At 41.0% G+C, this 144,179-nt stretch overlaps 2 protein-coding genes and 3 long non-coding RNA genes across 24 annotated transcripts; 3 read left to right on the plus strand and 2 right to left on the minus strand.

Annotated features, from left to right (window-relative positions):
- The first annotated feature begins 7,046 nt into the window (after nt 1–7,046).
- LOC133214948 (uncharacterized) lies at nt 7,047–8,497 on the plus strand. The gene is made up of 3 exons (XR_009726276.1): nt 7,047–7,145; nt 7,356–7,455; nt 8,296–8,497. It is a non-coding gene; the product is annotated as an uncharacterized LOC133214948 (long non-coding RNA).
- Nucleotides 8,498–18,021: 9,524 nt separating this feature from the next.
- Nucleotides 18,022–32,518, minus strand: LOC133214906 (uncharacterized). Its single transcript, XR_009726262.1, has 2 exons — nt 32,387–32,518; nt 18,022–18,642 (listed from the first exon to the last, which is right to left on the minus strand). It is a non-coding gene; the product is annotated as an uncharacterized LOC133214906 (long non-coding RNA).
- SNAP91 (synaptosome associated protein 91) lies at nt 32,189–105,384 on the plus strand. 20 transcript variants are annotated; one of them, XM_061358325.1, is made up of 30 exons: nt 32,189–32,339; nt 33,490–33,652; nt 56,227–56,369; nt 57,440–57,515; nt 59,454–59,556; nt 61,264–61,357; nt 62,515–62,626; nt 64,264–64,370; nt 65,735–65,776; nt 69,435–69,505; nt 71,003–71,030; nt 73,017–73,126; nt 73,887–73,987; nt 79,513–79,527; nt 79,673–79,843; nt 85,769–85,876; nt 86,400–86,657; nt 86,865–86,942; nt 87,050–87,121; nt 87,615–87,698; nt 88,581–88,664; nt 92,585–92,722; nt 93,996–94,145; nt 95,485–95,515; nt 98,942–99,053; nt 99,959–99,982; nt 100,818–100,901; nt 100,972–101,076; nt 102,565–102,665; nt 103,926–105,384. In XM_061358325.1, the coding sequence occupies exons 2-29, from the start codon at nt 33,523–33,525 to the stop codon at nt 102,655–102,657; spliced, it is 2,724 nt and encodes a 907-aa protein (XP_061214309.1). In that variant the 5' UTR covers nt 32,189–32,339; nt 33,490–33,522; the 3' UTR covers nt 102,658–102,665; nt 103,926–105,384. The 20 variants fall into 20 exon arrangements, with proteins under 20 accessions (XP_061214309.1, XP_061214310.1, XP_061214316.1 ...); XM_061358326.1 differs by lacking the exon at nt 32,189–32,339 and adding an exon at nt 32,451–32,583; XM_061358327.1 differs by lacking the exon at nt 32,189–32,339 and adding an exon at nt 32,506–32,880 and having other exon boundaries at nt 94,011–94,145.
- LOC133214907 (uncharacterized) lies at nt 90,499–92,473 on the plus strand. The gene is made up of 3 exons (XR_009726263.1): nt 90,499–90,976; nt 91,304–91,651; nt 91,709–92,473. It is a non-coding gene; the product is annotated as an uncharacterized LOC133214907 (long non-coding RNA).
- A 16,985-nt stretch (nt 105,385–122,369) lies between the features above and the next one.
- Nucleotides 122,370–125,466, minus strand: PRSS35 (serine protease 35). Its single transcript, XM_061358345.1, has one exon. It carries the CDS (start codon nt 123,890–123,892, stop codon nt 122,651–122,653), a length of 1,242 nt encoding a protein of 413 aa, XP_061214329.1. The 5' UTR covers nt 123,893–125,466; the 3' UTR covers nt 122,370–122,650.
- Between the last annotated feature and the right edge of the window lie 18,713 nt (nt 125,467–144,179).

The raw sequence follows: 144,179 nt of genomic DNA on the forward strand, positions 1-144,179 counted from the left end.
TCTAAAAGCTTTTATCTGGTGAAATTAAGAAGGCAAGTGATAAATCTAGATGTTCACAGACAGATCTCATGCTAGATGAGAATGTACACCTCCAGTGAATTGGGCTGGTTTTGCTGGGTCTCCCATCATTCACTTTCTAGTTCAAGGCTATTCATCATTTGCGTTCATGACTCACAGGGTGAGTCACAAAGTCTTTGCTGGCAAGATTTTGGATCTCAGAAGACTGCATCTGTAACACATACTAAGAATCAGCTACTTAGTGCTCTGTATCTGCTGTGTGCACGGTCCTGATTCAGTAGGTTTTCTAACATCTACAAAGGAAAGATCCAGTTACTGGGGGGAGGGGAAGCATGTATCTACACATTTTCAGTGTGAGAGAATATGCTGGAAATGAGCAACTCTGAAGAGAACAAAAAGGGAAAGGGAAACATGGGGAAGAAGACAAACCGTGGTGCACCACTGCTTCTGCAGCTATAAGGAAAGGTCACCTTGGGAGAGAGGTGGCCTGTGAGCCTGGAGGCAAACGTGCCCCATGCAGCCCAGCTGGGAGAGAGCCCTCACTAAACCACCCTTGAGAAGAAACCCAGAAAAGGTTCAGAGAATGGGAAAAACCTTTTACAAAAGGACTCTGGGGGATGACTCTATAACCATATCTCATATGAAGAAGCTGGGGTGGTTTCATCCTTGGAAGTAGGAGAAAAATGTGGTCCAGGAATTATCAGCTGAGTTTAGGTGAAATGAAGATTCCTTTGAACAGAAAGAGGAGTGTATGACTGAACACTTTACCCAGGAAAGCAATAGATGGTGCTCACCTTTCATGTGAATTAGCTGTCTCCCTTAGTGTGGGAGAGAAAGCTGTATGTGCTTCTGCATCTATGAAATCTGGGGCTCACCCACTGGTGCTCTTCTGCAGAGAGAAGGAAACACTGCTGTGCTTTTAATGCTCATAAAATTTGCAGCTCTGCAATGGGACAATGATTATAATCAAATCTCATGCTTCAAGGCTTCAGGGTCAGGAAAAAATAACACCCTCCATGCCACCACCAGTACATGCTCCAAATCCCTCTGGGACCTGTCAGGAGAGTCTTTTCATTTTCCATGAGCTCAGGCATGCTGAGCACTTTCTACCTGCATGTACATGTGGATATGGAGAAGAGGAAACCGAGGGGTGACCTTATTAGTGTATATAAATATATAAAGGGGGAGTGTCACGAGGATGGAGACAGGCACTTCTCAGTAGCAAACAATGATAGGACAAGGGGCAGTGGGTGCAAACTGGAACACAAGAGGTTCCACTTAAACTTGAGAAGAAACTTCTTCTCAGTGAGGGTGACAGAACACTGGAACAGGCTGCCCAGGGAGGTTGTGGAGTCTCCTTCTCTGGAGACATCAAAACCCGCCTGGACACGTTCCTGTGTAACCTTATCTAGGTGTTCCTGCTCCAGCAGGGGGATTGGACTAGATGATCTTTTGAGGCCCCTTCCAATCTCTAGCATACTGTGATACTGTGATACTGTGATACAGTTTTACTGCCTGACATTATACAAACCCACCCTCAGTGCTGCTAGGTTTTGAAAAATGGGTAATGCTCAGCCACTGAGTGTTTGTCTAAAAAACATCAGGTTTGTCTAAAAAGCATCAGTTTGATATTAGGTGTCATGGGATGTGCAGAATGGCAGGTTGAATTTATCTGGTACTGTGCTTTGAATTTAATTTGTGTGAAGTACACAATAGAAAATGGATTCCAAGCTGAAGCTGAAAATAATCTCCTTTTATAATATAAATATTAATTCAGAGGTGGGCATTGGTAATACAGAAAAAAAAACCCAACCAGAAATAAAAAAAGTCTGAATGGCTAAAAGGAATGGAAAGGGAGATGAATAGTTCAGGGAAAGCTGTAACATAAAATTGCTATTACATTATTAAGCAAACAGAAAGAAGGATAGAAAATGGTTGTTAAATTCCAGGAGGCTCAGATAAGGGTAGTGGCCACTCCAGTCATCCCCCCTCTCCTTTCTGTTTTCCTGTAGTGAGCTGACGTGAATCAGCATTTTGTTCTGACAGACAGCAATGGTGAAATGTACTTTAAAGAAGAAAATATAGTAATACAACTTACAGAATACTACTGAACATGGGATATAGCTGTTATTTAGATGTATCACAGTAATCATGTATGATCACTAGCAAATATATTAGAAGAGAGATCCTAAGGATAATTTACATTGTGATAAGTGATATCTGGGCTTGGATACCAGTTTATATAGTTGACATATAATATATGCATCTGATCAAATAAATGTTAGTTAGTCACAAGCCATGGGACTACATTAGCTTTGCCACCACAACATGGTCAGAAGTAAAGAAACAAGGACATGAAAGGTCTAAGCAACAAACGTTGCTAACACTCACTTATTTAACAAGATGCAACTTCTCAAAGTGCATTTTACTACAATGTTGAGATGAGTTGAGCATGAGCAGAACATGAACCAGAACAAGAGCCAGACTCCTGAAAGCTGCAGATGTAAAGCAGTATCCCTTTATGTTTCCCATGTCCTTTTGCCTCCTAGGATGAAGATCCTATATGAACTTTTGGGCTGAGCCAATTGAGCCTTCTTTATATTCTAGTTCTGCATTTTGTGTTCAATCTTTACTGAGGAAAAACTCGCAACAGAATTATTATTGATTTCATAGCTAAAGTGTGCTACAGAATATACAAGGCAATCTTTGATTTCTGGAGCTTCTATTATATATGTAATGAGAAACCTGTGCTGAATAAAGTCTTGAAAATCCAAATTTGTATTTGCAAAATAAATTTGTCCATCCTGTTTTCATATCCATGTCATACTTTCCCCTTATTAGTCCCAGAAGCAATCTCTCAGTATCAGTCAATATTCATTGACTAAAATGAAATAGAAATGTAATGAAAAGAGTCCTCTCAGATGTAATATTGCACATCCAAATTGATGATTATGAAAGCAGACATTCAGACTCAGCAACATGTAAACTTTCTAGCTCCTATTCTGAAGTGGAGGCACACAAACCTTCCATGTGTGCATTGAAGTTTGCATAAAGAGTAGTAGAGCTGGACCAAAGTACAGTAGCTATGGTTGGGGACAAATTGCCCACCTCCGGGTAAGTACAGCAAATGAACCTTCAGTGCAGTCAGTACACAAGGTTGCTGTTTAATCTTACTCAGTCTCAGTTTCCCCTTTCAAGATAAATGATCTGTTTCAGCGAGAAGCCTGAGAAGACCTCTGCAATGCATTTAATAAGCTCTCTCCAAAGTGTAAAAATATTGGCTCTACCACACAGAGAAGCTGCAGCAGGGGGAAATTCAAGGTGGTCATAACAAAGGAGTAGGGAAAGAGAAGGTATGGAGAGTAAGCACATTGTGCTTGAAGGCAAGCAAATTATATGAATGAGGGTACTCTGAGAAATGCTGGAGGATTACCACTGGGATCCAGTTCAATGGCTAAGTTTGGGGAATGGGTGTGCATTCATGTGCACACAGCTGTGGGACACCAGCAGATCCTGGGTGCATGTGGCAAAGAAGCTGGAGGAGACTAATGACTCTAATGGCAAGACTCCAGGACAAGAGGTAACAGTGTGAAGTGAGAGGGACCTTGACCTCACATGTGGTCCGCAATGCCTGTTTTCTAGCCCCCCTGGTATGCTCATAACAGGCAATGACAGAAGCCTCCAAAGCTAGTCAAGAGACACAGTCAGCCCCCAAACATCTGCATCACTGCTCAACCTTCTCCAGAGATCCCATCCATTCACTTCAGTCATAGAATTCCTGGTTGGAAGGAACCTCAGGGATCATCTGGACCAACCTTTCCAGGCAAGCATGACCTGCGCTAAGTGTCCCAGCACCCTGTCCAGCTGAATCTTACAAGTATCAAACACTGGGAAATCCACCACTTCCTTGAGGACGTTACACCAGTAGCTCACTGTTCTCGTTATGGAAAATCTTCCTCTTGTGTCTAGCCAGAATCTCCCCAGGAGTAGCTTGTGCCCATTACCCCTTATTTTTAAGTTGTGACTTCTTCCCTTGCCTGTTTACTCCTTACTCATCTTTCCCTTAATTTTACCTGGTTCATCCCCTCCAGATGGCCCAAAGCATGCGGATGTCTTTATAAACCTGGTCTGTGAAGCTCTAGCCTCAATGGCAGCTGGGCATTTTCTTGGGAGCCAAGGAGGCAAAACCTCTGGGCATATCCTCAGGATAGGGAGGTGAAGGCTAAAAGAATTCATCTTCCTCCCAAGCCTGTGATCATGTGGCTAGGAGTCACACAGTCTAATGGGCCTGACGGGAAGCTCTGTTGAGCAGGAAATACCATCTAGGGAGAAGAGCTATTTAAGCTAAAACATGGTGTTGGTGCAGTAATGAAAAAGGATAATATGTCCACAAGTTAATCTAGTTTGGAAATGAAAACCTTCCTAGGCTTCAGAGGGACACAGGAGGAAAACACTAGCCTGCTAACTGTTGTGGGAATAAAACCCAATAATTAGATTTTGAGAGAGCTTCAGCAGTTTACGAAGAAGATCACTTAATTTCCTGAAAAAGCAAAATTTAGGCTTCATGACAGACAGCCCTAAGCAACAGCCTATCTAGACTACTAGGTCTTCAAAGCATCAATGTTCCCTTCCCATGCTCTTTCTAAACACCAATGTATTACATCTATGACTATGGTAGGGCTTTTTTTTTGTGCTGCTATATTAAAAAAGAAATAAATAAAAAACCACCAGGGAAGAATTAAACAGGACAAAATAGTTGCAAAGGTCAGAAAGGCTGTTTGGCTTTGGGGAGATATACAGTATCGTGTCTTGGAAGAAGCTGTGAAACTACTAGCATCTCATGGCAGAGAGTCTGTTTGCTGGAGCTTCCTCAGGGTGCAGCCACAAGCCAGCAACCTCAGCTGGGCTGCTCCAGCAGCAAGAAGTGATTGCTCCGCTCGTGGTTGTTTGGTGCCATCTACGGCCAGATACTCGTTCACACATCTCAGAATCATTTTAGGAAGGCGAGCATGCAGATGTGTTTTAATGAGATCAGCAACTACACTCATACACAATGCTTCTATATACACCTACGGATATTCATGTTCCACTTCTCTGTCAGCTGTTGGACACTACCAGTGAGCTCCTAAGTGCTTCTGGCAGCTTCTGGTGTTTCTAGACACTTTTCAGATTAGGCTTTGTAGCCAAAGCACAATATATTAATTTGGGGTGTGGAGTTAGGAAACCTTTCTGGAGAAAAGAAAGCAGTGGCAGAGAAGGTACAGCATCTGTTATTCTACAAGAATGATGTATTCATTACAGATGTCAGTTACTGTGTCATCCCCTTCTTCCTCCTGTGAATCCTCAAGGACAGGAAGCAGTCAATGCCATGGCCAGAGTTCATTGTATTGTTTTGCAGGATGCTGTCTGGCCATGCCCATGGCTTTGCAAAGACAGCTGTCATATAAAAACCACTGAATGGGAAAGCAGAGGCCTTGGAAGCACTGCCCATCCCAGTCTGTGCTGCAGCTTGTCTCTGTGCCTGCCTCTTGGAAAAGAGTGTTGGCAGCATTGCCCACCAACTCCATCCCCAGCAGCAGCTCCTCTGTGGGGGGCAGCCAGGGGCACCAGCAAGGGCATGTGCACAAACCCAGCACTGCCTGGAGAGCTTCCCTGTCCTGAGGCAGAGGTCTGTGTCTCCTCTCTCTTCTCTCTTGGTTCGGTCCCACTGTCTGACTCTTCATTTGTGGAGAGCTGTGAGGCCTCCTAACATATCCCTGGAGAAGTGTAGGGCATGCCAAGGCTAGGACAAACCCTAAACAGTCTCTTGAAATTAGTCTCTCTTCTACACAGGGAAGGATGCAAACACCTGCATGTAGATGTCTGCATACCTAGGTCTACATGTGGGCCAAACATACAAATTCCTGCCATCACTGAGAGAGAGCATGAGTGGGATGCAGCGCCAATGCACAGGCATGTTGTACCATTCAAGATATCCTTGTCTATCTCACTCACCCACACAGAGCTGCCACATGTGACAGTGGGACCTGGAGAAGACCCAAACCCTTTTGCAGCAGGAGGTGGTGGCCCAGCAATACACCCAAAGGATGTTCAAAAGTTTCTGGATTTTGTTTTCTTGGGTGACATGGTTTAATGTGAGGTGTCCCTACCCATGGCAGAGGAGTTGGAACTTGGTGATCTTAAGGTCCTTTCCAACCCTAACTATCCTATGATACTTGGGTGGTGTGTGGGCAGCGGCAGGCACTTGAATTCATGTGTGTTGATCTGGAGCTGAATCCCACCGACTGTACTGCTGTCTTTTCAAGAGCTGCTTGACAACATGCGACCAGCTGGTGCAGTCTCTGTATAAGACAGACCTCAGAATTTCCTGCAGTTACTCATATTATTGCACCAATAATTCTGCTGACATAATTAACGGCTGCAATGCCAGTTAGTCAGTTTAGATTATGGGAATTTCCACTGAATTTAAAAGAAGGATATTTTAACTGATTATTTAAATGGCCAAATGACTAAAAAATTGGCTACAGATCCATATTATAGTCTCAATCATCTGATGTTTACTCATGCAGCACATCTCCCGACAACATCAGTGAGGTTTCTGATGTAATACCTGAGTGAAGAAGGTGTTGCATACCCTCAAGTTGTCTGTGTGAGCCAGAGAAAGGAGGTGGGAGATGCATTCCCATATTTTGACTAAGATCAGCTGTTTCACACTGGTAATAAAATTGCTGTAGACTACCCGTGATCCAGAATTTTAGTCAGGTGTTTGAAGTTTGAGAATTTGAAAGCCCCTCACTATTTGCACATTTACTTTGCTAATAGGCTGTAAATTACCATGTTGGATTTTAGAAAACGACAATACCTAGAAAGAGGTATTACTTTCAAGTATTCCAACACCTGTAGGAACCACGGGAACTAATGCTACTTATCTAAACTCTTTAGGAGATATATATAATGGAAATCAATAAATGTAGCTGGGGAGTACGGAAAAAAGAAGGGACAAACAAATGTGTGTCCCTGAGGTACACGAATATACCAATAATGGGTGCAGGATCACTGAAAGAGAGTTTAACACGATGAAGCTGTGAAATGACAAAAACGTAGTATCGGGACCTTTTTTTCTCGAGGTGAGTAGGTGTAACATTGCAGCAGCACTAATAAAGAATTTTGGTGGCTTTTGCAATATCAGAAGTACAAGAAATAGAGTTGGATATGTGGCACTGTTGAAAATGTCTGAATTTGGTCAGTGAGAGTAAAAATATCACCTAATAGTATAGTGATCATAGCAATTTACTAAGAGATCTTTTACTCAGTTATCCTCTTATTTTCCAATTTAGGCTAGAAGCAGAAGTAAGGCTGGACCTGGCAGACTTCTGTGACATGCTGTCATTCTCTTCCCTCCTGACAGAAAAGTTAAAAACAAGAGAGGAAAACAAGGTACAATGAACTTTAGAAATACAGATATTTTCTGTATTTCAGTCACTGAGGTTGATATGATGGACCTGGCATTGTTCGCACTTTGAATATGGTGTATAGAAGCCTTGTAGAGGCATCTGGCTTTGGAAAATCAAACTGATCAGTATAGTTAGAGAAATGATGCTTTAAGCTTTACAAGTGCAATTACTTTAAAGGTAGTAAATATTGTGGCCAGCTTCAGCAAACTACACCTGAAATAATGGGTAAGATCTTCAGACAATAGCATTATAATGCCTGGCCCTTAGAAGTGCATTTATTTCAGCAGGAAGAAAAGCCTTTTTTTGGCTTGAATAAAGACTTGAAGAAGCACTGAGACTAACAGAATCCTTTAGATCATAGGTCATGTCAGAAAAATCAATGCCGAATTCATACATCCTGGGTCTAATCGTAATTTGCAATCTTATGCAAACGAAATGTGAAACTGAATGCAATTATATGAATGCTGTGTTGTCTTCCTTGCCATTTGGATCTCAGCATATTCATACCATTTTGTTTTAGACTGGTCACTATATTATAAACAGGTCCAAAATCTTTGCAGTGTATGTTTTAAAACTTATTTTCTGTATTTATGGCCTGACATCTACATTCCTGCAATCAGATGGTTAGATGAGGAACATTTTAGCCTAGCCATTGATAAGGAGTTTAGAATTTGTCTCTTTTACACAAGAGTGTTCCAATCTGTGATTGGTAGCCCCAGCAGAGACTCACAGCAGATCATACAATGGCATAACATCTGTCAGCTCTTTCACAATATTGCTTTTAATGCAATCCGCCTTTCTTTTGACCTTTTTCACACAATAGGCCCACATGAGGATGGAGGAGGATTTTTCACTTTGCCATAGTGCAGTGATTTAAGTTGGATGTCATGTCTTCCCAAGCTCTGTCTCTGTTCAGCTGCACCAGACAGGCCGCAGCATCCATCACCCCTGAGCAGAAGCCAAACAGTGGACCAGATCCTAAAGACTTCTGTCTCCTGAGAGGCAGCAAGAGGACCAAGCTCTGTACTTGGATGGCTGGGGCAGAGGAGTATTCATTTAATCTTTGTTCTAGGATGAGGTTATTGCAAACACAGTTTGTAATTTAAGGGTTGTCTGAATGAAATAAGGGCACATAGCAGGGAGCGTTGATAACCTAGAACCCACTCATTCAAGAGTTTTCTTTCCATGCTCACAGGAGGAACTGGCTAAAGCATAAAATTCATCATTATTGCTTAACTATTCTGATAGCTTCACTGTGTCATCAAAAAAAAAATAATATACTAATAATAGAATAAGATAGAAAAGAATAGAAACATTTTATGTCGAAATCTTTTTAGAGGACTTTCTGATCAATTGTACATTTGCAGTTTTGCCTGTACATTTGCATTCATCTTGGATATATGCTTATAGTTTCCTGGATCATGATCATACCTTAGAGGGACCTCTTGCATTTCATGATCTGGTGACTTAAAATGCAAATCTAAATGAAAACAGGAAAATCTAAAGCACGCTTTCAGTATCTGCAGTATTATCGGAGTGTTTGCTGTACTTGACCCTTAAACCCCAAATATTATTTAGCATGGAAAATGTTCTAGTTTTTTTTAACATGGAAAGGATTAAATAACTGATCAGCCCTTTATGTGCAGGGTATGCTGCAGACAGAGAAAGGAAAGAAACATTTGTAGATTTGTAACATTCGAACATGCGTTTATTAAAATAAACTAGTACATAGCCAGCAGCCTCACTTCTGGCAAGACATCTAAATGCAGCTATACAAATAAGCCACTCTGAAGTTGAAGTGATAGTCAACCTCGCTGAAGCAGAAGAATCTATCTTTTCTCTTGGCTCATTGACAGAGATGTAGTCATCTCCAAAGCCCACAATTATCCACTGCTGTTACTCCTGCTTTCCTTCACTGAGAATGCAGATGACCTTCAATTTGCCCTATCTTTGACAGCTTCTCTTGCCTTCAATTACCAAAATTGCATCCATTCTTCCAGCAAAATCTGGACCACTAGGATCTCCCCTCTCATCTGCTGCTTTCCAAAGCCTGTGATGCAGCCCTGGTTCCCGCTGTACACAGGGTTACGTCCCAGAAGTGTTCTATAATTAGAACTGACCACACAGATGTGCTTCAAGAGACTATGCAGCTGAAATACAGAAAATACTCATTAAAAAAAAAAGAAAGTTGGTTTCAACTTGCACCATTGCTGCTTTCTGTTGGCAGCTTTCCTCCACGGTATGGCACATCACTCTGCCTCCATTCATTTGAGCAGACGTAATTAATACCTTTTCCATTATTAAAGCCTTGGGAACAGAAGATGAAACCCTGCCTTCGTTAAAGTCAATGGCAGAAGTCCCGTGAACTTCAGTTCCTTGAGTATCAGGCCAAAAGGGATCATTAAGTCGTCCTATATGTCATTGATATTGATATTGCGTTGGACTACTGCCTATCCTCCAGATGGCGTCCAAGCTGTGAATCCGAAAGGACACAAAAAACCACCTATCCTTGATGCTGACATGATCCCATGATTAGTTACCTCCCCGCTAAAAAAAAAATATCTGACCTTTATCCTACTAAACCTGCCCAGTTTAACATTCCAGGCATTGATATTTTATAAGATTCCTTCTCAATCTGAAGAGACTTATCCTACCTAACGTATTTTCTCCAGAAGGATGCTGATAGACTGCAATTTAATTATTTAGTATTTTTAAAATTCTAAAGTCTTTAACTATCCCAAGTAACAACCACAATTTCTGGCACTTTGTCAAACAAGAAACAAGAAATTATCTTGTTTCTGTGCCTTTTGCCTGCACTGTGTCTTTCTTCTGCACTGCCCTGTTTGCTAAAGATGTGTACAAAGGACTCTGTGATGAGGCGTTTCAATATCCACCTCACCAGCTCCACCTACAGCATTATCTTCCTACACTCATGCTGTTGCAACGCCATCTATGCATATTGTGTGTGGTGCTGGGTTCTCACTGTGAGCTACTTGTTGGAGGCCTTAAACCCTCTTCTGAACATACCTCCTTTAATACAGACACAGTTTGAGTACATTGTTCCCAGATATATAAGACTGCTTTGGGCTACATTAATATAAGTTTTGGTGTGGTTAATAAAATTGTTCAGATCAGTGTGTATGATAGTCCAGTCCTCATCATTGCTCATCCTTGTCCTCTGCAGATCAGGAGTGTTACAGATCTCTTACAGGTCACAGAAAGCATTCCATGGAGAGCCTCATTAGAAATATTCACATTTGGTAGTAATCCCCAAGGATAATTCTGAAATGTTTCATTTAGCTTGATTTCAATGCTGTTTAAATATTCTTTATTTTCTGCTGCATTTTCTGCTGCTTAACCATATTCAGAAAGCCATGTGAGTGTCCTTACAAAAGTGTCTCAGGTGGCAATCACATAGCTACATTTATCAGCTTAATTTACAGTCTCATGGAAAAATGAAGTATGCCGGGCCAGGCTCCTTGTAGCCAAGACTCCTATGAAGCTGATAAAGCTAAAGCTGTAGCAGTAAATGGAAAAGACAAAGAATTTGCCAGAAGCAGGATATTAAATACATAAAAACTGCAGTGAAATTCTGTTTGGAGTCCGAGTCATCAGAGTTAAAGGCAAGCACTATACATTTACTTGGTGGTCTGCGTAAATACAGCTCCGAAGCCAGGCAGTGATGTCAGACATTTTATACTAACCATCAGAGCCTTGGTACCTAATCATCATAGCGAGGGTAAGGAGAAATAGTGATATTAATAAGGATATCTTGTACAGCAAGTTAACAATTTATAAAGGCTTATCTCCTGATACAATTATGCCATTATTATTAGTAGTATTATTTCATAACACCACTTTGTGTTTGACAGTTCTACTGCAACATGCTATTGCACAATACTTCACAATTCCATAGCACATTCCACCTGAGAATCTGACCCTTTTCCAGGAATAATGAGTTGAGCTCCATGAAACTGTGGTGAAGCAGACCTTGTGTTAGTCCCAACCTCAAGATGATGAAAGGGAATGACAGCAAGGATAAGAAATGCCCAAGGTCACTAGGAAAGTCTATGGCAGAACCAATTTTGCAACTAAATTTCCTATTTCCTTGCCTTAGGCTTTCACTACAAGACCATTCCTCTCCAGAGCATAACACTGAAAAGGAAAGAAAAATAAAAACGCCTTTTCTTAAGAAATAATTTCAGTAATTTGCATTGAGATGCTCCTAGGATGTTAGCACTTTGATGTACTAGAGAATGCTTAGGTAGCATGCAGTAAAAGAAAGCAGAGCTTGCAAAGGCAGTCTCTCAATAGTTGGGAAGTGCTAGAATGGAGGTTGATGATGCAACTTGGTCTATTCGCATTATGGTATTTTTCTGAAGATCATTCTCTCTCTGCACCAAATAAGCAGAAATAACTGCAGAAAAATTATATGCAATCATATCATTAAAGAGAGTTTCAGGGTCATGTAGCCGGTACAGCTGTTGTCAGTGAGTCTGCTGCTTCTAGCTCCGGAAGTTATAAAATGTGCAGCAAATGAGACAGGGGACTGCAGGCAGTTGAATGCTGCCCTGGAGAAACTGATGCTATCCCTGCCTCTGTCATTTTTAATTTTCTTGTGGCCCAACGGGAGACATCTGGGTCTAAATTAGAAAAGGGCTGAACATTCCCAGCTGCACATAAAATTGCTAGCTGTGATTTGAACACATGGAAAAAATCAGGCTCTGAGCTAAAATTGGGCACCCAAATTTAGGCAATACTTGGTAAGTCTGGGTTTAACATCCATTCTTGATGTCTCTCTGGCTCAGGACCCTAGCCATAAAATTGAGGGAAGAGTAACCTCAAAACAGAGCTGTAGGGATACATTAATTGATGTTGGTAAACAGTGATAATATTGCCAATAGATCATCGTAGTAAATCTCAAGAGGAAATTAATAATTCAATAGAACAGAGAATAATTGTGATAATAATGTGTAAATAAGGCTTGAACTTACAGAAAGTGGAATATTTGATTAGTTTGCCCCTCAGAGAGGTCTGTCCATCCTACAGACAAAATGAGGCAGGAATGGTGTGGGAAACGGATGTGACTGTGTCATTAGGTATGGTGTTATTAATTGTACTCACAAATGAGCTAAATTCAAGTTACTCTCCTAATTTTGGCACCCCCTAACTTTTGGGAGTTAGGGAGTTTAAAGGCTGACTAGCTCTTTAAAAACATTAACGTTCTTTTATTACATGACTCTGCATACTAAATTCTATGTATATGAATCTTTTAGTATAATTTAGGTGTAATGACTATACGGCCAATGGCAAAGAGCAGCTCCTATTAACTTGCAATTTATGTGACGAGTACAGGGAATTATGCATACAGAAAGTAAGCCAGATTGCTCTTGCGAGCAGACTGTAATATCATGTACAGATAATAATCAATAGCTCCCCTTTTTTTAAAATATGTACTTTTTGTGCTGCCTGCCTCTGCTCAGGCTTATTTGCTATGAAAATCACATGTTTCTGGGGCCCCTGAGAAACTGGTATACTTTACATATGGAAAAATGTTTGGTCTCATGGTGGGAGCCCAGGCTGTTATACATGACATACAGACTGACCGCTGCCTTCAATTACATAAGCACTGTCTTCATGATGTTACAGAGCAAATTCCATGAGGTCCTTGACATCCCACCGGTGGGATTTGGCAGGCTGCACCCCAGAAGTGCCATACCAGGCAAAACCAGGATGTGCTAGTTTTTGCTAACTGATGCATGCATAGTGTTCCAAAATGCACGTCGGAGGGATGCTAACAACTAACCACCTCTCTGCTGCTGTTCCTCCACCCCAGGAAAAATCCCTGTAAGGCTTTGCCACCACAAGCTTCATTTTGCCTTTCCCTTGACCCTCCCCATCACAAGATGGAGTTCTCTGTTAGTTTAGGGAGGCAGAAGCCCTATCTCACTGTCAGAAAGCACCAATATCATGAGGCTGGAACTTTTTTCACTGATAGCCGTCAACCTACCTACCTACTACATCACCCTTCAGCTACTGCTGGAAAACCAGGCTATGCGGACCTGTAGCCAGGACAGACTGGCCGGGTAATATATCAGTGGGATGATGGTGCTCAATGAAACACTGCATTTTGGGTTTATCTTATCTCTAGATGGTAAAGTAATCCAAGCACCAGTCGATTCTTTTGACGCCACTAGTCTGCTCTCTTCAATGGCTTCCAGCCACTACTTCAGTCTGAGGACAGACCTGGCAGACTGACTTCCACATCACTAAGAAATTATGCTGGTATTTTTACTGATTTATCTCTACCCAAATGAGAACAGGAGTTTTTGCTTTTAAAAATCAGGTTTTCATCCATATGCAAAATTACACTATGACAAAAACTAGAGCCCTGTTATCTATTCCAACACCAAAACACATACATAACTTAATTCTGACATGAACTTGTAATGAAATAATTTGGTTTATATTATTTCTGTTCTAACTTCATGCGGCAGATTTTAATAGTTTGGGTTAATTTTTTTTTTTTTTTTTTTACATTATGAATTTTAATTTTTTGAGGAAGGACTTCTAGCTTTAGAGAACTTTTAAGGCAGACAGCCAGTGTAGAAGGTGTATTTGGAAGCTTTCCCTTTGTTCAATTAAGACAGCTGGGAGCAATCCAGATTCAATGCAATACTTTCTTTAACCAGCTCTCATCAAATCTATTATTCAATTTTTTTTAGCCTAGCTAAAACTGATGAGGATATTAAACTATGAAAAAAACATTCAGATGAAGGACTGATTTGATCTCTGAAAAAGCAAGAGAGCCTAGGTGAAAACTGTCACTACTAGAAGACCACTATAATATTAAAGAGACACAATGAGAGCAAGCTAAAAATGGTATTTCTGGATTAACTCTGCTTTTCTGTGTGTTTGCAGATTTGTTACAGAAGCAACTCCTACTTATGTTAGGTGACTAATCTCATTGCAATGTAGTAACTTGCATAAGGCTTTAAGTTAGCCTTTACTAACTGTTAGCCCTCTGAATTAAATTAGTTTATTTTAATAACTCTTTAAATATATGTTGTTGTTTAACCCCAGCCAGCAACTAAGCACCACGCAGCTGCTTACTCACTTCCCCCCTTCCCCCAGGAGATTCAGAAAAAGGTAAGACCCGTGGGTTGAGGTAAGAATAATTTAATAATTTAAATAATGTAAAAGATAATAATAACAACAATAATAATAAACGGGAAAAAAGAGAGAGGAATAAAACCCTAGAAGGACAAGCAATACACTGTACAATTGCTCACCACTAGCTGACTGACGCCCAGCCCGTCCCCAAGCAGTGATCAGTCCCTCCCAGCCAACTCCCCCCAGTTGATATCCCTTTGGCTATCCAGGTCAGCTGTCCTCCCTCATGGCTTCTTCTGCCCCTCCTCACTGGCATGGAACACTATAAAAACTCCTTGAATTAAGGCTCTACTTAGCGACAGCTAAGGCATGGGTGTGTTATCAGCATTGTTCTCAGACTAAAGTCAAGTCACAACACTATCCCAGCTGATAGGAAGAAAATTAACTCTATCCCAGTGAAAACCAGGACTATATATATATATATATATATATACACACACACTTATCTTAACAAGTGCACCAATTTATATTTTTGATATTTGCTCATACCAGTAACAGAATGACTTGGATTTTAGAGACAGAATTCAGGAAAGACAACTATGTAAATCATGACAAACAAACATTCTTTGCATGCTCTGAGCATTGCCATCGCAAGTGAGCCAGAAAGCAAGCATGTAAAATCAATGTAATATTTAACTCTGTTGCTTGGCCTTATAGATTTTTAATTAAAAAAAAAAAAAAACTCCAATAAAATCATTAGCATCTCCCATGTGTACACAGATTGGGTTGCATTAAAGGTTTCTAGTGCTGAACTGTTTTATAGTTGTTTTTTGGTAGAAGAATTAGTGTTATGTCTAGCTGTGACTTCAAAACCTCTAGCAAGAATGCTGGCTAGCTGGTGATCAAATGCCACTTTGTTTTGTTACGGAAACATGACAGGGTAATCTGGAATGAAATATGTACCTTATTTGTCATCTGTTAGTATACAAAATAAATGATTTGTCAGAAGGTAGAATAATATTTATTAAAGTTCACATCCTACCAGTAAAAGCATTGCTTTTTTAAACTGAAGAACCAAATACAAGTATATTTGGCAGCAATCAAATGCTTCTTGAAGTCACAGAATGTACCAAGTTGTAGAGAGAAATATTATGAATGAATGAAAATGAAATGAAAACTATTTTCAGTTAGGAAAGATTCTGCATTAGCTATTTGTTGCAAGAGGGTTGGAGCAGTGTATAATATGAGGACCTATGTCTGCCACTTCAATGCAAGTACTTAAGTCAAGGGAGGGAAATCTAAACATATTCTGGATGCTCTCCGAGGTTCAAATTCTAAAACTTTTATTCACATCAAAGAATAGCTTAGCTCCTTTTACAGTCCTATAGTCAGTGATCACCTTCCATAATGAGGGACTTTTCACTAGATATACACAATCACCTGCATCTTTCCTACCCATTGCTTCCCTGGTGCTTACATATAACCAAACCAAACCCTATTCTTCAAGGTAAGATTTTTCCCATGTTTATATGAGCTTAGAAAAGGCACCAAGGCCTACTGTGTGGGTACATCTTAATATACTTCCTATGTGTTACGCCTTCCTATTTTGTGTAACTGCGATTTCTAAAATCTCCACCATATTATGTGTGCTTGTTTGCACATTTGTGCACATGCACACACACACACAGAGTCTCTCATTAAATTTTCTCCTGACAACCTCACCAGCTGAAAGGCGCAAGAACTGCAACTGGGTGGAAATGTTATTGAACTGGGTACAACAGTGTCTTTTCTAAATGTTGCAGTTTCTTTTCCTAAAATAAAATAACTCTAATTTACACTGGATGAAGATCTTAGCATTGTATTTCTAGTAAAATCTGACATATTGAAGTCAGTTTGTATAGGCAATGGAATGACAATATTAAGGTAAAACCCTTTTACCTGTGCTATACAGGTGCATGGACAAGGTGAGGATTAACCTATGAGGTGCCCAAATGCAAGAGGGAAGTTCCTGAAACCAGTATGGAGGTGGCTGAATAAATCACAGTAACTTTCTCTGCTCTGGTATTACTGGGTCATGTAAGTAACAGGATATAAAAGGACATGGCACAAATAGGTCAGAAACCCTCCTGATAGTTTTTTCCAGGGAAGCAGCCACTACTGAAGGAGCAGATGTCCGGTTCCTCCTCCATCTGCGTCTGCAAAACAGAGGGAATTTCCTTTCCCTTCTCTTTCCCCATCTCTCCCACTCAGTTTCAAGGAAGACTATTAAAGCCCATTTACTCAGGATTTGTGGAGAGCTCTAATTTTGTCCTCTCTAAAATCTCTTTTCCTTTTAAAAAGGATGACCTGACATATTCCCTGCAGCTCAGCAGGTCTCAGGTTTTCTGACCTTTGATACAGCCTGGAGCCTATATTATTGCTGAAGACTAGGTGCTCATCCTGCACTTCAGCAGCCTCTGAAACTGCCTAAAAGCTGCAAGGAATTGTTGACACTCTTGAAATCCCCAGCACAAACATATAAAGACACTGGAGAGGTTCCAGTATGTTATGTGCTTTCCAGAGGTAATACTTGTCCAGTGTCCTATCCCGTCATCAAGGATAACAACAGTGTTAACAGGGAAGCAAAGGCCACAGTGTTTAAATTAAATTGGTGAAGCTGGGACTAAGATTCATCTTATGTTACTTTCGATACCTACACCATGGATAGTTGTGTGTGAGTTCATTATCTGGCTTTCCTTTATTGTCAAGGAACAGAAATATGCAGGATTTATTTGATCTTTATGAAGACATCTATTTTATGATAAGATAGAGTGTACCTCAGAATCACTATTTCGTGTCTAGAAAGCAGATAAATAGCTCAGATAGATGTTCACATTTCAACAAATGAATCGCATTCCTAGAGCTAGACCTCCATCTCTTTAAACCTGTGGCATTGCCAGGGCAATGCCACAGTTTTAATGATGTTGGGAGTGCAAATGAGGAATAAAACTGCATGTAAGTTTGTAGAAGGTTATGGAATATAGAAACAGCCAAAGACAAAGACATCACCCTTCTGAGTGGGAATTAGAAAGCCCTGTTTCTGCAATGATCTCATGTTGCCCAGTCACAGGTGTCTAGATTCTTTTCATTTTTACCCATGTTCTGTTTTGGTTTGTTTTCCCCAGTGATTAATTTCCTAAGAAAATTTCACACCGTTTACTCTTTTCAAGACAATACTTAGATGTTAGGTAGAGCAAAAAGCAGCAGGAAATTACTCCTTGTTTAGGCAACTTCCTCTCAAGAAACTATCCCCAAAGTATCCTCAACTGATTTCCAGCCGAGTATGACACAACTCATCATTTTTTCGTAATTAAATGATAAGTAGCTGGTTTTTCATGTGTCCCTCAAGTGGGTGCTGCAGCTTTTATTACTGTTTCAGGAACATCTAAAGCCACTCTGAAATATTACATAATTCTTTATTTGCTATATATGTTACATGGAGAAGAAATGCCTAGTTATCCTGGCTTAAAAAAAAACAACACAACAACCCAAACCAGAAGCTTCTTGTTGCTGTGGATTGAACATCATCCCGAACCAAGTTTATGGACTCACTGCTTAGCAATCATGAAGAATCCATCTCATCCAATTATTCAAAATCAGCGAACTTCAGTGCAAAACTTAAAAAAGAAGGCTCAGTGAGTTTTAGAAAGAATTTTTTCTTGTTTATAGCTTTGTGTGTCAGGGTTGACAGCAAATGTTATAATTAAACCTGGCTTCCAGACCTGTGAACAGAGAAATGTATGGAAATTTCAATGCACCTTTACAACAATGTGAATGACAAAACTGCAATAGAAAAAGATACTGCATCTGGGTTCTTCAGATGCCTGCATTTGTGGGGGATTTTACATTGTAGAGAGAATGTGCTTGATTTTCATGAAGACTCCCATCTTCCTTAACCCCACTCTGTCCCAGAAGAATCGTGTGATTCTTACAGAGCCTTTGTATAAGGTCTCAACCTTTGTTGTAATTCAGACCACTGCTTGTGAACAAAGCCTGTAAGATCCAGGTACTTTTACATCTACATAAAAGACATATAGAAAATTAGTCAAATTTTAACATTTTATATCCTGTACTTTTATATACCATTCTCTTCAGTTTCATGCTTTTGTAAAGAATCTATATGAAAACTTCCTACAGGAATACTCGGCCACAGCATGGCTGAACTGTAAATCAAGGCAACCAGATATTAATACTCGAAGATAACTAGTGCAGAGAATTGTAAGTGTGCTAGGGATGCACAGACAAAGCTTCCTGCATCTGATTTATTTGGGTAAAGAGGTATTTTCTTCCTTCAGGATTTTTTAAGGCAGCTCAATAACATTTCAAGGATGTCTAAGTGCAGTGAAGAAAAACCACACTAAAAATCAGAGCATGCAGGGGCATTCCTGCATTGTCTTGTAACATCCAGTCTAAGTGCTGTGGTAATCTCTACCAGTTTGAATTAACTCTACAAACTATGGCATTTTACATAAAGGCATATCACACTATTTAGGCCTAGCTTCATCAATACAGCTGAGCTATGGTCTACTTGATGCATTGCAGTGACCACTAAAACTCTCTTTGGTGCCTGATATAGGCTTGAAAAACCATGATAAAAGGCTGCAGTGCCCCCGTTACAGTCATTCATGGTTGACATCAGCCATCTTTCTTACTGAAGGGCTGGAAAGGAACAGCATGACATCCATATATTGTTTTTATGCTACTAGAAATAGTTGTGGGGTGATACAAATAGATTTCCAGGTCCTTTATGGGGCAAGAAAGGCATGAAAGTGCAGCAGCAGACTGGAAATCCAGCCCCACTATTCCACTCAGTTCTTTGTTTGACAGTGCAGATTGTCAACAGCTACTTTTAATCTTCAAAAATGGGTGCTTTAAATTAATAATGATGTTGACAAGATCCAATCTAAATGAGTTATTCCACTTCATTACATCTATTCTGAAGTCATTATTGGAGATGAGGATGAGCATCAAGCATTCTGGATATCAAAACTTCATAATGGATTCAATGAACTCTTCAGTGTCAGTCTTGAGAGAGAAAAAGCAGTCCATCCCTAATGAAAAATTTATTTATTTAATGATGAGACTACTATTAATATACATAAAATGCACACATTCCAAGTGTAAAGGAATGGCATACACATTCTGTCTTTTTCATGAGTAGTTATCAGATAGCTTTATAATTCTAGGGAAATTCAGTGTAAGTAAAAAGCAATGTCTAATCCTGCATGCTGTACAGAAAAGGCTGTTTATTCTTATGAATACTGACTAAAGAGACATAAATCATTAATTATTGAAAAGAGATATAAACATGTCAGCGATAAGCAGTGGACTAGCCTCCCTTTAAATAGTCCCACTCAAACTCATCAAGATGAAATACCCACAAATACTGAGTGTTCTGCCATGACCTCCCAAGTCTGACACTGTAAATGCAAAAAAGATCCAAAAGTATAAACTTCCATATTCTCCATTGCTAAGTACAGTAAGTCTTACTAACTGTAATTTACACAGTTGAAAGCCACATACATGTGTGTCCATGTGCTTATTAATACTATTTGTACACCAAAATATAAATGGAGTATAATTTATATATATATATAAATATATATGTATAAAATATATGTGTGTATATACACATATTTGGGTTTTTACTCAGCTACATTTTCCTGCCATTTTTAAAGTTACTGCCTAGATATTTACTAGCAGGATTGTTTCACACTGAACAAAGATAGCTCTTTATTGGTTTTGCTTCTTAGGTCTCTAGCACTGCAAACAGCTTATTAGAGAAGGTGTCTAGCAGTGCCAGCAATGTGGTAAGCGCTTCCTCTACATAAAGAGAAGGCAGTCCCTGGGTGTAATACACAGTGAAGCTGGGAGGTTAAATTGATGTTTCTGAAATACCTGGCGTTCTTTGAATGGGAGATGCTGTAGAAATGAAGGCTAAGGCAAAGTACATTGTGAAGCAAAAATGTCAACAATCAATGCTAGTCAATAACGGACATAATTTTTCTATTAGCAACACATAGAAATTAAATTCTGATCTGGACCAGTTACTGTTTTAGCCTGAAGTCTTCCATCTAAGCACTTCATATATATACACCCTCGGATATAAGTAAGTAGCCCAGTAGACATGGTCAGATAGTCAGTCGCTGTCTGTATCTTGGTGTTGATCCATGCTTGCTTCTAGAGATTGTTCCTCTCTTTCAAGCATAAGAATGTGCAACTATCTTTAGCCCTCTCCTCTTACTACACTTCATTTTAGGCAGCCTCACTCTGGGAGTACCTGATTATCAAGCCTCTTCCCTTACCACAGTTCCTCCTAGAGATCATTTTTGCCAATCTATCTACAGCATTTCTTCATGAAACTATGCATGCTACATGTGTAAGTGTGCATGCTTAAAAGCATCACATTTTCTGATTTTAGCCTTGGATTTCCCACTTTACCCCAAATATAGCACAATATTAGCTCCCACATATGTAATTTCTAATTGAGGCAGGGTCAGTAACTTGCTCCTGTAAGTCTTTTGATCTTAAAAAAACACTTTCCAGATTTGCAAGATACAGATAGTACCATCACTTTCAAAGAGAGGGCTGGCACTCAGCACTTCTAGAAAACAGGCTGCCTCATCAGATAGCTAAACAAAGACTAAAAAATCCCAATAATGTTGGGCTTGTTCTTCTCATAGGCCGAATTCAACATGGCATCAGGAAATGTTTTGCGATTTTTCTGAACACAAAATAATTAACCAGTAATTGTTTTCCTCTTAGACCAAGTATTCTACAGCAGCAGGATAAACACAGTTCCGCTTAGTTAAGGATGAGCTTAAACACCCCTTATCATATTTTTTATATGTCTGTATATTTTGAGAAGTCAACATTGTGCTTACCCAACTGCACTAAACTCATAGAATCATAGAATGGTTTGGGTTGGAAAGGACTTTAAGAACATCTAATTCCAACCCCACTGCCATGGACAAGTACACCTCACCCTAAACCATGTCACCCAAGCCTCAGTCCAACCTGGCCTTGAAAGGGTGGAGCATTCACAGATTCTTTGGGCAACGTGTTCCAGTGCCCCATCACCATCACAGTTAAGAACTTCTTCCTCATATCCAGTCTAAATTTCCCCTCTTTAAGTTTTAACCCATTATCCCTTTCCCATCACTACAGCCCCTAATGAAAAGTCCTTCCCCAGCATCCCTATAGGCCCCCATCAGATACTGGAAGGCTGCTATGAGGTCTCCACGCAGCCTTCTCTTCTCCAGGCTGAACAGCCCCAACTTTCTCAGCCTGTCTTCATAGAGGAGGTGCTCCAGTCCCCTGATCATCCTCGTGGCCCTCCTCTGGACTTGTTTCAATAGCTCCATGTCCTTTTTATGTTGAGAACACCAGAACTGTAGGATCACCTCCTTCGACCTGCTGGTCATGCTCCTTTTGATGTGTCCTCTCTGGAGCTACTTACCTTGGCAAATACTCAAGGAAAAATTAACTTTGATGCATGTCCTTTAAGTAATATTTTACTAAGGTCAGGTCCTGCACCTCCTGTGGAAATTAGACTTTCTTGTGGTAACATAACAGCGTAGCCTATGAAGAAACATTACTACCACAGTTTTAAGAATAAAATAAACTCATCTGTCTACCCAGTGCCAAATCCATAGCTCTCTTTTATGTAGTACTGATTTTCAAGAACTTAAGGACTGCTTTTATGGATTTCTTTTCAAGTATAAGCAGCTTTGATGAAGTGAGAAAATCATCCCACAGCCAAAGATACAAGAAAATAAATGGGTAATGTCTCATAGGCAAGCAATCATGTCCCTGTTACGAGCAGTGGATAGAACTGCTAAATGAAGAGCTGCAGCAAGCATCAGGGTTGCACTGGGCAATGCTTATATGCCAAATTACTTTCCTGCATGATAAGTGCACAAACATAGGAGTGGCCCATTTTCCTGCTTTACTGGAATATATGTTTTTTATAAGTAATTGGTCATTATCAGACTGCAGAGTGAGCTAAGGAATAGGCAGGGGAACTTACTTACATTTGTCCCTGTTCATTACAGTTCCATGTCAGGACTGGATATTGGGAACAGACCAACTACAGACCTTGCCCCTGTGAGAGCCGGTGGAAAATCTCTCTTTTGGCTTGAAGGCAGCTTGAACCAACCTTCCTGTGCAAAAGGATGTATCTTTCGCTACAGAAACAGTACCAACATCTACAGCTGGGCAGAAAAAAAATGCTAGAAATAAAATCCTACATCTGACAGATGCTCCTGACAAAGAAAAATATTTGTCCTTTTCTGTTTCCTCTTTGATCAAATGATTTAGCTGATTTGGAGAAGTAGACAAATTATTCCCTTTTACTGAGAGAAATCCACAGCTGTTATCCATGTCTATCATGAGGGATACACGGACCTCTCTATCAAGACAGAAAGAGCCTCTTTACACTATACTCCATTTTCTCAAAATTCTTTAAAGAGGACATGAAAATCAGAATTTAAGCAGCCTTGTATGATCGGTGTCAATCTACACCATATATAGAAATGAAAATCACACCCCAGTCCTGTTGGTGGTATCCAATTTAAAGTTGTGGGTCTGATCAGGTCTTTCCACATAGCCTTACACTGGAAGTTCAAATATGTTATTTGCCAGCTACGACCCCTAATCCTTTTTCAGAGTAAAAGCTTTCCAACAAGTAATCCTAGAGGATTTGCTTCTAGATATATGCTCTTGACTGTATTAATGTGTTGGTAGTGATCGCAGTTTACCAACCAATCCAAAATCAGGACTCAGTCCTTTACATGGTTGTGACACAGTCAACATTGTGCAAGACCGATTAAAGGTATAACGCATGAAGTCAAGGAGTTGATTATGTCCCACAACTAAAATGGCCCTTAGGTTGCCACTGGAGGCCAATACAAACATGTCCTCCTATGGGTTGACAGACTCAGTTAAAGAGCAAGCTTCAAGCTTGGAAGAGAAGGAAGTGTGTCCACACCAAGACATACCAGTTATGCTACCTCTTCAAAAGCATAGCCAAAGAATTTGGTTTCAAATGAGCTTTATGCTCAGAGGCCTTACCAAAATTATAATGTGCACTGAAAATACCAGAAATATTAAAAGATTAGGGAGTAAGTGTTGCTAATACAAGAAAAAAAAATCACTGTGACATTCATATCTGCATATATAAGTTTTAGCATGCCTTCACATATCTAATTGCCTAATCCTGCTTCTTCTCAAGTGAGCAGAGGTCATATTTGGCCGTAAGCTATTATAATTTGTAATCTCTCTCCTACTGAATACATATCTTTTTTTTCGCTTAAAACCTATTCTACTCTCTGGGTTGAAAATTCTACTTTTATTTGACATATACCTGACATCTACTGAACCTCTGCTGAACAAACCTGTCACTGAAATTATAACTTCAGGAATTTCTTATCAGACTTTGACAATACTTTGCTGTCACTTTACTGTGCAGCTGTGTATTTCTGAGCCTGGAGCAGCAGCAGACGTGGCACACAGTATGTGGTTGGAAGGTCAGTCCTGAACTTTGGATGGTACCACACCTGAACTGACCGTGAGGAAAATGCATTATGCTAAAGCCCAGCAATATCTTCCTTGTATTTCAGGTTCTTTGTGCAATACACCAAGTTCTTATTTGGTTAAAACCTGCTTCAAATATGTCAAAAAGCTCAAATAAACTGTTCACATCACCTGGCAGAGATCTTGAACAGCAGGAGGTGAGCTCCTGGCCTTGACTGGAGGCCTTAACAGCTTTTGCCTAACACCTAACACTCTCTGAAAATCATCTCCTGCAGATACTAGACAACATGGAAAATAAAAACATGCTGTAAAAGCACGTTTTACTGAAAAGTGTTCAGCATGTTAAAGTTACTAACAGCAGCCCCCCTTTTGCAGAAATGGACAATTTGACACCTAGATTTGCTGCTGAAAGCCAGACATGTAGATGAGAGATCAGGCTTGGACTTCAGAATGATAGCTATGTTTTACTGATTTAGCACAGAACAGGAATGAAAATGCCTTCTCTTGACAGCCTTTTCTTTCTGGAAAAGAGAAAGAAAACAGGAAAGAAGCTTTCCCCTTTGCAAATCATTGCTACCTGCTTCTCAGCCATAGTTTGTGCTATTTGTGCTTCTTCTCCACAGTGTAAGATACAGCAGCATAATGCTTGCACTGTCAGAGCAGACAGAACCCAGACAAGTGACAGACAATGAAACATCCCTGGTTCTGTATATGATAGCTATAGCTAGGACACAACCACTATTGTATTAAAATATGATTATTACAATTGCACACTTATTGCAATTATTAATACAACAGCAATTCACCATTGACAGAAAAATGCTTTGTCAGTACAAACAACAAAATAATGCACCTTAACAAAAAAAATATTGGTTTTGATTGAACAGAAAGACTTAATGACCACAAAAGCCAAGGCAGGCTACTCTGTTGTCTGCTCCATGGACCAGTTTTCTACCGCGCATGTAGAAGTTAAATATGGACTTTATTTCAGGCAGCACCCTTCCCTCCTTGATGAAATGATGCAGCTGTGATCAATGCCTTGGGAGTTACTTTGTGTTCAAAGACAGGACCATAAACTAGTCAACGAGTAATAAATTTTAGAAGTCAGGTAGTAAATTATCTGTTTCTGTATACTCCAATATATATGTTTCATGGCAATGTTTGTGAAGACTATCATGACTTCACCTAAGTTGTTTGACAGATATTCCCCTTCCTGCTATCAGCAGCTTCAATGGAATATTAAATATTTGTATTAAAGCTGACCTGCAGACTTTATTAAATTAACTCTTACATCTGTCTATTACCAACATAAACCTGCTATTTCTACATGTAATATATTAGAATACCCACTTCCTATAGAAGCAGCAAGTTAGGTAGCTTTTGGTACACAGACATGTTTAACTAAATCTGTAGAAAAAAATCAGTGCTCAGTACAAAAGAAAAAGTTAAAAACAAGTGACAAGTTTAAGTCTAGCCTCGTGGAATTGCGATATACCCCATAACCCCAGACTTTTGCATTGGAGGTTCTATCAAGATTATAAAATTAATGACCAAGCCCAATATGAAGTAGTGAGGAGTTTCACAGGTACTGACTTTCATAATTACAGGACTTCTGCCCCATTCCTGATGCATGTCATCATCTCTCCCATTTCCCATCTTACTAACTTTGGTGTTATTGCAGACCCAGGGCAAGAGCTACTCCAGCAGCAAATGTTACCTTTGTGATGTGGATAACAGGGTCCACTAATTCATCAGTCATCTGAGGTCCCTAAGATTATATGGGGTTTAAGGTTGTCCTTAGAAGAACCACCATGCTGGATAAAGGGAAGGAACATGGGCGGCTGCTCTGTACAGAACAGCATGACATGTGCCTATTACCACCTTTCTGCTATCATCAACTGCATTATGCCGGTTGCTCCATATTCTGCATAACATGACCTCAGTTTGACATGGTTTAGCTATCAGTAAAAAAGCCTGTTAGCTATTCTCCCTTATCTAATTATCTTTTTATTTTTGAAGTTCTTCAGACACACAGAAAAGGCATTTCCTATGGGATGTAAAGTATATACTCACACCTTCTAGTCTGTCCTCTTACCACTGCATATTGCTATTCTCTTAGATTCAGTAATTAAGGCAGTTTCCCCATATGCAATAAACTCTCTACCTGGGATGTATAAGCACATTCAGGCTACATCCTTCTTGGGCCATAATTCTGACTGGAAAATTGACAACCTGCTTTAACTTCTCATGGGTGCTTTTTATCTCAGTAACCAAAGGGACTACTGGAAGAGCTGCCACTAAGAAGGGTAAGTACAGAGGCTGAATGAATTTCTGCTGACAGAAGCTGCAGAAGACCAAGTGATGAAGTTATGGTTAACAGCAGAATAGAAACTCCTGGGTATTGCATGATTTGGGTATCTACTGATGTTTTGCAACTTCTGCTGCAGGTGATGTAGAGGGGGAATACACCCACTTGGCTCCATCAACCTGATACAAAGTCAGGAGGACGCTCCTCCTTTGAAAAGTCCTTTTCTCCCCCTTCCCAGAGATAAACAGATCTATGCAGGACTGCTACTATCACTATGGTTACATCCAGACTCTCCAGGAGCTTTGTTTGTACCACTGGTCTTGAGAGCAAGAAGGAGAAGCAAATCAACATTGCTGCGCCTGACCTTGGGCTTGGTCTTGAACAGGATGGGGTCTGAACCTCTGCCAGGGCAGTGAAGGCAGGAGGAAAGGACATTGAAGCTGGCTCTGGCTGAAGAACTGCAAGAACTGAGAATTAAAACTGGGAAAGAACAACAACAAAAGTGCATAAATATGGTGAGAAAACCATAACTTGGAGTCCTATGTGCTTTACATCAGCCGAGACACAAACATCTCTAGTGCAGAATCCAGGTGTGGGGTGATGAATCAGCCTTTTGACATGCCTCCTCCCCTCCATGTAGGTGCCTGAACGTGAGGTTAAAACAGACAGACTCTTTTTTCTCATTTCAAATTCAGTTAAAAATTATCTTTGAGCATTTGTCTCAAGATGGCTGTTCAGCTTGTCGTTAGTGTACCTTCTCTCTTTAGGGCCTTCATTATGAATTGAAAGCACAAACACTCAAGAAAACCTCACAATTCCAGGTTATTCTTAACAGCAAGAGCCCTTTTCAGCTGCTTACACAGACTCGTCTGGACCTCCCGGTACATCCCATCAGCCAAGCTGTGAACCTGGGTTTCACACAGCCAGCACACCACACGATCTTGTCAAATGGAAACCCAAAGGTCTTACCTATTTAGGCCTGGGAAGCTCCCTCCGTGGTCTCTCCTTATTCAAGATGGTTCCTATTTCTCGTGTGGCTTAAATTGTAAACCTGAATTCCTGTTCTGTGCGGTCAGCTTATTTTTTTGGGTGGTGGTGGTTGTTTTTAAACCCTAAAGCAACACAGCTTTTGTGTATAGCATCCTTTCACTCTGACTTTTAAGAGTACTGATGTCTTCTGATCTCAGCCTCTTAAAACACCTTGCAGCAGAGAGATCATCATGCACCAGATATTCAGACGACATGTTTGTTGAGAATGAGATTTTCTTGAAATATCTCTTAAACCCCTCAGGCTTAAGTGATCCTGGCTTTCCTCAACAAAATCTTTGCATGTGCAGTCAATGGAAGTACATTCACCGACCTTAAGAAGAAATAACAAAGTACCATGTGCAAAATGGTGGATGAGCCAACCAGGAGAGGTGCGCTGCTGGATCTCATCCTCACTAACAAGGAAGGTCTGGTTGAAGGAGTGAAGGTTGAGGGCTGCCTTGGTTGCAGCGACCACGAGATGGTAGAATTCAGGATCTTGTCTGGTAGGGTCAGTAGAATAGCAAGTAGAATCGCAACCCTGGACTTTAGCAGGGCAAACTTTGGCCTCTTCAAGCGATTGCTAGGGGAAATCCAGTGGGCTAGGCTGCTTGAAGGGAAAGGGGCCCAAGATAGTTGGTTGACGTTCAAGGACTGCTTTTTCCGAGCTCAAGATCGGAGCATCCCGACACGTAGGAAGTCGAGGAAGAGGGTCAGGAGACCTGCGTGGTTAAATAGGGAATTGCTCGGTATGCTCAAGTGGAAGAGGAGAGTTTACAGGTCATGGAAAGAAGGGCTGGCCACTTGGGAAGAATATAAGGATGCTGCTAGAGGATGTAGGAAAGCTGCTAGGATGGCTAAGGCCTCCTTGGAATTAAAGCTGGCGAGAGGGGTCAAGGACAGCAGAAAGAGCTTTTTCAAATACATGGCAGGTAAAACTAACACCAGAGGCAATGTAGGCCCGCTGATGAACGGGACGGGTGCCCTGGTGACAGAAGATACAGAGATGGCAGAGTTACTGAATGACTTCTTTGTCTCTGTCTACTCTGCCGGAGACAGTCCTGAAGAGCCCTGTACCGCTGAGACCCCGGATGAAGATAGGTCAACGGAGCGGTCTGCCTTAGTTGATGAGGAATGGGTTAAAGATCAGTTGAGCAATCTGGATATCCATAAATCCATGGGTCCAGATGGGATGCACCCGCGGGTGCTGAGGGAACTGGCTGAGGTCATAGCTAGACCGCTCTCCATCATCTTTACCAAGTCTTGGGAAACGGGAGAGGTGCCTGAGGACTGGAGGAAAGCAAATGTCACTCCTGTCTTCAAAAAGGGCAAGAAGGAGGACCCGGGTAACTATAGACCGGTTAGCCTCACCTCCGTTCCTGGGAAAGTGATGGAACACCTTATCCTTGGTGCCATCTTAAGGCATATCAAGGATAAGAGGGTTATGAGGGGCAGTCAACATGGCTTCACCAAGGGGAAGTCGTGCTTGACCAATCTCGTAGCCTTTTATGAGGAAATAACGCGGTGGATGGATGATGGTAGAGCGGTGGATGTGGTCTACCTCGACTTCAGCAAAGCGTTTGACACGGTCTCCCACAGCATCCTTGCGGCTAAATTGAGGAAGTGTGGTCTGGATGATCGGGTAGTGAGGTGGACTGTGAACTGGCTGAAGGAGAGAAGCCAGAGAGTTGTAGTCTATGGGGCGGAGTCTAGTTGGAGGCCTGTATCTAGTGGAGTGCCTCAAGGGTCGGTACTGGGACCAGTATTATTTAATATATTCATCAACGATTTAGATGAGGGAATTGAGTGTACTATCAGCAAGTTTGCTGATGACACTAAGCTGGGAGGGGTGGCCGACACGCCGGAAGGCTGTGCTGCCATCCAGAGGGACCTGGACAGGCTGGAGAGCTGGGCGGGGAATAACTTGATGAAATATAACAAGGGAAAGTGTAGAGTCCTGCATCTGGGCAGGAACAACCCCAGGTTCCAGTATAGGCTGGGGAACGACCTGTTAGAGAGCAGTGTAGGGGAGAGGGACCTGGGGGTCCTGGTGGACGACAGGGTGACCATGAGCCGACACTGTGCCCTTGTGGCCAAGAAGGCCAATGGCATCCTGGGTTGTATTAGAAGGGGGGTGGTTAGTAGGTCGAGAGAGGTCCTCCTTCCCCTCTACTCTGCCCTGGTGAGACCTCATCTGGAATATTGTGTCCAGTTCTGGGCCCCTCAGTTTAAAAAGGACAGGGACCTGCTGGAGAGAGTCCAGCGCAGGGCAACTAAGATGATTAAGGGAGTGGAGCATCTCCCTTATGAGGAAAGACTGAGGGAGCTGGGTCTCTATAGTTTGGAGAAGAGGAGATTGAGGGGTGACCTTATTAGTGTATATAAATATATAAAGGGGGAGTGTCACGAGGATGGAGCCAGGCTCTTCTCAGTGGCAAACAATGAAAGGACAAGGGGTAATGGGTACAAATTGGAGCACAAGAGGTTCCACTTAAACCTGAGAAGAAACTTCTTCTCAGTGAGGGTGACGGAACACTGGAACAGGCTGCCCAGGGAGGTTGTGGAATCTCCTTCTTTGGAGACATTCAAGACCCGCCTGGACATGTTCCTATGTAACCTTATCTAGGTGTTCCTGCTCCGGCAGGGGGATTGGACTAGATGATCTTTTGAGGTCCCTTCCAATCTCTAACCTACTGTGATACTGTGATACTGTGATACCATGTGGAGCAGTACTGACCAAACATGATACAGATATAAATAAGACTAATTATTCTAGTGGGTTTTATTCATAACACTGGTTATTTGTTGCAGAATATGTAAATAATGGCAAATAACTTAACATCTTAAAAGTGCTTCTGTAATTGTTATCTTGCATTTTGTTCCCTTGTGTACTCTAGATCACAACTTGGCCATCTGCTGGTTTATAACCAACATACTGGAGGATCTCTTTATTCTTTGCATTTAAATTCAGTTTGCAATACGTAAAATTAAAGTCAACAGTACAATTAGTCTGACTTATGCTTTGCTTAAATATTTTGACAATATGCAGATATAAAATGTGCCGAGTATTCACAATCATAGCTTGTGGTGATACAAATGAGAGTTTCAGAAGCTGCTGATAACAATATGGACTACGGCAGCAAGTATCCAGACCTTCACACTGAAGATGTACAGTTGACATTAATAAAAAGCTGCATCACTTATTAAATACTCTGCCTAGTGTAAAGCTGAAAATTATCTTGCTTGTGGTGAGTAAAGCTACTCTAAATTTCTGGTGGGTGGAATCAGCAAACTGAAACCGTGTTTTTTTTCCTTCTAGAATATACTAGTTAAAATGAAACAACCTGGGTGTTTTAATGTCAAGCCATTCTGAACCCCTGTCAGTATTACCAAGACAAGGTCACTCTTAAAGCCAGTAATAGAACATGAGGTATCCGTAGATCCCAGCTTTTTCTTTCTTCTGAAATCAATTGGCACTACGACCACAATAACAGAACAGGAAGTACAGAGGAAAAACTGCTTGTGTGCATCTGCAAAAGGATGCTTCGATCTCCCCTAAATCCCACCATTAATGATGAGTTTCTAGGAATGGAAGTTTACATTTCTGCGGTAAATGAAACACAATTTCTAAATATCACTAAAATTTGCCTGTACTTGAACAGTAGGCTATAGTAATGCTGAGGAACACAGTGTTCCATTATCTTTCTGCGCAACTCAGGTGTTTATTCTTTTGCTCAATAGAGCTGAGGGGCACAGGCATGTTCTTGCTATCCAAATATGAGTGTCTCACTCCATGGGAACATTCAAAGTTTGCAGACCTCTTAAGACTTATTGCTAACAGTTGTCAACACATGCTTTACATCTTTTATGAAATGAAATTCCTCTCCCTATTCAAACACTGTATTTGAGGAAACACTTGATTCTTGAAATCAAGAAGTCTCTATTTGCTCTGCAAAAAATTAAATTAACCAATACTGAAAGCCTAAAAATGCAAACGGTTATCTTCAAGGGACCCAGGCACCATTTGAACAGTTAATTTGGAAGACATTTTCCATAGAAACAGTAACTTGAACTTTTGAGCATTGTTTTAACAGGATTCCCTACCTAGGCCTTTAAAATCTCTTGGCTATTAGGAAAAGAAAAATAAAAAAAGAAGTAGTAAAAAAGCTGCTGTTTCATACTGTCACAGACCACAATCCCTTGTCAGTATTCTGCTCCTGGCAGAATAAACGAAACCGATGCTCTATGTCCTTGTACACAAAACAACCCAGTTATCACTTCGCACGCACTGCACATACTGTTTTCTTCAGCTAATTAATAACAGGCATTCACATCGTCTTCTGAATCTGTTCAAATGGCAGCTCCAAGTAATCCCTATGAGCACCGTTTCATTTAGACCCCACCCACTCATATCACTTTACCCCAGAACTAAGTTCAGCCAATTTATGGTAATAGATGTACACCGCATTTCTCAGTACTCCACAGATCACTCCACTAGGCTTCACTTACACGATAAAATTGTGGCAGTATATCGTTCCTAGCGTAGTGCTATGTCGTAACCAACACCTTTAGGATAGCTTGAATAACAGAAAGCAAGCCCTTCTGGGAACATACTTCGGGCATCTTTGACAACAATAACAACATCATAGAAAGATTCTGGAGAAATCTAGTGCACATGAAGCTGTAGGATACCTCTGTGTATTATCTTAAGCGTTAACCACAGGACCACGCTGCAGACAGCGGACGTATCAGTAGCTTCGGCTCCCACCCTCCCCAGCCTCCGGGCCCTGCGGATCCTCACCGGCAGCAGCACCCGGTGGGAGCACCCCCGGGAAGCGGCAGGCGAGGTGTGGAAAGGGGTGGCGGTCCGGGCCGCGCCTCGCCGCACACCTACCGAACGGGCGGGCGGGCGGGCGGGAGGTGTCCCCTTTAAGAGGCGCGGCGGTGGAGGGGGGCTTTGCCCCGCGGTACCGGGCGGCCCGGCCGCACTGCACCGGGTCACCTGACTGCGCCGGGCTACCGATCTACGGCGGCAACGGCAGCGCCGGTCCGCTCCGCTCCTCTTCGCTCCGTCCCGCCCTCTGCACCGGGGTAGGGGCGGCGCTGCTGCGGCAGTAGCGCGGGGATTAGGCTGCGGGAGGATTAAGCCGCCGGCTGGAAATAGCAGCAGCATCAGCAGCGGCGGCTCCCGGGCGTGGACGCCCAGCGCATCCCCGGCGGCGGCGGCCGGAAGGGACAGCTCGCCCCGCACCTGGGGCTATCGGGGCCGTGCGGAGGGAAGGGAGGGCTGCACCGTGGGGCGCCTCGGCAGCGGGCAGCGCGGCGGGAGGCGGCGGTGCCCTCCCCGGAGCAGCGGCAGGAGGACGGGAGGGAAGGACGCACTGACAGGTCGGCCGCTGTCAATCGCTTCATCCCCTTCTCCCCTTGCAGACCTGTGCCGCCCTGGGCTGCTGCATGGCGCTGGGTGCCGCCACATCAGCGACGCCCCGCTTCCCACCGGGGCCGGGGGGTGGCGGTGGGGGGAGGCACCGGGAGGGCATAACATGGCGCAACGGTGCCATAATCTCCCATCGGGGAAGCGGCGGGGCGGCCTCTGCGGCGGGGCCGGGGCGCGGCGGTGGCTCTTCCGCGGGCCGCCTCGGGGGGCGGGCGCTGCCGGAGCAGGTGTGTGTGTATGGAGGGGTTCTTTCCCCCCCACTCCCGCGGCGTCGTACGCTATTTATCTGCAGCCTCCTTCTGCTGCCATCCTTATTTCCCCTTCATCCTTTTCCTGCAGCATCTAAAATACCCTGTGTTTTTTTTTTGCCCCAGGCGGCTCCTAGTGAGGCAAAGGCTTACACAACGGGGCGGGGGGCTGCTCCTCGGGAGGGGGCGGGCTGCCTGAAGGACCATTGTGCGTGTGTGTCCGTGCGTGTGTATGTCTCTGCGCGCCCCCGCCTCCCGTCGGCGATAAACCCGGAATCTCCCCTTCCCCTCCCGTGTTTTCCGCCTCTGCAGAGCAGGCAGCAGCAGCAGGCACGCCAGTCGAAGATGTCGGGTCAGACGCTGACAGATCGCATCGCAGCTGCTCAGTACAGCGTTACGGGATCTGCCGTAGCCAGAGCCGTCTGCAAGGCCACCACGCATGAAGTGATGGGGCCCAAGAAGAAGCACCTGGACTGTGAGCACCCCTTTTCTGTTTCCCCAGCAAAGGCCCGGGGTGAAGGAGGCCGGCTGCTGGGCCCCTTAGAGTGCCTTTGGGCTGCCTGTCACGCTTCCAGACCATAAGGGTTATGAGAAATCTCCATGAGAGGATGAGTTATTATTGCATTTCTTCTCTTATTGCATAATGATGCTTTTTCGTCCATTTTTCTTTTTTTTTTTTTTCCTCATGACCTCTTGCCTTTTATCCAGGAAGGCAGTGTGAAGTGGAGCAGGGGCACAGGAAGATGGGAGAGAATTTGGCACAGGGCAAAATGGACATGCACTTGTCACGGCCTACTTCAGTCAGGATTAAGCTAGGCAGAGGCATAGGAGCTGGCCAAGCACTGTCAGGACTGTGGTGGTCTCCGCAGCAGATTTGTGAAGATGTTTAGGTGATGGTATGCTTAAATGGCAAGGCACTCGGATAACACTATGCTGTAGATTGAGTAACCTACGGAGAGTTTAAAGCCTGTTGTGCTGAGGTACCAAATATGTGACAAACTTCATAGGCTGCCAATAGTTTGCATCACGTTTCATTGAAGGTGGCTGGTAGCTTGTATCATAGATTTGTGATCTATTCTGGACTCCATAAAGCAATGTTGAAGTCAAAAAGTTAGTGCATGAAGCAATGTTGAAGTCAAAATGTTTCGTAGAAAACAATGAGCTAGTGATGTTTTGTCTTGTCAATTTCATTTCTTTTCAACCCACTCAACTGTCAGTCCCTGCTTGGAGACACCAAGGAGTAGAATGGTGAAGGAATTTAATTAACACCATGTTAGTTGGCCTTGTTTACCAACTGTGTCCAGCATTGAACTCAATAGATCAACAGCAAGTTTTACTGTCCCAGTTAAGTGTTCTTCCCATTCGATTTTTAGGGTTTTTTTGGACATGGTATGAAATATCTTCAAGTAAAGATAAGCAGGTTTTATACCAAGCTGTCCATTACTAAGTAATGCTGGTGCAGGTGCATGTGAATACAATTCTGATGATGTTGTATTTCTTAAAAGGAGGTACTGTTACTTCTGGAAAATAGTTCCAGATTTCAGTTCTAATGACTTCATAGCTAACCCTTGAAGTGGCAAACAGCATGTTGTTCCTCCAGTGTATCTGAATACTCATGTATGTATTTCTAAGAGATGCTGATGTGAGCAGCATTGGTTAAAGACTGACTCGAGTCTACACAGATGTTTAAATAGATCGGTGGTCTTGATATCACCATACATTCTCTCTTGTTTTCTTGTATATTTCAAAAAATCATTGTGTTTACTGATGTCTTCTGTGTTTGGTAGCTATCAACCCTTCTTAATCTGTAGTTTGTGTATGGATTGTCCTGCTGTATCTGATACTAGAACCTTTAGCTTAAAAAAAAAGCATAGCTCATGTATTTAAAAGCATGCCGTGTCTCTGAGTGTATTTATACACACACATGTGTGTATACATATAAATGAAAGTACTGTCTGGAATAGGCAGGATTAAATAGGCAGGTGCTATATTAAGGTCTGGAAAGGGATTGCGTTTGGATAGTGATGCTAATATTGCTGCTTCAGAAAATGTATGTGGGGGAGACTGAAGCTGGTAGCATTCCATGCAATTTCATGCCCACCTGCATGTAAGACACATAAGAGGAAGAGAAATTATCATTTCCTGGCAAGATATATCCCTGTTTATTTTTCTTTCTATTTTACAAGCTGCATGTAACAGTTGAGGGTTTAACTATCTGGTATTAAAGAGAACCTTGTCAGTGGGAAATACGTACATTCAAAATTGTGGACATCAGGTTGCAGACATCCACAAAAATGAACATCAGGTTCATGCTTGAAAAGAAAACAATATTCTCAGGCTCTTACACTGGATGCTCCCCATAACTATAAATTGAACGGCAGCTCCTTGAACTCTGATGTGTATCTTGTGGACAAGTGTTAACATGGGCTTTATACATTGTAATGTGTTAAAATGGGCTTTATATATTGTAATGAGGGAGTAAATTGCAAGTTTATCCAATGAAAGAGCAATGCCCCCATGCGTGCAGGAGGTACTGCTAGGTGGAGGTAGCACCGAGCTACATGGCTGCCTCTCAGTTTGGATAAATAACAGTGGAAGATGTGGAGAAGGGAATGGAAGGTAAAACTTGCCAATGCCTTAAGATGGTTTGAGTCAAGCTGTGAAGGATTTGGCCAAAACTTCAGGTACCAGAGAGCAGTGGTTGGAGTGATGCTTTATGAAGAGCTGGAATTCTACTATTGATGTAGGGGTTCTATGTCCTTGGGGAACACCACAATTTTATTTAGTGTCATAATGGCCAGGTGTCAGGCCACACAGCCTATCTTCTGCTGCCCTGCTTAGCAACTGAGCTTTGTAAATTAAATGGAAAGATCAACTGTTTAACATGAATTAAGTAGTCATGTGAGGACAGACACAATGATGCCTGTACTCATCTGTTTTCTGCAGAAGATGTTAGTTACAGAGGGTTATGGAAAGATGATAAATGGCAAGGTGTGGGGGTGGGTATTTTGTTTGGTTTAGGCTTGGTTCTTTTTTTAGTGAGTACTGCTTAGTGGGAATTTGCTCTGAGGAATAAAAAGCATGATTTGGGTATGAGTGCATGTGTGTGAAGAAGGGAGAGAACAGAATGAATGTCTTCTGTGAACAAAAACTGAGCTGCTATGTGTTTACCTCTGTGTAGTTTTCTGTACTTGTGTAGATTTCAAATACAGGCATTGATATTGTGCAGTGGCTGTCCTTTGGCTCTTTGTGCTGCACAGGCTTGTCATGCAAAGAAGTACTGAAGTATGATTAGGTTGCTATCATATATAGGAATAATTGCTGGGAAATTTCCAGCAACTGCTGGAAGTAGTACCAGGTGGCATTAAATGCATTTCCCAAGATCCTGTGGGGGGAAAAAAGGAATGTAAATCTAGGATGGTTTGGGCATGCCGTTGCAGTTGCAGTTGGATCCCTTTTGGATGTAACCAAATCATGTCGTAAAGTCACCACAGTAATACGTATTCATCTCCTTAGGCTCACCAGGTTGTGTTAAAGAAATTACAATTAGATACTGCAAATGAGGGAGGTATTCCCATGAAGAAGTGGGGATTAGCAACTTGATTTTGATGCAGTGGGAAGTGCCATTGCAGAGTGGGTGAGTGAGATAAATGGGCTACGTTAACAGTATATAAGCTGTGCACAGCATAGAAGTTTCAATCTCGGAACTGTTCTGAAAGATGGGTTAAGGCTACACCAAGGGTTTAATTGTGTTGGGCAAGTAAAAGGCAGCTTCCGGCCGCAGATGGGGTTGACTGGTGGAATCAACAGGGAGAAGGTTTTGGAGCAAGGAAATAACTTGACTTTCAAATGTTAAGGCACACAATAGATGAGGGGGAAAGTAGGTAGACCCGAACTCAGCTCCTTTTATAAGGGATGTTTATCAGAAAAAGGCCATCAAGCTTTCATTTAGGGAAGTGACTTGGAAACCAGTGAGGCTCTTGCATCTGCAGTTGGTTGTAACAAGTTCCTGATTCTGAAAATGATTAAAATGGCTGGGATTTTCCTTGACTTATTCTGTTGAGTGAATTGTTTTGCAGCAGGAGGAAGTTCTGGGCCCTGTATTCTAAAATGCCATGTGATGCCTCCTTACTTCTTCAAAATAATTCTCGTAAGGTAGAAGGCCCTTCTGGAGGGCTGATCAAGAGCTGGAAGATTTTCATGAAATGTGGAAACAAAGCAGATGAAAATCAGGACTTGATTTTCTGTGGCTATGGAGATGACCCGTGTATGTGTAGTGACATCTTCCACCCTAAGTCTAATTTCGCATTTTGTATGTGGCTGACAAACAAAGGCTCTAAAAAGAAATTTATAGTCTTAATTCATGCTGGTAACTGAACTGCAGGGCTGGTGTCGGTGTTTTGTTCCTGCATTGCCTTGACTTTCTTCTGCAGACTGTGGGGATGACATAACAAGTTTGAGTCATGGTGGTCTCTAGTGTTAAAACAGAGCTAGCTGTTGACCAAAAGCAATGGGTTAAGCTTTTTTTCTAGGCTCAGTAAAGTTGCTACATCCCAGAGGTTAGTTGTAGTCTAGCCTGTCTCATTCATGAGGAATATGTCTGGTTTTTTGGGAGAGGTGGGGGTCAGTGGAGCTATTTGACTCACTGGACTTCAGTGACTATTAAGGTTAGCTTGGATGGGTATTTCATAAGTTGTTTGTTGTTGAAGTGATCTGGGGAGTGTTCCAAGTCTGTTGGCACTCGAGGCCCCTTCCTAGTGGGAGTAGCGCAGACATACAAGGACTGCATTGCTCTGCAGTCCAGGTGACACCGTCTTTACAGTCATGGAAGTACCTTCAAGAAACTCGCCAGGAATAGAGTCCCTGTACAAACTGGGCATAATCGTTTGCACTTTAGTGATAAAACTACTTTTGTGTCTCACTGTATCTTGTATTACAGTAATTTGTCAGGGTTTCCATGTACGAGAGAACTGACTTATTTAAAAGTTAGCATTAAAGATCAGCTGTAATATAGTGTCTTGGTTTTACTTGTCACAGCTGGGGTGTATTATAGATTGTGAACTCCTCCTTGTCACCCCAATGAATTTCTTTCACATCTGAAAAGGAAAAACCCAAGCAAGCAATTGTTTTCTTTAATGCATTGTTTGATGTTGGATTAGCACATCTGTGTGTGTGTTTGCGTGCGTGTGTGTGTGCGTGTGTAAAAGGACCTGCCATCAGTCTCTGTTTCTGTGTGCTTCTTCCATGTTCTTTCCCAAAATGGGACTGGAAACTCACTTCATTTGGAGGTATGTGGATCCCTGAATAGGAGTAGAAAGGTCTGTCATGGGTAAAGGGAGCTAATAAGGCTTTCTAAATTAGTTAATCATGAGTATTTCAACGGCATTAACTTTCAATTTCCCCTGGCCCTGTACTGTTTTTAAGGCATGTGTAGTAAGAAGAGGAAGCTGTCCTTTAATTAAACTAAGATTTTGCTAACTAATAGTTTTTCAAAATATATTTGAAGCTGGGTGGAAGTTTGAATTCATGTTAAGATACAAAGGTTGAAACAGGGCAGGATCACTTGATCTTGTGCATCTGGGCTGTTTTAAGTCTTCTTATGATACAGTGCCTATGGAAAGTAAAGGGAGAATGAGGAAACAGAAGAGTGGGTAGACAGTGTAATATTAAACTTTTTCATCCAAACAGTGTAACTTGATAAAGCTACATTGATTAGTCCTACCCTTCCCCCCACTCTTGGCTTTTCCTCAGCTGAAGGCATATGTTAGTCAGTTTTCAGGAGTCATCAAGATCCTTCTGTTAATCATGCTTTATTAAGGTCATGGATGACAAATTGTGAGATAAGTCAGGTCTTTCTGGTGTACTGACTTCTGTGGGTAGACCTCAGAAATGGAGTAGCTATATGCTTCTTTGAGGCCCTTTGTTCATGAGATGGTCAGTATGACAGTGACCACTCCATAGTTTTAACCTGATTAACTATTTAGTTGAGTATGTTTCATAATAGTCTCATTGTGTTACTCTTGTAGTTCCTGGGTGGCAGCAATTTAAGTTCTTTTAAACAAATAAACAAATGTGCAGTTCGGTTTCCTGTGGTTTGATTTGATCCATGCCTCTGGTTTTTCAGCCTGGCTCTTAAACTCTCCATCTTCTGTGTGTACTGTATCTGAGCCTGTCCTGCTAGTGAGGAGTTCTGTGAAATCTCCAAGATTGCTCTGTTGGAGTGGTTGGTCCATGCTCCTGTGTCTCTGTCCTGTGAAGTGCTTAAAGGTAGATGTCAGTCAGAATAACTCTGAAGGACATAGAGCATTTCGGATGCTACTTGCCTTCCTTGATTCTTGCTGGATGGAGAAGCTAGTAGACAAAGGAGAATTTGCGCCCAGTTTGTCCCCACTTCTGAAGAAATGGTAGTACAGCAAAAGCACACCTGCTTCTAGTATTTTTCTGCCTGTGGTCATGATACTGGAGACTACTTTGCTCTTCCTACCCTACTACCTTCCCCTGGTACTGGGTGTCCATGGCAAGGGATTTGCTGCAAGGGCAGCCACTGTGAGAAGGGATAGAATCATAGGTTGGGGTTGGAAATGACCTTAAGATCATCTAGTTCCAGCCCCCCTGCCATGGGCAGGGACATCTCCCACTAAACCATGTCACCCAAGGCTCTGTCCAACCTGGCCTTGAACACGGCCAAGGATGGAGGATTCAGAAGTTCACTGGGCAACCCATTCCAGTGCTTCACCACCCTTACAGGGAATCCTCTGTGCCAGACGCAGCCAGTTTCACAATGGGCCCACCACTGGACACAGCTGAGCCCATCCACCAAGCTTATGGCACCTCCAGGAAAGCGTACTTGAGAAAAGGCAGAAAACGCTGGACAGGCAGAGGAAGGAGGAAGGAAAAAGTGAGAAACAGCAGAGGGAACACCAGGATCGGAAGTGGCACAGAAAGTATTCCATGGTGCTGAAGCAGGTTATCCCCTATAGCCTGTGAAGGAGACCCCTGTTCTCAGAGGTCACAGCTGCAGTGTTATTCCCCTCCCCCCAAAAACCCTTGCCATGTGCATTCAATGTACCCCATAGAAAAGAGGGACCTTCCTCAGTCAGCTGTGGTATTGCTGAAGTAGCTGGCCCTGATTTTTCTGAGAGTGAGAAAATTGGGGTTGTGGGGGATGACATTATATCCCTTCCCTTAAGTCTTACTATAGTCTAAAGATGAGTCAGTGGTACCAAACAGTATCATTAAGTGAACATGCCCTGTTCTTTTTTGGAGCTTCTTTTCAAGTCACAGATCACAGTGTGGGTAAAGCACAAGTTCTGGTGTGTGCCTGGGGAAAATAGAGTAGTCTTACCAATGAGTGTCAGATGAAACCTGAATCTTCAACACGTGGCAGGCAGGTTAGGAACAATATTCTGCCTGCCTTAGAGAGAGTAGTTTCAAGTACCATGAAAACTAAAAAGCAAGGAATAAAGCAAGCCAGGAAATCAGGATCTGAATCTTGGCACAGGACATCAAGTGTGCTGAAAAACTGGGTCATCTAGCATGGGGCTGAACCCTGAACTCACACTAAATGATGTGGTAAAAGAAGCCTTCTTAGTAGCTTCGCAGTCAGTGATCTGTAGCACAGGGTTTTCCAGCAGTACTTTTTTTCCTCTGAGTCAGCAGTACCAGCAAGACTGCAGTGTGAAGCTTCATTGGTAAGTTGATATTAGAGTATTCCATCCCAGCAGACATGGCTTGGTTGCTTGATTTTTGTACTGGCCAAAATTTTGCTTGGATGAGAGCTCGGTGGCTTAAATAAAATCTGAAAAAAAAACCCAGATGTTGGCAATTGCTAAAAGGCGATCAGAACACTTGGCAGAGACTAGCTTGTCCCTTTGCGGAGTATAGTTAAGTCTGCTTTTTTGTGAGTCTTGCAAACTGCATACTCAAACCTTAAAGCTGTTTTCAATACTTTTAATCTTGCTGTTTTGATCACATTTACTTCTGCAGAGCTGGTTGAAAACACTGAAAATCAATACAAAACAAGTTTTGCATGGTGCGCTCAGAGGTATATTCAACAGTCATAGCTGGTAGCCAGTAAGATGCTTGGGTTCGTTGAAAGTTCTCTTTAGATTGTGTAACACATTTGTTGAAGCAGTTGAGAGTTGTAGATCACTAAGACATGGAATATGGCAGCAATCTGGACTAGTGCCACAAATGGAATTGGACATTAGCCTTGAAACGTCACCAAGACTGTAGGTGGAATACTTGAACAGTGTTTTCTAGGCTGCTTAGAAAAGGTGCATCCACTGAGTGTCTGAGGCTTGACACTTAGTAATAGGCACAGTATAGGAAATGACAGTGCTCTGTATTACCACTGACTTCCAGACAAACCAAGTCTAAATACTCTTCTGTTCCTTCTGCCTGCCTAGAATAATGTGATCTCATGCTTTAGTCTAAATTCCATCTGTATCTTAACTTAGTTTAATGAAAGGGATTGGATGCTGAAAAGTCCTGGTTTCATGCTAATGTGGATTTGTGTAATCTGTATTCTGGTCATTTGAGCTGAGGCAGTGTGTCGGTTACCTTTCTAGGCTCTGTTTTTCTAGCTATCAGTAAAACTCAAATGTGTTACACTATTTCTTGCAGAGGAGATTTTGTGAACACACAGAATCATAGAATCAACTAGGCTGGAAAAGACCTTTAGGATCATGAAGTCCAGCCGTTACCCCAGGACTGCCAAGACCACCACTAAACCATATAACTGAGGGTCTCATCTATACAGTTACTGAACACTTCCACAGATGGTGATTCCGCCCCTTCTCTGGGCAGCCTGCTCCAATGCCTGATCACCTTCTCTGTGAAGAATTTTTTCTTAGTATCCAATCTACCCCCTCCCCCCTGGCCCCGGCACAGGTGGAGGTTGTTACCTCTTGCCTATCGCTTGTTATCTGGGAGAAGAGACTGACGCTCACCTCACTAGAACCTCCTTTCAGGTAGTTGTAGAGAGCAACAAGGTCTCCCCTGAGCCTTCTTTTCTCCAGATGAAACACCCTCAGTTCCCTCAGCCGTTCCTCATAAGACTTGTGCTCCAGACCCTTCAGCAGCTTTGTTGCCCTTTTCTGGATCCATTCCATCACCTTAATGTATTTCTTGTAGTGAGGGGCCCAGAACTGAACACAGGATTTGAGGTGCAGCCTCACCAGTGTCAAGTACAGGGGGATGATCCCTGCCCTGGCCCTGCTGGCTACACTATTTCTGATACAAGCCAGGATGCTGTTGGCCTTCTTGGCTGCCTGGGCGCAAGCTGGCTCAAGTTCAGTGACTGTCAGTCAGCACCCCCAGGTCCTTTTCCACCAAGCAGCTTTCCAGCTACTCTTCTCCAAGCTTTTAGCACTGCATGGGGTTGTTGTGGCCCAAGTGCAGGACCCAGCTCTTCGCCCTGTTGGACCTCATACCACAACCCATCAATCCTGTCCAGGTCCATCTGCACAGCCTTGATGTTGTCTGCAAATCTACTGAGGGTGCACTCAAATCCCCTCATCCAGATCATCAATGAAGATTTCAAGCCATGTGAAGTGCAAGATCTTACACCTGGTTTGGAGCAATCCCAGGCACAGCTACAGGTTGGGCAGAGAAGAGATTCAGAGCAGCCATGCCGAGAAAGACTTGGGTGTGCTGGTAAATGAGAAAATGAACATGAGCCGACTTCAGTGTGCGCTTGGAGCCCAGAAAGCCAACCATATCCTGGGCTGCATCAAAAAGAGTGTGACCAGCAGGTCGAAGGAGGTGATCCTGCCCCTTTATTCTGCTCTCGTGAGACCTCACTTGAAGTATTGTGTGCAGTTCTGGTGTTCTGAAACATAAAAAGGACATGGATCTGTTGGAACAAGTCCATAGGAGGGCCATTAAGATGATCAGGGGACTGGAGCACCTCCCATATGAAGATAGGCTGAGAAAGTTGGGACTGTTCAGCCTGGAGAAGGCTGCATGGAGACCTCATAGCAGCCTTCCAGTATCTGAAGGGGGCCTATAGGGATGCTGAGGAGGGACTCTTCATTAGGCACTGTAGTGATAGGACAAGGGGTAACAGGATAAAACTTAAACAGGGAAAGTTTAGATTGGATATAAGGAAGAAGTTCTTTACTGTGAGGGTGGTGAGGCACTGGAATGGGTTGCCCAGGGAAGCTGTGAATGCTCCATCCCTGGTGGTGTTCAAAGCCAGGTTGGACGAAGCCTTGGGTGTCATGTTTTAATGTGAGGTGCCCCTGCCCATGGCAGGGGGGTTGGAACTTGATCTTAAGGTCCTTTCCAACCCTAACTATTCTATGATTCTATGTTAAACAACATTGTCTCTAATACCAAGCCCTGAAGGACACCACTAGTGACAGGTCACCAACTAGATGTGATACTATTTACCACCACTCTCTGGGCTCCAGCCACTTTCCAACCCAGTGAAGATATTTCCTGTCCAGGCCATGAGCAGCCAGTTTTCCCAGGAGAACACTGTGGGAGACAGTGTCAAATGCTTTACTGAAGTCCAAATACACAATGTCCACAGCCCTTCCGTCATCAGCCAGGTGGGTCACCTCATCATAGAAGGAGATCAGGTTGGTCAAGCAGGACTTGTCTTTCATGAATCCATGCTGACTGGGCCTGATCCCCCATTTTCCTGCATGTGCTTTGTGATCTCACTTAAAATCATCTGTTCCATGACTATCTCCAGCTTCTAGGGTCTTCCTTCCTGCCCTTCTTGTAGGAAGGCTTTACGTTGGCCAACTTCCAGTCCTCTTGGACCTGCCCACTGGACCAGGACAGCTGATAGATGATGGAGAGTGGCTTAGCAAGCTCCTCTGCCAGCTCCTTCAGCACTCCTGGGTGTAACTCATCTGCCCCCACAGACTTGTTTATGTCTCAGTGGAGCAGGAGATTGCTAACCATTTCCTCCTGAATTATAAGCACTTCAGTCAGCTCCCCATCTCTGCTGTTGACCTCGGGGAACTGAGTACCCTGAAGATGAACGGTGTGTCTATTAAAGACTGAGACAAAGGCAGCATTAAGTACCTCAGCCTTTTCCTCATCCTCACTCACGAGGTTTCCCCTAGTATCCAGCAGAGGATGGAGGTTCTCCTTGGCCCTTCTTGTATTAATATATTTGTAAAAGTACTTTTTATTATCTTTTATGGCAGTGGTCAGATTTAGTTCCAGCTGTGCCTTCGCCTTTCTAACTGTCTCTTTAAGTAACCTAACAGCATCCTTGTATTTCTCGTGGGGTGACAGTCCTTTCTTCCACAGGTGATAAACTCTTCTTTTTTTCCTGGGTTCAGGGAATACCTCCTGTTCAGCTAGGCTTGTGGCATTCCCCGCTGGTTTGATTTTTGACACATACGGACTGCCTGCTCCTGTGCCTTAAGGATTTCATTCTTGCAGAGTGTCCAGCCCTCCTGGACCCTGTGTCTTTCAGTAATGTTTTCCAAGGAATTCTGCCAACCAGCATCCTAATCAGGCCAAAATTAAAGCTTAAGGTGGAGGCTTTGCTAACCTCTTCCTGACTTCTGCAAGGATTGAAAATTCAATAATATTGTGATCACTTTGTTCAAGATGTCCTCCAACCATCACATCACCCACCAGTCCTGCTCTGTTTGTGAACAGCAGATCTAGCCAGGCACAAGCTGGATCTCCCCTAGTTGATTCACTAACCAGCTGGGTTAGGAAGTTATCTTCCACACCCTGAGAAAACCTCCTAGATTTTTCCTTCTCTGCTTATTATGCTCCTTAGCCATTCCACCTCTTCCCATAGGTCTGCCAACATACAGAGCAAATCATCAATCTACCAACATCTTACACAGCCACCATCTAACATCACTGTCAGGCTCTGGCACTCACTGCAACCAGATGCCTGGACAGTTAGGTGCTTATGGGAGACCTCTGTCTGGGTCTCTGTATCCTTTCTGGCCAGCAGAGAGGACTTGGTCTTCTTTGCATTCTGCTGAGTGGATGTCATCCTATAACACTGTCTCGACTGCTGACTGAGCTCACCTCTGCAGCCTGCTAGGCTATTGGACCCTTTCCACTCACCCTGCCCATGCAAACTGCTGCACCTCTGGTTGCTTGCACTCCAAGGGCGGTGTTTTATCCACTCAGAGATGGTGCTGTCCCTCCTGGCAGCAGGGATGGCACTGCTTTCTCTTTCAGTCATCAGAGCCGCCATCTCCTGAGAAAGACTTGATGAGGATTTGGGGCTCCCTTGGTGGCTCTTGCTGTTCAGGATCAAGACTCCTGGATGCTGCATTTTCCCCACGGTCTGGTGCTGAAGGCTTCCTCTCCAGAGCTACTCGCCTCGGGAAATGATCTTGCTTGAAGGACACCAAGAAATCACACCCAGCTTCACTTATGTACTGAGAACTGCAAGTTGCTGACAGGGTGTGTCTGCAACATGGATCTACCTTGTGGTAGTCAACTCTTTTCTTGCTTGTAAGCCAATACACAAAATTACCACAGGTAGAAAGCAAGTTGGTGGTTGTTGTAGTTGGGCCACAAAGTTCTAATGAAACAGTTGAGCCTTGTGCTTTGCTTAGGTGGCTTTACTTCCTCAGAGCAGGAATGAAAAATAAAATATGTTCTTTGATAGTTGTTTCTTGGTATTTGGAATACTCGGTTATGGCTGAAACCCTGGTAAGAGTAGACTGGAGAGGTTGGTATCTACTTGGGCTAGGATTGTTCTACTGTGTATTTAAAGGACCAAAGAACATATCTTTTCAAGAAAGTGTCATAAACTTTGCTGTCCTAAAGCTGTGAGGCGAGACTGTGCCTTGACTACTGAAAGTGTAGTTGATGACTTCAGATTGACTCTTGGCTTGGCACAAGTGCAGATGACACAGTGGCAGCAGGTGCTTTCATAGCAGATGGTCAGTGGTCCACCTGCAGAGCCTGGCAAGCTCTTAGTGACACTGGCATAGTTTTCTTATATTTCTTAAGTCTCTCTGATAGTTTACAGAATGTTCTAAAATGATCCTTCACAAAAGTGAGAGGAAGACATTACTCAAAGCATGAATAAAACATGCTCATTTGTCGCCCACATTCCTGAAGTATATGCAAGTTTACAAGCTTAGAGGGAGGGCCTCAAAATAAGGCAGTGATGATCGGTTCTCTTGCCACAGTGCAGGACTGCACTAGCTAGATCATATGTCCTTACACGTAATTGAAGAGCCCACAGAGATGCACTTAAGTGGGAGTTCAAACCTCTTTTAAAAGAACTCTTACTTTCAGTTCTCATTTCAGAGAGTGTAGGACTTGTATGAAAGGGGGAAGCCAGCTGGCCTGTTTCCTGGCATGGAAGGCTGCTGTTTCTCATTATGTAGAGGTCAAATATAGACAAAAGTTTTAACATCTCATTGCAGTAGTTCTTTAGCAACCCTGAAGTTTTAAAACCTAACTTTTTCAAATGCAGACTTGGGTTTGGATCTTGCTGTGTGACTCTGGAATTCACAGAATAGTTATTTGGCCTGTAGCTCTTTTAAGTTTTATAGCTTCATCTAAACCTATTTATAGAAGAAAGTACTTTCTGCTGAGGGGCAGCAAGAGGAAGTCAGCATATCCAGTGCGCCAGGGTTCTAAAAACATATACATCTTGTCATGAGTGATGTTTGATTACTGGCATCTGAAACAGAATGCTATTTTCATATGTGAGCCTTGCCTGTGACTTTCTGATCTGATATTTCATTCTAAGCCACATAGTCTTTTTAGTTTTGCTACAGTTGATTTAAACTTCCAATTGCTCTGTTATTTGTGAATGGTAAGAGTATCATTGTGTGAAGTTTGATGTGTTTGTAATAGGTGAGTTTAAATAACTTCCTCTTGTTTATCAGGAAGCTCAAAGTTGCTTAGGCAATGCTGTGAGAAGCTACCTTTCAAAACTCGACTCCATATCATGCTTAGGAGCTTAACTGATTCTTCTGGGTGTTCCAGTCTAGAGATCTGACTGTATGTGAAGCTTTGCTGCCTGGATGCAAACCTGTGTGATGGATTCTAATTTCCCCATTCATCAATAGCTTGATGGGAGACTTCCACTGCAAGTGGCAAACACATCTTCCACAAGCATTGGTGACTTTGAACTGTTGGGTAGCGACTTACTTCTGTTAGGTTTTTAGACATTAGTAGTCCTAACTGCACCTTCCGTCTCTCAAATAGATGTTCCAGTGAATTTTACAGAACTTATTTTCAACATCAAGGAATCTGCAGCATATGAAAGGCTACAGGCTCATGGTGAAGAATGACGTCTACTGGTAGTTGATGTTAGGTTTTGGTGGTTTTTTTTTCTACAGTTCTGAGACTTAAACTCACATGTCTGTACAGCAGAAGGATAGGATTCTTCTTTAACTGGTGTAGTAAAGGCTGCTTCCAATGTGTTTTCAGTTTCAGATCTGTAGTGGATCACAAATTGTTAATCTGGGCAGAGTTGATAGGCTAGTGACAGTTTCACTTCTACAAGCTTATTAAAAATAACTGTTTTTCTGAGGAAATTAGATCATTTTAGGCAGAAAGCATTAACCAGGGTTTGCTCTTGGAATAAAAATGGAGGGAGTGCAGCAACTTGGATAGCTCTTGTACCATATTTCAGTTGATCATCACTTTCTGCCAGACATGGTTGGAGTGTAAGATCAGCCCAACATATACAGGCTGATTAGAAAACGCTCTAGTACAGATATTACAGTAAATAACCCAATGCTGCTGTGGCAAATCTGAAATTCTTGATTTTCTGGCGTAGCTGTGCTGTTCTGGATAAAACTTGCAGTTGATCCTGTTACTGATATTCCAGTAAACACCCAAGTGATAAGAGATAAGAATTGCTATAATCAACAGGCAATGTCAGGTGTTGTTCACCCTTATGGAAGGATAAACATAGGCCACAGCTGGAATCCTGGTATCCAGTTGCAGTAGTCAATTAGCTGGATGTTATTGACTTTTATGTTTCTAAGCAATAATCTTGCAACAGTCCTTTAAACTTGTTCTGTTGTTCGCAGCAAGACCTGGGATGCAATGGGACTGTCACTTTAATGCTTGCATGGATGGAGAGAACAATTCTGCCCCTTGAAGGGAATTATATAAATGCCTTGAAGACTTGGCAGAAGATTGGCTGGTGGCTGCACTTTCATATTTCTTCTCTAAACTAATGCGTACTTTGCTTAAGGCCTCCAGGCTTGAATTGCTGAAGGAAATGGCTTGTAGAATGAGGTCTGAGATCTGCCATTTGGGATAAAAATTCCTTTTTATGCAAAGTTATTAATCAAATGCTTAAAACAAACACTACTTGTAATGTTATTAGGGTTTTTTCCACACCCTTTCCTCCCATAGATTTTAGCATCTAAGATGCCGTATTACTATAGAATGGTGAATAGCATTTCTCAAAGGAATTGCTTATAACCATTGGTTGGTGTCCACCAAATGCAAATAGCTTTTTGTATATCTTAAATTATTGTGAACTGTGCAAAAAAGGTAGTACAATGATGATGTGTGGCTTAGCTACTGTTTGTCATAAGTCAGTAAAATAGAGAAGTTGCACATCTGTCTCCAGAATTACTTAATGGTTCATCTTGACACAAGTAGAACTGCTCAATTCTTGTCTCTGAACAGAAAAATACAGATTTCTGTTGAGTTAGTTGTAGAGCAGGAAGGGTCTGGAATGGGGTATCTGAGTGTGAGGAAAGAATCATTAGAGCAGTGATTTCTCCTTTTTCCCCTGATCTGCTGAACTTATTGCCTGAGACAAATTCTTTGGTATTCACAGTATCACAGTATCACAGTATCACAGTATGTTAGAGATTGGAAGGGACCTCAAAAGATCATCTAGTCCAATCCCCCTGCCGGAGCAGGAACACCTAGATAAGGTTACACAGGAACGTGTCCAGGCGGGTTTTGAATGTCTCCAGAGAAGGAGATTCCACAACCTCCCTGGGCAGCCTGTTCCAGTGTTCCGTCACCCTCACTGAGAAGAAGTTTCTTCTCAAGTTTAAGTGGAACCTCTTGTGTTCCAATTTGTACCCATTGCCCCTTGTCCTTTCATTGTTTGCCACTGAGAAGAGCCTGGCTCCATCCTCGTGACACTCCCCCTTTAGATATTTATATACACTAATAAGGTCACCCCTCAATCTCCTCTTCTCCAAACTATAGAGACCCAGCTCCCTCAGTCTTTCCTCATAAGGGAGATGCTCCACTCCCTTAATCATCTTAGTTGCCCTGCGCTGGACTCTCTCCAGTAGGTCCCTGTCCTTCTTAAACTGAGGGGCCCAGAACTGGACACAATATTCCAGATGAGGTCTCACCAGGGCAGAGTAGAGGGGAAGGAGGACCTCTCTCGACCTACTAACCACCCCCCTTCTAATACAACCCAGGATGCCATTGGCCTTCTTGGCCACAAGGGCACAGTGTCGGCTCATGGTCACCCTGTCGTCCACCAGGACCCCCAGGTCCCTCTCCCCTACACTGCTCTCTAACAGGTCGTTCCCCAGCCTATACTGGAACCTGGGGTTGTTCCTGCCCAGATGCAGGACTCTACACTTTCCCTTGTTAAATTTCATCAAGTTATTCCCCGCCCAGCTCTCCAGCCTGTCCAGGTCCCTCTGGATGGCAGAGTATCCCTCTGGATTCAGAGTAAGTGAATTCTGAATTCTGTACAAATGGGGTTCAAGACTGAGCTTCTTACTGCTTTGGACAGGGGAAACATTCTATCCTTAACTAAGACTTTTCCTACAGTGAAGCTACTTGAAAAGGCTGTGGTGGCTGTCATCAGGAAGAAACCAGGCAGGATATTTTTGACCATGGGGCCTTTTCCCCTTTGCTTAGTGTTCTGGATTCATGCATATGAGGCTAAAAAGCTGCTTTACTGAGTATGTTTGTATTAAGGAGTTTGTTAGCCCATATTCTGGGTGACAGCAGTACTGTTCCAGATACTTAATTCCTGAGTAAAATTGAAGCTTTTATTCTTTTGAATAAAAAGAATAAAATCATGGATGTTAGTAAGGCTTCAGAATTCATCCATGAAATATATAGTAATTAATTACTAGTCTTAAAGACTGTACTTAAAACCTCAATGACTGCTGCTTAAACTTGAGCTTCTGTAGCTGGCCTGAATGTCATCTTTCAGTTGTACCACCCTCAAGAAGAGAATTCCAATGTAAACATTAAAGGTAAGGCACATCATTCTCCCCCAGAGGCAGTGGAGCTGAAAGTTCTGGCAACTTTTAAGTAAAAAGTATTTATAGTTCAAGGAACTTGAAGGAGTTGCTTAAGGCAAGAAGTTTCTTTAATATGGTATAATCACACTTTCTCCCCACTAGTTCTTAGGGAGACAGCTGCCTAGGTCACACCCTTTCAGGTCCAGTAGAAGACCACCTGACAGTTGGCTTTTATTTTCCCCTTTCTGGGGGAGCTGCACGTGAGCCTTTCAAGAGGAAAAGATAGATGTACAAATCATTAAGGACCAAAAGGAACACAAATCCTGCATAACTGGATTAATAATGCTAATGAGCTGGGGTGATCTTTGCAAATGACTTAAAGTCAAATATGGTGGGGAAGGAGGGGTACAAGCCATATGAAGGCACATTAAAATAAAGTCCAGCTATGTATATTGACAGTAGATTTTTCAGCTCTGTTTTCAAAACAGGTATTTGGTGAGCTGTTGTATTTAAAAAGGAGTAGTGTGATAATAAGATGATCCTAAGTAAATTCTCAGTTTGAGAAACTGGAGGAAGCTTCAAGAGAAAATTGCTGGTACTTGAAGTCATCTGCCCTGTCTCTTTGAAGACTTCATGTGATTGATAGAGAAGGAAAACCTCTTCTCTTCTGCAAAACACTTAATAGTATGGGTAGTATGAGTATGCCTATGAGTAGGCAGAGAGGAAGAAATTGTGTATTAAAGGTTGTCTTGATGTGGGATGCAGTTGTGTGGTTCAAAAATTGATTGCTATGACTCCTCAAACTTAAGGATCTGCAGCAAATATTTGTCCTCACAATAGCCTGAGATACATTTGGGAAGAAGGTCTTTGGATTAAGGCTGGAGAGAGAAGGTGGCAGTTATTTGTAGTCACAATGACTGTAGCTGCTGGGGAAGTCTTTATAGTACCTGAAAAGCACGTGGTCTGCCAAAGACTGTTTGTGAGTTGGCATAGGCTTGAAACTGCATAGGCAATATCTGGAAGATGCTGGACTTCAGTAAAGTGTGGGCTTGCTGGGGTTAAGGTGAGATGTAGTAACATGTACAGACTTTTGGGGAAGAAGGAGGAGACAGCATGACTTGCTGTTCTGCTTGGACAGATTATGATACACTTTTGTGGAGATGGGTGAAATGAGGGTGAAAAGAGTAAACATTAATCTCACAGATAAATTCCTGACTCTTGTTTGTGGAATTGCTTGATAGTCAAACCCAGCAATATTAAAATCATCTAATGTTCTTCTGAGGAATTATCATAGGAACAGAAATCAGTAACTTTATTCTGCTTTCCTGTACTGCTTTGTGGCCAGACTTTGATAGACCTGGAAGTTCAACTCTTACGTTAGTTAGCCCAAAGATGTAGTAGCATCCTAATGCAGTTCTGTGTCTTGCAAGGGAGGACTTGTGCTTTTCGCATGCCTATTTAACATTTTGGGTTGAGTCTTGTAAATTCTTACTTTAAGCCTCTTCTTTCTATTCTTGACTAGCCTGGATTTGAAACAATCCTTCATGTCCTTTTCTATGGGTTCAAGGCATTACTTAAGTACTTGTAAGCAAGAATAAAAACCTTGTGAAGACTATTGTAGCATTCAGCATTGTAGTGAGGAAGGTCTGTAAGGGAGTTACAGTCAGATTTGGCAAAGTTTAGGAACTGAACGTATGACACAGGTCACATGCTGAGGCTTGCATGTTAATTCAGCCTGGAAGAACAGCTGCTCTTAAGTTCACACCAATATCCTTCTGAGCAGATATACAGAGGTACAGCTGCAGAGTGTTGCCGCTTCTCTGCATACTGAAATGTAAATTGCTAATAACTTTGAACTGAGGAATCCCATGTCTGCTTGTTAATGGATTGAGTAAAAAGAACCCAAATGGGAACAGGAAAACCCTGCACAGATCCAGAACAGAATACAATCTGAAAAGGTAAAGGAGTAAGAAAGGTTATTTAAAGTCTTATATAACGTCTTTCATAAAAAAAAACAACCAACCAACCAACCAACAAAAAAAAAAAAAACCACCAAAAAACGAGCAAACAAAAAAAAACCAAACAAAAGAAAACAAGCCAAAAAAGTAATTAATAAATCTCTGCCCCAGGGAGTTTTTAATGAGAGACTGAAGAACTCTGATATTCTGAAGACTTTGAAACTTTCTTGCTTGTTCTCTTTTTTTGCCATATGAGCTTAACAAACACCAAAAGTAGTCACATCTTTTAGTGGTCTCTAAAAAGTCATAAAGAGCTAAGGAGTCTTAACTTACTTCAGTCCCCTGAACCCTCCACTGATCTTCCTCAATTTGGCAGGTTTGCCTTTTTGTTAATGAAGGTGTTAATCATACTCTACCTTTGCTTCTCTTCCCTAATTAAGTTGCAGATGTCTTAAGACTGGGTCAAAAAGTTGGCTAGTCAGAGTTTAAAGACTGGTGACCAGACCTGATTTATGGTGTCACAGAATTGTCAACCATTTATTTCTTCTATGTACACTGGTTTTGTGTCTCAAAACTTAACTAGAAAAATTGTATTTAAGTCCAAAGTATAATATGAAGAAGGAACTCTAGACTGAATGACTGCTTGATAAAGCAGCTACCAAACTGCAAAGAGAGGAAATAGGAAAAGTTATGTACTTTGATTTGGCAAGTATAATTTAGTCCTACAGTAAACAAATGGATTCAAAATAAGGGTATATAGGTCCTCATTCTCCAGCTACTTCATTTCTGTCCTAATGAAGTCCTAATGAAGGCACTTGCTGCTGCTCCTGTACAATTCTTGTTTACTTACTCTGCTTGGAATTTGTATTTTAGCTCAGTTTCTGGTTTGGGGGATTAGCTATCAGTGTACTTGACATGGATGACTGCAGTAGCAGAAAATTCCTCAGGAAGGTACCTTTAATCCTTGTCCTACTTGTGTGTACTTCAAATGGAATCAACTTTGCAAGGTTGTTTCATATGGCTTCTGATGGGCTGTTCCTCATCTGTTACTATTTAATATTATCTATTTTGTATTAACAAGACCACCTGTGACTTGCTTGGAAGACTGACTCATTGTCTCTTTTCAAAACTGTTTCTGTCCCATCACTAGACATCTGAATTGGTATCTTTTGAAAATACAGTCCCTAGATTTTTTCCTTGTACCTATTCTTCCCTTCCACACCGAAGTCTAGCTAATTTTGCCAATTCTCATTTTAAAATATAGCGCAGCCACCAAACTCTGCTGCACAGAGTTCATTAAAGTTAGCTATGCTTGTGAGTTGTTCCAGATGCTGACAACTGCTGTTAAGCTGAGACTCTCTGGTATAGGGGAACGAAGCACAAGGTGCTTGAGTACCTTAACTTTGTGGTGTGACTTAATGGTAAACAGCTCTGCAAGAATTAAACCCCCACCTCTTTCTTTTTTCCCTCACCTCAGATGATGAGTAAAATCTTCATGCATGGTTTAATTCTTTTCTGAAAGTAGTAGGCTTAAATTTAATCATACCTCTCCACTCAGCACACTATAATTACTCTGAAGTGTTCAGAGCTGCAGACTGAGATGCTGTACCCTCCAGCAGTTTGGAGAGAAGGCAGAAATGACTAAGTGATGTTAGAAGTAGTGCTGTGATAGTGTATAGGCAGCGCACTGCAGCCTCAGTTGCCAGCACAGCTGTGCATGAACACCTTTGAGGTTTCATTATCTAGCATCTACTGAGGGGATACACAATTTATAGCACCCCTTGTCCATAGCGATCTATGTGCTGAAACTTAGGACAAATTTGATGTATGTTTTCTTATACTAAGGCCAAGTGCTGTCATCTGCAGTAAAACCTCTGAACAGGGTAAACAGGGAGCAAGCCACTTGTGAATTGCTTCAAGGCTTTTACAAACCACTGTCTCCTATAATGCATTAATCAGCAGTATAGAATAAAAGAATATTGGCCTGTTTGTACAACAAGATCAAGGAGAATTGTTGGGGCACTTTGAGCTTGAGCTGCTGTCATTCAGTTGTCTGCAGAACTGCCTCCTTCAAGGGCAGTATTACTGAGATCATAGAAATTTGGTTTACATTTCAGGAAATGTTCTGCAAAAAAAAAACACCCCACAACAGAAACAAAAACCACCGTGACAACAAACATTTTAAAATCAAACTTAGCTAACATCCCATTTTTGTCTTCTGTCTCATTTCACTCAGCCAAAGCTGAAGACCACTTGCAGCTTTTATGCTCACACTAAAGACAGTTTTAAACACAAGCGCTGTAGTTTTCATAGGTTTCTGACTGATTTCTTGTATCTTAAATGAGTCTGTTTAATAGAAGTAGAAAATACCATAAAAACCTATTGCCAGAAATTAAAAATAAATTTACTAAATTTCTGAGTGCTTCTGGTACAGCAGTGTGGGTTTCTGAACACACCACGTGGTTCTCAGTAGCTGATGTCACTCACTGGTCTGTTTAGACAGACCTGTCCTCTGGACTTTCCTTGCCCTGCAGAGGCAGAATCGGTAGTTTAGCAGCAGTCTGGACCTTGGCTTTCTGCCCTTAATAGAATTACTGCCCTCCATTATATGGGGTTGTGTTGGGGAGGGAAAGCAAGTGACCCTGCTGCGCAAGCAAACTGAATTCCTGTAGAGTGTTTACAGTAGGCTTGCATAGTTTAGGTGTGTGAGGATCAGTCACACTAACCTGTCTGCTTCTAGGGTGGAATACCTGTCATCACTGAGTGACTTGAATAGTTGGATGAACACTTCTAGTTGGGGGAGGGGAGTGTGGGGGTATACATAGAAAAACATTAACAATGGTTACTGGTCTCTCAGGGAAAAGTAGAAGATCAGTATTTTCATTAGTAATACAGATAATGCTTAGTCTAGTAAGTTAAATTTTTACACTTTTTTTGCTTAGGTCTTCAAACTTTAAGCCTCAGCCCTACAATAAGGTCTGTATTCTTTGCTCTTTGTGGTGCATGAAGTTGTCTCCTGAAATCTTCCTAGGGACTTCTCTGGCATCACATGGGTTTTGGTCATGCAGTTGCAGTATGCAGTTTCCAGCTGTGTCTCAAAATAGGTAACAGCTTGTAGATCACTGCTGGCTGGTTACCAAGAGCCTGTAAGCAATAGGTGGTATAGTAAATCAAAGATCCTGTCAGTAGTTGTGAGATACAGATGCTAGGGGCAAGCTTGCTGCCCTGCTGTCTGATTTAAGTACTTACCTTAATTTCATGTACTCTTCTGTACAAGCATACGCCTTCCCAATGTACAGCATAGTCTTACCTTTTCTATGTAAGGTGCAGTTGCTTGCAGAAAACTATTGTTCTTCAGTATAAACTAACGTTTATCCTTGCCTTCCTTTCTACTGTGGAAGAGGTCTTGATGCATGCCTGAATGTACTCTTCTGCTGTCTAGGTCTGTAGAGACTATAGGGTGTGTGCTGTAAATGATTAAATTCTAATCTGAGACGACTAGGGTATCTTGTTTCTGGTGATACCCGTTTTTGCTGATGTGACTGTATTCAGTGTGTTTAACGCGTTACCTGCAAGTGAAGCGTTCAGTAATACTTATTCATCTTACCCAGAGGTAGTAAACTGCCACAATTAACTTGAAAACCTGCAAGCAGTAAAGCCATGTGATGTTGTTCATCCTAACTTGATCTAGGATGAAGGTGGAAAAAGGTTGGGAAATAGTTCAGGACAGAGCTGTTGGGAAACTAGTACCAATTTATGAAAGAGACAGACCGATGTTGCTGTCAGCATATACTAACTGTTTGTTTGGTTTTTTTTCAGTGTACAGAACTTGCTATTTGTTACAACCATGGCCTGCAGCCTTGTGGGCTGACAACTTGGCCATTCTGCAGAGTTCTTGGTTTTATTTGTTGCACCTAATGCTTTCTTTTTCTCTCTCACAGATTTGATCCAAGCAACTAATGAAACAAATGTGAATATTCCTCAGATGGCTGATACACTTTTTGAGAGAGCAACAAACAGTAGCTGGGTGGTCGTATTCAAAGCCTTAGTTACTACACATCATCTAATGGTTCACGGCAATGAGGTAAGTGTAATCACCTTCCTCCCGAGACCACATTGGCACTGAGTAGACTCCAAGCCAAAAATGTCAGTAGTGCATCCCTTTTGAACTAGTAAGGACCTGAGAACAAAGGGCAAGAATGACTCTTGATGAGGAACAAACTTAACTTTAATAATATAGTTGGAAGCACGCTGATAATCTGTCTCTTCATTTACCAACTTGTAGCATAAAAGCAAGCAGCAGCCTGTTGCTGGATGTTGACAATTTATGTGCTCTCTGAAAACAGAGCTATGCAAGGTTGAAGACTACCTGGGACTTTCTAACTGAGTCAGAAGTTCATGTTCTGGCACATGTGTACTGCCATCCAAATAACTGCCTTCTCTGCATGAGCATTGAAATATTCCTAGACTTGTAAATTCAACTTGATTGCCTTTTGGACTGCATTTTCCTTGCCCTTGCTTTTCATTGACCTATATAGACTGGTATGCCTGCACAAAACCAAAACACTTACTTAAAGAACTTTAGTATGACTGTGAAATAATTCCTCCCTGCCTGTATATAAAGTGTTTTCATACAATGAACTTCTCCAATGTTACAGTGTAAATTTTTATTCCTGTTCTAATTTTCTGTTCCAATATTCTGACTTGCTTTCTGTAACTGTTTCAGTCTGCTAGTCCCTGTAACTTGATGTGGGGCTTGCTTGTTATTAAAACAGGCCCTCATTTTGACTGAAACTGGGAGCTGCTGTATAGAAAAGTCTGAGAGTAGCCCGGGTATGGTGCTTTGTAAGCAGATAAATCTTGTGCTTCCTCAAATTTCTTTGAGAATTCACCATTTTTATTGCTCCTTCCAGAATCTGTTTTGTGTTTTGCCCAGAATATTTTTTTATGTATACAGTAGGATATTCAGTAGAGGTTCAAACTAAATGTAATTAATCTGAATGGATGAAAAAGGTTTTGAGGAAGGGGTTGCATGCTAAGAAAAAAATCTGGGTTTTCATGTGTGTACGCTGGAACTAGACTGGTAATCTTCCTGCTAGTAGGTACAAGGCCTTCAGATACAGCCTGTGATAAGAAAATAACTTTGTGTTTCAGAGGTTTATTCAGTACCTGGCATCTAGAAACACATTGTTCAATCTCAGCAATTTTCTGGACAAAAGTGGATCTCATGGTAAGCCTACTCATGTCTACCATCTTAACAAGATTCGGAATGAGATACTATTATTTATTTGCTCCTTTATTCCTAAGAAGCAAATAATATAAAATGTGCTACTGAAGCCTTTTTATTAGCATCTAATGAATACAGGAGTTCAAGTAGACTGCTGGACAACTTCAGAACAGTGTTTCTCAATTACTGCAAAATTTCCACTCTAAAGGTGAAAGTGTACAACTCCCTTAGAATATACTTATTGAAAATCTGGGCCGGGTAAGCCATCTCCTTAACTGTTATGGGAATTAAGGATGAAACGGATAACTTTTCATTTATTTATTTTTTGTTTTTTTTTGGTTTGTTTTCTTAGTCTTAAGTGATAGTATGTTTTCTTGGGGATCCTGCACCTTTTAGGAACTGTCTATAAGTGTTTAATATGGGGAGGAGATGGCACTAAAAGAACTAACTGGTTTGATTTGAGTGGTATATTTGAAAAGGTCTAGGCAGAAATTGAGGAGCTGTTCCCTTTAAAGATTACAGTCTGCTTTTCTACTTTGGACTCTGGAATTAGTGAATTTTCCTGTTCCATCACTTAACAAAGCAAAAGCTTGTCTGATAGTAGTTCTGCTAAAGGAGAGAGAAAGCTTCTATTTCGGCAGCTGTCGGAGAATATTAGACTCTATGCAGAATGCAGGAATGCTACAATAATGGGCAAAATCAAAGCAATGGCATGTTACTCTGTCTCTCAATGGAGACATGTGACACCAGAAAGACTTGAGCATCTTTGAGAAGTGGTAACACAGGGCAGGAGCAAAGCCAAACAGATACTAAAATTATGCTATGCATATTCAAAGATACTGGTATTTGGCAGCAGTTAATTCTGTTAAATGCATGGTTTTGTGTCTTTGCCATTTGCTTGAAACTTGAATTGCAATTTCATAGATAATAGAACATTACAACAGCGGGTCATAGGTAATGAGGGGTCAGAGTTGGTAGTGTTAAACTTGAGTTGGCAGAGGTACTTAATTTTGAGAGATATTAAAGAAAAGTCAATGACTAAATTGAGGGGTGTAGATTTTAACAGGGACTTGTACTGAAGAAGAGGAAGGGTTGTTTTCTGCATGCATTTCTGTAGTTTAAACGAAGAAATACCTGAAGAAATACCTGAAGGATAAACTGTAATACTGACTGTTCAGATGTCTTACAGACTTGAAGGTCACTGAAATTTGAGGTATGTTCGTACAGTATCACGTGCCTGGAAGACCTCTAGTGTAACAGTTCAAAGGAGGCACTAATCTCTATGAATGCCATCAAAATTTCTTTGTTCTGGTAAATCTAGTTAGGGGAATTTTGAAGATGTAAGAGTTGGCGGGACTGACATACATGAAATAGTGGGAGCAGTTAAGTTGAAATCGATCTTTATCCTAGAAGTCATGTATCACTTAAGTAAAAACATTTTGTTAAATTGGCATTTTTGCCTGTTAATAGAGGAGTAACTAATTTTGCCATCAAGTAATGTTACCACGGAACTGTGTAGGATCCACTAGCAGGTTTTGCCAGGAGCCATGCAGTGGTACCGTGGATGGCTGATTGAATGAATTGGATTGGATGAATTGATTGAATGACAGTGGTAGGTTGTTTTGGTGCAGCATTTCTGCTTTTTAGAATCATAGAATCATAGAATAGTTAGGGTTAGAAAGGACCTTAAGATCATCTAGTTCCAACCCCCCTGCCATAGGCAGGGACACCTCACACTAAACCATGTCACCCAAGGCTCTGTCCACTGGCCTTTTCTTCAGAAGCTGTTAGATGTCTTGTAATTGCCTGTTCTGTATGTGGAGCTGTATAGTGCAACAGAAATCACATAATCTTAAGGTCTCTTTGTATATTATTGTTTACCGAAGAATCTCCAAAGAAGTGTGAAAAATTTTAAAGTAAAATATGTGACTGTTTTTTCAGGTTATGACATGTCCACCTTTATAAGGCGTTATAGTAGATACTTGAATGAAAAAGCATTTTCCTACAGACAAATGGCATTTGACTTTGCAAGAGTGAAGAAAGGGTAAGCAAAGTTCATATGTGTAAACTGAGAGTGTGCCTGACCCAGGAAAATCTAGTTTGTGGCATCACACTTATTTTTAGGGTTTCAATGACATTGTTCTTATGTTCTTTGTTTAGCTACAATGAAACACCAAAATGTGCAGGTTTCTTAAGTAATTGTAATTGGTTAAGAATTGCAGAAGAAGGAGAAAAAAGACTGTAGGTAAGGCAAATACTGAAGACTAAAGTAAGGTGGCTTGCAGAACTGGGAGCTTTTAGTGCTATGTGTTAAATCTGATTTATTAAATTGTGCTGCAGCAAGACTGTGTTTAGGACTTGGAGAAGGAAAAGTTCTGAAACTATATTTAGGGATGTTTCATTACTCTTCAGACAATTCTAGTAAGAAAGATGACAGATTACAAGGGAAAACTGAAGTATACACCTGAAGTTCTTATCAGGCAACACAGCAAATGATTATAAACTGAATAGAATAAGGTTATAAATTATTAATTTTATTTCCCACAAGGACTGTGTGTTCTGTAGCTTGGGATTCTGAGTTGTCAATGCAGGCATCACTGCCAGGCTTTCCTCTTCTGCTTCTCAAACTGCCAGAAGGAGCTTTGCTGCATACCTGGATGCTATTCCCATACTAGAGACCAGAGTAGTTACTCTTGAACCTGTCTGGAATATGAATCACTAAGAAGCTTGTGGTATGAAGGCTGGTAACTAGTTGGATTGGTATATTGAGCAGGCTTTGATCCAGAAGGCTGATGTAGTGCTAGCATCTTAAGTTCCCTTTGTCACCTAGTGCATTTAAACACTTCATGTTAAATAAACTTAAGTTCCAGTTGCTAGGATTTCTATTCCTGTCTTGCTATATGTTCCTGGAAAAGCTTTCTGTGCTTGTTATTTCTGGTGCTCAAAACAAGGTGCTGCCTCAAAGTGTAGCATAAAATAAGTACATTTCCAGAGAGGAGATGCTATACCTGTCAGTGACCAGAATGGGGCAATACATAATGGTGATCGTACAGGTTTGTGGTATTCGAAGATAAAAATGTGCATGTGTGAAGACTGCTCTAAGACTATGGGTGACAATTAAGGAATGCTACACATCCATGTCTTCTGTGTGATCCTGTTGGAGTGATGGTTCAGGACAGATAAGGCAGGTCAAAATCAGTGGAAGTGCTGTGAAGGAGTAATGGAATTAATTAGTATGCATGAATACAGAGGAAATAAGCTCTAAGCAAAGATTGCCCTGATTTAAATTGTCACTGAATCGGCATGCATATGTTGTGGCACTTGATGGGGAAGAAAAACAGCCTATAGTCGGTTTTTTTTGCTGATGTGTCTGTGGTCACTGAAGAGAATGTGTTGTTGTTAGTTATTCATAAAAAACTTGATGCACAAAGACTATCAGTTCTATAAGTACTTCTGTGACAGTATTTCTTGTCAAGTTATTTAAACTCTCGGTGTCCTCTTTCCATAAAGAGATCAATCTCTTGCATTCATCATTCGAACACAAGACCTTTCCTCTCCTGCAGTGAGAGTGGCTGGATTCCTGCCAGGTCTCATGATGATGTGAGAAGCAGGAGAATTAGATAGTGCCAGCAATGGCATTCTGATCAGAAACGGATTATAGTTGCTTTAAGCTTAAATTTAAACAACAAATCAGTCTGAGAGAAGGGAGAGGGGAAACGCCATGGATTCTAATCTCTATTCCCTCTTGCAGAGCTGATGGTGTAATGAGAACAATGGCTCCTGAAAAGCTGCTGAAGAGTATGCCAATATTACAGGAACAAATTGATGCACTACTTGAATTTGATGTATGTACTGAAGCTGACCCAACATTAACACTGGACAGTGACTTATAAATGATGTGTTGTAATGAACGTTTCCCACTGAGGTAGTGAGTGAAGGATGGCTCTCCCCTGTGTATATGAAATGTGCAGATTGCAGGGAAGAGAAACAGCCTGAGAAATGAGGGGCATTGAGGAATGCTGACTCAGAGCTTGGAGTTTCATTTTCTGCATCAGTGAGGGGTAAAAATGGACAAAATAAGGAGACAGAAGAATCTTTTTTTCTGTCTCTTGGCAACCAAATTCTTTTTTTTGGGGAGGGAAACAGCTATTAAAATATCACATGTACATTGTTTGGCATCCTCAAAATCGTCATCTGGTTCTCAGCTGTAAACTAAATTGGCTAATTTAATCTAGGCTGTTCATAGAAATAAATGCCTATAATGTATTTATAAAGTTATGAATGTTGGTGGGATCGTTTATCTGCCTTAAGGATAAAAACAGGTTTAAGCTGTGTAGGAGGTGTAGGGTAATATTGCTAAGAAGTCTTCGAAGGAATTGGTCTTGAATTTCTGCTCTTGGTGGGCAGGGCACACTCCCAGGAGGAAGGGAGAGCCCATTAAAGCTTTCAGAAGAAAGTTTTAAAAGTACATGTCTCACTAATGTCACTTTTGTTCATTAAAAAGCATGGGAATTTTGATAATTATCTCAGAAGAGGAGGTATTTTTAATGAAATAAAGATCTTTTAATAAATGAGCACTTATTTTCTGCCAAGCTTAACATGAGAACTGGAAAGGTCTTGACATTGTTAACCCAACCGTATTATCTCGTAGACCTCTGAAGTTTTGTTAAGCTCTGCTGTGAACTGACATCTTTTGCCCAGTTTCATAAAACTTTGTTAATAGCATCTCTGCCTTCCTCCTCTTCATGATAGGTGAAGGAGTTAAGACTAAGATGCTTACTGTTGATGGGAATAGTCCTCTGCTGTAGTGAATTGTTTTGGAGTGGTGAAGAAAGCAATCCTTGATGTATCTGCTAACTGAAACTTTTATCTGGTTTCTTTGTTGGAAAGCTTGTATTCAGCACTTGAGTCTATCTATAATAGCATCAGATACTTGGTGCAAGCTGAAACTTCTGATTGCATTCAGTACATCTATTGTAAATAACTGGTATTTTATTTGTAGGTTCATCCAAACGAACTGACAAACGGTGTCATAAATGCTGCATTCATGCTTCTATTTAAAGATCTTATCAAACTTTTTGCTTGCTACAATGATGGGGTTATTAACTTACTAGGTAAGTAACCTGGTTGGTGCCTATATCTTGCACACCATGAGTGAGTGAAAAACAGGTTTCAGATCTATTACAGTTTTTTATTTCAATTTCATGAAAATGACATTTTTCTTGACTGTTATATTCTGAACTGAGAGAAAACTTTAAGCCATAACCTTCTATGTTACTGCTCATCTGAGGCTGAATTATCATTGCCCTTAAAACTGTATAGATATCTACATGTCATAGTATGTCCTACCAGGTTAGCAAAGCAACTTTTGTTCCTTGATTGCGCTTTTAAGATGCTCAGATTCTTCTTTTTATATGCTGTGTGGTGGCAGTCTGTCTGAAAGCGTGACTGCCAAAGCTGGATCCTGTCCAGAGCCCCACCTTCTGTCAGCCTACAAAGTCTGCAAGGCTGGGAGCATGTTCAGAAGCTGAGGCAGCTTGGTGTCATCGCTAGCATAACACACCTTAAGCTGTCCCTGCAAAAGGCTTTGTTATGAAGTCTAAAACCAGGAGTTGGGTAAATTGCAGGAAACATAACTGACCCTGTAGAAAACGAGCTTCAGCTGTTAAAGCTTGTGAGCACTTCAGCTGTTCTATAAAGACAGCTGAAAACTGAGATTGCTTAGCCAGCGTGACTGACCTAAGATCTTGCTGCAACTAGAATGGGAAGAAACAGAGCGCTTACAGGGACTGAACTGGCAAAAAGATATTCCTGAGCTGTAAAGTTCAGACAGCTTTTTTGTTTCCATGTTGCAGCGCTTTCTGGTGGTTTCATGAAAGTAAGTCCCACGTGCTTCAACTGATACTATAGGCATGGGAAGCTTATGGAGCAGATATAAGTGAGTTGGGCATAACAACCAGATTGAGATTTTGCTGTCTACTGCTACTTAAAGTATAACTTAAGGTTGAAACATGTGGCAGTTGTTCATGATAATGGACATAGAGTCATAGAATCATAGAACAGTTAGGGTTGGAAAGGACCTTAAGATCATCAAGTTCCAACCCCCCTGCCATGGGCAGGGACACCTCACTCCAAACCGTATCACCCAAGGCCTCATCCAACCTGGTCTTGAGCACTGCCAGGGATGGAGCATTCACAACCTCCCTGGGCAACCCATTTCAGTGCCTCACCACCCTAACAGGAAAGAATTTCCTCCTTATATCCAATCTAAATTTCCCCTGTTTAAGTTTGAACCCGTTACCCCTTGTCCTATCACTACAGTCCCTAATGAAGAGTCCCTCCCCAGCATCTCTATAGGCCAGATACTCCAGTGAAAAAGTACCATTCTTTGGAATGGAGACAACTTGGGAGAGAATATATTGATGCATGTTTAAGTATTTTTCATTGCTTTAAATTTTATCTATTTCACTTGCTTACTTTTTATCTTGAAAAACCTGGTTTACATCACACACAATGCTATGGATAGTTGGGGTGTAATTTTCCAGTCTATATAGTTTTCAGCAGCTCAGCAAGCCCACCACATATATTCTGCCAAGGACTAGGAACACTGCTAGGTCAGTATCCAAGTGAAGAAAAATGTTAATGGAGTGCAATATTCTTGAAATGTGATTTTCCTGAAAACCAGTGTTACTGATGAATGCAGACCTCATGTAAGACACCTTAACTGAAACTTGCCAAATTATTTCTCTAGAGAAATTTTTTGAAATGAAAAAGGGACAATGTAAAGATGCTCTTGAAATCTACAAACGATTTCTCACTCGAATGACCAGAGTGTCAGAGTTTCTTAAAGTTGCAGAGGTAAGTGATTTCCAGTCTTCTGGAGTCTCGCACTTAAGTGTTTTGTGAGTTTTTTTAGCACTGAAACAATATATTAATTGCACTTGTTAAGCATCTGACTCATTGTGTATGCTAATGTGAGGCACTATAGAAGTTCCTGAATCTGCTTGTTCAGCTCTTCTAAAGGTAGTTAAGCTCTGCTTAGTATTTCCACGTCTCTACTGTGCAGCCAGCGTCGACTTTCCTGGTAACATAACAGACGACATGACTTGAACTGTATCAGTGTTGGAAATGCTGTATTGAATGCATGTTTCTAGAACAGGGTTGAACATTAGAGGAAGATACAGCAATTAGCAATAAAAGCATAATGGTTTTGTAAGTCTGTTCTTTAAACCTTTCCAGCCAACTACAAGTTAACTGGAATGTGAAATTTTCCTGGTTTTGATCCTTGTTATTGCCCTCTTACATGGATAATACAAATATTAAATGGTTAATTAACTCTTTTTCTGGGCTCTCATTTGTGGTAGTTGGCTCCTTGGCACAAGATGCACGTATTCCATGTTTCATGCTTCATTATAATGGACAGCAGTAATGAGCCAAATAAAAAGTTTGTTTCTTTGCTAATTGCTAATTTATTTAACTATTCAGGAAAGAGCCTGCTAGACTTATGAATGTCATGTAATGTTGGATGTGAATGTTGAACTTGAGGGAGTGAAGTTCTTCTGACACCTATACGTCAGCTTTGCAGGGCAGGGGTTATAGTGACTATACTTCAGTAACCTAGGTGCAGTGCAGCTTGCTTTTCTGGAAAAGCTAAATAAACAGCTCCTTCGAGGAGCCATAGAGAAGCAACTAATAGAAGACTGCAGACTTGGACCTCATCTTGCTGTATTTGAAATGCTAGGAGACAAGGTCAGAATCACAAAGCAACTCGAGCTTTAGTATTTTTTTAAGTGGTGTCTCCTAGGATTTGCTTGCTGGCTGTATTTCAGAGAACTTCATTAGGATAGTCAGGTATCTGGATAGTATGTTTGGCAGTTCACTCATATGCTGTCCTTTGGTACAACAGTGTATGGCTAGAAAGCACTGCCTGACTTGCAGTATGGACTTTAAACTCCCTTTGCTTTTTCTTTTTCCTTTTTTTTTTTTTTTTTGTTAATGGATATTGTAATTTGTTAAAAAAAGAAAAAGAAAAAAATGACTGCTATAGGTTGCTGAGGATAGCTACTGGAAAGATGGGAGTCTGCACTTGCTAACTTTGTAGTCTTTTCCTAAACATAAAGTGCATTCTAGGTTGAAGAGGATACTACAGTTCTCCTTAAAATTAGTGCCTGCTGCAGTGGAATAGTGCACTTACTTACATTTTACTTCTTTTATACCCACAGCAAGTTGGAATTGACAAGGGTGATATCCCTGATCTTACACAGGTAAGCTTCTCTTGTAGTCTTTTTGGATCTGTGAAATAACTAAAAGGTCTGTAATAAGGAAGCACATTGGGAATGTAAATGTTGGTAGGAAGTTATACTATCTAACATTTTTGAAGCCATCCCAATTTAGAAATAAGAACTGCAGAAAGCTATTTCTGAAGACTCCTATAACTAAAATAATGCTTTTTATGATGACTTTTGACTTACAGTTGAAAGATTTTGCTCTTTCCTTTCCAAAGGATGGATTTTTTTTTTGCAGCTTGTAACTCAAGAGCTCAAATTCATTTTTGATGGTGAACTGCATAGAGATTGTGGTGTGATTTGCTTCATAATCTCTCCCTGACACAGTCTTTGTCCAGAGATGAAGTTCAGGCCAGCAATAGCACTGCTGTCTTGGTGTAGGTACAGTTAACTTTAAATGCAGAAGTTGTGATTTGATTGATGAACATCTCTGTTAGTATGCATCAAAACTTTCAACATCAAAATTCACTTAATGCTGTAGCTGCTTAAATTCTATTGTGCTGGTCCATTGTCAGTATTGCTTTCAAATTGGCCTGGGTATCTGGCTTTGCATTTGATGTGAAAAGGATATTTACTTGGAGGAAGAGACCCATGCTGAAGAGTTCACTAATTGGCAGTTTTTATGCCAGAAGAACAGCCTTTTGGGCATTGTGATGCTTAACAATTATAAATTCCAAATGTTCATAACCTAAAATGTGTGGGTTTTGAAAGCCTCTTGAAAGCCTGTTTTAAGTCAGCATCAGAATAGTTCTCTTGGATAAAAAGCCAGTTAAAAATTCTGAAAGTGAGACATGATGTGAAGAAGAGTTTTAATCTTTATGGGTTTCAGATGCTATGGGACTAAGAAATCTGTCCACTATTTCAGCAGTGGAAAACTTAAACTTCTAGCAGTGTGTGGCATACCAAACCTAATCCTGAAATAGCTGAAGCAGTATGTTCACCTAACTGTACCGCAGGGGCTCTTTTTTTTAACAAGGTCCAGTCAGTCATGAACTAAGTCCTTGAACCAGAACTCAGACTCAGTTAATGAAAAATGGGGGGGGGGGGGGGTTGGACAAAATGGCATTTGAAGATCCCTTCCAACCCAAACTGTTCTATGATTCTATGCCTTTTAAAGTGCTGAAGCACTTTGATCTGCTGCTGCTTGTGTGGAGTCAGCCTGCTGGAAAGGCTGCCTGCTGGGACTGCACAAATGCTGTCCTGCATTGTTAGTCAGTGCTGCACTTGCTCAGCGACACCTTAGTTACTGCTGCCTTAGAGTCCCTTTCACCGAACTGTGCTTTAAAATATAACAGAATATTTTCTTTGGAAGAAAAGTATCTACAATGGTCATCTAGTCCAACTGCCTGACCACTTCAGTGATCTTAAGAAGTCCCTTATAGCTGTATTCTCCCAAAGGCTGCCTGGGACTCACTTCCTAAGGCTAACCTGCAACATGCTGTAGATTGTGTGTAAGACCTAGGCAGTGTATTTCAGTAAGAAAGAAATAACGGTGAATAATAAAACTGAATTTCAGCTGTTAAGGAGTATACAATTGTGTATAATATCAGTGGTATACTTAAATTCCTAAAGCAAGCCATGGCAGCAATAGTAGTATTCCACAAGCAGTTGGTTGTGTTGACACTTGGTGTGTATGTACTCTGTAAATCCAAACAGACAGTCACAGTAGTGAAATACAAATTGACAGCTGTCACCTTTGGACTTGCTAATTTGGTTGCAAAGTTTTGGAGACTGAGGAGACATCTTGGCAGCTCAAGAGCTTGGCTCATTTTTATTTATTAGCAATTCTTAAAGTACAGCAGTTTTGCCCAAATAGCTGACGGGGAACACATATATAAGGTTCCACCACAATGCTGACTAATAGATTAGTTTAATGTTGAAGCAGAAAGAAGATATTAAGAAGAAATCAAGTGATGTTCAGTGTTGCAAATTGGATACCAAACAATATTTGATTTCCAAACTGTTTCATCTGGGTAGAAATATTCTGAAGCTTCCTATATGAATTCTGTGTGATACATGAGTTTCATATTATCTTGTTGGCATTTAAGAAGTGAATAATACATTGGAAAGCTATTTAAAGTGTGTAAAGGTAATTGGTAGCAGGAAATAATGGATTTCTTTTAACTTAGCTTTCTGTTTACATGTTTGAGTAGGTACAACTTGTAACTTATAGTACAGCCTTTTTTACTATATAGAAGTCTGAATTTTATTTTTTTTTTAAACAAATGAGGGCCTTTGCTCATCTTTTTATTCCTGCTGGAGAATGAGAGTTCTTGTAACTATGTCACTTGTGTTCAACCAAGTTCTTGGGCTCAGATTACTTGACAATTAATAAATACACCTATAAAAGCAGCAATGGTTAAGAAGTTTCTCCACTGTGTATATATGTGGGACATACTTAAGCCATCATTTAAGGATTTTTTTTAGCATTTTAAAATTCTGCATATGTTAAGTTACCTTACTGTTCAGTTTTAACGTCAAAATTAATACACAGACATTTAAAGTATACTTCACTCTGCATTGGTGCTACCAGCTACTAAGTATCCTGAAACACCTGATTTAGCCAGCCAGCTGGTTTTCAGCATACTGTACATAGTGGACAGTCTGTTTTCAAGCATCACAGAATGACTTTTTTGATGCATATGTATACCCTGAAATTAAAGACATGATTTATGAAAGGCACTGTAGCTAAGACTGGCAGGAATTGTGGTTGATTTGAAAAAGATTGGTAAAGAGAATTTGCTATTTAAAGACTGTAACACTGATAAAACGGTAACCCTGATGAAAAATACTTGATTGCTATATGCTACTGTATCTCTCAAACCTTTCCTCCTTGCTTGTTGATCTTGTAGGAGTCTTCTTATCTAGACTATTTTTATACTGCAGTAGCTAAGCATGCTATCATTCACATTTATGACTACTTTCCTCAGCTACAATTATAACAGCAAGTGCATGCCTGGGGGTCTTGCTTGACCACAAAAAGATTACTTAAAAGAAAACCTAAAATTAGGGAGGCTTGAAAAAGCTTAGTTTCTGTAGACGTCTAAGGTTGAAGTATTTCTGAATTTTTAATTAGCTGGTGGGCTCAATGCCCTCTGCCTGGCCACCCTTTTGAGAAGGAGCAGCTATAAGGCTTTGTGATGCTGGGAATCTTGAACCAAAGGCAGCTGCTTTGGGGAGAATTAGAGAAGAGTTTTAGTTTGTTTTGTTTAGGCTGCAAATATTATCTAACCCTCTGGTCATGACAGAGGTGTTGGAGGTCTGACTAGAAGCAAAACTGAAAGGATGACCTTGAACCTATTGCTCTTAAAATAATCCCTGTGGATGGCTGTGCTGCTGTTAATATTTAACACTGACTCAAAGCTTGATGAGCAACACATTCTAGATTTAGGCTTCAGGCGCTGTTTAGTAAAGCTAAATGTTTTCTTTCTGCAAATTTGGGCATGGTATTATCTTTCAAAAGCTGTCTTTGCCTAATACTTCTATCATGGAAATCCACCATTTTCCCAGTGATGTAAATAAAGCAACAGCATGAGCATGCGCATGGTGGACTTCAGGGAAGTTGGTGCTACATTTCAAAGCATCGTTAGGTCAATACAGTGTGTTTAAAAGTGTATCTTTTCTCTTTGCTTTCTAGGCTCCCAGCAGTCTCATGGAGACCCTTGAGCAACATCTAAACTCACTGGAAGGAAAAAAACCTGGGAACAAGTAGGTGTATATGTTGTACTTTGTATCAAGGCCTAATAGTAACATTAGGAGACTGCCTGATATTTAGGTTTGCCTGCCCTAACCTACTGTTGTCACTTAAATGGAAAATAGGCAGTGGTAAGAGGGCTTTTTCTTTTCCTTACAAAGTCATCTTAATGGCAACCTTTTCTATTGGGTGGCTTGTTTTGTTTTGTTTGTATATATATATATATATTATTTTTCTTTGTGTGTGTGTGTTTGTTTTGTTTTGTTGGGTTTTTTTAGTTTGTTTTTTTGTTGGTTTTTCTTTTGCTTTTTGGTTTTGTTTTTTTTTTTTCCTCACTGGGGAATACTCCAAAACTGGATAAAGTTAACTATGGAAAACACCTGGAAAAAACTGTTTTTCCCTGCTGCTAAGGCTTTTGTCATCAAAATTTACTTGTTTTCTAATGGCTCTTTTTATTAGTACTTGTCACGGTTAAGTTTAGACAGGGTTAAGCTAAACCTCTGTTTTCTCTTTTAACTGTTGCTTTCCTTGCAATTTAGTGAAGGGTAAGTACATATGTTTACATATCACTTGCATGCAGACATTGTTATGGTTTGCTTTGGTTTGGTTTTTGCTTTTTGGTTTTTTAAGATGGCTTCAACAGATACAGATTTATTTCTTTAAAAAAATAGTACTTAAATTGGTGCTTGTTTTTGTATATTTGTCATTATAGACATTAAGTTATCTTTGATTGTTTCTGTTGTAGTTGTAGATCTTCTAAACAGTTCTACAGCTTCTAGGACTTATCCAATTCAAATAACCTATAGGATGGATGCTAGTTTACTATGGGTGCAATTTTAACTTCAGCTCCTCCTTTCATCTCTTAGATGAAAGCAGCTGTAAAAATATGTAGCAGTATTTTCATACCTCATAATAATGAAAATAAACCAACATGCTGAAATGCATTTTAAGATTAAGGCTTTGTCATTTAGTGTTATTTGGGTTTTTGCATGAAGTTTGGCCTTTCCAACTAACTGTTCTATACCTTTAAATAGCATTATTTTAAAGTAACTGACTTAAAAGAACAGCAGACTTTGCAAATTTGCTGACACATCCTCAGAAGACTCAGAAGATAACTGCTTCCGTATTGGTGTTACTCTGCTGCTATTGCATGAGTTTATAATATGGTGTCATCTTCCCCCATTAACTCTTTCCTATTGGCTCCTGTAGGCCCAAACCCAAGATATTTGCATGCATCTCTGCCTTTCTTCCACTGAGTAGAGCTTATTTAAAAGGTAGAATAATCCTGTGATACCAGTTATCTTAAAAGATTCATTTAAGAGTTGAGGTAAAAATTTGTATTCCTTGTCTAAAGTGGTACATGGAAGTTTGAGAGATGGGGAGGGCATGCAACTGTAGAGATCTTCAGAAAGCTTTCATGCTTAGTTTTTGGTCTTTTTGCAGGAGTTTTGATGACCAGAAACATAGTTTCCAAAAGTGTACTTACCTGAAAACCCCCTTTTTTTTCCTAGATCTGGGGCTCCTTCTCCTCTGAGCAAGGTAAATGCTGCCAATTGCTGTACTAGTTAATTCTTGTTCAGATATGCTTTAAACCGTCATAAGGGCATAAGGAGTTAGATTTCCATCTCCTAATCTGCTTTTTAGACTTTGCTAACTAGGCCCTAGCTAACTGACAAAACCACATCTTTTAATGGCCTTGTAAATAATGGCCCTATAAAAGTGCTTCAGTGATCTGAAGGTCTGTAGTGCTTATAATAGTGCAGGATGCTAAGCGACTTTGTCAGGATTTGATGGTCACACTTTGTGAAACTATAAAAGATATGCATATCTTTATCTCAACTTCTTCACCCTCCCCCCTTACTGATCCTCATGTCAGTGAGAAACTCCGTACTGTTTCTTTTCCAAATTTAGCCCTGTACTTGCAGCTTTTTATGAGGAAGTTCTGACTCTTGTAAAACCACATTCATGTGAAAAACCAGGAAGAAAACTTTCACCTTATATACCAAATTTCAGAATTAACTTGTATTAGTGAGACTGCTCACCTTAATTTAAGGCAAGAGTTGCCAGTGAAACAGTCTTGGTTTGAGTGTCAAATAAACTAGTGAGCTTTATAGCGTTAGCAGTAGTTGCTCCCGAAGTATTGCCAAGTGCCATAGTTCTGTGTCTAGGAGTGGGTGTTGTGCAGGAAAAACTCAATGAAAACTTCTGAATCTGAGGGAGGCACTTCTATGGTTGATTCTAGTGAAAGCTCTTAAGTTGCTTTGCAAAAAGCCCTTCTAAAAAAAACCAAACAAAACCCTCTCTTGTTCAGTACTGTAGCAGTTGGTGAGAACTATATGATGTAAGAAAGTGTTCCTCTCTTTGCTGATTTACATGAAGAAGAATTTGGATCACTTGAGTCTCAAACCTTAGTAAAGCTTTGATGAGAGTCTAGAAAGCTTATATCCATCTCTTGCTAGAGTTGTGATGATGGGATGGCACTAGCAGATCTTGGAAGAAAATCACTTCAAATTTTCTATTCTTTTTCTCCCTTGGAAGTGGTCAGAATGGCAAAAAATACAAAACATAGGACTTGTTTTCATCTGTTTGGAAAAGAGTGAGATGCTGTAACAAAGCTTGTAGTATCTTTTAGAATTAAATTGATACTTCAAGGTGACTTGCATCTTCAAGTGCACAAAGGGTTGCAATATACTTTCCTGGGTGTCTGTCCTTGGTATACTTAAGGTATCTTTATCCATCACTGGAAGAGCTAATGAAGCAAAATCATAGGTCAAGCTATCTTTTTTTTATCTTCCCAAGGACTTAACTGTTAGTACTGTTGGTGGCTCTCAAAACCTTCTTTAGACTGAAGGTTTACATACACACTTTTAACTTAGTTTCTAACCATTCCTCTTCTCCCACCATTTCTATGGAGGGAGTACTAAGCTGCTGTTGCGGATGAACAGATTTTTCATTGTGTGGACAAAATGAAGGGGCCGAATTATTCCATCTGCAGGATGGTATTAAATCTGAGATGAGGGAGTTTGGGAGAGCAAACCATTTTCTTGGACATTGCTAAGAATCCTTCGACACATAGGAACTGTTAGTTACCTTTATTGGGATTTTAAAAAGCAGGAAAGGCAACTCCAGATCACAAGTCTGAGTTAGTTGACTAGGTGTTGAGTGGGCTTGAACCCAAGGGACTCAAGCTCATATGAGACTGGCTGCTAGTGTCTGTAGGGCTCTGAATGCATGCAGTAGGCTTTTACTCTTGAGCCAGGCATTGCTAGGTAGAGTCACCTGGGAGTTTCTTGACTCCTCTACCCTTTGAAAACTTAGCCCAGTCTTCCTTAAATTCTTTCAAATGGGGAAGCAGCTTGCAATACAAAGACCAGATGTCAAAATTGGATTTTTTTTTTATATTTTCATACTTTCAGAATTCATACTTTCATAAATATTTCACTTTCAGAAGAATGTGAATCTGTGCACGAGTTGTTTGTGGACAAATTCTGGTATATTGAATGTGTATTTAAAATATTTCTCCAGTCTTCTCCAGCCACAACTGTTACATCTCCTAGTTCTACTCCAGCAAAAACTATTGATACATCTCCTCCAGTTGATCTTTTTGCAACTTCATCTACAGCTGCTCCAGTCAGGTAAGTTAAAAAGCGTACCTGGGTTAAAAGGTCAAAACCAGAACAAGCTGATATTGCTTATTGTAATGAGCAGAAATTAAAGAACTCTAGAGATGTAAAAGCTCTGTGCTTCAACCAAAAGTCTGAAGACAAGACGTTTAAGTTACATGTCAGGTGAAGTAACTCACTGAAGAAAGAGCTTCTGTTGTTTATTACTTAAATGTTCTAAATGAACAAGATGTTGTTTTCTAAACAAATATGTGGCTTTCTGAAGTTATAGAAGTCTTACCAACTCTTTCTACCTAATGCCTATTTATTGCCTAGAAATGCAGGTTTCTTGCTTTCTGACATGGCACAATGAAATATTGTAGTACAATAGAACTGTTTTCAGCTGCAGCAGTTATTTGTTCTGGCCTTTGGGATCAGCTGGGATTTTGGTTTTGGGGTTTGGGATTTTGTTTGTTCATTTGTTTGTATTTTTAGGGTTGTAAAAGTCTCATAGATCTGTTACAATTTCATCAAGTAATGGAAATAAGTTAAGGCCCCATCCTGAGGTGTAATGTATTCTTGGTGTTTACTGCAGTAGAGGTGTTTATGGCCACTGCTCTAATCTTGAGGCCTGAAAAAAAACCAAATCTCTCAATGGTCTCATCTGTTATCCAAACCAAGGGTAATTCCTACAGTGCAGTCATAAAAAAAAAAAAAAAACCCAACAAAAAAAACCCTTTATTAAAATCAACAAATTCCTCCAATATTTAATCTCTTTTCCTTTCCTTGGCAGCTCTTCCAAACCATCCAGTGATCTTCTGGATCTTCAGCCAGATTTTGCGGGTACTGCGCAGGCAGCTCCAGCAGCCCCCGCTGGAGCGACTTCATGGGGAGGTAGAGAAACCTCACTGTCAGCATCATCTTCTTGCAGTCTTCATCTTCTTGCCTGGCTGAACTGAAATCTGGCTCTTTTGTTGTTAGCACAGGATGTTCCCAGCTTTCCCCCAGGCTTCTGCTGACCTGACGGTCAGGCATCTCTTTGTAGCACAAGGCTACTCCTTTTTCTAGGGATATGCATAATAGTCTAAGCTGCTTATAAGGGCCTGACTGCAAAGCTGGGGGGAGCCAGGATTATGTGGCTAAAAGTGAGCAGGAAGGGGGGATGGCTGAAGGTGAACAGGTAAGGTAGGCACTTTAAAACAAGAGAACTAGAACTGCTCATATGCTTATTGGCAAGGTGAGCACAGAAATCAACACTTCATAAAGCAAAAACCACAGATAAGTAAGGGGGAGGATCAAAACATCTTTTATAACAAAAATTCATGTAAAGGCAGTGGTGGTAAATTAGTTCTGCTGCAAGTGTGATGACCTCTGACAACTCTTAACATATTTTACTAAAACCTGCCTTGTCTGCATAGAATAATAATATGAGACTAGAAGTAGAGGGCTCACTGTTTTCAAACAGGAACACCTAACCAGCTGTCTGAAATATATGCTCTATGGTGAACGAGCCTGTTGTTGCAAGCAGCACTAGCAGCTGGTGATGTGTAGAGGACTGCAATAAATGTAGGCAATGTTCATTCCTGTCCTCTGAAGACAAGTAATTAGGCCAGTAAATGTGGTTTAACTTACATAGTTATAACCACACTATGGTATAATCTTAAGAGATCCTGTGTGGCAGTTTAAGGAACTCATCAGCCCTCTCACAGCAGGAATGCTACCCTGAGTCACGCTGGCTCTGCTATGAATGTTAGTACTGGTTACTGATGGCTTCTGCATTCTCTGTTTCTGTTCTTAGCTTTAGTTTGTTAAAGATGATACTGTATCTCAGCCACTTTATTATAAGAAGATAGCTATGGCTGTCATGTAGAATGTTTTGCATATTCCAATTTTATCTGTTGAATTGAGTATTTTATTTCAGCAGTGTCAATTTTATTTACTGAAATGTAATCCTACCCAGAAAGCAAAACCAGGGAGCCATCTATTCCAGGATACCGGGGACTAGTTATTCTGCAAGTTTTTATTGCATCCTATTTGTTTTGCTTTGTCATTTCCAAGTTCTGGAACACAAGCTTTTGAGATATTAAAAAATACTCAGGCCTCTCAGCTTACTTTTTTAAGCAGTTGCTCATTCATGCAGAGTAAGTTGCCATTAATATTGTAAAATATTGATTGGTATTGCAAGTCATCTTTTAGGTGACTTATTTGGGTTCTTTTGCTTTGCTCTTTCAGACAAAGAACCCTAGATGGGAACTTGGGTGTTTTTATTTAAAGCTGACTACTAATGTACCTAGTCCTTTTTTTCTACAACAGAAAAGGACAGCTAACTTCTTTACTTTGGCCAGGGTTATTGCTAACCTCATGAAATATACTTCAGACTTGCCTTTCAGAATAGCATTTTGGTAACTTAGTAAGCTTCAAGTTTGTCTGCTTTACTGCTGGTAGGAGTCCAGGTATGATGGCCTGTTACTGCACTGCAATCTTGCTAGGGTTTTTGTCTCTTTTTATAAGAAAAAACCCTCTTTTGAATTACTGCCAACACCATGTCAGACATGCATAAGGTGGGAACTGGAATGGCTTTGGTGTGAAAATACTGAAATTTCCATTATGTTTCATCTGGTAATGAGAAAACCTTTGAGCTTGTGCTAAGAGTTGGGTTTGGGGTTTGTGGTGGTTTTGGTTTTGTGGTTTGTTTGGGTTTTTTTGGGGGGTGTTTGGTTTTGGTGGGTTTTGGGTTTTTTTGGTTGTTTTGTTTTTGTTGTGGTTTTACTTTTTAATTTATTTACTTATTTCAGCTAAACCTGCAGGTAATCATTAAAATTGTACAGTCTCATATGTACTACAGGACCTTCTAGTTAGTGCAGGTGAGGCCACATCTGGAGTTACTGCATCCAGTTCTGATATGAGGGAGAGGGGATTGGCGGAGGACTACCAGGACTCCAGGCATCTACAGTGCATCACTGTGGAAAGAGACTGAGGGAGCTGAGCCTCTGTCAAATGGCAAAGAGGAAGCTAAAGGGGAATCTTAATAGTGGCCTACAACTGTTTGAAGGGGAGTTGCAGAGGAGAGCCAAAATTTTCTTTAAAAAGATAATTGATTATAATGAATAACAACCAATTGCAGCTTAAAAGGCTGATGGGACATGAACAAAACATGATTTCACTTGGAGGGTAAGGCAGTACTGGAGCAGAATTTTGATGTGAGCTAGTGGACTTCATTCCTCGAGATTTTTCAAGGCCGGACTAGACAAAGCCATAACTACCCTGAGCTGGGATTGGACTTAATGTTCTGAACACGAGACTGGACAAGATGACTTTCTTTCCACCCAGAGCTTTTGGGAGGATATGTAACAGTGCCTCCATGTTGCTTCAGCTTTTTACCTGGAAAACTATTCTGACCCACAGCAACTTAACATGGGAACTTTGGAGAAAGCAGTAGTAGGGGGAGGAAAGTGGGAGAATTGCTGCAGTTCAAAATAGGTAGGAAAATGTGAATATCAAATACTTCAAGATGCAGCATCAAGCTGGCACTTTAAATGTCACATAAACCTGAGGAACATATATCACCAACAAACGGTATTGCTTTCTCAGGCTCACTGGCAGTGTAGATTCTATGTGTTGTGGCAATACTGTATGTTCCATGTAGTACACTGTATAACTAGTGGTATATACAGTACACTATAGCTATATTTTGCTGTATACGTAGTGTATTTCCAGATACAGCATAAGTTATTTAGCAAATGATCTATAACTTGTGAAAATGTACCGTTTTCTGTGAACTGGAGATGATCAAGTTAGGGCAGTAAGTTTCCTACAGCATATCACAAGGGGAATAGATAGGCATTTGGCAGGCAAACTAACCAGTAGGTCACATTCTCCATCATCACAAGGTCTGACTCTCAGATAAAAAAAGCAAATTGACTTGAATTTCTGCTCTGAATTACCTTGCACTCTGCTTTAGAACATGAATTTGCTATTAATATTGCTACTTTAATATTACTATACAATAAAGCATTGGTTTTATTCCTTCCCATAGTAAGAGTAAGATGTATATTGCCATGCTGCATAATTGTGATTTCACTGTGTTGTCATCTGTGACATAACTGGGTAACAAAAGGAATAAGCTAACAAAAGGTAAAAGTTCGCCAACAGTTGCTTATTTCAAGTCTAGCTGTGAGGTGTCCTCCTGGTGTGCAGTAATGAGATACCAGGGTGCTGCATTTTTAATATACTGCTACGCTCTTTCAGAGTGCTATCTTGACTTAACGTCAGCTTCTTGTGCAGTCAGTCTCAACTGCAGCTCTCCCAAGTAGCCAATAACAAAAATACCTACATGTGGTTTCTCAGTGCCTTGTTAACATATGTTGTAAAATAAAAAACTTGTGAAGATTGAGCTGTGCTTGCTCAAATTATTTTGCTGCCTACATACAGACCCATAGTAAACCATCTGGTCTCAGTGATTGCTGTTCAGTGGGGATCAGATGAACCTATGACCCTGTCACATGCACAATGAATCTAGGAGCAACACTGAGCTACTGGTTGGTAAATAGGTAGTTGCTGAGCCCAGGTTATTCTAACTGCAGTATAAAAATGTAATGTGCCAAACTAGTTGGTTTTCACAAGTTTTTATAGTTTAAAGTTGTTTTTTATGTAGAAAAAGCTTCCTCTGAGCTTAATCTGACTGATCATAGAATAACAGAATAGTTAGGGTTGGAAAGGACCTTAAGATCATCAAGTTCCAACCCCCCTGCCATGGGCAGGGACACCTCGCTCTAAACCGTATCACCCAAGGCCTCGTCCAACCTGGCCTTGAACACTGCCAGGGATGGAGCATTCACAACCTCCCTGGGCAACCTATTCCAGTGCCTCACCACCCTAACAGGAAAGAATTTCCTCCTTATATCCAATCTAAACTTCCCCTGTTTAAGTTCAAACCCGTTACCCCTTGTCCTATCACTACAGTCCCTAATGAAGAGTCCGTCCCCAGCATCCCTATAGGCCCCCTTCAGATACTGGAAGGCTGCTATGAGGTCTTCACGCAGCCTTCTTTTCTCCAGGCTGAACAGCCCCAACTTTCTCAGCCTATTTTCATACAGGAGGTGCTCCAGTCCCCTGATCATCCTCATGGTCCTTCTCTGGACTTGATCCAACAGTTCCATGTGCATGTCAGAGGACATCAAATTGTAGGAAAGTTTGTGATTAAAGTTGCTTCATTGGCTTCCAGAAATAGTTGACTAAGGAATCAAAGTTGGAACAGAGCCTGCCTGCTTATCTTTCATACTCCTCATAGCCAGTGTTAACAGAGGTGGTCTTTCCTGCATTATATGCTTGCTTCATTTATAAATGTAGGAAAAGAGGAGCTGCTCTCCTGATTTTTTCTGTCTTTTCTTTGCTAAACAGTTGTCTCAAGTACAAGACTCAGAGCCTGTCTTCCTCTCAGAATGTACTTCAGGCAGTAGGGATGCTATATATTGCATCCTGAAGTAACAACACTTTATTTGCAAGCTGCTCTCTGCTATGGTACCTTGGCTTCAGTGCCAGTTTTGTGAAGGGTTCTAGGGCTGATGAGTGGATCTCAACAGCTCAGTATGGCAGAACAGTAAACCGAATTCTGTCTAGTTTTAATGACTGTAATGTTGATTTTGACTGCTTTCTGTCTACTTTGGTCTAGAAAATACTTGCAACTAAGCAGAATTATCTTGAAATTCTCTTTGGCATCTGAGTATGTTCTGCTCATAGCTCATGGATTTAAATAAGCTTCGACTATGGCTGTTTACTGTATTTATACGTGAGCACTGAAGTTCATTTGGGCTCAGTTTTCCCATGTACACTTCTACTTGATGGAAGTATTGAATCTGTGTGCTGTTAGGCCCAGGAACTTCCATTTAAATTTTTTTCAGTGTTCTTGGAAGATGCTAGCTGTTCATAAATTTCAGACAAGTCTACCTACTTCTGGTCTTACTCTCGTGCTGCTAAGTGCAAGAGAGAACTCGTATAGTGATGATCTGAGCTTCTAAGTGGTCCCTTGCTTTACCCTGGGGTAGTGAAAGTTAGGAGACCTTCTTGTCAACCTTTAGATGCCACTACTAGGTTCTGTTAGTTTAAGAGAAGAAAATGAGCTGTATGAAACAGAAGTGATAAATAATACCAGTGTTTGAAAACTTGCTGATTACATATTAAGGAACTTACCAGACGTGTGAGATGTATATCCTGGTTCTGTTTTGAATAGAGCTATTAAATAAAATGAGCTTTGTCATGTAACAATAACCTCTTAAATGTTGGAAAATCAGGTGCTTATATTGTGTTGAACCTAGACACGTCATTTAGAGCATGAGCATATGGTTAATGAACATCTTCAATCTGGCAGTTCTAATTGGTCTGTTTCTTTATTCTGCTGCATTTTAATGGACAATTACTAGACCTCTTGGGAGAGGGTGAGTAATATTTTTGATTTCTAACACTTTTGGATGTTAAGACTCCTTATAAAAAACTCCAGCTTTCTGGAGTTGAGTAACTGTGATCTCTTTCCCTCTTCCCGTTACTTTTCCTGTTTAATCTTCATTATATGGTTGCATATAGATAATCTGGCTGCACTTTCCGGTGTTACCTCTGAGCCACAGATTTCAGATCCATTTGCCCCAGAGCCTACTGCAACTACTGCTGCAACTACTGATACTACAACTACTTCAGCTGCTGCTGCTACAACTACAACTATTACTGCTGCCACTGCTGAAGTGGATCTCTTTGGAGGTTAGTTCGGTTGTAATAGTGCTCTGCACCAGCTCATAAGGTAGATTAAGCTATGATGGGTTTAGCTATTATAAATAAGGCCTCTAATTTAATTAACGATACCAGAGGTGCCTGTGTTGGATGCTGGTGCAAATGTAAACTGTCCAACTGCCTCTTTGTTTGCTGTGCTTTTAGCTATTAGCCTCCTCTGCATATATATAGAAATAGAAAACTGTGTACACTTAACACTGAGTAACCTTATGGTTGAATAACTAAGAACATTATTTTCAGGTCCACACTGGGGTAAGCAGATATTCTTTCCACATTATTCAATAAATATGCACTGTACTATAATTCCTGGGGAAAAGCAATTGTGCTTTCATATTTGAAGAGGATGGATGTGGCAGCTTCCTGCCCCTTCATTACATGCCATGCTTGAGCTGTATTGAGTTTCTTTTGGATCTTACTTGTGAATACAGTATTGAGCTAGCTAAAATTACTGTATTTCAGCATTTTTGAATCTGGGTTTTATTTCACATGGTATTGACAGTAAATTAAAGCAGCAATGAACTTGTACTAAGTGCCAACTATACAACTAATGTAGAAGAAACAGTCTTATAGTTCAGTTAGGCTCTTTCAGTCTCTAATGTTAGCTGCTAACCTCATAATTAAGAATGACTGTCCCCCTGTATGTCATCGTTTTTTTTGTTGCTCTCATACAGCAGGAGGCTTCTCAACAGCATGTCAGAAATTACCTTTTATTTTTAACATTATACCAGCCCAGGTTAATGGAGAAATATTCTGATTTACAAGCTATTAACATATTTAAGATCACCCAACCACCATATTTTTCTAGTTTTCTCTTCCTCTGATGCATACTTTCAGTATGACAGTGCACCTAAGGAATTAGTAATTTACTTGTTATCAGAAGTGAATTCCAGTATGTTCTATGTGGGTTTATTCGTCGCTTCTACTGACAGGAGTGCTGGATAGGTCTGATACATAAACACTTTGTCTGCAAAGGTGTTTCCTGAAGACATAAAGTTCCCAGTTGGAAGACTTTTTAGGACTGACTTCAACAGACAGCTCCAAGTTATCCCCAATAAAACTGCCGAGAAGCTGTAAGAAAGGAGTACAACTGCTACCTGCTCCTTCACCCCTCCTTTTACAAAGATGGGTACTAGTCCAAGTGCCTCAGGATCAGACAGTTCAGAAGCAATTTTAAAACAATTGTGGGCAGTGGTTCCAGACACTACTAGGAGCAAGAAGAGAGTCTGATGCTGGTTACTTGCAGAAGCCAAAGCCCGTGCTCATTAACACCCCTGTAGGTGCACAGCATGTGAAACTTCTGGTATGTAGACATCGGGGTCAAGCCAGTCTTGGATACAGCACTTTCAAATTGCATTATTAATTTAGCATCGATATTGGACTTAAAAACCCCTAAATGATACTTAAATGGCTATAAATCACTGTAAACTCACAACAGGATAAGAAAAACACCAACTCTTTCCTATTTTTACAGTAGTACAGCAGCAAGATGCATTCTTCTTTTTTTCGACTTTTTTTACTATTCTGTGCTTGGAAAATGGCTACTGCCAAATCACGTGTCTACTCCCATGTTCATAAAGTGGCAAAGAGAGTAACAAAAAGCTGGATGCTTTTAGTTTCTAGAGATTTAACTGATCATTAGATTTCTTAGTGGCACATATTAAGAAGCGGAGTTGCCTTCATTCTCCAATGTGGAAAGAATTTTACTTTTGCAGTATCCAGACTTTCGTGACTTGATCTCTTAATTTAAAGAGAACGTATTTTGTTGCTGAAATACTATAAATCTCTGATGGATTGTATATTAGAAGAATGCTGACTTTTTCCTGGAACACATCAGACAAAACAAGGTTTTCTTATTTACAATAGCAGGAAATCTCTGGTTCTCAAGGAGAAAAATTTCTAAACACACTCAGTAGCAAAGGTACTTTTGCAGTGCCTTCAAGACACCCACAGATCAGACCCTTTTAAGACCCTGGAGTCCATATTGAACTTGCATTGCTCTACTCATGTTTTAGTGTTGGGGTTTTCTGTTTTGGTGTTTTTTTGGGGGGCGTGTTTTTTTTTGTTTTGGTGGGTGTTTTTTGTTTGTTTCTTTGGGATTTTTTGTGTGTTCCCCTGAAGGTTGTTCTTGTAGTGATGTTCCATACATTCCTTGTTACTTTAAGACTACAATGCAAGAACTGGTAAGTTTGGAGCATTTACGAACGCTCTCTAGCTTTTGTGGTGCCAGGAATGCTTACACTCAATAAGTAGGTGTTTGACCTTTGAGGTCTGCTACAGAAAGTCTTCAAGGTCATGTTAACTTTTTGTAGCTTGCCAGTTAGTTGCTTTCCATGGTTCCTTATGGTGAAGTGTGGTAGGGGAAGGTACAGGAGCACTGATCTCAGGAGAAAGAATGTAGAGTCTTCAGGGAGTGGCTGGGTAAGGCAAAGAAGCTGAAAGCTGCAGGAGACAGGGAGCCAAACTGATGGAAGAAGCAGAAGAGGAGACTCTGCAGGAATGACTGTTGATTTACTCTCTTGCTCTGTATCGCTGATACTTTAGCTGATAGGAGGCTGCATGCTCCTTATGGCTGGGCTTTGTTTTTTAAGAGGAAAAGCAGCTTTGCATTTTGTATTCATTTCTACCATGGTCTTGGAATGCAGAGAAAGAAATGCAGCATTGATCCAGCATAGGTTTTTTTTGAAGAATTTAATCTGATTAATGGGCAAGCTTTCAGTTACCTGGGCCAGCTTGAAGAATTCCTTATCTTGTTTCTGATAAACAAGAGAAGGCCGTTTTCAGATTCCAGCTGGAATCATTCCTGAGGGAGAAATGTAAAGGTAGACGAAAGGCAAAATATCTTGAAATGCTGTATCTCAATAACAGATTTGGACACGGTGTTTTTAGATGCTAGTAATGCATGTTCTTATTAAGTTATATTGTTTTGTATGATTACTCTGTATACAGTTCAAATAAGTCATGACAGACACTGTGAAAATGTCAGTTATTAAGCATTCACATGAGATGAGTAGTAGGCAGAAGAACTGTGGTTTCCCTGTAAAGAAACTAAGTGCAAAGCAATTTCAGACTTTTTGGCATTAAAGGGCTAATGAATGTCACTTATGCTGGAACATGCTGGTATAGCAAACTAGTGCTTTTTTAAAGAAACATACTAAATCCCGTAATTCTTATCATTCCTTCCTAGCTCTGAGCCTAGTGGAATATTTCATGTTAACTTAGGTTCTCCATGTCAAAAATAATGGAAGGTGTCCGAAGAGGAAAAACCTGTGGAAAAAGAAGAAAGTTCTTTTCACCTGTGCACTTTAGTTCTGTGATCTTTTCTACACTTGTGCCTTCCATAGGGTTGTTTCACATGTTGTGTAATACATGAAATGATTATAAGTCAGCTGTATCATCCCTTACAGTGCTGGATATGCAAATGCAGTGTTACTATGCTGATATGAAGGAACACAAAAGAAACAGTCCTTGTTTTTGCTAGTTTATGTTGTTGAGGGGTTTGGGGTTTTTTTTATTTGGAGTTATTTTATTTGGCTAATAAAATATGCAGTACGTAATTGTATCCATTTCTGCATATGATCCTAGATTTTAGCAGAGGGCAACTGTTCAGGTACAGCACAGATTTTTGAAAGGCTTCAAAGAACTCAATAGGCATTAACTTAAAAACCAACCAACCAACCAAATCAAACCAAACCCCAAAATAACCCAAATCCCCCAAACCAAAAAGCAAACAAAAAACCTAAAACCAAGCAACAAACAAGCAAACAACATGCTCTTGGTTCCAACTGTGAGTTGTAGGGTCACCTTTTCAGGTTGGTTTGTCTCTATGCTCATACAGATTTCTTGAACTTCTCAGAGCAAGTAATACTTAAAAATCTCCTTTAGATTCCATATTGAATTTGGGTGCTTATTCTACCTGCAATTAAACCCAAGTATATGCTGCTAAAGAAAATGATAATGCTTGGCATTATCATACCAAGTGGTATCATGCATGATTTATTCAAAAGTGGCAATAAATAATAAAGCTGGTGCCAAGCTTGCTGTTCACTTCTATCTATGGGCTGGAAGGCATTTGTGCCCACCCTAATCTATGGCTTGTTGCACGTGGAACTTCAGTAGTCTCCGTATGGACAGAAATAGGTGTTACTCTGAGGCCAAATTGGTCACAACATAGGACTAGTGAATAACTCTATGTGTTCTGAAATTGCACTTTATATGAACTCTGGAGTCTATCATACTGGGAAATGGTTGCACGTGTTATTGACGAACTTCTGTGCTGTTAGCCTACAAACTGTGCTCTTTTGAAAGAGCCCAGGGTGACCCTCCCTCTGAAAGCTGCCTCTGTGGAGAAAAACCCAACATGTGGCCATATTCATAGTGTATTCACATGTAGTACAATTCAAAACTCTTCAGCCCGGTTCTGTGTCAAATTTCTTCTGTGTGGTTATGCCAGTGTCTGGTGTACATACAGTACAATACTGTGATGTTTGACAAATCATGGGGGGGGGCGTTAATTATTTGTTTTACTTGGACAACTGCCATCCAGTTTTGTTGTTGACCGCTGTTATGTGAAAAATAGAATTATATTTGAAATGGCTTATTAGCAGGCCTTTTTTGCTATTAACTCATTTTAATTCTATTGTACAAGACTAATTGGCTTCCGTCTCTTCTGTTGAAGTTTCAGTGCATGTTCTTTTGAGCTTTTTAGATTAGCTGCCACAAACTTGTTTTTAAAATGGTTTGTTTTCATTTTAAAATGACACTCAAGTTAAAGCATGTTAAGCTTTTTCCTGTACTAGTTTGACGGTGCAATTGCAGTATTCCCCAACAGTTGGGTTTTTTTTTTTGTTGTTGTTATTTATTTGGTTTTATTTTAACTTGCTAACTTTGTAGCAGTAGAAAAATGGCCTTTATGAGCATCTTGAAGTATTTAATCTTAGTTGTGCAGTCTTTTTGTGAAGAATTGCTTGCCTGTGGGGATAGTCCAAATGGCACTGCCCATTAGGACTACTTCATGGAAGTAAGAGCTACAGATGGTGGTCTAAGCCGAGGAATAATGCTGTAAAAGTTCAGAGCATTAAGTTTAAACATACCACTTAGTAAGTGGCAAACAAAATAACTGTCGAAGAAAACTCATAAGCAAGAAATTCCAAAACCCCGAAGCGGTTGTTTTCCCTAACTTGACTGGTTGGCCTAGAGGCGATTCTACAAGAAGGAGAGACAGCTATTGCTGCCCAGCAGTTAAAATGAGCATTCTTAATCTGACAGAAACAAGCTAAGTAAATATAATCTATGCATCAGGTTATGGCTTCAGAAACACTGAATTGGAATACTCTTAAGAAACAAGTAAGTTCAATTTCTCAGGTGTTGCATGCCTGACTTGGCTCAAAAACTAGAAATAGTAGATGCAAATCTTTGCCAATGTAATGGGATTTTTATTTGTTACAGTGCTTAAGTTTGCAAAGCACTATGCAAGCGAATTCACATTTGCAGACAAATCACAGGTATTACAGGCTTTGAGCATACAAGTTTTTAATACCTTTATTAACATCAACTTACTACCATATCTTTGCTCTTTCTTCATTAGACAGTTTTGGGTAGTACATGAGCATGCTGCTCTGAACCCTTATACAATGAGAATAATGCCTTTTACACTTACTGTATTTCCTGTTGGCAACCCAAGAAGCTCCTTCTTCAAACCCTATCTAGAACCTGCTCGCGTGGGGCTGGGGGAGAGACAAAGCGTATTGCGCTGCATGACTTGTCTTGCTGTCAGAGTTAACAACATTCATGTTGTATAAGGGGATCTACCTGTGCCATTTAACTTGGTTCTTTTACTATATTTTTCTTCTCTTTATCCTTTTTCCTTTTGATTTCTGTTCTTAAACTGCACCCAAGATGCCTTTGCAGCTTCTCCTGGGGAAGCCCCTGCAGCAGCTGAAGGGGCAGCAGCACCAGCTACCCCAACCCCTGTAGCAGCAGCTCTTGATGCATGTTCAGGAAATGGTGGGTTTTATGTCATTAGACGGTCTCTTGTTTTGCTGGTTTTTTTTGTTTGTTCAAACTACATGGCAGTGTGTTTTTCTGAAATCTTCTTAGTGTTTGCAATTGGTCAAAACAAACCTTAGGCTGAAAAGCATGCTTGACAAAACTGCCTGTTTTCAAGTCTCAGTAACTTTGTGATTATTTGGTAATGATAATAAACAATTCTGTCAGTGCTAAGTTTTGTAAGCAGTAACCTGCTAATCTGGATGTTCTTTTGTCATATTTCTGTCTTTTACTTTTGGCCTTGTCAAACAGCCTTTGACAGTTCTCCCCTTTACTAAATAAACTGCTCAGCCTTTCAGATGGTCTTTATTTTGGAAAAACATAAGTAACGTGTCTGGATAAGTAAACTAGATGTTAGAGTGACTTCCTCTGTGTTTGTGTTTGCAGTATGTGCATTGCCTGTAGTTGCTTTGTTCTTGACTTCCTGCCTCACTGATCCTAAGTATGCATACACATATATTTCCCCTCTCCTTTTTACAAGACCCCTTTGCCCCATCCGAAGGTAGTGCAGAGGCTGCTCCTGAGCTGGACCTCTTTGCTATGAAGCCAACAGAGACTGCTGTTCCTGTAGTTACCCCTACAACTAGTGCAGCCACTCCAGTTCCTGCAACAACTCCTTCTCCAGCTGCTGCTGTTGCTGCTGCTGCTACTGCTACTACAGCTACTGCCACTACCACTACCGCCACCACCTCTGCTCCCGCCACCACCTCTGCTCCTCCTGCTCTAGATATCTTTGGTGGTAATTTTGTTTTTAACTCTTTGATTCTGGTGGATTGATCTGTCAAGAGTACAAAACAAACAAATCCATGTTGCATGCATGCTGTGTGCTAGGCTTTCTAACCAGAGAGCCTGTTAACTTCAAATACAATGTGCAAAACTTGAAAGTTCTGCTTTCAGTTCCACCTTTCAAAAATGAGTTAAATATGTGTTATGTTCTTGGCCTTAGATTTATTTGAGTCTGCTCCTGACGTACCTGCAGCACCTAAACCAGATGCTACTCCTAGCATAGATCTCTTTGGTACAGGTAAAGAGCGAGTTTTTCCAATGCTCCGTTGCTTTGATGCTGTGCAATAATGTAAACTGTCTTGAATGATACTTACTTCTCCTTGTTTTTTCTTGCATTTCTGGAAGATGCTTTTTCATCTCCACCACATGGAGCTTCTCCTGTGCCTGAGAGTTCTCTTACTGCTGATCTCTTATCTGGTGAGTGCTTTTTTTCACAGGCCATCCTACAGACTTCCTGGGTTTGGTTGTTTTTTTTTTCTCCCAAAAGTAAAGAAAAAAAAGGGGAAAAAAATAATGAAAACAGCCCAACCCAAACTTCTTGCCAATTTACGTCTTTAAGCCAATATACTAAGTTGCGGGTTTGATGCTTTGGTCACAAGATGTACAGTTGCTGAAGATGCAAACCATGAAGTGGCTGCCACTGAAGCTGAGTGAGTAATGTGGTTGTTGAGAGAATAAATCTGCCTCTAAGCATAACGGAATTCTTAATAGGCGATGCTTTCTGTAAAGTACTGTGGTTTTCAGTCGCCGTGTGAGAAATGTAACCCTTTCTATTTGCAGTTCTGAAGACTGTTACCTGAATTTACCAACCCTGTGGTTCTAGCTGGTGGAGCCCATGTGGCTTTGGAATATTTAGCTATCATTGTTGCCTTGCTGATACTAAATATTATTTATCCTGTGCTTACTGCAGTGGATGCATTTGCAGCCCCCTCTCCTCTACCCACTGCCTCTCCAGCAAAGGTGGATTCTTCAGGTGTGATTGACCTATTTGGTGGTGGGTATTTTTCTTTCCTCACCACTTCAGAGTTGAATCACTTCATTTCAATTACCTTTGCGCTTTGCTAATGCTTCAAGTTTCTTCTTCTCACAGCTTTTCTGTGTAGCAATATGGCTAAGAATGGCACGTCCACTTCTTCGTATTGCACAATAATGAACTGCAAATAAGCTGTCATTCATTCACTGTGGTCATTCTGTTGGCATGACACTTGCCGTTCTCTTTTCACCCAGTGCATGTATGGCTCTTCCTCAGAAATCCAATGAAAGTCTGTTGTGCTCTTTTTCTTTTTTGGAACTCTCCATATCACACCGTTTTCTCTCAGTTCTGTTTCTCAAAACAGCTGAAGTTTTGAGCGTGACTTGTTTCAAACTGTGTATCTGGATCACAGGATTTTTGCTGGATTTGACAAGGTGGAAATTAGGATGAGCAAAACCAATTTTAGGAGCATTGTGGAACAGGAATGTTGCTTAAAAGTAGTGAATTTTCAAACATAAGTGAAATATTCCTCTAAAAAGACTTACTGTGAGTTAGTAGGTTCTGGCTGGAATTATTCCCAGCTCTCATCTGATGCATTCATCTCCAAAGGGCTTAACTCTCTCGACTAGGAATGCTGTGGTTTGTATAGGTTTTCTGAGAAGAGGCCCAACTAAAAGAAAAGTGATTTCTTTCTACTACTGGTTTGTTGCACCTCCTTTTTTCCACCTGAACTTCGCACCCATCGCACTGGTCTGCATTAAAGATGGCCAAGCACTTTCATTTTCTTCTTCTGATGAATGAAGCGGTTATCTTTTTGTCATCTTTTGTGGGCAATAAATGACTAATTGATGGCTTTAATATTGAACTCTACCTTTTCTTGATGCTTTCTGGAATTCCCTTTAGATGCTTTTGGAAGTAGTGCTTCTGAACCCCAGCCCGCAACCCAGGCTGCTTCTAGTTCCTCAGCTTCTGCAGACCTACTTGCTGGTAATAAAGAACTTCTAAAAACTTGTTATTTTAAGGCAAAACTAAGAAATGGTCATTGAAATTGTTTATATTCCTGGGTGTAAGTGTATTCCTGCAGTGGAATAAAATACTTGTTCACAAGATTTCCTAGTACTTTAGGTGCCTTAAAACAAAACCAGTGTTTTATAATGGAGGCACTATACTGAAGTGCAAGTTAACTTCCTAGATTATCTTCTTCCCATGTTCTTCATTTTCCTGCCTCTTGCACAAACCTTATTTTTTCTGTACTGGTCACTGAACAGGAGTGTATACATAAAGTTTCTTAGGCTGACTGTAGCAGTACTTAAGCAGTATTGCAGGCTATGCTGCTGTTCCTTACTGCTAATTCATCTTAATTTCTTGGTTGATTTAAATGAGGCAGGTTATACACTTAAATGGTAGGAGCTTGAATGAATAATTTAGTAGTAGTCTTGCATTTAGCGAGGAAGAGTGGGGTGATGAGAGAGCTTTTCTGAGTACAAGGGCATAGAAGCGATAGAGACGCTCTATTTATACAGGGTAAGATGAGGTCTCTGCTAGTGCTGGATGTGGGATCCCTGTCACACCCTATTTCAAAGGTTGAATAACTGTGTCATCGTAGTCTGCATCCTACAGATAGCTTCAGCAGAACTCTGTACTGTTCTCCAAAATTCATGCTATATCATGTATCTTAGTGGCTCTAGTGATGATGCTGAACAGTTGTGACTCCACCCCATGCCAGTTTAAAGTTTGTAGAGAGCAAGAGGAAGATACAGGTAGGTGTTTGCACACTGAAGCCAGCTCAGAAGAGGATACATTTTCTACTACCTGCTCTAATTGTGGCTGTTGCCCAGTTGTGCTGCAGGTAGGTAGAAGTAGTCTAGATAATAATAATAATAATGTATGTGTCCATGCTCTGTCAGTTCCAGTGCTGGCAAGCCAGCTGCTTAAAGTGGCACATAATGCATAAATGCATGTTAAAGCTTTAGTACAGGCAACTTCAGGATTTTAAGGTGGAAGACCACTTTTTTTTAAACATTGGTTCAACAGTCTATGGATAGCTTAAGGCTGGAGATAGGGCTTTAAGTAGTAGGTTCTGAAAGATACCAGTCGTTTGCAGTTTTATGTTACTGGTTCTGTTTCAAAGCTGTTATTGGGCAGCAGCTCATCCTGCTTATGCAAACATTGCATTATAAAATATCTTGTCTTTATCCATAACTAACCTTAAATTCCAGTGGGAATTATGTTCCAGATGGCTTAAACTTCATCAGTGTGCTCTCTGAATCTGATGAATCACATTAAATCAAAACCAAAATTATAAAGAGGATGTAATAAGTCTAAATATGTAAGCAGGCTTGAAGCAGTTGGGGTGAATAGATGATTTAAAGGCAAAAATTGTTTTTGCTTTGAATATGCATTCACAAGGGCTCCAAGAAGGTTTTAATCTTTTTTTGTTTTGGCAGATAGAGTCTGTAAACATCACAGCATATTGCTAAACATTTGTTCACCCTAGATAATGGCAGATGTATAGCCTGCAGTGTAATCCAGTTTTAAATGTAAGAGTGTCCAGAATTCATATGGTGGCTAAAGGCATGTCCTTCATGGTTTATGAGTGTTTGGTTGCACTAAGTGTTTATATGCAAATGGTATGAGCATACTTACTGTGCATCGTTGTCTTAAGTGTTCTGCTGTCAAGTTTCTAGTCTCTTCTTGGCTCACTTAACAAATATGGTAGGGTCTTTTTCATGCTTTTCTAAGCCTCTCAGCAGACAAGACTAGAACTATGCTGATAAATACATAAATACATGCTGATAAATTCCCTTCTAGATACTTGTATCCAGTTAAACTGTGTGCATGTGTATCCCAGTACATACCGTAATAGCATGTCCTTACAAGAAATAGTACTTGAATGTGTAAGCAAAACCAAAGTCAAACTCAGGCAGCTCAGGATGTCCAGACAACACATGTAACTTGGTTGCTACTGTTTATGCAGACTCACTCTGGGTCTTGTGCAAGCCCCAGACAACTAGGAACTTAATCTGTTAAAGCATTTTTATGGCTTCTGTGCCTGATGTTGCTGTTAAGTTGCACAAAGCTAAAACCTGTGGAATTAAGATCATTCAGAAAATTGGAAGGGAAACGGGAAGGATCTAACTGAGCATGGGATCTTTAGATGACTCCAGTGCTTTAGGAATTGCTGCAGTCAGCTGCCTTTGTCATCCCTGCATCTTGTCAGCCTGCTTCTGGTCTGATTCATCAGAGATTTATTACATTTTTGGTGATAGTTGAATGCATGGAGCTTTGACTTGGGACAGGTCATAGAATCATAGAATAGAATCATAGAGTAGTTTGGGTTGGAAAGGACCTTAAGATCATCAAGTTCCAACCCCCTTGCCATGGGCAGGGACACCTCGCACTAAACCATGGCACCCAAGGCTCTGTCCAACCTGGCCTTGAACACTGCCAGGGATGGAGCATTCACAACCTCCATGGGCAACCCATTCCAGTGCCTCACCACCCTCACAGTAAATAATTTCTTCCTTATATCCAATCTAAACTTCCCCTGTTTAACTTTTAACCCATTACCCCTTGTCCTATCACTACAGTCTAATGAAGAGTCCCCCCCCTTCAGTTACTAGAAGGTGACGGTCTAGGACAGATACTTCCAAATGAGTAAACGTTCAAGCTTCTATATATAGGTAGAAATGATTAGCTGGACAAATAAGGACTGTAAGGCAGGACATTCCCTGAAATAAACTGAAGGCAGTGGTAGAGCACTGGCTTGTCACTGGCTTCTGTTCAGCTATGGCAAAATAATGCTTCCTACAGTGACCTAGGGGAAAAATAATACAGCCTGCAGGTTGTTCAGAATGTTTTTTGCTATATTTCTGTAGTCACAGTTGGAGCACTGAACTCAGATCTGATCTGCACAGGCAGATGGGTTAAAAACAAGACCAAGAGACTGAAGGTGTAGTACAGAGGTCTCAGATGTGACTGTCAAGAAGAGATTGAATAAGAGGAGTGTCTTAGAACTACAGAGAATTGAGATGACTGTCAAGAAGAGATATTGAATAAGAGGAGTGTCTTAGAACTACAGAGAATTGAGAAAGTGTCATATATCTGTTTTCATGTCTTTGCATATGTAATCATTTTCCAGAGTTTGTAGATAATATAAATAAGCTTTAGTTGCAAGGGAGATCAAATTATATGGAGGCCAAGTGAGGGATTTTGAGAACAGTCATGAGTTGGGTTTATTTATTTAAATATAGGGTTTATAATATATACATTAACCTTAATCATGGGGATTCTCCAGCCTACAAGCAGTTCACTTGTGGATGCTGTTGATCTTGCTTTGGTGTGGGGGGGGTAGGGTAGCGCAGGAGGCACTAGCTTGAAGACACCTTTATAAGGGAGACCAGAATATTTTAAGATGGTAAGAGAGGCTAAACTGGATTAGGAAGACAGTTTCTTCTGAATTACTGTTACAGTGGTTGATGGATGATCATAGGCTTTTCTCAAGTTAGTCCTCTTTTTATCTTTTTCCTGAACTAATTCTTGATTGTTGCGTTCTGCCTGTGTAGTTACTTATCTAGAATGATAGTGTGTAGTACTGGAAGAATTGTGTCCTCTGCTTGATTGGCCAGGCTCTGCAGAAGTCTAAATAACAAACATTAGAGTTTTTATTGGTGACTGATATAATTTTAGATTCCCTGGGTCATACCTGACATACCAAGTATGCTTGTGTACTACTGAGTTATTTACACTGGTCTAGTAAGAGCTGTCTCTATTCTACTGCCTTTTATAGATCAATTTTTTTGGTGGTTTTTTTTTTTGTTGGTTTGTTTGTTTTGGGGTTTTCTTTGTTAAACATAGACCAATAACTGACTCTAATGCCCGTACCTCTTTTACGTGTTTTTTTCAAGGCTTTGGAGGTTCTTTTATTGCTCCCTCTCCGTCACCATCCCCAGTTACTCCAGCTCAAACCAGCTTACTACAGCCTAACTTTGATGCAGCTTTTGGGTCAACAGCTCCAACGACTGGCAGTTCGTTTGATGCATCAGGTGAGCCACAGGGTTTCTTCCTGTGAATTTTCTAATGTGTTTTATGTTAGATTAATTCATGACACCATATTTAGGCTCTGAGTACAAGAAATATCAGTAATTTCTTTGTTCCTTCTCTACTGGAAGAACTCAGGGTGATGTTTAGGTTGGTGTGCACTCAAGAGCTCTCTGTACCTATTTTCTATTCTCCTACATCAGTAAAAAACACACTAGTGTGAACACCCTTGCATGTGCCTGATTGCATGAATCAGGAATTACACAAGGAAAACACTGTTCTATAAATCAAGTATATAGGCAAGTCATCTTGCTGCTGCTGCTGAAGCTGTTCTTGAGCTTGCATGGCACCTGAGTGTACACAAAATACAGAGACTGGGGTTGTGTTCTTCGCCTGACTATAAGCTTAAACTGTCATCACTGCTATCGTTTTGTTTGCATCTCTTCCATTCTATATTTTCCATGCTGGGTCCTTGCTACAAACTTTAAATTGGTGAGTTCTGCAACTGTATAAGAAAAAATAGTTGAAGTAGTACTGCTGCTTGGTTATTTGGTTGCTTGCCAGTGCACATACTACCCCTTTGTGTCAACTTAACATTAGCATGTACCTCAAATATGGATCAGAAGACAGAATGCTGGCATGAGATGTACCAGATGGTTTTACTTCATGTGATCTAAAAAACGAACTTCTGAGTTTTATGACTGGACTAACGACTGTCAGTGTGGATGGTTCTGGTTCCTTCTGATCTAATAAGATGTTAGTAGGTTTTCCTGATTCCCTGCTGCTTGTGAGTGAATAGTAACATCTTGAGACTTTCAATCCTGTTACCCTAAGATGTCAAGGTATAAGACTGCCTTTACCACAGTAATTCTGACTGGTGTTTGCTGCAAGATGTGAATTTTAAAATCATTTTTGATTAATATTGCTTGACAAATGCGTGTACATCTAACGTCTTTCTAAGGGTGTCTGTGAGAAAAGTACTGTCGTGTGGAAGTGGTGCTGTATGTACACGGATTCAGCTCTCCAATGAATGTCCTTTTAGGCATGCCCTTCCATATTAAATTCTTATTGGTATAGCTCTTTCAGGATTACTGACATTTGGTGTCTAGTAAAACAACATGCATGCCCTTGTTGGCATTAATTGTAATGTCAGACGATGTTTTGGTAAGACTTGTGATGTGGTTGTCTGTGATAGATTTGTCAGATCAACAGCGAAATGGCAGGTAGTGTTTTCCTTACCAGAGATGCTGTTCTAACCTGTTTTTCTTTCACTTTCAGTGTTTGATGGCTTAGGTGATCTTCTTATGCCAACTATGGTTCCTTCTGGTCAATCTATAGCACCTTCAGCCCCAGCAACAGTCACTGCTTCAGCAGCAAACAAAGGCCTTGGAAGCGATCTCGATTCGTCTCTTGCAAACCTAGTAGGCAGTAAGTGACAAATTTTAGTTTTGAGTGGGGTGGCATGCAACTGTGTTACTTTTCCATGGGGCCAAATACCCTCCGGTATTCCTGGTGAGATCAGGAAAGCTATAGACAGGAATAAGGCCTGATTCAGATAGCTTTTAGTCTGGGTTCGTAACTTGTTGCTCTTTCTGCCCAGGACCTCAGTCAAATATTGGGATCTATTCAGTAGGTATGTTTTGTAGCAAGTGAATGTCCAGTGTATATTCAAAGGCACGTCAGATTTTTAATGGATGTGCCCTCTGGAAAGCAGAAGGATGGAAAGGTGAAAATTGTCTACAGCATCTTGAAAGCACTGTGCAAAATAAGCAGAAAAGCTGGTGGACACATAGCTGATTTTCTGCTTAATGAGAGGAGGAGTAGCAGTGGGGTGAGGTGTGCACAGCAGCCAGCAGCAGACCTTCTCTCAGCAAGTGAACTTTCCAAAACATGTTCTTGAAATACTAACCTAGAATATGTTCTTTTTCCTGTAGTAGGAAAAGGGCTAAAGACTTTATAACAAGAGATCAGTAGTCGCAGCCCTCCAAAAAGCCTAACAGGCCATGCCTAGGCTAAGGTATAATACTACTAAAGTCATACTTTGGAGGATTGTATAAATGGAATACTCTGTCAGTATATGTAAATGTACCCCAGCAAAGACCTAGCTGATCTTGTGATGCCTACTTTTCTGTTAAGTACATAGGGAAACCACCATGCTTGGAAGTCAGCAGGACTCTTAATCACTTGAAACCTTTTCTTCAAGACATTTGGTATATCCAAGTTTGGCGGGGAAATAAAATTTAGCAGTTTGTGACTTACAGGACTTATACTGGTCATGTGAGAAAAGCATTCTTTAAAACTTAGCTTAAAACTTCTTCCAAAGAGTAATTAAGGAAACTACTTGGAGTTCCCATGTACATGACAGCAGATAAATCAGTGCAAAACTTCCAGGTGACATTGAGATTTACATGTATGTTTCTATATGTATGAGGAACAGAAACTACTGCTCTTATTCATGGTAGATAGTTCAGTGATTTTAAATAACTTTGCATTTTGTAGACCTAAATTTCTTGTTACTTTGGTTTGCTTATGGAGCAAAAATCCTTGCTAAAGTATAAGGCATCTGCAGTGTTGCTAAGAAGTTTGTCTTAAAGAAGGGGTACTTGTGGCCAGTCTTCCAATGCTGTCTAAATGAAGACAGCCAAAACGTTATTATTCTGTATAAGCCCATGTGCAATGAAACATGAGCTGTTACTTTGACATGCTTTAATTTACTAAACAAATGACTTTTTTTTTTTTTTCCCCCAATCTTTCTTACAATTTTCAGATCTTGGAATTTCTGGCACCACTTCAAAAAAGTAAGTTCAACTTTAAAAAAGCAAAACAAGCAAACAAAACCACCACCACCAAACTTTTCAACTCTGCTGTATAGTCTTACATCTATTTTCATGTTTGTTAAGAATCAATGAATTCATTATGTAACCCCTGCCCCCTCCCAAAAATCAGTTCACAAAATTCTGGAAAAAGCATTCTGTTCTATACAGGTTCACTCAATAATTAAGGTTAAATGTTCCTGACATAGCTTTTAATCTTGCTGGCTTTAATCTGAGCCTTAATTATTTTTTAAACGTGTATTACTGTCTTCATATTGGATATCTGGTTTCCAAACAACTTAAGATGAACAAATAGTCCAGATAATAAATTGTACAGCTTCCCTCAGTAATAGACTAATGTGTAATAGTTTTGTTCATTTTTTTGCAGACACTGGATGTGCTTATCATGTAGGCATTGGAATACTTGTAAAATAGAAAAAAAGTTTATTCCATGCAGTGAAAATCATCCTTTTGCAAAAAGAAATATTTACAGAATTGCATTTATTTTTTTATATATTTTCTTAGTCTAATTTCTTACTTTTGTGCTGAGTCTTCTTCTGTATGCAACACCAGTTTATGATGCATGTTCTTCAGAAAGTTTTGTGCCTCTATGGAGATGATAGGATGGATATATAGAATAGCAAGTAGAATCGCAACCCTGGACTTTAGCAGGGCAAACTTTGGCCTCTTCAAGCGATTGCTAGGGGAAATCCAGTGGGCTAGGCTGCTTGAAGGGAAAGGGGCCCAAGATAGTTGGTTGACGTTCAAGGACTGCTTTTTCCGAGCTCAAGATCGGAGCATCCCGACACGTAGGAAGTCGAGGAAGAGGGTCAGGAGACCTGCGTGGTTAAATAGGGAATTGCTCGGTATGCTCAAGTGGAAGAGGAGAGTTTACAGGTCATGGAAAGAAGGGCTGGCCACTTGGGAAGAATATAAGGCTGCTGCTAGAGGATGTAGGAAAGCTGCTAGGATGGCTAAGGCCTCCTTGGAATTAAAGCTGGCGAGAGGGGTCAAGGACAGCAGAAAGAGCTTTTTCAAATACATGGTAGGTAAAACTAACACCAGAGGCAATGTAGGCCCGCTGATGAACAGGACGGGTGCCCTGGTGACAGAAGATACAGAGATGGCAGAGTTACTGAATGACTTCTTTGTCTCTGTCTACTCTGCTGGAGGCAGTCCTGAAGAGCCCTGTACCGCTGAGACCCCGGATGAAGATAGGTCAACGGAGCGGTCTGCCTTAGTCGATGAGTAATGGGTTAAAGACCAGTTGAGCAATCTGGATATCCATAAATCCATGGGTCCAGATGGGATGCACCCGCGGGTGCTGAGGGAACTGGCTGAGGTCATTGCTAGACCGCTCTCCATCATCTTTACCAAGTCTTGGGAAACGGGAGAGGTGCCTGAGGACTGGAGGAAAGCAAATGTCACTCCTGTCTTCAAAAAGGGCAAGAAGGAGGACCCGGGTAACTATAGACCGGTTAGCCTCACCTCCGTTCCTGGGAAAGTGATGGAACACCTTATCCTTGGTGCCATCTTAAGGCATATCAAGGATAAGAGGGTTATGAGGGGCAGTCAACATGGCTTCACCAAGGGGAAGTCGTGCTTGACCAATCTTGTAGCCTTTTATGAGGAAATAACACGGTGGATGGATGATGGTAGAGCGGTGGATGTGGTCTACCTCGACTTCAGCAAAGCGCTTGACACTGTCTCCCACAGCATCCTTGCGGCTAAATTGAGGAAGTGTGGTCTGGATGATCGGGTAGTGAGGTGGACTGTGAACTGGCTGAAGGAGAGAAGCCAGAGAGTTGTAGTCTATGGGGCGGAGTCTAGTTGGAGGCCTGTATCTAGTGGAGTGCCTCAAGGGTCGGTACTGGGACCAGTATTATTTAATATATTCATTAACGATTTAGATGAGGGAATTGAGTGTACTATCAGCAAGTTTGCTGATGACACTAAGCTGGGAGGGGTGGCCGACACGCCAGAAGGCTGTGCTGCCATCCAGAGGGACCTGGACAGGCTGGAGAGCTGGGCGGGGAATAACTTGATGAAATATAACAAGGGAAAGTGTAGAGTCCTGCATCTGGGCAGGAACAACCCCAGGTTCCAGTATAGGCTGGGGAACGACCTGTTAGAGAGCAGTGTAGGGGAGAGGGACCTGGGGGTCCTGGTGGACGACAGGGTGACCATGAGCCGACACTGTGCCCTTGTGGCCAAGAAGGCCAGTGGCATCCTGGGGTGTATTAGAAGGGGGGTGGTTAGTAGGTCGAGAGAGGTCCTCCTTCCCCTCTACTCTGCCCTGGTGAGACCTCATCTGGAATATTGTGTCCAGTTCTGGGCCCCTCAGTTTAAAAAGGACAGGGACCTGCTGGAGAGAGTCCAGCGCAGGGCAACTAAGATGATTAAGGGAGTGGAGCATCTCCCTTATGAGGAAAGACTGAGGGAGCTGGGTCTCTACAGTTTGGAGAAGAGGAGATTGAGGGGTGACCTTATTAGTGTATATAAATATATAAAGGGGGAGTGTCACGAGGATGGAGCCAGGCTCTTCTCAGTGGCAAACAATGAAAGGACAAGGGGTAATGGATACAAATTGGAGCACAAGAGGTTCCACTTAAACCTGAGAAGAAACTTCTTCTCAGTGAGGGTGACGGAACACTGGAACGGGCTGCCCAGGGGGGTTGTGGAATCTCCTTCTTTGGAGACATTCAAGACCCGCCTGGACACGTTCCTGTGTAACCTTATCTAGGTGTTCCTGCTCCGGCAGGGGGATTGGACTAGATGATCTTTTGAGGTCCCTTCCAATCTCTAACCTACTGTGATACTGTGATACTGTGATATGTATAAGCACATAATGAGGTTTATCCCCAAAACTTATCTTCCTACGTCATTCAAATGGTGTATCATATTCTGGATAGAGCAGCCTCTAACAAAATCTGGTTTTGCAACAGCCCTTTTATTCTATGAATGATTTGTTTCTTTTGTATCTATCAACTTTTTTCAGAATTGAATACTTTCCTCCTTCAGCTGTCAGAGCAAGATTTCCAGCAATGAAATGACCTTTCAAAGTCTTCTAGCAGGCAGCTGTATTGCCTGGCACCAGTAGAATAGGCAGTAGCAGTCCCTCTTCCAACTTTGCAAGGGTATATGCAATAATATGTTACCTTCAGTCAATACTAAGTAAAACTTCTCTTTAATTCTCACCACAAAGGCCATAACCATTTTACTGACTTCAGTATAGAGTGTACGGGTGTGTACTGCTAACAACCCTTGAAATAGAGTGGCACTAAAAATGTAGCATCTTTCTGTTAATAACTGCATACACCATAAACTAATGTTAATGTATGCCACAACCAGTTTTCATTTTCACTGTGGAGGTATGCAAGTAATAGCTCTGTCTCTCTCCCTCTCTATTAGGGGAGACCTCCAGTGGAACGCTGGAGAGAAAAAGTTAACAGGAGGAGCCAACTGGCAGCCAAAAGTAGCACCTGCAACATGGTCAACTGGTGGTGTCCCAAGTGGTCCATTGGTAGGTGGTCAATCCATTGATACCACTGGTATTGAAACATCGGTTTTTAGGAGACTATGCAATCATATGCATAGGTACTACTCCTGTCTACTTCAGCTAAAGAGTTTGCTTCTGTATAAATTATATGATTGCTTCAAGTCACATTTTTTAACACCAGATTTACACTGGCATAAATAAATCATTGAGTCGAGGTCAACAAAAAATACCCTGACATATGTATCAAGATGTTACACTAATGAAGTTACTCTACATAAACACAATACCTGTGGACATTTCCAAGTGTCCTCTTGTGACACTTGTGTGAGGTTAGCTGTACAGGTCTTGCCAGCACCAGGCTCAGGTCGATTGCCCAAAAGACAATGGTATTGGCCCAAAGTTGAACTACTGGAAAGAAAGAAGATAAATAGGTTTTTCCCAAGCTTTCCTGAATTAAGTAGTTGAAAAGACCACACAGTATTCAGATCAGGTATTGATGCTGGGTTAGAAATGGGTAACTTATTTAGCAGAGTAAAGCAGTCTGTTGGAAAAGTTTGCCCTGTAAAATGTATTAGGACACACTAACTTTGAGAGAAGAGGGTTGAATTGAGCTAAAAATCTAAATTTGGCATAAGAGCAACTTGTCATGAGTAAGTTACAAGAGTAATCCAAAGAGCAGTCATACCTCATCACATCAAAGTTACACAGGGTGTTAAACAACCTCCATTTGAAAAAAGTTGGGTTGGGAAGGAAAGGACTGACAAGGGGGAGCATGATCAGTTCAGTTCCCTGCTTTCACAGCCAGATGTTAATGTTGCTCTAAGCATGTTCCAGTTGGTTCCCTAACCTTATGGAAGAAACAAAAAATTCCCTGAACTTGGTATTTCATTGAATGTAATAGTTGTAACATCAACTTTTTTTCTTAATAGAAAGGCTGGGCAATACTGTACAGTGTAAGTGATTTATTTTGTTTTTTAATCTCTTATTGTACTTACTAAACATGATACTAACAGCATCTTACCTGTGCTACAGTTATTACTGTTGATTTAAAACTCGCTGGAAGTTACCTAATACAGCTGCTCTTGGAGTGTCTGCCCAGCAGATAATTCTCAGGCAGTGTTTTTAATATGGTAGTAGTGATTAACCATTTCTGTGCTGTAAGCTTGAATATAATGTCTTCAAACTGTCTTTGCTTTGCTTGAATGTGCACTATCAGATGACTTGTACTACCCAAGATTTCTAACTTCTGTAACATCAGCCTGATCTTGTAATGGGTTTACCATCTGATAAATAATGATTCTTTCTTGAAAGCTGGATGGTTTTGATAGAGTTTCATAAAACATGGGTGTAACTATAGTGGTTATTTCACTTAGCTTTACAATCTGTTTAAACTTTTACTAAAATACAGTGCTACAAGTGCTGTAGTGTGTTGGCTATCAGTTTTGAAACTGCAGTGCTTTCTTACACTATGTAGAAGGAGGAGGAAAGTATATACTTTCCTGGGCCTAATTTGAGTTGTATTCAGTAAATGGAGTCTCTTCATGATGAGAATGGAGTCTGTCACCCACGCTTTCTTCTGAAGAAGCAATCTGAGCATCAGCATAAGTAGGACTCATTCAACTTTTTCATTCTTTGAAGCATTGTGGTTTTGAGGTTAGGTATTATCTCCTGCATAACAGCCTTACTGTCCAGATCAGCTCTGAGAATGCTGGAGGCTCCGTGCAGTTTCCAGATGGTTGGTGTGACTGAGATTCTTGCTTTTTTAAATTGTTTAAAAACATTTTTTAGACAGGAGCCGTGCCTCCAGGAAGCGCTGTTCCTGCCGCAGGAGGTACTCCACCTGTCCCACAGCCAGGAGCCGCATTTGGGATGGTGAGTCTCTTTTGTTATGCTGTTCTTCTTTCTCCACCCAGAACCATACTCACACTGCACTTATCCACAGCCCCCAGCAGGTGCAGGCGTACCCATGATGCCCCAGCAGCCAGTTATGTACGGGCAGCCTATGATGAGGCCACCATTTGGAGCTGCCACTGGCCCTGGCGTACAGGTATGTGTTACTGTTAGATGAATATTGATTGCTCTCCTTTTCTTTAGAAGCTCGCTTGTGTAAAAGCATCATCTCAGCTCAGTTCTAACTATAGGTCTGGAAATTAAATTTCTTATGGTATGAGCTGCCTGACTTGCAATAGATCACATGAACTGTGCTGACTTTTTTTATTTGTCTGTTCTCTTGTATGAGACAAGTGGAAGAGGTTTCCTACAGCTAACTACATCTAGATCTGGTTTGGGGTGTTATCTCAAGAAAAACTCAAAGCTGATGGGCATTCTTATTCTGTTCAGATCTGGTAAAAGTTTACTAGAGCTGTACTCAGCATCTTCCCTTCCAGCCAAAAAGATTCCTCAGAAAACTGTCCTTTGGCTTATGTACATACAACTTTATCTGTTTCAGGCTGGTAGCTTGCTGGTCTTCTGTCAATACATAACAAATACATTCAAGTATGAATTACCATAGAGCATGTAACATTGGAGCACTCAGGATGCATGCTTTCCACAGCAATGCACAAATTGAAGTACTGTGGAATAAAGTTTTTCTTCTAACTTACATTAGGGTGGAGGAATGCAAATGAATAATCTTAACTTTTAGTCACTCTATATTCTTTTGTAAGCAATCAACCTGTAGTGAGCCACACATTTTAAGTAAGGAACCACATCCCCATTGAAGTTTGTCTGGGTGTTCTGTATAGAAATGGGAAGAACTTGAAACTACTCTAAGTGAGAAGGTACTTGGTCTTGCTTTTCCTCCCATCTTAAACAGTCTCTGCACTTAGATTATCAAGAATAATACTATGGGAGATGCAAACATTTTTTCTCAGAGAAGGGTAGTCATTGAAGTGCCAGGGCTGCATACATGATACCTCCAGTGCCCTGACTAAGGCAGGGATGGGGAGGAGTAAGGACAGAACGGCATAATCATTTGGATCCCTAGTGAGAAGAGATGCATGGAACTTGAAAACCTGATACTTTCTGTGGAACAACTGATGATATTTGTACCTACCAGAGGAGGAACAGAGTATAGTATACTCATGTCTTGAGTACCCTTTTGACTCTTATTTACATTACCAATGTAGAACAACCTGTACTAAAATGCCAGTCATGGGGGTTTTCAGACATACCCTGCAGCATGCACTCTGCTTATTCTGCACTTGGTGTTTAACATCTAACAGTTGCTTAACTTCTGTCTGGGTTGATTATCCTAACACCATTCTGTCTTAGAGAGAGAGTGATTTGAAGCTATGCTAATTAGAATATGTAGTGTCTATACTCTTATCCATTAAACCAGACAAACACTGTTAACACTTTAGTAAGGCTGGACTCTAAACAATGCTGGAGCAAAATATCAACATGCTGAACTTGCAGAAAAATGAGGACTTTGTATGCTTGCAGTGTGCTTATGTGAGAACCAGCTGTATCTACCTAATGCTTCTGTATCCTTGTCTGCTTTGTTTTTTTCTGCCTCCTGGCTGATGTCCGTTAGCTTTCTCCAAGCCCAACTCCTGCTACTCAGAGTCCCAAGAAACCTCCAACAAAGGACCCATTAGCGGATCTTAACATCAAGGATTTCTTGTAAACCATAAGGTATTCTGTGACTGCCTGCCTAAGCATGTTATGCTGTGGTACATGTCTGGCACACAGATGTTGATTAGGCCAGTGGATTGAATATGACTGATAAAATTGTAGCAGCAGAGATAGGTAGAAACATGCACTATAATGTGCTGGTTTAAGCAGAAAACCGGATTCTCTGTCCACACTTTTAATTTTAGCCTGAAAGCTTGACTTTTGGCTAGATTTTTGCTTGTTTTTTTCCAAAAGTGATTGCCAGGCAATGTTATCTTCAATCTGTAACTTCCATTTTTACCTTGGTTCCTCCATGGGGTTTAGGTTTGGTTTTGTTGGGTTTTTTTGTTTGCTTGTTTCTTTCTTTCTTTTTCCTGAAATTAATACAGAAACAAATAGAATCATAACAGTGTGTAAATACTGGGGGCAAAGTAGTGCTGAATAGTCTTGTTCCAGTCTCGTGGGTGTGGAAATGGATTTGGTATCGTAGGTGTAAAGGGATCAAAAGAGGAAATACTTACATATCCTGCTTTACAATTTGTCAAGGTGCTACTATTCTGAATGGTAAGGTATGAGGTTGTGAGCAGTGCTGTGTAGAGCAACAGTGGGTAAGAACAGAAGAGTAAATAAAAAGAAAAAATGGAGGAGGAGTAAAAGAACAGTACTGCAGAAGGGAAGGAAAAATGGCAAAGCCATTACTGTGAGGGTTTTGGAGCAGGATGTGAAGATGGCCAAGTAAATAAATCAGATTGAACACTTAAACCAATGAAAATACAATAATGCAGAAGTAAGGTAGGTATTTTATATTTAAGACTAGAATAATATGTAAGTGAGGAGAGGACAATTGTTGCATATCTTTAAAGGTTTCTTCATAAGTCCCTTCTCTTTCTTCCTGTAGAACATTCAAATGTAGAATGTAGAACATTCAAAGCCATGTTCTAAGCCCACTCTGCACTTGAGTTAGCAGCAGTGGATGGGATCAGGCTGCTCTTGGCAAGCACCAGCCAGTCCCACTTCCCTCTTCCAAATTCTACCTCCAGGGGAGGTGTACCTGGTACTTGGTGGAGATGGCCTGGAGCAGCAATGCACATTCATTGCTAGGACTCACCGGTTCCAATGGGTTTATAGTAGGCAGATTCATAACTGCCTGTGGGAAGACTGCTGTTCATGGTAACAACTCCTTTGAAGTGTGAAGTGAGGAGAAGTTTTGGTGCTCTTTCTAGAATGTGCTTTATCTAACTTACTATATTGGTTTTCATCTAATATTTTCTATATTCACAGCTGCAGTTTTTCTGACTGGATGATAAAAACATGAGTTTGGAGTCTACAAGCGGATGCTCAGAGTTTCAAAGTGAGCCACCAATACCAAACCCAGCGCTTACTCAGACTTTCTCTTCCTCCTGAAACGTGTAGCACAGCTGTGAAAGTGAACATTAGGAATGTGTACTACCTTAGCTGTTATCCCTACTCTCTCAAAATTTGTGTACTTGGGTTATTTGTGTTTTACAATTTAAACAATGGATGTATGTTTCTGATGCCTTCTAGTGCTTTTCTGAACCTATCCCATGGGGGCAGATTATGCAGCTGTCGTTTGGTGAGCCATTTGGAGCGATGTCTGTGGTTTTTGAAGGTTTCAATGTATATAACTTTTTGAGGACACCTAAAATTTCCCTAGGACTCAATTTCTCCTTTATCTGTTACAAAGCGTAGTGCGATAATACCAGATAGTAAGGAAAATACTTATGAAATTGTGTGGAATACATTTCTTTTTTCCCAGTCACAGAAATCTCAATTGTCGTGGAAAAAATGTTTTATTTTTGTGGCACTGTATATGTTAAGATAATTAAAGTAATATAAAGGTAAACTTCCGTAACAAAATACTTTTTCAATGATTTACCAAGAATGAAAAAAAACATATCTGAAAGAATACCATATTTATTGCTGGTTTTATTTTTAAAATCTTTTATTTTAATTATTTAAGTTTTTGCATTTAAAATTGGCATATTTATCAGTTCTTGCTAAATGCACTGAAAATACATAAAGGGTCAATTTCTCTCCATGTAGTTGGAAAAAGCAACCATAGTTGTGCTGGCATGAAGGGATTTCAAATACGAGAGCACTCTTTGGTATATCTGTAGTCAAAACATTACAAGTGATGTTACTCATCTCTGTTTAGTTCTTATGTACATCTCTTAATTTAGTGCTTACCTGTGTACGCCTTAGGCTAGTGTTTTCTCCATTGCCCTGAATGCGCTGTGAGTAGCTTTTGTACTATTGGTGATTAGAGTTAATTCTGATCCAGAGATCCATGCCCTTTACTGTACATACTGTGTTTCTTTAATTTTTATTTGTTCTCATACTGTTCCTGCTGATGGCTTGGCGTAAGATCTTGACTCTTCAATGAGGTCACTGTTGATCAGTGTTACAAGTGGCTTGGCAGTTCTCTGTAAAAGCATATTGGGTTGGAAAGATATTCATCTAAAGTCTTTCAAATGAACTATTTAATCAATGTATGGTACCATTAAAAGTGGTTGTATCTGAATTTGCTGTAGGGATAACATACACTGTTATGGGAAAGTTCTATAAAAAGCTAATTTCAAAATGGCTCTTCTTTGTATTTCAGTTAAAAAAAAACCCACAAAAAAACTAAAACCCAACCCAACCAACCAAACCAACCCAACAAGAAACCCCAGTGCATGTGTGTCCTCTGAGATGCAATAAACACCTTGATCAAAGTAAATATCTTGTTGCCAGTTTTGTGATCATTGAGATGTGCTGATCACAATAATACACTTTGAGAGGGGAAAAATGCATATAGGGCTCAACACTGAGTCTGCTGCCTATGCTAATGACTTTTGCTGATCTTTAAGCATTGCAAGAGATAGCCATACAAAGCCAGACTGAGCATAAAGCCAGAAGTAAAGTGGGGAGAGGAAGAAAAGAATTCTTTACTTATAACATCGTAGGAGGCTTTGTTAGCGCTCTTTATCTCCTTAAACTGAAGTAAGATTGGACCTGTGAAAGTTTATAATACTGATCCTGATTTCTTTCCTGTGTTCCTATTCAAATAGCTTATTGAGAGGTAGCACAGCTACAATGCTACATGAACTGATTGTGCTGTAGTTCATTTTATGGCAGGATGAAAGGAGGCAAAAACATTTCATACAAGAGAGACTTTAATGTACTAAACTGTATGGTGTGATTTAGTAACAAAATGAAGTGATGAAGCAGTACTGAATGCCAAAGACTGCTTCAAACTACTTTGTAAGCAACAAAACACTGAAACAACTTGATCACACTCTGTTAAGGTTTGAATCTTGAACTGGATTTCAAAGACTTACTGGATTTCAAAGACCAAGTTATGCAACGATTTGGGGAGTGGCATTGCTTAAGAGGTTTTTTTGGTTATTCATTTGGGTTTCTTTCACTTGCTACTATGTTGGTATTCTGAATCTATCAAGTTTGGCCTTGGAAAAGTTGGTATTATGCTTCAGCCTTAGGATGTGTGCCCTGTTGGGTCAGGATATTCTGAATTAGAAATTTTACGTAAGCTCAAATTACTGTTTTGTCACTATTTGAGCACGAAACTCTCCAGAAAGTCTCACCATGGTTTTGCTATGTCTTACCAAATCCAAGGAGTGCTTGACTTCTTACCACCATGTTGTGCATGTCTTCTCAAAGCAAGGACAGCGTTTTCAGAGGACAGGCATAACCAAATACGTACATACATTCAGACCACTTTATTGGTGTCTCATTCAAATTTAGATGATGAACTCGCAACAGAACTGCAAATGAGTATTTTCAATGTTACATGTTTCAAGGGGCCAAACCTCAAGTGGGAGGGCTTTTTCTTTGGTGGGTACATACCCCTGCCATGCAGTAATTGCCATTCTGCATCAACTTCAACTATGTCTACAACCCTTGTACCTTGCTCTTGTTGATCTTCTGTAGACCTCATGACCAGTAGCTTCCTGCAGCCTGCAGTGTGTGTGGCATTTGATATCCTGTGAGGAAATAGAATCCTGGACAGAAAACAGACTTGGTGGAAAAGTAAGAAGCTTGTGTGGGGTGGGAAGTAAAACTGGTGTATTTCTTCAGTGTGCTGAGTAAGGCTAAACAAAAGTGACTCATACTCCGTATCACAGAGGAGTTATAAAATCTGGCTTGCAAGCAAAATAAGCAGTTGTCTCCTGTCCTGTAGAAAAGAACATGTTCTTGTTATCATCAGTTTCATCATCCAGGCATAAACGCATCTGTGTCCTGCTATGACTAACCACTTATCAGTAACAGCTATAGCAAAGAGTGGGTGGGGAGGAGGGTTCCCATCTGTGGGAGGAAGAAACTGTCTCCCTTCCCTGCATTTTTCATGACAGGAGGACAGGTTTTGGACAACCAATATGTCCCTTACCCAAGCGCTTGCTGTTCTGTGTGCTGGCTTCTTTAGAAGCTAGCATCTCTAGTACATACCACTTCTGTAGCTCTCCCGTAAGTACTGGGTACCATAAAGAGGGGTAAATGCTCAGCTTAGTGTAGAGGTTTGAACAGGAACCCCAACTTGTTCCTCAGAACTGACTGATGTTCTGAATGTTTGGGGTTAGCAGTGTCTGCTACTCCTCTTCCTCATTTGTCATTAATTTTAATTGGCCTTATTTGAGAATTTTAGCTTTGTTTTATAATGTATGCCTTTCAAAACATACTGTCACTTAAGTTGAGGGCTTCTGGATTGATGCTGGAGTTTACCCAGGGGAAAGCCTGAATGGTGAGAACTAACTTATTGCTGTCCTCTAAGATCCTGGAAACCACCTTAGCGTTTCAGGCTGGTTACAAAATCAGGTTGCTACCTGAACTTCAGGCAACTGCAAAGGCTAGAGGCTTATCTTAACAACCAAAACAGGAAAGTCTAGAGCAAAAACTGTAGCTGGGGTGGGAGGTGTTCATCTAGTTCATGAAATGTCCAGTATCCACAGCTGACACTATTTTGTCTTTTTGGCATGAATCTTGTCTCCTGCTTCTCCTTCCCCATCTCTCACCCCAGAATAAGAGCTGCCTGCTCAGGCAGCTTATTCTGCATGGGGTAAAAAGGTCCCAATGACTTAGTGCCTAGAAAAGCCAACTGAAACTTCCTGTGATAAAAGTAATGGCAGTGACACAAAGATGATACATGGAGTTAGTGATCCAGCTCTTCTAGAACATGAAATATGTCAGAAATTTTATTAAAAGAGAAAACCTTTTTCTTATGTGTTATATTCCTAGTGCTGTGAGCAGTGTGGGAGGTGGCAGACGCTGAATGGTACTGAAGGGACAAATAAAGAATTTCAGAGATGGGATTATGGAAGAAGAGAGGCTATGCATATTTTAAAGCAGACAGCACTGCCATTTTTTCTGTTCCAGATCCTGGCTCCTTAAGCTTCACCACCTCTTCCCTTTCCCTTAATTAAACTTTGCGAACAACGTGGGTAGCAAAAGCCTGGCTTTAATCAACTGAAAGAGCAGCTTCAGAACCTTGACATTTGGCTTTATTTCGAAGAATGAAGGAGGAGGATAGATAATTTCTCTTTTGAAATATGGGAAAAAACAAGTTTAGTAGATCAGCAAGGGAAGAAATGGGGAAAAATTAGTAGTATTGAGACCAGTTTACAGATAACTTATTATACAAATTCTATCTTAGGTATTAGAGCATCTTTGAATCTACTGATTAATGAACCTGTGCACAAAGTATCTTCTGTTGTTCACAGGGCTTCAGCCACTTGGAGATTTCAGTCTTTCCACTTTCATAGGAGAACCAAATTGTAGGAGCTATTTCTGTGGGCACACCTTTGGGACAGAGCACACCGTTCCCTTTGTACTTGGAAGAAGATGTTTCCAGCAGTGTATTGAAATCACCACTTCCCCGCTCACCTCTACCCCATCACAACGGTATCTCATACCTGTCTGGCATCCCTGCTGCTCAGGGATGAACAAACACACTGGGCCTTGCTCAGCCCCACACTTTGTGGGACACAAGCTCTTCTCATTTTAAATATAAATTTAAATATACAAATAAGCATATACAATTACACATATATATATATATAATTGTGCAGGCAGCTAGAGACTTTGCCTTGCTGCCTGGGTGCTGTACCACCACCATTGCAGTTCACTTTGTGTTTCTTCCTGCAAACCTTTGCAGCAGTGTGACTGAAACACTTTCCCATCCCTCCATACTGTGCTCCCATTTCAGAAATGGGATTGATAGAAATCTAGCTGCTTACCTCTTTGTGCTCTCTTGAAGATCTGGTTATGCAGAATCTGCTTATAAAGTCCCTGGATGTAAGGCAAGTCATGCTTTAAGTTTGCTTCTTTCTCAAGATATTTGACTGCCGGTGATGTCTGTAGGATTGCTAAAATGATTTACTTTCTAATGGATGGTCCAGGCACAGACAGGGAGAGAGGCAAGGCAGCATTCAGTACAATGTAGCTAATTTTTAATTGACACAGAAGCTGCATGAACACTAACTGCATGTACACTACCCAACAGTTCTGGTTTTGTGCATGGGCTGTTTTTAAGCATCCTCTTAAACCTATGTGAAATTAAATTAGGCTACTTATTTGGCTAATAATTATTTTTCTCTAAAACTTCCCTTTATATTTTAAAATGCAGATGTAATCACCTTTTTACTACCATAGTTCTTGTACAGACTAGAGTGAGTTGATTCCCATTTATTAACAGAGACCATACAAAAGATACTATTCTTATTCATAGCAATGTGAACAAATTACAGAGTGTCAGTAAGCAGATTTTCTATTTAAATGCTCAGCTATTGTTTAGGATTGTAAAAGGTAATTATAAAACTAATGCGTATGCATGTAAGTCTGTAATGCTCTCCACACATTTTAGTCTGACCTTCTGCTAAGTAAACATATTTCTCCTGAGCAGCTCTATAACCATGTTATTCAGGTACAGCTATTACTAAATTCCTTGTTTGCTTAAGCTTTCCTGTTTTCTCCAGAACCTGTTATCTTCAGTTATCCAGAAAAGAGTGCACCTCATGGTTTCTGAGTGAAGTCTTTATCTTCTGAAGGTTTTAAAACATAGCCTCACAGATTATATTCTTGATGGTTAGTAAGATGTAACATTAGGTTGTGGTACATATATCTTGCACATATGTAATCAGTACAGTTAAATGTAGTTTAGAAAAGGGTTACACTGTTCTGTCCACCCAAAATGCAGCATTTTGTGTCCAGGGTTTCAGGATCCTGGCAAACATTTGTTGCAATAAAGTAGCTTATATATCTGTTAAAATATTTTGCTTCTTTTGACGTTTGGCTTCATGACTGATCATCAAGATTGACTCTAATCCCACTCTGCCATTTCTCCTGGCTTCTGGGTTTTTCAGACAACTCCTTTTTCTTATTTGTATTTTGCCAGCAGATGATGGCTGGATTTGGGCTGTTTGTGCTTTTAACAACTTATAGAAATACCTCAAAGAATTTGCTAATGTATCCCTTACAGCCTCCATCTCTCTTTAGATGAGGAGTTTATATTGGTAAATGGGCAAATCATCTGTATTTTATTCAAAAGCCATTTTTAGAGAAACGAAGAATAATGACAAGCCCTGGGAGCTGCAGTGATACTTATGCCAGGCTGTATCCCATGGACGCTTTCTGTCATTAGGAAGGAAAATCCCCATTTCAAACCCACAAGGTTGTCTTTGCTGTTCCTTTACCCCTTGAGGCTAACACAGGAAAAGCCTTTACCTTTCAAGTGAAGTACTTCCTACCGATGTAGTATTGCAAGTGGTTGGTCTGGAAATCTTAAAATTAAGTAGCTGCTCTCATGTGTCAGGCGTTTACAGTGCAGTTTGCATGAGGAGCCTGTTGCGGATGTGCTGCTTTGATTCAGTGGCCTTTAAATTACTCACCAGGCTTACAGAATATTCTTTATCTAGCTGTACAGCTCAGCTTCCAGCAGGCTTTGCCATCTGAGACTGAACTTACAGTGGCTGGAAACCAGCTGATAAGTCCAGCATTCTGATAGATCTGTCAGAGACGGAGGAGAGATGCAACTAAAATGAAATAATTTTCCCATTTAACCAAATTGAAATGCTAAGCTGGTTCACTCTTTGCTGTACTGGAACAGAGTCTTGTGTGAAATATAATATTTTTCTCTTGGCCAAAGCATTTTATTGGCGATATGAAAGTTCTGTATAACCATGCATGCTGCTTCACTTAAAATTTGGCTCTCTGCTACAGACAAACAAGACTGACACAGCTTGCTGCACTCCACTGCAAAGGCAATACATTCAGAGCATGTGAAGTTTCCACTTTAAGACTGCTGGGCAGAGTCAGAAGATAGAAATCACAGAAAATAGCGAGCCATCCATTCTATTCCCCTGCTCCAAAGCCAAAATTGTATAATTCCCAACAGATTTTTCTCAAATACCTCAATCACAAAGCAGCCTTCCCAAATACCAATGCAGGACATCACCATCTTCACTCTGAGAAGGCTCCTGTTACTCTATTACTTGATTCACTGCACATTGAACTGTTATTTCTTTTCCCCGTGGGGATCCTCCCTTTGTTCTTTGCAGCAGCAAAGATGTTATTTGGACAGTTGTCATTCTTCTGTCTTAAATGCCTTCTGTCTTCAATCCATCCTGGCCAGTCAAGTTTTGTAGATATCTGATCAATCTTCATTTTCTCTGCCCTCTCTTCAACTGGCCCATGCTCGTGTGAAGAGCAACATCCAAAACAGGACACAGCAGCAGAGTGAAGGCATGCTTGTGCTGTATGTAACAAATACCATGTCCCAGGGCTTGTGAGACAGGCTTCCAGTAACAGGTCCAAGTATGGCATCTGCACTTTCCCCAGCACGATTGAATGATTGGGCCATGATCAGCCTTTGCTCCTCTATGCACTCAAAGCCCTCCTGAAGAGCTGTGGTTTAAGCAATTGCCCTTCAGCATACATTGGTGCATAGAGTGTAGCCATTTGGGGGTAACAGAGAAAAACAGGAATAAAACTTTTGGCAATTTAAATAATTTCAGTATTGAGCATTACTGTTTGGCTCTGTGACATTAATAAGATTCAGTGCACTGCTAAATCTTTTCAGCATGGGAATATATTTGGGGAGGACAAGGAGGGAGGCCATGGGCTGAATGTCTCCCCACACCCTGCTTTTCAGGTAGTTGAATATCTGTGTGCACGGGGAGTTTTCCTGGGAGAATTCAGCACATGGCAGAGATGGCAGGAGATGGGACTGTCCACCATCCCTCAGCCCTGTGAATGCAGGGTCCTCAAATTCTGTGTCTCCCACATGCAGCTTGTGCAGGGGCCGGGCAGGAGAGACAAAAACAAGAAGCAGCTGCAAGTCATGGAGGGATGAGGGAGGAGACAGTGCAGTATGTGGGCATAAATTCAGGGTCCAGACGCTGTGACTGTGTCATTAGCTTCTCTTCAGTTACGATTTGAGCATCCCATTTACAGTCATACTACTATGTCTATATGGTACATAGCTATATGTAAGTATATTCACTGACATACCATATATATGTATATGCATATATATACACACACCTATGTATGTTTTTATATATACATACATGTACACATGATACACTAGTCATTCAATTTTCAGCAGGGTCTGTGAGATCTGCAACTGGAAGTTCTTTGTAACACAGCTGCTATGTACAGATTGGAAAACATAAAATACCTTGTTTGGTAACCCTGGCTGTTCTTTTCCTGATCACTGCTGGTATATCAGCAGTTTATTTGGGTTACAAGTTTGAGTTTGATACAAAAACACATGGAGCAGCACATTTGGTGTGTGATGACACTGTATAGGTGGGGGTCAGCAGCAGGGTCCTTGTTTGCAAGGTGGTAAATGTGTCCAACTGGGAGAATCTCCCCATGAATGCAGCTGGAAATAGCAGAAGGGAGAGTTTTAGGTGTCTCTTGAATAAAGATTGTGGTAGCATTAACAGATCCAGAGCACAGGTTTCTTTTCCTTGTTGCCTGCACCACATTCACATGCTGTGGATGTGTAAGGAGCAACAGGGAGAAGCAGAATACAGCTACCAGCTGTAATCAGGGCATGACACAAGTCTGAACTGCTCTTTTCTCATGACAAGTTTTGTGGGTCTTAATGGCTATAATATCTGGATGTTGTTTAAATATCTGCCAAAAAGTCTCTCTCAGCAGTAAGTTTATCATCATCACCAACAGGAGCTACTGCCTTTGGATCGCCCCAGGGGACCTGTGGAGCCCCTAATTCTGTAATTAGTGGAGCTGCCTAAAAAAATCCTCTGGTGAAGGATGATGACATTGGCATCCCACTAAAATAGCAACAAAACAAAACAACATCCCAAGAAACCTAACTGCTTAAAAATTTTCTTTCTATGCACTTAGTCAATAGGTAGTAGGAGAAAACCATGACAGGTCTTCTTTTTAGGAATGGAAGTGAATCTTGCAGGTATTTTAGCAATTACCTGCTTCTTAGGTAACCTTGTTTCCTACCAGTCTTGTTCCTCTCGGCTTTATCATGTTTCTACCAGAATGTGCTTGGTTCCACAGTGATGTTGCCAGACGATCCTCAAACTTTATAGAATTTTGCTTTCAAACAGGGGATAGGGAACAGGCTTCCGGGTCTGGAAATGTGACTTTTTGTGTCTAAAAATACAGGCCTTGAAGCTTAGCCTTTGCCAACGAAAAAAAGCTGCTTTGTGGCCTGGAAAAGTACATGACCACACGCCTCTATCCAGGACCATCTAATTTTGGCTCTGTATGTGGGCTCTGAGTGATGTGGCAAGAGACAAGCACATGAGGGCCAGCGTGGGCTCAGCAAATAGGCTGCACTTACAGCCCTGGCTCCACCTGAGATGTTATGAAAAGGGCTTGTATAGGGATATAATGAAGCATTGAGTTTCCTAAGCTCTTTCCAGTAGTCTGAGTGGTTTTCATTTATGCTGTTTAACGGTATTGAGGGTGGAAAAAGGCAGGGTCTCTTCTCTGCACATACTGGAACATGAAGGCTTTACCCCTTTTGTAGAGTTGTGATTTTCTCTTTCACAAATAGTATGTGAAGAAATGCTGCAGAATTGCTACCTACAACATCTATAGCCTTCCTTTTCCAACTTAGCCCTTGGATTAGCCCTAGAAGGCTGTGCTGCTACAACAAGACATGGCCTTGGCAACAGGCTTAAATAACTGGTATGATAAACCTCATCTGCAGCTGGCTACCAAGAAGGTCCCTGCCGAACTTCTCCAGATGCTGAGCAGATGTGGCTTCCACACAGGCACATCTCCCTGCTGGGGACCATTGGCTTTTCATTTGAAACTGTTATTCGAGTGGATCTTGTGAGGCTACAGGAGCTGTTTACAGCCCAATTAGCATAATTTGATTAATAACATCAAATTATTGTTATTTTTGCTGTCAGTTAAATCAGTGGAATTAAACAAAGCTTCCCCTGGAGAGTATGATGTATCTAAGAGATTAAACCCTGTGCTTGCTGCTGGGGTCCAGAGCCTGTGACCTCTCCTTCAGTCAGCATCTGCAGCCCAAGGAACTGTCAGGGCAGCCCAGAGCTATTTTGTAAGGGACGTCACAAGACTGCTTCTTCAGCTGGCACCCTGTGTTAACACTGACTCAGAGTTTGTGAAAGCATTTCCTAAGGCTGGCTGCAGAACTGATGCATTGTTTTGGAGCTGTGAACACTGATGGCTTTCAGTGGTTTTGCCTTAGTTTTCTGTTTTCTGTTTGCAGGTGGGTGTTACCTTAAGAGCACTTAGAAGTGTTTCTCTTGGACAGAAAGCCAGGTTCCTCACTTTATAACACCAGTGGTTGGGCATTATTTATTTAATATAATGTAAAGTGGTTGGTGTATAAGTAGGAAATGAGGTGAAACCCCAAAGCAGATACAATAAAAAAAAATTAAAAGTGGAATTAGCAATAGAGAGAACCCAAGACAGGCAGGAAAGCATGAGATGAAGTTGCACATTAAAAATAGCTGAAGTACAATGAGAGAGGCTAGCCCCACTCCAACGGGCAGGACCCCAAGGTAGCACAGGTACAGTGGGACTGTGAAGATGCTCTGGTCAATTGAGGCACTGAAGGAGAGGTTAGAGCAAGGGGAGCCAAAGTGAGCCCTATAGGAAACACCCCCACTGGTGCAGCTCCAGGCTGGGGCCATGGCTGGCACTGAACTGTTCAGTCCAGGAGCTTCCTTTCCTGGAGGGAATGGGATTGGGTGAGATGGGAGTGTGCGCTATACGATGGGAAAGGCATGGCACAAAATTCACAGGACAAAGGGATATCTGAACCTCTATATCAGCGATGGGGAGATTTGGAAGAGAAGTTTGCATCTCTCTCCCCCCTATCCCCCCTCCCAACTGCCATTTCCTCTAAGCCATTTCTTTTATGCTTGTAGCTAGAGGCAGCTAATGCAATCTTTGTGGAGCCTTCAAGATGAAGATGAGTTTAAAGCTGCCCCTCCGTGTGTGCGTGCAGTGTACCATAAGAACTGAGCAAAAACTGCTTCCAAAGTCATAACCCCCTAAAGACAATTCTCTACCAGTTTAAAGGTAATAAAATGTAAGTAGTGGCAGCTGTATTATTCCTTTTTTATAAGCTTGTGAACACTGTTTTCACAGTATAGACAGAAAACTAATCTCACATTGTTCATTACACAGATGCCTGATTTTATTTAGTCCCAACCAGTAAAGAAAAAATCAATAAGCAAGCAGTGAAGGACTCAAGCATGTCAGTCATATAAGCAGCATTACTTGATCACAAGTCACTGTTGTAACAGGTTAATTTAAAAGCAATAAAGTATCGTATCTAGATTGAACATTGTCAAAGCTACTTTCCCTTTTGAGTATTGGCTTCCTTTTCATTTATTTCTAAAAGAAAAACAGGTAGTTACAGATCATAAATGTCTAGTGTATAATGCTCTATAACAACTAAACACATATAATATGTGACAGGTCAAGTTTCCCTCTAAGGTTCAGCATTGTAAATGAGAGGAATGTGATGCAGTGTTTGGTTACCGGTACTTACTGTTTCAACCCACCATTATTAAAAGTGTCCTCATACATCCTCCATGGATACATACAGAAAAATGTAAAATGTCAGTGGCAAAGTGCTTGGAAACTTCTGTTCATGGCCACCATTTAAGAAGACCAGGTCTGAGCCCAAACTCACAGTAAGTAGCTCAAGTTTGGTAGCACAGTAAATCCCTGTCCCTGTGAGGAGATGGTGGGATAGATAACCAGCTACTCGTTATTCTTTCACCACATAACTCACCACAACTCTGGAATGTATCCATGTCCTGCACTCATGCGCATGCCAGAAAAACCCCATATACCACACATATCTATAAGGTCTCTGTTGCCTTTATGCATGCACATTTTTGAAAATATCTCTGGTTTACTTATGTAAAAAATGGTGCTTGTCTCAGAGATTACTATTTAATATTTTTTTCTTCCCTTTGTATTACTAGTAAATCCCCTTCGGGGTAACTTAGCATTCTCATTTTGTGTGTGTGTTGGGTGAGGGGAAGCTGCTGGTGGCATTTGAGGGCATGTTGCATCCCCAGCACTGAGCGGGTTGGTTCGTTCCTATACAAGAGCCAACAATATTTAGCTGATGAGTTAATCATTTAAGAGAAGTCAAGAAGTCAAAGGAGTTTAAAACACTAGGGTTGCCTTCCACTGTAGGAAAAACAAAACTCGTGTTTTCTTCCAAGGCACTGCGCATTTTTGTTGTTGATAGCAGTCTTCACCTTTGCCTTCTCTTGTACGCTTCTCCCTCTGGGGCCTGCCCTGCTTCAAAATACCCACAGAGAGGTACAGCCAGAAAGGGTCCTTTGCCGTGTGCTGTCTCCTGGGTGCTTTTGTCTGATTTAGCAAATCTGAAACCAGCATTTAATTCATAAAGCTGGAAATTTAACTGGAGGGGAAGGGTGGGAGAATGCTGAAACTGCAGCCAAAGGGCAGCTGAGTAATTTGTCTGAAAACCAGCCCAACTTATTTTCATCCCATGTTTTCAAACTCTTTCACACGGAAAAGAAGTAGAGCCATAGCAACTGCAGTAACCATGGTGTGTACGTAATTGCCAAGAGGCACAATCTCTGTAAAATATTTGTGTAGCTTTTCCAGCATATCTGATCTTTTTTCTTTGCAATAACATCTGAAGGGTAAGCTACTGTCAGGGCTTAGAGACATATTCCAAGCAGGAGGAATGAACAGTCCATCAGGAAAACCTGCATAACAACTGGCATAAGATGCCACTTCTTTGGTGGAATTGGGTTGCTGTTATTTGGTGATGGCCTTTTGAGCATTTGTTAAAGATGAAGGGAACTGGAAGTATGACAGGAAAATACCTGCACAAGGACCTGGCTGGTACTGGGACATTTTCGAGCTGATGAGGTGTTTGGATAGGGTGTCAGTCCAAGTCCCCCAGGGCCCATGGGAAAGTGAGACTTAAAGCACATCTTGGAATGTATCTTCCATCAGAGCAACCACACCCCTTTCAGTGGCTTGGGACTAGCCTGCAGAGGACTCAGCTGTCACTCCTGTATCTCTATTGTGTTCTCTGGATTTGGGCTGAGAAATATTTCCCAGTCACCATGACATTCTCCCAAAAGGTGGCAAAAAACAGACTCCAGCAAAAAAAAAAAAAAAGATTTCAATGCTGTTACCAGCCCCAAAAGAGCTTCGGTCCAGGTGACGAAACTGTTGATCCTATTTATTCCAGTGTGGCCCTTACTCCTCCCCTATGTAAGGACCACCAGGGTTGGCGGGGAAGCCCTTGCCAGACCCCTGTTAAACATCGCTTGCATTAGACACACTGTTAATCACTGCTATAATCCTTTCTGAACTTTCCATTAAATATTTCCAGCAGCTCTTGTTCTTGCCTGAAGTCCCTCCTTTTTACTGTCACAGATCAAATCAGCACCAGTTTCAAGGGCACAGAGTTAAGATAATGCTGAGAACCTAGATTATAACATTTTACGAACTTCTAATTTGGCCTGGTTCAACAGATCTCTGGGTAGAAAATACAATAGCTAAAAGCAGAAACAGAAATAATTACTTATTGCAGAATTAATAAGTTGTGGCATGTCTGTGAGTCATTTCCTTGCTGAACCGATTTTATTTTCACTCATCAAATTTGCTTATGGAGTAATTATCTTGGAAGACAGGAGTAGGCAGGGAGGGTTTTTTCCCAGACCAAATTTAAAGAGACATTAATATCTTGTAAGACCACATCCCAGATGATTCATTGGTAACTTATTACAAGCATTTACAGAATGGAGTTAGTGTAACACCACCATCGCTAACAAACTACATCATGACAGAGGAAAAGAAAAACAGAAAATATTTATTGACATAGCATGTGCATTGTATAATATCTTAATATAGCAAAGGTTTGCATTTATTTTCCCAAATAAGTTGTCATTTTTGCGCAGTTAAAAATATTATAAAAACACGTTTTTTGAGTTTGCTGTTAGCCTTTAAAAAGTTAGGAACATTAAAGCATCACCAAAGCTACCTCTGGAGGTTTTTAGCCTAGATGTTTTCTCACACTCGGAGCAAAACACTGGTGCAACAGGGACTCAAATACACTTCCAAATCCTTGGAGATTAGTGTGCAATTTTAGGTTCTTTTTTCCCATCATTCATTCTTTAATCCAGGAATTTGTAGATGGAGGTATCTGCAGTATTCCATGCTCTAAAATTAGAAGCAGTTGATAAAATTTCCACAAAGATACCAAACACAAACAGAAAGTGAAGGTATTTGAAAGAAATTTATTGGCTAGAATTTGTGGGTACATGCATAAAATGGAGCTAACATTTAAATGCTCTAAGTCTGACATTTTTTTGGTTGCAGGGTTTTGTGGTTTGTTTGTTTTTTTCCCAATGGAGAACAGCCATTACAAGAATCCCAATAAAATGTCAAGTTTAAGAAACTTTCAAGTGAAAGAAACTCCCTTCCCTCACTATACTCTTGGTGACCCAGTGTGCTGGCAGGTTCATGCTGCCAAGCATTTTGGCCAGAATATGGATCTGTTGCTTTCCAAGGACCCTGACCAAGTGCAGGCATAATCCTATGATTTTGGGCAGTGACTGCAGATCAGGCTTAAGCCCCCTGCCTGATACTGGTCCCTGCTGGAACCTGAGCCTCTCACGGCCCTTTACTTGGTGCTGTTGGTTGGGAAGAACAGCCTCATCTTTGACAGCAAAAGGATGTTGTTCATGTAACTTGTGATTTTTACATCTTAATTTATACTGTTATGCCTTTACCAGCTGCCTACTCTTCCTTACTCCCTCTGCTACCTCACAGCCATTTAATCTGTTACTTTTCACACTTTTCTCCCTTACATATCACCTCCATCTTCCTGGTCTTCAGTACCACCTACTTCTCTTGCTCTTTCTTTCTGCATTAATTCCTATCTGCTGCCAGGTCATCTTTTATCAGCAGAATAGGAGGAACTCCCCAGCTGCTCCTCTCCTCCACATGTAGAGGAAATATTTTTTTACTTAAACCATAATCTGTGCTGATTCATACTCCATAAAGACTCATAAATCTGCAAAATTTGGATGGTAAATTATAAACTGAGTCAAGGAGTTTCTTTAAGCAATTTTTAAAGCTTCGGGTACTTTGTATAACAGAAATAATTTTGCTATCTAACATTGTGTTTTCCTTTTATACAAACTTCAGCTTAATTTTTCACATTGCAGATACGACTTCCATCGTATGTCTCAGAGCACCAAAGTCAACGCATGCACAAATGCCTTCAGAAGCTGGTCTGGGTATATTAACAGTTTGTACATGAGGTTTATCTTTGGCCCAGCAGAAATTTGCTGGTTAACCTTATCAGTTGTCAGAAGCCCCCTAGCAGAAAAGGGATTCGACTTGGTTTCTTTTTAGCTAACGCCATGAAAAGAGTTAAAGACTTACTCAAGCAGCTCTTATGGAAAAGCATTACTACTGATGAAAACAAATGTTATATAGGCCAGTTCTTGAAAGAGGGAAAAATCCTTTGGGGAAACATCACAAACACTCTGTCTCCTTCTGGGCTGGGAACCAAGCTTTGATGCTGGTGTCCTAGACAACCACAGATCTGATCTGCTAAGAATAGCCCCTCCGTGTATTTTCTCATTGGTAACCAGACACAGACTGCAGGTTTTTTAAGGAAATCTGAGATGATCACGGCTCAGATATTCTTGTCCCATTTGCAGTAGCTGGTACCAAGAACTCCACACAGACATTGACTTCCTGGGGTTCTGTGTAAGTACTCGATTTATGAACTATTTTGGAAATCCCTGTAGCAGTCACAATGCCTCCATAAAGCATTTCCCTCTCGGTTAGGCCAGGTAGCAGAACTGAAATGTTGCCTGGGATGCAGATACAACAGGAACAACACTTTGTCCATGTCTTCTTGTGCCTGCATTCCCTTGCCTGAAGGCACTGACACAGTCAAAACAACACATGCTTTACAAGCCCATGTATTTGCCTGTGTTTGTGCATGTGCACTCAGACAGAAGCTTGAATACAGATACAGACTCAGTATTTTTTATGTTGCTCTGGCCAGCCTCTTTCATAAAATGAGGCACTGAGCAGCTAATATTTATCCTCTGGGGACAAACATTTGTTGTCAGCCTGGTATGAGAACTTCAGGTTGTGTCTGAGGTATTTACCATGGATTATTATTATTATAAGACAATTTGAAAGCTGACATCAACATTTTTCATTCTTATCTTCTCCCTGATTCCCAAACTAATAAAGAAATAGGTTATATTTCTGCTCCCAAGGAGTACACCCAAATAAGCCTCACCAAAACAAAGAATTTACTAAGCTACCTTATCATTTTTGGACCCAAATCAGCAATGTAACAAAATCCATGAACCTAGGTTGATTCATATTGGATTAACAATGTGGTACCTTATTTGTGACAGTGACTATGGAAGAAGGCACTTAAGAGAAACGTTACAGAGCCAACTAACGAATATTGTAGGCCCATTGCATAGAGCAAAAGTATTAAACACTGGACTGAAGTGATTTAAAATGACAGTCAGCAAGGCCATGTCTTCATAGAGATAACAACAATAAAAATAATTAATCTTAAAATCTTAGACATTAATTTCTAAACTTTAAAAATTATTATTAGTTCTCTGCAAACAAACACACAAAATTATTTAAAAAGAGAAAAAAAAGTTAAGTGTTCCCTCTAAAGGCTGACTTTAAAAGAAATAGCTTCTTTTAAAGTGAGATCTCTTCCAAATAACAAAATATTGTTAGAGTTATGGTATGGAAGCAGGTCTGAAGTTTTTATGCTTCGGCAATAATATGACAAAGTTGCCTGCATATTCAAAGTGTCAGGCTTTATACTTTCAATCTCCTACAAAAAAGTGGCTTATTAAAAATTATTTCATTAAAAAAACATTACAAGTGTATTTTAAAGATACCAACAAACAAGTAGTATTTTAAAATCTTGTCATATTTTTTCTTCTGCACAGGAAGAAAATGCATTTTGGTTAGCAGAAACTTATAACCATAAAATTGAAATATTGTGATGGTGAATAATCTTGAAGTATTGAAACCCAAAGGATATGGTCAGAAACACAGTATAATTTTACATTATTAGACTGTCACACCATAACAATCCTGTGTACTTCAAAGTCTTGATATAAAGTAAAAGATATAGACTTCTGTAGCAATCAACAACAATTTCTAAAACGGTGATTTGTGTTTAAAGGTGTGTGAAAGTCAAGCTCACTTTGTGTTTTCATTAAATATATGGTTCAGCAAACATATTGAACCAAATTATTTGCTAACTACTGCTGCTGCTACCTAGCAAGATATCTGTTATAATGTACAGGACAGTTCTTCTACCATTCAGAAGGTCATATACCTTAGCTGGGAGAAATTTTTTCTTTAACCTTGTCACTCATGTTGAGGTGGAATCTGAATATGACATGATTAAAACTACCCAGTTTGCAGAAACTAGAAGACTGCTTTCCAGCTCCCAGTCTAACACACACTATCCTATCTATGAAGCTGAACTCGTATAAAAGTATTTTATAAAAACTGCTAAAACTGTTAGCACCCAAAAAATCCATCACCTCTGGAGCTCTAAATGATTGTCAAGTAGCACTTCAGAAGTCAGTGACTTTTCCCAGTGGCACAGCTAAACATTTGACTAGAAACTAAACCTACAGCTCTCCAAACTCTATTTGGAATGTAAATGCATGTGCTTAAGACTTCTATAGCTTCTAAAAGGAGATTTAAAAGCATTCCATTATGTCCTGAATTTTTTCCTTCTTATTCCAAACATGCAAACTTCTATGTTCATTAATTTCTTGCCACTGTTTATAATGAGCAACGAAGTGAAACTTCTCTTTAAGGTCTAACCCTCAGCTACAGAAGTTTGGTATTTCCATGGAATTGTTCCTGCAGCAACCAGAGGATGAGTTTCCCAAACAAACAAGCATGAACTAGATTGCTGCTTTTCAACATGGAGCTGTGGCCTTTAGAAAATGCCAAAATAATGGCTTGGTCTCATGGAGTTCTCTGGATCATTCTGCACATATGGTAATGTGCTGGATGTACAGCTTGCATTTGAAGAATTGGAACAGAACCCTGAGAAAAGCAAATCCATTGGAAAAAATAGATATTGTTTAATAATGCCAGTTTGAGATGTTTCAATCCTTCCCTTTGGAAAAAAAAAATGACAAGCAGGTGTAGTAATTCTTTTTCTGATGTGAGTGATTGGAATTTATCAGAATTCCAAACATAAATACAGTTTGGGATTTTAAGTGCATATCTAGGGTTGATTACAATTAGAAATATTTTGTTTGACAATTCTACCCATCCCCCAGCAATTCAGAGTTCCTCTAGTCACCATAACATTACTTGTGAGCTTTGAGTTCAAAAACATCCTGACATGGAGGGATGTTCTTCCAGTGACTGCTGCAGCAGACATTCATTCTGTAATAATACGGGTGCTAGTGAGTCAGGTTCAGCTCTCTTCAGCCTTGAGTGCAATTCTCATCATTCCCATGTATCCAGAAGCAAATTTGGGCATATTTGAGAGGAGTAATTCTTACTGCTACATTGTAATCCTGCTGTTCACCATTGACGTCCACCCACTGATGGCCTGAGTAAACAGCAATGATCTTGCGTTTCCATTTATTTTTGTTTGGTTCCTTAAGGCGGAGATAGATGCCAGATCCAGTGGAGCCAGGCTCAGCATCACAGTACTGATAAAAGAGATCATTGGACTCATCAGAAATGCTACAAAATCTATAGACCAGCTGCCCGGATCGATCATTGTCAAAACCTGAGAAATGGATCATGCTTCTGGGCATCATTTTGATTGTTGGGCTGATTCCCAGCTCCATGTATTTTCTTTTGTGAGGACGCTTGAGCTCAAGAACAGCGTAATCATAATCCAGGGCAATATCCCCAGAAACACCTTTAAACCAGCCTTTAGGGATGTGGGTACTCTTCACCCTGGTCCACTGAAAGGAGGGCATGCTGTCTGAGGTCCCCTGCTTCCTCCCAGATCTCCTCTGCTTTCTCCTGCCACCTTTGGATTGTCTCCTTAGCTCTGTGGCAACTTCAGGATCTTCTTGGGCTGCAGAAACTTCTCTCCTACTTCTTCTAGCACCTTTGCGTTTCCTGCCATCACGTCTGGATTTCGTCTTCATCAGGCCCACCCTCAGTCTTTTGCTGCCCTTAACATAATCCTTGCCATTGTGCAGACAGTGGGCAGCTGTTAGCACATGCCTGGGGGAAATGAGAATGCCACTGCAGCCGGTGGAGATCTTCACAGCTGTGTTGAATGGAAAGTTGGTCATAAACCGCTTGTCATAGATGCTGAACCTACTGTCCGTTCCATAGATCTGCCTCTTCTTTCTCGTAGCCCTTCGTGTGGTGGTGTTTCCAGCCGGGTCAAGCACTAGTCCGAGGACGTTCACTTCAGTCAGGGTCCGTGTGCCGTTTTCAAAAACAGTCTCATAGGATAGGAGATCCTTCAAGTCAGACAAGCTTGGCACTGGCAATTTTCTTTGACACTCAATTCCACATACACTGTTCAGTTCCAAGTTGGTTTTCGCTTCGAATTTAGGGCTCTCAAGGGAGAAAGTTCTTTCACTCACAATCTGGGGAATCTTCTTTAAGTGCCAAGTAAAATCTTGTTCAGTTTCTGTTCCATTAGTGAGACCCAATATAGGTATGAAAAGTATGAACAGCAGTAACATGTGCTCCATTTTATCTATTTCCTTTTTTTGTTTGTTTGTTTTCTAAAACAAGAAAGAAAGATTTGAAAATACGTTTTGGTAATATACACAGTTATCTTAGTATTTTCAAAGTACAGTCATGCAGTATTAGCACTGACACCAGTGGAACAGAATTTAACACTGCTTAGAACGGAAAGGCCTCAGATATTCTCTGTATTACTTCTGATGCCTCCAGTAGTCTCTAGCAAGATGGGTGCAGATGAGCTGGCCAGCATCCATGCTGAGCTAACTACTAAAAGCTGGAAACAGCTTTTACCTGCTTTTCCCTAGTGGGCAGTAGTTTGAGTCATTCTACTCTGTACAGCACCCTGGTTGTATTTACCCCATAGGAATGTAATTATGTTTTATACTTCTACTTTTCTTCTCTATAGCTATGGGTTGTAGGTAGAACATGGTTGAAAACCAGCAATGTATTCAAAGGACACGTTCAAAATTTGGGATTCAGGCAGAGATGGATAGACTACACTCATGAGACTTAGGAACCCACAGGAAATCAGACCAGTTGTGCTCTTTTATGTAACAGCCAGAAAGTAGCATCTTTAAGTGATCTAAGTCACCAACAGTTCTGCATTACCCACCCAGCTAAAACCTGTGAAGCTGCCCGCTACGGGAAATGGCACTTAGTTAATTGCTATCCCAAAGAACCAACTTAGAAACATCCCCTTTCCACATTCAAAGTTTATGTCATCTGGTTGTGAGCAATTTGGGTATCTAAACACGGTGGCAAGCCATATTTTAGACACTTTCAGCTTCTGCTGCTCAGAAAGGCGTGGCTGTCCTGCAGGTGCTATGCTGTATCTCCCAGGTCACCAAATCCTCATTAATCTCCCATGCATGGGTATCTCAATCTCTCTCAGGATGTCCGAGAATTTCAAAATCAAAGGCTGGAGGAGACAGATGAGTGAGAAGAGTAGAAGTTTGCTGGTCTAGAGGAGTATCCTGGTTATATACATGCAGGAAAGCCCAGCTAAGTAGGAAGGACAAGCCTGCTGACTCATCACATGCCTTTTTCCTGTAGGATCCCACAAAGACTGGAGGAATTGTGTCGTCTGTGCCTTATGGTCACATGTGGAAAGCCACACCTAAATGGGGTGATGGAACACACAGTGTTAATATTCCAAATGGAAAAGACAAAAAGCAGTATTATTCCCATCTGTAGTTGGAAATATGCAGAAATAATGTAAAATTGCTAGAAGTCTGTGGCAGAGCCAGAAACTGAACCCAGGAGTCTTGATTCTGAGCTCAAAACACTACTGAAAAGATCATTTTTATCCTTTGGCAGCAGTGATGTCGGTGGCATTAATCAAATACTAGCTGCTGCCATTGGGAAAGCTGCACTCTGTTCTCATATCCTTAATTCCAATTATATGGAAACCTCGGCTGTGCAGAAAGAAAGAGCCTATGATTACACTTTTAAAGCCAAGCAATTCAAGGATATGTATGTGGTTAAGCTTTCTGGTTTACATTGTAATTGCAGTGTAAACCAGGGCAAAGATAACCGGTTTCCTTTTCTTGAGTTTAGTTTAGAATGAGTACTGCTGTCCAGTGAAACAGCCTGGTTACAAGCTAGCTAAAGATCTAGCATGGAAAATAGAGGGGAGTGCAACATGGAAAAAGAAGCAGTAACTTCACTTAAGCAGTAACATCACTTTAAAGGCTGTATAATGGACTGATGACTCATGTAATTTTGAGTCATCTTTACCATATAGACATAGTTCTGTCTATAAGAAGTAATAATTATCACTTTTTAGCTAACTAAGCACTATGGTTCAAACAGCGCTTGTTGCTTCTGCTGCCAGATTCAGAGGGTGGCATTTTTTTAGCACAGATTTTGATGCTTTTCACCTCCGTCAGCATGGAACACCAGCTCTGACCCAGAGTTTATTTAGTAGGATATACATAAACAACATTTTACAATACAGTCTAAAGCTTCTCACCCTGTCTTTAAAGTAGCCAACTCAGGTTTTGGAGATGTGTGGGCTTTCATAAGACATCTGGAGACTATAGTGACTCACCGACCCAAGCTCTGGGGTGTATGCAGTCATATCGGAAAGTTTTGAAAGCAGAGCAGGGTCATCCCAGGTGTCAGATACAGCAGAGGGACACCAGCTGACGGTCAGCCCAGATTACTGGTACCGCAGAAATGCACATGTTTAAACATCATTTTTCATACACAAAGTTTCTGACCAAATGTCCACTTCTCCTAAAATCCCATTTCTGACACTGGCCAAATGTGGATGCCTGCGGTAGAACACACAAATAGGTATGCATGTCCCTTCTCCATCATAGGATCGTAGCTTACAAACAGTTGCACCCCATGGACTTTAAACCAGAGGGAGTTTCTGCAGTGTGAGGAAACCTCAGTGGATTTCTCTTCCATAGTTGCTCAGTCTTCCTTTGAACCTATACAAAATTTTGTACCCACAATGTTCTGTGCCAAGGAATTCCCAGCTTAATCACATGTTGCATGAGGAAGCATCACCTCTCTTTTATTTTCATCCTGTCACAAGCTAGTAAGGTTTGACGATAAATAAAGTGATGCTGTTATGTGATATGGTTTTAATTTGCTTTGCTCTAACATAGCTGCTGAACAGATACAAGATATTAAGAAACCCAATTCTTCTGTCAGGCTCAAGAATGCCTTTTCTATGTTCTTTCCTAGAAAACTTCTCCCTTTCTCAGCCATTCATCACGGTCTGTGTATTTGACATTCCTCTGTAACTGAATCCTGTGAACCCTAAGGAAAGTTCATTCACTAACTGCTAGCTCATATAGAAATTCTTAGAGGTGTCCAGGTTGATGGCATTCCACTGTGAGGCTGAAGACTTCCCAGCTAGACCCATAACTAACATCACTTTATAGAAAGCCTTTCTGTAAGCAAACGGGTGTATTACTATGCCACTCCTTAGCAAAAAAACCCCCACCAAAATACAGAACCTTCAGTATGATGCATTGGAGCCTCCGATTTGAAATACTAAACTCAAGTGCTCACTACTTACAAGGGAAGTCTTGGAAGCCAAGATTTTCATAATTTATAATGACCCACTTGTTACCCATAATGAACTAACTACAATTCATCAGAGCTGAAAGAAGTCCAAGCTAAGGAACCTGATAAAAATGGTAATTCTCATTACAGACTAGAGCAGTGATCCTAGCAGGCAGCACCATCATTTACAGCCACGTGCCTAAGGTCTGTTTACTAACCTGATCTCTACTGTTTAAGCAAGGCCAGCTTCAAGCATGGGCAGCATCAGTGGCTGCCATGGCGTGGTACAGGTAGCCAGCAACGGGAGAACACAGGGGTTCCTTTTGCCAGAAGATGGGGATACAAATGTGGATATCTGCAAAGACACCTTTGCAGGGTGAGACAAGGGGAGAGAGCATACAGCCTCCAGAGGAAGAAGCCCTGAGAAGGCTACAAGCTGGATGCAAGAAAAAACCTTCTACATCTTGCTCACACTTTCTGCCACGCTGTTCTCCACTCTTCCTCCAAATCCCAAGCTGCTCTGCCTTCTCCTTTCCTTCACTCCTTTCCCATACAAATTCTGGGTTGGCTTACAGTACTCAGAAGCCTGGAGTCAGCTCTTTCTTTACAGTAGGATGAATTGATTCAGAGAAGACAGAAGATGGAAAATAGAAAATGAGAGATTCCCAGCTCCATGAAAATGTTGAAATTCCCCCTTCAGTTTTCAAACCTAGCTGATAGCAGTGAAGACTCCTTGTTTGGTGGCATTCCAGCTGCCAGGCATATGCATGCAATTAAAAGTGTTTTCAGCTCTCACTTACTTCCGACATCAAATCTTCCTGTATTCACAGGACAAAACCTACCCATGTCCTAACTTTTCAGGATATCCTTCAAATATTTTTCAGTATAACCTATCTTACTTCAGTAAAACACACTTCAGATGCTCAGGGAAAGGCTTGTGGTCAAGCAGAACTAGAATACCTTTCTCTTCAGACTACCCCAGAATGAATTTACTTGTCAGTATAGCTCAGACAGAAGAAAAGTTGTCTCCAGCCACCTGGCAGTGTCTTATCGTGGTCTGTTCGGCGTAGCCTCTGCTCTGGGGATTCCTTCTTACTGTAGGAAAGTCAGCACATTTCAAACTAAGCTTTCACAATTCTAAATGCAATTTTCAGACTGTAAAATATTAGAGGCTGTTACACTAACCAGCTCCATTAACTGCTTTTGGCCTTATTCTTGAAACTGCCTGAAAGTTGGAATTCACAGCTCTACTCTGACAAAGCAAAACAGAGAACAAATTTTGGAATCTTATGCTCCCTTGGAAGAAACCATCACCCTAACCTTAGTCACCACTGCCCCCTTCACTCCTCCGGGTGTGATCGCTCTGTGTGTTGGTGCATAGATCTAGTTCCCCACTCTGACTTAAGAAGAAACCCCTACTGCGACAGCATTTCAGCGGCTTCAGTAGCACAAGAAGAACTGATTTTAGACGGCAGGCGTGACAGCCTGTTTCTGAGATAGCATACGCAGGAGGAAAGAAGGAAAGCGGGGATGAACGGCAAGGAGACCGGGGCTTCACTTCTGACGGCTCCCGGCTCCCGCCGGCCCCGTCGCGGCCGCGGGGTGGCGCGCCCGGACAGCCGCCGGCTCCTCCGCACCCTCCGTCTGCCGCCCCCTGTCCCCCGTCCCGGGCTGGCCCCGGCGCAGCCCCCGCTCCTCCAGCCCTGCCGCTTCTCCCGCTCCTCCGGGTCGCGGGGAGGCAGAGAAGCGAGCTCCCTTCCAGGCCACTGCTCCGCCGCTAAGCTGCTCAGGGGGTCCAGCCCTGCCCAGCCGGCGCTGCCCCGGGCGGCGGTCGCGGGTCGAGGTCGAGCGATCACCGGTCGGGAGCGAGTGGGAGGAACGGAGGGGACGGGAGGGTTTGCTGGGATGGTCGCTTTCCTACCGCCCGCGCCGCTTCTGTCGGCAGCTCCTATACGTTAGCATGTTAAAGCCCAAGGGTTAGCCGAGGGTTTGGGAAAGAAGGCTTTAACTGTAGTTAGCCATACCCTAGTTGTGCTTTCCGCGGGAGGCTCTGCTTTTGCGCGTTTAATCCAGAGGGGTTCCCTTTCTCCAGAGCCTGCAAGTTAAATACCCTGGCACAACTTTTTTTATCTGCCATTCCAAGATAACTGCTGCCAGCAGTGACGAATCTGGATGAAGTTAGTGTCAGTTCCAGAAAAGCGCGGGGATGGTAGCGCCAATACTGAGGGGATGAATCAGAATTAAAGAAGAGTTTGTTTTGAAGGGTGAAGAGGGTCCTTGCCTGCTCCCCGCGGAAGACACGGCACGGGCACATCCCTAAAAGCCCAATAAATATACGCCTTGCTTCCCTCCCGTTAGCCGCCTGATGAAACCAGCTTCAAACAATAAAAAAAAGGTGAGGGAAGGGTAAAGAAACTTGTCACGTTTTAGTCCTATCAAAAGTGCATCTATCAGGCTAAAGAGGCAGGAGCGTTAAACAGAACCCTCCAGCTGCCAAGCCCAAGGTGCTGACATTGCTCAGCCCCTTCATTATTTAAACCGACCCGTGTAGGGAGAACGACTTCGAGAAAAAAAGTTAGAGAAAAACGTTCGCCTCTACGGACGTTACCTCGGACTGTCCGGTTCCCGACCCCGGGCAGCCCCCCTCAGCCCCAGCCCTAACCGCAGATACCAGCCTGCCCACGCAGCGCTGCCCCGATCAGGTCTCCCGAGGCAGCCTCTTCCCCCGCGGCCACCCTCGGGAAGGGTTTCTTTCATACCTGGCACCCCGCAGGACGATCAGAGAAGGCGGACACTGTCCCGGGGCGCAGGCTCCCCGCTCCGCTCCGTGCCGCCCGCCGTCCAGCGCCCGCGGCTACTGAGGACGGGGCGGGGGAAGCGGCCAGGTCTTCCCAGGCGGGGGAGGGGATGGAAAGGGGGGGGGGAAAAGGAAAAGGAGGCGAGAAGGAGGAGGGCGAAAGGGGGAGGGCTGAGGGGAGCGGAGGCAGATCCCGGTGTCTCCTCGGATGGGAAGGCAAGAAGGCGCTCTGCCTGCGAGGCGGGGAAGCGCATCGCCCCGAGAGAGGCTCACTCTCAGCGACGGGCAGAGAGCCGGGGTGACCGGCGCTGGGACTGACCGGGAGAGGCGGGGACGAGCGGGGAGGCGGAGGGACCCCGTCCAGGGGGAATGGCGGAAGGGCAGGGCGCTGCACCGCGCCACCTGCGCGGGGCCGGGCTGCCGGGCACGACCCCGCTCCGCCCTGACCTGACCCGCCGGAGGGCTCCTGGCGAAGAACGGGGAACGGCTCTGCCGGCTCCACGGGAGGCTCCTCGGGCCGGGATGGGCCTTGCGGCTGCGGGGAGTGGCGTTCGCCCGCCCTGCCCGTGCCTCCTTACAGGAGCCATCAGAGGCAACCCAGCTTCCCGCTGTCCCGGCCCCCCTCCTTTGGGATGCTGTGCTCCTCAGGGACCTTCCTGGCCCTGTTCCTCAAGGATTTCGTACTCCTGGGGATCTGCTGGATCCCGCTACTCAGGGATGCTGTGGTACTCAGGGACCTCCTGGCCCCCGTTCCCCTTGGAGTGCCCTTCTCCTCTGCAGCCCCACTCCTCAGGGCCTCAGAAGTCAGATGAGAAGCGCCTCCCTCCTTTTCTCATCACTTTTCACCCCCTCTTTCTGCCTTCCCCTTCCCTTGGTGTCCTTTTTTTCTCCCCTCCCAAGGTGGAGTGCTGTGGGTGCTGGTCTCTGCTCCCTGGATTAGCCCCTTGCAGTACCACAAGGTCCTCCTCAAAGCTTTCCACTGCTTTTTACACAGATGTGTGATGTGAAAGGCTTGTTCATTAAGCACTTCTAGAAGTGTTTAACCCGAGTAGTTTCAATGAGCTCATCTGCTGAAAAATCAACTCATAATAGATGAGTGCTCAAGGATTTGCCAAAACCAGCAAGAAATCTGTGGCATTGCTAAAGATCAGACTGAGATCTCCAAAGTGCTGTTGCACTGTCTTAATCACAGGCATATAGGCATATCCTTCCTTTAAAAGACCACTTCTGAAATACAGTGGGACCAATTATACAAGTTAGGTTTCAAATAAGGCTTTGGCCAGCAACTGCACCCTGCGGTTTCATTCTGAAGACTGAGGTTGATTTCTTCAAAGTGTATATTTTGTTTGCAGTTCTGGTTTTATTGTTGTTTGTATGTACAACTTCAAAGCATAATCATAATTATACATGTGCCTGAGAAAAAGAGCTGAAGAATTCTCAGTTTAATTAACAAAGCAAGATAGAAATGAATGTAGGGTAGGTAAGTTTTACATGCAATTTCTTGAACCTTAGAGCTTTCACACTGAGTCAGACCAAGGGCTTTGCTGGACCAATATTATGTTGCATTATTAAAGGACAATGTAATGTAGTAGTCCCCTCCAGCACTTTCCTTGCCACCAATACTTCAAACTCAGAGATTTTCTCAAGCTGATGTAGTTTCTATGACCTTAGTAACCTTCACTGGCTTTCTCCATCAAGCACTTGCCTGTCTTCCCTTAAATCTACATAGGTCTGCAGCATCTACAACCTGCTGTGGTGACAAGTTCCAAAGGTCAGCCAGGTTCTGTGCAAAAACCTGCCTCCTCTTCTGTATTTTCAGCCTGGCTACTGAAAGCTTCATTTGATGCTCACTAGTTCTTTAGCATATGCTTTGTAGCCCCTGTCCCACACTGAAGGGTCCTAACTTAGCTGTGCTTTACAGTAGAGATGTTCCTATTTTCCATCCTGCTGCTGGTGTGCAGGGACCACAGTGTTCGAAGGAGGATGCGGCCAAACACTTCTTGGCAGTAGCAAGTAGTAAACAATAAACAACAGCTACTCACACTGAGCAGCTGTGCTGAGCAACAACTGCAGCTTGAGAGGTTCAGGCTGGACATTGGGAAAAATTCCTTCACCAAAAGGAACATGAAACACTGGAATAAATTTCCCAGTCAGGCTGCGGAATCGCCATCCTTGGTGGTTTCAAACACTCAGCTAGACAAAGCCACGGCTGGCCTGACCTAGTGTTGGCAATAGTCCTGCTTCAAGTGGAAGGCCGGCCTGGGTGACCTCCAGAGGTCCCTCTCAACCAATATTTTGTGATTCTTTACCTACATGGAAGCTGTTAAGTCAAAATACAGACTTCTGTGCAGCAAAAATACATTTATGTTCTGTTCTCTACTGATTTCTTAACACTTCCTAGTATTTTTTATTCTTTGGCAGCTGTTGAGCACCAAGAACTGTTGAGCACCGATATTCCCATGAGCCTTTTTTATAACTCCAGGCCTGTCTCTCCTGAGAAGTAAAGACCAGATCAGAACTCTCCTTTTCACACCTGAAGGAAGGGCCATTTCCCCCTTGTGTATCACTCTGCATTTACCTACACTGAATGCCATCTGCCATTCTATCGCTCAGTCACACTCTTCCATAAACATGCCTGCAGATCTTCAAGGTTCTCTCATACTTCTTAACCTAAATAACTTAATGGCCTCATCAGATTTTGTGACCTGACCACTCATCCCTTTACCAGATCATTTCTGAATACACTGAACGGTGCAGAGCACACCATTTTTTTCTCAAATCCTGCTTCACCTCTAATGTTTTATTTTTTGCAATTAAAATATTTACATTTTTGATGATGCTTCATAAAAATTATAATTTTAAAAAATAATTGGCACATTAAAAATGTCTTCAAAATAAAGTTTGCCAAAGGAGGAATACATATTTCAGAGTACTGATTCTTTAGAAACACACCGTATAATACACATGGTAGGGCTGTAAAAATATAATTGTTGGAAAAATTCCAGCATGCTAATTTTATCCTTCAGAAGTAATTTTATCTCATTAGAAGATTAGTGAGCCCATTTGGTATTTCTACATGTTCCAAAAATAAGTCTGACATCACGTACCAACTGAGAGATGTTCTCTTGGTGCTGAGCTTTGAAAGACTGATACCTAAAATAAATTTAAAAGTCAACACATTCTTGATGTTTGTATTAACATCAAGAATGTGTTGGCTTCTACCAAAATTATTCCTGCATATCTACAAAGAAAGTAAAGGGGGAAAAAGCAAGTTTTTGCCATCAGATTTGTACCCTGGATTTGAGTGAATTCACAGAACTGTGGTGTTTTACCTTAGGATAGATAATCTACAAGATGAGCTATAAAATAATATTCTCCCAGCTTTTTTTCAGGTAGAAATTTGAGATAGGAGCTTCAGCTTTCCCTGTGGGAGAGATAAGCTGAGAGCAGATATACCTGCTGGGCAGCCGCTCCTGGAATGTCTTCTGGCCTTATGACACTAGATGAACACACTGCTCTCATGTGGGCCTTGCACACATGCGAAAAATGTTTGATTGTAGCAACGACTTGCCTTGTCTGTGACCTCTGAATTGTATTCCAGATACTGCCTTATGCGCTATGTACGTATGTATATAGGTAGATATAGGGCCAAAACAGCAGGTGACAAGGTGCATTGGAAGCTGCAGCTCCAACCTCAGCTTTTTTTCCAATCAGATTTCCTATCCCACATGCCCTTAATCATTGTGCTTGTAGTAAGCATGGGTAAAACCCTTCCCAAATCTTCGTTGCAAAGCCAAACCATCAATCAATCAATCAATCAATCCCTACCCACAAGATATTATTTCACATATGACTTATGGAAAGGGAAAACAGGCAGGTACAACTCAGGAAAACCAAAACAAGGATCATAGATGTCAAAAAGAATGCAAATGCCTATAATAATAAAATTGAAGCTTCAGTGTCTAGTCTCTAGCTATACCTCACAAGTGGTCAGCATTAATATCTTCTTTTCTTCTCTCAGTCCCTTTTCTAATTATGTATACCTGTGCACATGCACTTTATTCCACAACAAGTGATGGCTTGGATAAGTGCAGATAAATCCCTTTCCTTCACAAGTTAATTCTCAAGCTACCTCTGACTACTCTTTTAGCTCAGCTTATATCATATGTTTCACTTAATTTCTACTTTTCTTGTCCCAGGAAGACTATTTTTTATGAGCTTTAACACTTATCCAGTCCCCAAACACTAAACTTGGGATAACTCATTGGCTCACGATGAATGGACATGAGATAATTCCTAGGGCTTTCAGAACAAAGGGATGTGAAATACAATGGATCTTTCTTACGGGATCAAGAATGGTCTCCATGGTAGTGTTTCTTTTGTGGCAGCTTGTTGCCACAGAAGCTCTTTTGTTTTGTGGACCAGTTAGGGTTGGTTATTGTGCTGTTCAGAGGTTCCTGTGACACAATGCTGACCAGTTAGACTAAACCACTGAATGAAACAGACCTCTGTCAGAGACCCTGGCTTTGAGGACTTGGAAAAGATGCAAGAACTGCAGTAAATCGCATCATTTTTTAAGAGTGCGCACAGTGAGGACAAAGAGGACGACAAAAGCATCGCTAGCTCAGGAGGATTCTGAATAGACCAATAGAGTGCCACAGTACAGGCTGGAGAGGTAGTTGTTCGTTTTAAATTGGGTATAGGTGTACAAGGGAGTGTGGTGGCAGAAACAAGAATGTTAGGAATGACTGCAGTGTCATCAACACAAGAACTTGCAGATGATGAAAACAAGGAGGGATGTGAAACTTGAGGCATCTAGATTTGACCTGTTTTTAACAACATGAGTTTATGAACTAGATATAGGGGTAAATAATAGACTTGAAAAACAAAACAAAAGAAAACAAACACTTGGTAGTAGTACAGACTGCCTCATTTTAGAGTTAAAGCCATGTTACACTTGTGGTCAAGTCAAGAGGGTTCTTTCTTCACTGAGGCAGTGAGGAAAAATAAATGTGGATATGTGTAAGCATATGATCCATAGACGAGAGGCTCTTCTACCTGTGGAGAATGAAAGTGAGTTAATAGCCCAGCCATCACCCAGCTCCTGGCTTTGATCAATTTTGTCTTCCTCTAGAACAGGAGCTGAAAATGAAGATGGACAGGCTTGTGGTTCTTACATTCATGTGTTTAGAGAAAAGCAGTTGATTGTTCATTCATCACTGCTGAAAGAGCAAAACCTACAATTCTTAGTTGATGTGCAGCATTATGGAGATTATATACATATAAATGAAGTGAACACTTTTCCTGAAGGAAATTTGCCACAAGGAGAGGTACTTCTGGAGATGTGTCAGATGGCAAATATTTTTATACACACAATGTGTTGGCAGGGTGCAAGCAGGTACTGTTAAGGAAAAAAAGAAAATCCCGCACCATTTTTGTGAGCATACTACTTTGAAGGAAAGACCAACTGGCATTCTCGTTGTGCTCAGCGTACCAAGAGCTGTACTGGAAAATCTGTGAACTGCAGATGGTAATACAGCATTACTGTGATATGGGTAAATGACATTTTGACGTGAGGAGAAAAGAAGTGCATGACCAGAGACTCTGAGAAGCTTTGGAAAAAACGCTGACTTTTCCCAGCTAAAGCTGAATATTCATTCCCTCCCCAAGCCTCTAAATTCCTATAATGGAAACAGCATACTGCAGAGGAAAGTTAATAGAGTGGCGTTGACATGTTAGATAAAATACAATTTTAGCTACCATCGCATGATGGTCCCAACAGAGAGGAAAGTGATTCCAGGGAAAGATGGACTGCCGAGGGACATGGTGCCTAATCTCGCTATTCAAACCAGCAGAGAGTCAGTGGCACTGAAATGCTCATCTTAAGAAGCCTGAGAAATCGGAGGAATTAACAGCAATATGTCACTGGAGAAAATGTGACATTGAGCATAAAACTGAGTGCCTATGGTACTTCCAAACAGAATACTGAAGGAATCTTCCTCTAGACGTATGGACGAAACAGGAAAAGGTGCAGTAACAGGAATCGGATTTTCAAGAGCTCAAAAGAAAAAAAAAAAAAAAGGGGGAGGGTTTCCCTGAACCCAAGGGTAGTAAGGAATATTGTCTTTGTTGCCAGTGTTAACTGAAGGTGACCATAAACAATTTACTGCCATCACAAACATGCCCAGGGAGTCCAAGACTAATTTTTAAGCATGACTTACAAGTTGAATACAAACCTGAGGAAAACCTGAATACAGACCTGAGGAAGAGTCATTTACTTAACCACATTCCAGAATAGTATTCCGACAAAAGGCAAATCTTTTTTGTTTATTCTTAGAAAAATGTAGGTATGAAATCAGATCTGAAGAAAGCCTGGTGATACCCCTTGAAAATTCCATTCACAACTCTGAAATACCTGGATGTCTCTGCTAAGATTATTAACAGTGTAATAGCTACCACTGTTGGAATTTTCAAGGTTTTGCTTTAAACTTAATATTCCACCAAAATGAACACAGGCATTGTATACCTGTCAGAGTGATAACTACTATTAGGAAAAGAACATTATAATTATTGCCAAAACCCGTTCTGAATCGGGGTTGCCAAGAATGCCTTGTCACCCAGAGCACGTTAAGCGTACATTATCTTTGGGTCTTTGAAGGCTGGAAGGAGAAACCAGGACCAAACATCCAGGTCACATTTTTAATGCAACCTTTTATCTTCTGTTTTGCACCCCACATAACCTGTGTCTTCTGTTCATGTATTCTCACTGACCTCCTCTGTCTTAGGAAGGACTCTGATGCTGGGAGTTGAGGGGAAGTACAGCTGTATCTAAAGAAATGAGGGATCTTTTCTGTGGGGGACACAATGCAGCAGATTGAAGTAAATACGCATAACTTTCCTTCTTGGCTTTCAAAGCCTCTGCATATTTCTAATAGTTTTAAAGCTGTCTGTAGGTTTTCAGCTTGCTGCTGGAATCATTTCCACATGCTAACAAACCCAGTTAATAGTTCAACAAGGAGAGGCAAGGCAGAAATTCTTCACCCCAATCAGACACTCCTTTGCACTTTCTCAGTATCAATTTTTGCAGTAGTATTTGCACAGAATCACATCTTCTGTCTGCCAATTTGACTGAGCTAGTGCCCTAAGGATTTCTGATGGGCTAGCTTTGCTCTCAAGAGGTTACATGCAGAAGCATCCTCAGAGAGAACCCATAAACAAACATGGATAGATAGCTCTTTTTTTTGAAAGCCTGACCTAAATTTGACCTTTTTCTTAGTAAAGACATGTTCTAAAAGCATCTCCAGCAACCCATCCTCTTTCACTGTCACTCATTACACTCCCAGGTTCAGGCAAGGTGCATCCTCATGCAGTCAGTCACAAAGAGGCTCACTGGGGCCTCTCTCAGAGGAGTACTGTGACAAAGGAAAGACTGAAGGAGCAAGCTGCAGCACGCTTTCTTCCCCTTCTGGCAGGCAAATTAACAAAATACGTTCATTGCACTGACAAAGAGAAGACAGAAATTAGAAAATATGTTCTTGTTGTCTTTTTCAGATGTTGCTTGAGAATACTGTAAATTTGAGGGTAAGCCTGGAGGGCAGTTGGAAAAGCAAGAGCTGAGTTAACCGTGATGTGAGCTGAATTTTTGGGACAGAAAGTTCTGCTTCTGTTCATTCCTGCCTCAAAACTCTCTAGCAGGTTGTCACTTGCAATGAAACATGCAATACAAGTAGTGCAGAGCAGGACACAACTAACATGTGGAAGCAGTTTATATGACCAACACTTTCAGAAGAGTCATCAAATCAATGGATTATTTATTATGTCAGAGTATCCACACTTTTCATTTTGAATGACTTTTTGAATTAAACATACTATATCTTTGGTGGCATCTTCCATTCCTTTATAGATTATTTGCTACCAATGTAATATTCACTCCTTTGATTTATTTGGTTTGCTTGCTGGTACAACTGATAAGGTATGGGAAACAAACCCAAAGCCCAAGCAAGACTGCATAAGGGGTTTTGGGTTTGTGTTTTTTTTTTCACTTCCCAGGCCTTTCTATCAGGTCTCAAAAGAGAGAAAATGATGGTGGAGATTCAATAACCACATAAATTCTCTTCCTCTACCCATTATAATTTTTGCTTCTGATTAACAACACTGCAGCCCATCGTCTCCTTGCATAGTTTAGCTGTATTAAAGCAAAACAGATGTGAGAAGATTGACTTTAGAATGAATTTCATACTACTTAAAATAAATGGAAAATTATAGCCCCAACTTGTAATTGAAAACTGATATTCATCTTCAGAATTATCACTCATCCACATACTTTTGCTCAGCCAAGATTTTTAAACTAACAACTGCACATGATTCAGTTACTGAATCCTCATTAACAGTATGTTTTGTCAGAACTCCCTGAGGTAGGGTTTGCCTGCCTCTTGTATTTGTATGAACCTCACTTGGTTTTCAGCAGAGGCAAACATTTATACACATTCAGATTATTATCTGAAGTTGTGGAACTACTCACTGGATAATCGTCCCCTATCACAGCAAGTATATGCTATTTTTCTTCATCTGTGGCTTGTGCTCCCCATTCCATTTTCATTGAGGTGCTGTTTATTGTTACAGTGCCAACTTCTCTTCCTGCCCGTAACATCATCCAGTATTTTCCACTCTTTATATGAGCAAAACACAGTCACGCTTTGCCTACTTCTGGGGTATGGCTCTTTGCTCTCTATTTTTACTTTAAAAAGAGCTTCTATTTTACTTCATTATGTCCCTTCAAATCTTTCCTTAAAGCTCTTCCTTTCTGTGACACCTAGAGAATACTTATCATACTTAGGCTATGGATGGGCAGAAAGCAAGCACACAGACCATTATCATTTTATTAGCTCTCTGTAGTCTCCTTTCTGCCTGTATCCCATTTACAATATCCATCAGCAGATGAGTGCAGAATCTCAGTTTATGACGAAGAATTTATAAGCAATAATAACACAAACAATAAATGTTTGGAGTATTTTTTTTTCAGCATGGGATGAAATACATGTGCACATACATTATTACTTCAGTTGCCACAACACTAGCTTCGGCAGAGTTCTAAATAAATGCAGTTTCTCTGAGTGTGTCAGTACCTATTCTGTTTTAATCACAATTACTGAACAGCACACTGTTGCAGCAGCAGCTCTGCATTTCCACATGAAAATCTTGCTTTTAGCAGTTCATGAACTGTGTCTAAAAATGCATTCTCATTTGAAAACTGGCATTCAAGCTACAAGTCTAAAGGCAGTTCCTGTTAAAACCTAGTTACTTCAGCAGTTTTATCTAAGATACCTTTGCGATTCCAGAACACATTCTTCCATTTTTCCATGCTCAGAACTGACTTAGATGACATTGTTCTGCATTTCAATGATCTCGAATATAAGCTTAAAATATAATATATTAATTTACCATGCATCAGTTTTGGAATTCCTTGCCCTTTGACAGTCAGTGCTGGGTATCAGCAGGAAGCCACCGGTTTCAGTCACATAGAGTAGAGAAAGAGCTATAGAATGCCAAAAAGCATAGGGAAATGCCCGGTCCTTTGATTTACTTTGGCAAATACATGATGTAAACTATATGTCTGATTTACAGACTTGCTACAGAACAAAGTGGCATTGGTCTTCCAAGTTAAACAAGCACCCAGCCAGGAGAACAGCTTCCCACAATACAAGGGAGTCCTCTAGGAACATGTAAAACCGTTCCCAGAGACTGAGGGTTCTAAGTCAATGAGATCCCCTCCCAGTTCATTTGCAATTCCTTTTGCAAGTTTGTTACCTTTTGTCTCAGCCCTGGGAAGGCCTTACAATGTGTAGACATTTACTCCAGCCTGTTATGGGCTGCACGAACCTCAGGGTGGCTGAGTAAAGCTTACAGAGGTGTTAGCATCTCCATCAACTCTCCTGCACTTTCCCTGCAAGATCTGTCAAATTACAGGCAGAATTTAAAAAGAAAAGACCCAAGCTGCCTGGCTCAGCATGGATTTAGCACATAAGCAGAGTGCTAGATGCCAAAATTTGCCAGGGTTGGATACATTTGGCTTAGGACTAATATGTTTGTTTTGCTACCTGGAACCTGCTGAAGGTTTGAATGGAGATATGGCAGCAGCAATATTTAGAAAGGGGTCATTGCTCTCTGTGAATCTCATAAATTTAATCATTGTTGAGTTTCATTCAGCAATTTATTCAAACTTTCCACACTGTGCTGTTACACAGGCCTAGAATAGCGCAGCCACTGTCCTCATGTTGGCATAACTATACATAAATTGGGAGCATTGCACACAATACGTACATGAACATTTGCAAAGGACAGATAGCGCAGGTATATACTGTCTGTAAGAATATCAAGTGCATAACTTAATTATTTGATTAACTTGAATATCCTATGGCACAAAAATGCATTATGTACTTACTAACATAAATGATGTAAAACCAAAGAAGCCAATGTACTATGCTAAATTTCCAGACAAAATTCATTACAACCCTCAGATTATTTTCAATTATATGTGCAAGCAGAGCCCTTCGCAAATGCAATTATGTGAGTAAGCTCTTCTAGTGGAGGTCACATCAGTTTCCGCATAGGAAAATTCCCCTGGGGAGATAGACTGCTCATCCAGACTATTCACTTGGCCACAAAAGCCAAGCTTTTTCAACAATAGTTGTTAGCATTTAATAATATATGAATATGATTCTGAGGTTAAAAACTAAAGCACAGAGAATAAAATCCAAAGGGAATAAGATAAAATTAATGGGAAAATCTAATGTCTTTGAATTTCTTATGTACATTAGCACAGTCATGCTTTGTTGACACCAGCAAATGGCATTGCTGCTTAGTTGCATCATTATCTTAACTTTAAAATATTCAATTAAGATTTTCCTGAATGGGATTCGTTACAAAAATATTGTGGTATTTCCAAAGTATGATCCTGATCTAGTTTTTTTCTTCTTTATTCTTTCACTTGCCAGAAGGAATTGGAAGAAATACTGGATTCAGTTCCACTGACTCAGCTTTTTTCTAGTAACATACAGGACTGCAACTGGTTAGTCTCTTTTATTAATTCTAGAATGGGTCTTTTTTGAGATGACTCCAGGAAAATTTCTCCTTTTATGAAATGTTCCTATTTTGCCTCAATAAAAGATGAGTTTTGACTTCTAACATATAATTCTGAAAAGAGATAAAATTAATGAATTACTGCAAATTTGAAATACTATTGGATAAAGGTCTTGATCAGTAAAGTGGGCTAAAGTAGTGTACCTTAGCTAATTTATCTATTTTTTATTTTTCAAGCCCATTCTGCTATCCAAAAAATATACCAATTCTAATGTTTGCAAAAATCAAAGTCTATTGCTTTGTAATAAGTAAACGTTAAAAACCTGACAATAGCACTTAGACTTGAAATAATAAAAAAAGTGAATACTATATGCAGGAATTAAGGTATTTTTTAGCATCAAGGTTGAAACTGATATGGAATCAGTGGGTTAAAAGTACTGCACGGTCAGGTCACCATTTGGCCAGATCACCCAACTTAGAAAAGAGGCAATCAAGTCACAGAATTTAAAGGAACAAAAAATTATTCCTTTTTAACCCTGTATTAGGTGATTGAAAAAAAATCAAATTGGTTTAATTGAAACCTTCTTATTCCTCCCTCACCCCATTGCTAGAAATAGCTAGCAGGGGTCCTTCTACCTGTGTTGATTTTAGGCCCTTACAGATATTAACTAAAACAGTAAAATCAATTTAGCTAGTCTTACATAGTTTCTTAAATTTCTGATTCAGTGCCATTACTCAGTTGCAAAATTAAGGTTTGTCCTTGTAGTTGTCCAGTCGATCCAATATATCTTGCAGAATGGAAAACCCATGACGGAGCATTTTGGGCTTATAGCTCCTCTCACTGCAGGCACCTCTTTTCCTTTCTCAGGTCTTTTACTTGATGGATCTTGTATTGAGGAGCAAGTCTGCATGTTTTAGGCATTGCTGGTTGATAAAGAGAGTATTAAGGTCCTTATTTATGGGCAGAATTATTTCATAAAGGCTGGTTAGAGATTGTCATTTCTCCTGAAGTTAGAAAAGTAGCTAGAGAAAGTCCTGTTGAGGATGACTTCTGTGAGACAGCCACTGCTGCAATCATATGGTGAAAAAGGTGAAGGAGGAAGACAGGGGTGCCTTCATGGGAAAGGGCTCTTATTTTCAGTAAGCAGGTAACGCCATATAATCTAATCTGGACATTTATGCCTGGTCTGGGCCTTCACAAGCTCACAGAAATAGCTACAACCCTGTTTTTTAAGTTGTTCATTCACCGCAAAAGCATCTAATGTTCCATGAACATACTGAAAATGAGCTGAACAAACCCACTATCAGCAGCCCCATCACATCACCAGGCATAAAAGCCAAAGGAGAACATATGGAGCCTCACTAATTTTTACACTGTACAGTTTATGCCCAATTAATAAGAAAAAACTAATAGCAAAGACCTGCTTTTACATTTTATCAATGTAAGCTCCATATAATATAAAATCATAAAAAATATGCCAAGGGAAAAACAATCTCATCTGAGCTATTTCTCTCTTAGCCTCTTGTTACTATAGCTGTCATTTTTCCAGTGCATTCTTTAGAAAGGAAATTGCATATGGATTGACATCATAGTAATTTTAGCATCAAAGAATAAGAACCTATAGAATTTATATAGCTACAGTGTGTCATAAATCAGTTTCCATGAAAAACACTAAAATAACTGAGCCAACACTATCATAATGAATTTCTTAAAAAGAATATAGTAAAATGCGACCTGCATTTAAAAATTAATGACAGATATCCCTCCCCATTTTGCTGACTCTTTTCATACCGCTTTAATGCATTCAATGTATCAATATCAGTGGATGGGAATAAGCACTACCAGAATGAGACGCCCCACTGGTATTATTGTTAATTCCAGACACTGTTATCAGCCAACTACTTCTGTCCATGGTAAATCTTCAGCTTAAACCTGGTATGTATCTGCTCATTTATTTCAGCTATGACAGGACAAGAGTACAAGTAATTACAAACCATTTTTTTCCAGTAGATTCCAGCTATACAGTTTGGATTTCTTTTTGAGGGACATAAACTACTTCAGAACTGTCAATACCTCTGACACAAGCTTTCTGTATCTTTCATTAAGTTAATCATCTTCCTCTGGATTTTCTCCAGGAATTATATTTAGGAATGGAAGAAAAAAGGGCTCTCAAACTAGAAGCTCACAATACTCTGTAGCTTTGTCTACTGTTTGTTTTAGGGTGAGATATTTTTTTGTCATTAGGAGCTATCAAAGGAAACTTTGACTAGATTAAAGATGAGGAAGGCTAGTAAACCATGTGGAACAATGGAGAAGCATTTAGTAAGACATTCGAAGGCCAGTGCAGAGCATTTAGGCTTTTTGGCTCTGAATCTGCAGAAAACTATAGAAGGAGCCTAAAAAGATTAGCTCAAATCGTTAAAGTTATGTTTTCGGAATACCTCATAAATGCCAAACCCTCAGGTGGCTAAATTTAGATGAGGTAAATCCCACTCTCTGTTGTGTCGATTCAGTGGTGCACTTAATCATGAGCTATTTTATAGCAACTGTCTCCTACTGATGAAAATTAGAGAAGAATATGATTATTTGTTTTCTGGATCTGGGTTATGAATAAGTATAACTAAGGATAATTTTGAAACGTACTTTCTTGGTAAAATTATATCAACATTTTGGAATTAGAATATTTATTAAAGAATAAATATTTTTGATAGATTTATGGAAAATAAAAAGATCCAAACATCAAGAAGATAATAATTTTTAAATTATTGATCATTTGAGATACTTGTGTTCTTATGGGGAAATGATTGTGAATTCCTAACTAAAGTGTTAATGCCCAGTGACTTTTGGAATAAAGCCTGAAATATCATGTTTTGTGCTCCTAATGTCTCCTTTGGTATTTATTAGGATACTGTAACTGCAAAACGTTTCTGTAAATGGGAACTGTAATCCAGATCTTTATGTAAAGTGGAATCCGTCTCTCCATGATTTCCAGAGTTTTGTCTTTTATTGTCTTTTATGGGAAGACCAGATCAACATAGTTCTATCTTTCTCAAAATGTGTAGCAGAGGTTTTATATATATATATATATATCTTCAGACTAAATCTCACACAATATTTTAAACTTCATGATTGTGTTTTCCCATGCCACTGCTTTACATCCTCTGTAAGAAAGAGCAGATTGAAAAGAGAAAAATGCCAGTACTTGAGAGGTGGTTGTTTACACAAATTCCTTTCTCTGCTGTATGAGTTACAGAGAGCAGTGAGATATTGGTGTTCTGTGCTGTCATACTTTTTATCAAGCTACGTATCCAATTCATTGTAAAAACACTGAATTTCAAGATCTTCTATTTGTAGCTTAGTAGAAATGACAGGTTTTCTTTCTTTCTATCTTTTT

Source organism: Neopsephotus bourkii, unplaced genomic scaffold, assembly GCF_033783945.1.
Source record: "Neopsephotus bourkii isolate Nb327-2 ecotype Australia unplaced genomic scaffold, CSIRO-AGI_Nbou_v1 NB_941, whole genome shotgun sequence".
NCBI lineage: Eukaryota > Metazoa > Chordata > Aves > Psittaciformes > Psittacidae > Neopsephotus > Neopsephotus bourkii.

Excerpts from the sequence above, each read along its gene's own strand:
- SNAP91 (XM_061358325.1), top strand. The coding sequence starts at position 33,523 with ATGTCGGGTCAGACGCTGACAGATCGCATCGCAGCTGCTCAGTACAGC. Across the intron at positions 62,627-64,263 it reads TGGGGTTATTAACTTACTAG|AGAAATTTTTTGAAATGAAA; the intron begins GTAAGTAACCTG and ends TTATTTCTCTAG. Across the intron at positions 92,723-93,995 it reads CAGTTCGTTTGATGCATCAG|TGTTTGATGGCTTAGGTGAT; the intron begins GTGAGCCACAGG and ends TTTCACTTTCAG.
- PRSS35 (XM_061358345.1), bottom strand. The coding sequence starts at position 123,892 with ATGGAGCACATGTTACTGCTGTTCATACTTTTCATACCTATATTGGGT.